The sequence below is a fragment of the Mytilus edulis genome, chromosome 2, assembly GCF_963676685.1.
Source record: "Mytilus edulis chromosome 2, xbMytEdul2.2, whole genome shotgun sequence".
Taxonomy (NCBI): domain Eukaryota; kingdom Metazoa; phylum Mollusca; class Bivalvia; order Mytilida; family Mytilidae; genus Mytilus; species Mytilus edulis.
The window spans coordinates 55,189,891-55,293,204 of NC_092345.1; the positions used below are offsets into that span (position 1 = coordinate 55,189,891).

General features: G+C 32.5%; 4 protein-coding genes and 1 long non-coding RNA gene across 5 annotated transcripts; 3 read left to right on the forward strand and 2 right to left on the reverse strand.

Annotated features, from left to right (window-relative positions):
* The first annotated feature begins 15,465 nt into the window (after positions 1 to 15,465).
* Positions 15,466 to 41,888, forward strand: LOC139510265 (zinc finger protein Xfin-like). Its single transcript, XM_071296754.1, has 7 exons — positions 15,466 to 15,652; positions 24,245 to 24,678; positions 25,736 to 26,167; positions 28,953 to 31,459; positions 31,909 to 32,057; positions 32,829 to 32,912; positions 35,624 to 41,888. Exons 1-7 carry the CDS (start codon positions 15,604 to 15,606, stop codon positions 35,842 to 35,844), a joined length of 3,876 nt encoding a protein of 1,291 aa, XP_071152855.1. The 5' UTR covers positions 15,466 to 15,603; the 3' UTR covers positions 35,845 to 41,888.
* Positions 41,889 to 47,445: 5,557 nt separating this feature from the next.
* Positions 47,446 to 74,653, forward strand: LOC139510271 (uncharacterized). The gene is made up of 8 exons (XM_071296764.1): positions 47,446 to 47,531; positions 58,751 to 60,257; positions 60,882 to 60,992; positions 65,900 to 66,028; positions 67,296 to 67,397; positions 69,059 to 69,268; positions 70,237 to 70,354; positions 72,599 to 74,653. The coding sequence occupies exons 2-8, from the start codon at positions 58,820 to 58,822 to the stop codon at positions 72,756 to 72,758; spliced, it is 2,268 nt and encodes a 755-aa protein (XP_071152865.1). The 5' UTR covers positions 47,446 to 47,531; positions 58,751 to 58,819; the 3' UTR covers positions 72,759 to 74,653.
* Positions 74,602 to 84,672, reverse strand: LOC139510272 (ATP synthase subunit C lysine N-methyltransferase-like). The gene is made up of 5 exons (XM_071296765.1): positions 84,585 to 84,672; positions 81,769 to 82,093; positions 81,062 to 81,199; positions 75,658 to 75,708; positions 74,602 to 74,978 (listed from the first exon to the last, which is right to left on the reverse strand). The coding sequence occupies exons 2-5, from the start codon at positions 82,069 to 82,071 to the stop codon at positions 74,835 to 74,837; spliced, it is 636 nt and encodes a 211-aa protein (XP_071152866.1). The 5' UTR covers positions 82,072 to 82,093; positions 84,585 to 84,672; the 3' UTR covers positions 74,602 to 74,834.
* Positions 84,673 to 90,293: 5,621 nt separating this feature from the next.
* LOC139510273 (uncharacterized) lies at positions 90,294 to 93,797 on the forward strand. The gene is made up of 2 exons (XR_011661867.1): positions 90,294 to 90,434; positions 91,756 to 93,797. It is a non-coding gene; the product is annotated as an uncharacterized lncRNA (long non-coding RNA).
* A 2,045-nt stretch (positions 93,798 to 95,842) lies between these two features.
* Positions 95,843 to 103,049, reverse strand: LOC139510274 (uncharacterized). The gene is made up of 4 exons (XM_071296766.1): positions 102,892 to 103,049; positions 100,544 to 100,716; positions 98,267 to 98,427; positions 95,843 to 95,952 (listed from the first exon to the last, which is right to left on the reverse strand). The coding sequence occupies exons 1-4, from the start codon at positions 102,962 to 102,964 to the stop codon at positions 95,877 to 95,879; spliced, it is 483 nt and encodes a 160-aa protein (XP_071152867.1). The 5' UTR covers positions 102,965 to 103,049; the 3' UTR covers positions 95,843 to 95,876.
* Positions 103,050 to 103,314: the final 265 nt, after the last annotated feature.

The following is a 103,314-nucleotide window of genomic DNA, read 5'->3' on the forward strand; positions in this document are numbered from 1 at the left end:
AAGCAGAAAACAGCACATGGCTACCAATGGTTGTTCAGCACATCGAGAAAATCCAGAAGCTGGAGCCAGTCTGGAGCTGGCCCCTAAACCTTATATATACTAGTTCAGTGAAAAGGGTGCCACACTAAACTCCAAATCATACAAATGTCCCAAATTAAAAATACATAAGACAAAGGCTAAAAGTACACTATTTATTGAGATGTGCAAGGAGCAAAATTATTGTAACCAGGATGCACAACAGTTTCAAAGTGAAATTAACTGATACATTGTATAGCTATATTTTAAGATATCCCACTGATGGTTCCCTTTTCATTTTGACTTAGCTGTTCTTGGCAAAATGTTAAACAGGAAATTCATTAGCACCTGATGTTGCCTTAGGTAGGCTCCTGGTACATGCAAATTTGGACCGGTATTTTCCATTACTTTCAAATTTCATCAATGGAAATGGTCAACAACTTGTTAGCGTCAGTTAATAGAATTTCCTTACGCAAAAGTCTGGGAAATATGATTTAAAAACCATGTTTGATGACCTTCTGCTGTTGTCTGTTCTATGGTCGGGTTGTTCTCTCTTTGACACATTCCCCATTTCCATTCTCAATTTAATAAAGCATGTTTATTTACATTATTTAAATTGGTGAAAGAAGAATCTGGTATTGTTATGTTCACTATGAAATCTTAAAGGAACCACTGACAACAAAATGTCCATCCCCTCTTTATAGATTATCGGTGATAATCTCAATGAGATTGTTTTTATACGACCGCAAAAATTTTAATTTTTTGGTCGTATATTGCTATCACGTTGGCGTCGTCGTCGTCGTCCGAATACTTTTAGTTTTCGCACTCTAACTTTAGTAAAAGTGAATAGAAATCAATGAAATTTTAACACAAGGTTTATGACCACAAAAGGAAGGTTGGGATTGATTTTGGGAGTTTTGGTCCCAACATTTTAGGAATAAGGGGCCAAAAAGGGCCCAAATAAGCATTTTTCTTGGTTTTCGCACTATAACTTTAGTAAAAGTGAATAGAAATCTATGAAATTTTGACACAAGGTTTATGACCACAAAAGGAAGGTTGGGATTGATTTTTGGAGTTTTGGTTCTAACAGTTTAGGGATTAAGGGCCAAAAAAGGGCCCAAATAAGCATTATTCTTGGTTTTCGCACAATAACTTTAGTATAAGTAAATAGAAATCAATGAAATTTTAACACAAGGTTTATGACCACAAAAGGAAGGTTGGGATTGATTTTTGGAGTTTAGGTCACAAGAGTTTATGAATTAGGGGCCAAAAAGGGGCCCAAATAAGCATTATTTTTGGTTTTTGCACCATAACTTTAGTATAAGTAAATAGAAATTTATGAAATTTAAACACAAGGTTTATGACCATAAAAGGAAGGTTGGGTTTGATTTTGGAAGTTTTGGTCCCAACAGTTTAGGAATAAGGGGTCCAAAGGGTCCAAAATTGAACTTTGTGTGATTTCATCAAAAATTGAATAATTGGGGTTCTTTGATATGCCGAATCTAACTATGTATGTAGATTCTTAATTTTTGGTCCCGTTTTCAAATTGGTCTACATTAAGGTCCAAAGGGTCCAAAATTAAACTTAGTTTGATTTTAACAAAAATTGAATCCTTGGAGTTCTTTGATATGCTGAATTTAAAAATGTACTTAGATTTCTTATTATTGGCCTAGTTTTCAAGTTGGTCCAAATGGGGGTCCAAAATTAAACTTTGTTTGATTTCATCAAAAATTGAATAAATGGGTTCTTTGATATGCCAAATCTAACTGTGTATGTAGATTCTTAATTTTTAGTCCAGTTTTCAAATTGGTCTACATTAAGGCCCAAAGGGTCCAAAATTAAACTAAGTTTGATTTTAACAAAAATTAAATTCTTGGGCTTATTTGATATGCTTTATCTAAATATGTACTTTGATTTTTGATTATGGGCCCAGTTTTCAAGTTGGTCCAAATCAGGATTCCATATCAAGTATTGTGCAATAGCAAGAAATTTTCAATTGCACAGTATTGCACAATAGCAAGAAATATCTAATTGCACAATATTGCAAATAGCAATTAATTTTCAATTGGAGTTATCTTTCTTTGTATGGAATAGTAGTTGATAATATATGTTGGAAATTTGCCAGACATGACTATGATGTCATTTTCTATTTTATTTGCCAATAACTTTATGTAAATAACTTCATTGCAAACTTGCCAATATAAAATGTTGCTGATGAAGCTTTTTTTCCATATCTTATCTAAAATGATTTTAGATAATGTATGTTGGACATTTGCCAGACATGACTATGATGTCATTTTCTATTTTTATTTGCCAATAACTTTATGTACATAACTTCATTGGAAATTTGCCAATATAAAATGTTGCTGATGAAGTTTTTTTTTATTGTTTTATACAATAAACAATGTATATTCACTTTTACTACCAACCAATCTTTACCATTCAGTGATAACAAGCACTTTATTTTACATTTTAATATTTTATGATGTATTTAAAAGAGTAGTTATTGTTGCAAACTCCATTAGAAATTTGAATTGATATCAGTTTTGGAAAAAGGGAAACGGGGATGTGAAAAAAGGGGGGGGGGTTAAATTTTTCTCATTTCAGATTTCATAAATAAAAAGAAAATTTCTTCAAACATGTTTTTGAGAGGATTAATATTCAACAGCATAGTGAATTGCTCAAAGGCAAAAAAAAACACTTTTAAGTTCATTAGACCACATTCATTCTGTGTCAGAAACCTATGCTGTGTCAACTATTTAATTTTAGATTTAAAAAGTTTGAAGAAGAAATCTTTAATTGATTTGTAAAATCTTGACATTTGTTTTGTGTAAAAAAAAAACATGTAATGTCAAAAATTTGATCACAATCCAAATTCAGAGCTGTATCACGCTTGAATGTTTTGTCCATACTTGCCCCAACTGTTCAGGGTTCGACCTCTGCGGTCGTATAAAGCTGCGCCCTGCGGAGCACCTGGTTCTCGCTTGAGCTGGAACGACGAAAGCGATTAAGGCAATTGAGTTGAGATGAACAATGATAATCTTTTAATCGCTTATCTATGAAGAAGTTGTCAATTTCGTGTCAATTTCATGTCAAATTCGTTAGCAACACCAAGTGCATGCTTAGTTTCTGGCGATATATTTTTCCATCTAAAGCGAGTAGAATGATATGAAAATTATCACAAAAAAAGATCAAAGGAAACATGCACAAAATAGCGATAATAACATTTATTGGTAGTACAAGTGAAGGTATAAATGCATAACAAAGTGGGAGCGGGAAAAAAATCATTTTTATTGTCTCCCCTGTGTTACAAGACATGGATTACTATATTGCAGAGTTTGTGGTGTAAACCTTTTGGTATAAAGCCTTATATTTCAAAGGGTAGAAGACCTGGATGTTTTATACCTTGTATGCAAATGCCATATGTTTTGATGTTTTCTTCTTTCATTTGTCCATTGTCTTTAATATATCTCATATTAATGGTTCAGAGACTGCCTAAAATTGTAGCTTTTTTTCACGTGGAACCTAGTTATAATTTCTGAATTTAAAGTACTTACTTATTATGAGTGATAGAATAGTTTCATTTGGTATACTTAGTATATAATATCCTTAACAGCCTAATGTTTCAGAAGGTAGAACACCTGGATGCTTCATAGTCCAGGACCGTAACTACATCGAGGCAAATGAGGCAAATGCCTCATGTTAAAAATTAAAAAAAAAAAAAAAAAAAAAACTGAAACAAGATCGTCTTCATATCAAACTGAATTGTTTTCACGGAAAGTGTCTTGCAAGTCTCTCTGATGTCGCCCCTGCATGTTATTCGTGGTCCATGTTTCTATTTTACTTTTACTTTTCAGAGTTGATGGTCTATTGTTTGTACTTCTGTGTCCAGGGTTTGTCTTTTGTTCATTTATTGTCCTTCTTTATAATAAGTCTGCAGAGTGTTGGTTTTCATTTGTAAACTGGTTTTGCCATGTTGCATGTCCACCGATGTCCAGACATTGTACGGGAAACTATTTTAAGAATATACGATGCTACTGGACATAAAAAAAAACTATCGTTTCTGCATGGAGAATTGAACTTAATATCAAAGAATACAAGACTAGCTCTTTTTATACGACTGCAAAAATCGAAAAAATTTTGGTCGTATATTGGTATGATAAAATTGAAAATGGAAATGGGGAATGTGTCAAAGAGACAACAACCCGCCCAAATAAAAAACAACAGCAGAGGGTCACCAACAGGTCTTCAATGTAGCGAGAAATTCCCGCACCCGGAGGCGTCCTTCAGCTGGCCCCTAAACAAATATATACTAGTCCAGTGATAATGAACGCCATACTAATTTCCAAATTGTACACAAGAAACTAAAATTAAAATAATACAAGACTAACAAAGGCCAGAGGCTCCTGACTTGGGACAGGCGCAAACATGCGGCGGGGTTAAACATGTTTGTGACATCTCAACCCTCCCCCTATACCTCTAACCAATGTAGTAAAGTAAACGCATAACAATACGCACATTAAAATTCAGTTCAAGAGAAATCCGAGTCTGATGTCAGAAGATGTAACCAAAGAAAATAAACAAAATGACAATAATACATAAATAACAACAGACTACTAGCAGTTAGTTGGCGTCGTCGTTGTCGTCGTCCGAATACTTTTAGTTTTCGCACTCTAACTTTAGTAAAAGTGAATAGAAATCTATGAAATTTTAACACAAGGTTTATGACCACAAAAGGAAGGTTGGGATTGATTTTGGGAGTTTTGGTCCCAACATTTTAGGAATTAGGGGCCAAAAAGGGCCCAAATAAGCATTTTCTTGGTTTTCGCACTATAACTTTAGTTTAAGTAAATAGAAATCTATGAAATCTTGACACAAGGTTTATGACCACAAAAGGAAGGTTGGGATTGATTTTGGGAGTTTTGGTTCCAACAGTTTAGGAATTAGGGGCCAAAAAGGGCCCAAATAAGCATTATTCTTGGTTTTCGCACCATAACTGTACTTAGCTAGGCCAAAATGATGTGTACGCAATGCCGGGGAAAGAAGTCATACGGCGAGGGGTCTGGGGGCCGCTCAAGGCCGACAGAAGCTCTAGAGTAAATGGTGCAATATCCTGCATTCTCGCGATTTCCTGGGACTGAAAATGACCTCATAGAAATCTTATTTTCATGAGTAACAAGACAACTTTTGAAAATAATTAAATTTGAAAAAACAAATAGAGAACAAAAAACTTATGTGTAGTGGGTAGAGCTTATTTATATATTACGTAACAATTAAAATATATATAGTGCCACCACCATATATTTCAATTGCTACCTATAATCAGTCTCAACCCACTATACATTCACTGAGAAAATCCAAATTTCTAAGCCTTAAAGGGTATTTTGTTTATTGAGAAAATACATAAATAAATCGAATCACATTTCTCTATGTTTTATTTTATAAGAGAACAAGCAGTCTTTCTTTTAGCTTTTAATTCTCAAAGTTAGTTCTGAAAGTCAATGACCATTTCCTTTCCAGTTATCCAAAACCGTGTCTGTTGAAATTTGTTTTTCGTGATTTTGTTCAATAGAACAAGCCCAGATAAACGGATGGATTTCATTGTATTTCTTTAGTCGTCTCATGGTACTGAAAGATTGTTCTATCGTTGCCGTCTAGATCGACATACATGCATATATATGTTAAGTATTTTAAAGATTCCCGGGTATAAATCCTTGGAAACTTTTAACTATACATTTGTATATAAATACTTTTGAAGTCCCAAAATCTGCAAGGAAAAGCTTCAAATTAAATCTGAGTTCTTTTTATCAACTTCCAAAAACGAGTCTTTTATTTTTACAAAGCAAGGAAAACAAGCACTTTAAATTTTGCACATGGAGATTAAACACTTTTAATCTCGAGACACGTATACTAGTTTCCGGAACGGAATAATTAAATAAACGAGGCACCCATCTTGCAAGACCGAAAGTAAAAAAACAAACGGCGAATAAGTTGCAAATAAGGAGGCATTATAAACGCACTTATTGTATTCTGAAACACCGAGGACTTAGCTATTTTAATTGTTTGCATCAGCTGCACAATCACGATGCTGGTCCCGAAAATGTAACGAGAAAACTAGGTACCGGAACGGAATATAGTTGCAAAGTGTCTATTAACATATTTTATAACACTTTATAATTAATTCTATTACGTAAGTTTTATTCTAACTAGATTTACCATATTTTTATTTTTGTCAACTAGTTTCCGGAACGGAATATAGTTACAAAGTGACTATTAACATATTTTTATAACACTTTATAATTAATTATATTACTTAAGTTTTATTCTAACTAGATTTACCATATTTTTATTTTTGTCAAATTTTCGATGTGTACGCAACTGCGTTTTTGCGTACGGGTAAGTAAATAGAAATCTATGAAATTTAAACACAAGGTTTATAACCATAAAAAGAAGGTTGGCTTTGATTTTTGGGAGTTTTGGTCCCAACAGTTTAGGAATAAGGGGTCCAAAATTGAACTTTGTTTGATTTCACCAAAAATTGAATAATTGGGGTTTTTTGATATGCCGAATCTAACTGTGTATGTAGATTCTTAATTTTTGGTCCAGTTTTCAAATTGGTCTACATTAAGGTCCAAAGGGTTCAAAATTAAACATAGTTTGATTTTAACAAAAATTGAATCCTTGGGGTTCTTTGATATGCTGAATCTAGAAATGTACTTAGATTTTTTATTATTGGCCCAGTTTTCAAGTTGGTCCAAATCGGGGTCCAAAATTAAACTTTGTTTGATTTCATCAAAAATTGAATAATTGGGGTTCTTTGATATGCCAAATCTAACTGTGTATGTAGATTCTTAATTTTTGGTCCCGTTTTCAAATTGGTCTACATTAAAGTCCAAAGGGTCCAATATTAAACTAAGTTTGATTTTAACAAAAATTGAATTCTTGGGTTTTTTTGATATGCTGAATCTAAACATGTACTTAGATTTTTGATTATGGGCCCAGTTTTCAAGTTGGTTCAAATCAGGATCCAAAATTATTATATCAAGTATTGTGCAATAGGAAGAAATTTTCAATTGCACAGTATTCAGCAATAGCAAGAAATGTTCAATTGCACAGTATTGTGCAATAGCAAGAAATGTTCAATTGCCACTATTGCGAAATAGCAAGAAATCTTCAAGTGCACAGTATTGTGCAATAGCAAATATTTTCAATTGCAAAGTATTGCGCAAAAGCATGAAATATCTAATTGCACAATATTGTGCAATAGCAAGAAATTTCAATAAGAGTTATCTTTCTTTGTCCAGAATAGTAGTTAAATCATTGTTTTATACAATATACAATGTATATTCACTTTTACTACCAACTGATAAATTAAAACAATCTTTACCATTCAGTGATAACAAGCACTTTATTTTACATTTTAATATTTTATGATGTATTTAAATGAGTAGTTATTGTTGCAATCTGAGCATCTGGTTTTGTAGATAAAACTAGATAGATGACATGGTTTAAATTAAAGTAAGACCACCAATTTCCCGGTATCAAATCATCTTTAAAAAAAAGTCAATGTATTGCCATGTGACCTTTTACATTGAAGGATTAAACTTGCATGAAGTGGTGTTCAGACTCTTAAACAGAAAATAAAAGAATATGGAGTAAACGTGCACAGGACCTTATCTCACACAAAGTCAATGCATAGAAAAAATACAAATAATCAAAGGTTAAAGTTCTTTTCCTATTCTTCATCTTGATAGTTGGTGGAGGGTCTTCAACAATAAACGAATCATTAATACCGTAAAACAAGGTCAAGATGTTAGTGTCGACTTCAGCAGTACTAGTACTTAAAATATAATACTGCACTGTCACTATATTTAAATCTAGTCATAAAAAGTCTGAATTAAGCACAATACAAGACAAGAACAGACAGACATAATGATTATGAGAATTTCGGGTTTTGCTTTATCCTACATATCGGTCTACTTTTAATGTTGTCCCCGTAAAACCTAAAAGTCTTAAATTACAATGAGTTTTTGCTTTGAGACAAGAATATTGTCGAAAGAAATAGCTTAAAATTAAATGCGTTTCAATGTAAGAAAGAGTCCGGGAAACGCCCAGAATGCACGATCTTGCGTTATTTTTCTCAGAGCTTCTGGGGGCCCCCAGACCCCTCGCCAAAATGTTTTCGCCTAGCTACGCTTGGCGGTTATATTTTGCCTCAATATTATAAGAGGCTAGTTACGGCCCTGCATACTTTGTATATAGATGCCTCATGTTACAAAGTTTCTGTCAAATTTCCATTGACCTTGACCTCATTTTCATGGTTTCAATTACTTCTTGAAAGAAAAGTTCAGATTTTTTGCGGTCGTATATTGGTATGACGTTGGCGTCGTCGTCGTCGTCCAGCATCCAGGTCTTCTACCTTCTTAAATATTTATAAGATAAGATAATATATATTTTAACCGGAGAACATCTTACATCAGTTAGTCATAGAACACCTTGTGTTACTAACACATGTTATATGGCATTTTTCACAAATCGGCCCTTCAATTCGGGACCTACAATCACGATTTGTATTGTAATTGATTTGCTCTGTGGTGTTGTTTTATTTTCTGATGACTTAGGTACCGGTGCAGGGACGGTGGTAAAAATGTTATTGCTAGTATCTACACATAGGGCCGTAACTAAGGTTCAAATTCAGGGGAGGCAGGGGTTTGGGGCCGACGATTTAGGCCCCATAGAGAGGGGGATGGGGGCGCAGCCCCCCGCTGATTTTTTTTCTCTCAGTAAAATGGCTAAAAATGACCCGTTTTCCTTTGATTTCCTTACTTTAAGAAACATCAGTATTGCTTGAATCTGGAAGCAATTTTTATGCAAAAACAAGCTGAGATATTGTTGTTGGGGGTGAGCCAAGGCTCCGTCTTGAAGGCTGTACTTTGACCTATAATTATTAACATTAAATACATTAAGACCGCGGATTTTTTTCTCAATAAAATCAGTGGCTAATATAAAAAATATATAACCCGTTTTCCTTCGATTACCTCACTTTAAGAAACATCAGTATTGCTGTATCCTGGAAGCAATTTTTATGAAAACATCTATTATTTGTATTTAAAGATATTTTTGTTAGAAATCAAACTGGTAAGTTAAAAAAGGCAAAAAACATATAAAGCAAGATCATAGAACGCAAGATATTTTTTTACCGAGGACCTTGACTCGATCCAATATTGTTGAAAGCTGAACAGACATGTATATAACTACAACCAGGGACTTTCTATACTAAGTTTTATATACAGTATAGAAAGTTCCTGCTAAAACGAATGGGAGTGTTTAACTACTAATGCGGGGTTCACACATTGCCGATTATTGCTCCCGTTTGAGATCAGACAGCGATACGACACGAAAAGTGAAAAAGTCGGATTAGTATCCTCAATTATCTGGAATGTCCTATTATTGTCTGAACGCAGTCGTTTTAGTTCGTAACAGATTCCTACTGGTCGGGAAGGGTCCGAATAGTTCGACAAAGCACCCCGACAGTTAGGTGCGTCCCGTAACATTCGAGGAAACTCAGCCGATTTTGTCTAGTCGGATTACAATCGTGCCTATGTCGTGACAGATTCTGCTGTATCGGATCGAATTCCTAACAATGTTCTGTGTATTCGGGACGGTGTCCTGTGGAACGGGAATGATCTGGAGAAGTCCCGACAATAACAGAATACAATACGACTGAGACCAGACAAAGCCGTTTGCAATGCGATAGAGCGGACCGTGGTAGGATTACGTTCCGACAGTACCCGATCATCCCGATTATGCCGACAGTTTTCGAACGGATAACTTCCGTCAGCGTCGGTTCACTGTCTTGTCACTATCTGATCTCTGTCGGATTACATTCGGTAGAATCGGGACGCAGTCGTGACAGACTCGATCGAATTTTACCTGGCGAAAGATACAAATCGAATTTCCATCCACGATTCACAGGATCTTGATCAGACTTTTGACAAATTTTAATCGGGAATGGTCCTGTCAAGGACGGCAGTACAAATCGTGAATGTGTGACCCCAGCTTAAGGCATTAACCATAATGTTCCCGTACGATCGGGAGACGTTAAAAAAATGATCCAACAGCTGATTTAGCCGGTAACGAATTTCCGATATCATAAAAGATTCACAATTGTCGAAAGCAAAGTTTCAAATATATGTGTTCTCGTATGAATACTGAATAACAGACCACACGAAAAAAATCAAATACTTAAACGGTTCACTATCGATCAAAAATCTGGAAAATGACATATATAGACCTGTATCATGTATCATGATAACACTGTTAAAACTGTAAACTTATGTTGTTTATAAAATAAATTCAAGTTCTTCGTGTACATATTGTAAATATTTAATTTTATTACTTCAAAAAAAAAAATTGGTGTAGAAAATTCAGGGGAGGCAGTTGCCTCCCCTGAACTGCCTCCCCTGCCTCATAGGTAGTTACGGCCCTGAACTGTCACAAATAGTGCTTTTGCGACAAAATTGCTGTTGACTGCATTTGTTACACATAATACCATGTTCAAAAAAGAATTCGAAAAAAATGTTAGTGTTGTTTTGAAACTTGTATACAATGGCCTCATTTTAAGTTATGTGTATATTTTACACACAGCATTTGGGCTTCATTGCTATATGATAAATTCTCATGTTATTGGTTATGTCCAGGCATCTACATCAGTTTGACAGCAGCTGTTCCTTGTATATATGTAATAAATGTACACATGGAATAGAAAGTAAGTCAAGAGTATGGACAGTCATGGGAATGCACACAATAAGCGATACATGATTTTTTTCTTTAATAAAATGATATACTAGTATACTATAAAGTCAAAATGAACCAGAATGACAACATCCAGAACAATATGATAGAAACATTAAAATTTAATATAACAACACAAAAAATGCAAAAAGTCTAAACGAGATTCGAACCTTATCTTCAAAACAGTCTTTGATAGTAGTTATATGCTCTACTGATGGAGCCACGGTGACGCTTGAGTATAATGTCTTATTTAGGAGCTATATCAGTACAATTTAGCGTATTAAAAAGTTTGTTTTTTTATGTAATAAGGACACACCAAACCAATTTCATGTTTGAGGGGAAAAGTTGTATAAATTACAGCAGTCACTTTTTTCTTTTGTTTGAAATGTCCTTTTGGGTGGATTCCCTGTTTTTCCCATCTAAACTCACCATAAATTCCGCATATTGGACTTACATCCTTTTTGAGGGTTAAATTAACTATTTATCACACATATCATAATATATGTAAATCGGGATATTGATCAAAACACATTTTTATTTTTTGTTTTTATAGAAAATTCTATACTGTCGGCACTTTTTGAAATTAGCCCTTCTGTGAAAAAAAAATCGGGACAAACTGGCCCTACCTCTTTAAAATTGAAAATGGAAATGGGAATGTGTCAAAGAGACAACAACACGACCAAAGAGCAGATAGCCGAAGGCCACAAATCGGTCGTCAATGCAATTTGTATGGTATTGTATACAAGTCCCTCTGTGTCTCTATTATCCCCGAAAAACATATCTCTTCGTAAATACCTCTTTTAATAAGAGGAGGTATAATAATTGTTTTGTTGTCAAATTATTAGTTAATGACAATTCTAGGATTTTAAATATAAAGCACAATTAAATTAATAAAAAAAAATGACCACTGATTTTCAATTATCATGAGCTGTTTTTGACAGTTCATTTTGCAAGTAGATTTTGAAAACTCCAGAATATGCAGTTCATTGGTATAACAATCTTGTCATTAGGTTTGCTGATGCCACACTTTTATATTTAATTTATCTTGAAATGTTATGCCAATCATATTTGTTCAGATTACTACGTAAAAGGAATATATTGGTGTGATTACCACTTTTATAAAATTCATGCAATTTGAATCATATCTCAGTTGTACATTTAATCTTAATTATTTAAAGTTATTTTGTCTAAATATTAAAAATATATATCCAGTGGTGTTCCGTTTGGGTCGTTGTGATGGGGTTTTTTTACGGATGAAATGACGGACAGGACAAAAATTTCACAGCACGGTGGTATAATGCATACTGTATTATATAGGTAAAAGTCTACATTATTGAAACTATTTACATCTTTTATTAACCAAAAATACTCAGCAGTATGGAAAGTCATATACCTGGGACATAATATATTGAAACTTGCCGTTTATACTTTTAAAGATTTAACATAGGACCCTATGGGAAATGCATACAAATGACTTCTTCTAGAGAACCACTGAATGGAATGAAACCAAACATGGCATGAATGTTCCTTATGAGGTGCTGACCAAGTGTTGTTACTTTATAGCCGATCCATCATCCAAGATGGCCGCCAGTGGGGGACTTAGTTTAACATAGGACCCTATGTGAAATGCATACAAATGACTTCTTCTAGAGAACCACTGAATGGAATGAAACCAAACATGGTATGAATGTTCCTTATGAGGTGCTGACCAAGAGTTGTTACTTTATAGCCGATCCATCATCCAAGATGGCCGCCAGCGGGGACTTAGTTTAACATAGGACCATATGGGAAATGTATACAAATGACTTCTTCTAGAGAACCACTGAATGGAATGAAACCAAACATAGCATGAATGTTCCTTATGAGGTGCTGACCAAGTGTTGTTACTTTGTAGTCGATCCATCATCCAAGATGGCCGCCAGTGGGGGACTTAGTTTAACATAGGACCCTATGGGAAATTCATACAAATGACTTCTTCTAGAGAACCACTGAATGAAATAAAACCAAACATGGCATAAATGTTTCTTATGAGGTGCTGACCAAGTGTTGTTACTTTGTAGCTGATCCATCATCCAAGATGGCCGCCAGCGGGTGACTTAGTTTAACATAGGACCATATGGAAATGCATACAAATGACATCTTTTAGAGAACCACTAAATGGAATGAAACCAAACATAGCATGAATGTTCCTTATGAGATGCTGACCAACTGTTGTTACTTTGTCTCCGATCCATCATCCAAGATGGCTGCCAGACGGGGGGGGGGGATTAGTTTAACATAGGAACCTATGGGAAATGCATACAAAGATCTTCTTTTAGAGAACCAAGGAATTGAATGAAATCAAACATAGCATGAATAGTCCTTTCCTTATGAGGTGCTGGCCAAGTGTTGTTACTTTGTAGTCAAATTTTATCTGTTTTTATAGGATTTCAAAAACCCAAGTAGAGTCAGGTGAGCGATACAGGCACTTGAGAGCCTCTAGTTTTATACCGGGTAACTAAATTTCACATGTTATTACTATCATTCCTATCAATTCTTATTTTGTAAACTGAGAATATGGCATTGAAAAGGACGATTCCTCGGACTTCAATATTTCAGTGGTGAAATATATTTATTCAAAATCTTCTTTCATAATTCAGTTATATATTATTCAATTTGATGTAAAAACTTGCTAAAGCTTCTATTACTATTTCTCTATTTTGTTGTTTTATTGACAGATCTCTTTTTTCTTCTTCTTCACGTTTTATGATTAGAGTTGTCTTTCTTTGACTAGTCACTTAGTACTTTTCTAGGCACATGAGTTAGGTCGATGTGCAAGTTTATTTTGAATATAAATTTTAATGGTTGAAGTTTCGAATTAAGAACAGTCATATCTTTGACTAGTGTACATTCGAAGTGCAGAGACGAATGTTTGAAAAAGACTCCAACCCAAATCCCCTGCAATTCACGTGTTTTTGCATTCACTTTTATCTGCGGACTTGATGAGATTTGATCAGCTTTCGTTAACTACTTTTTTATTTCCAAGAATGTTATCAAGCTAATTATAAGCCTGTAACAGACTAGGTTTTTGTCATATAGTAAAACAGCTGAGTAGTAACATAATAATTATTCTTTATTCCGTAAGCAAATATACATGCAGCTCATAGGATTAAATACATACACAAATTATACAGTAAATACATATACATATACAGCATTAATATATAGCGGAGTTAATTGAGATTAATTCATCAAAAGGAATTGAAAAATATGTCTGTTTTTACACCACAAAATCTACTGTGTACAAAATAGCACATAACTTTTACTGAAGAATATTTTTTTTACCTATTTTTGTGAACAATTCATTTACGTGCTGTTTATATCAAACATCCCATACTCTTGAAATCTTGAATCTTTCGAGAGTGAATCAACATATAGTTTATGTATAAAGACTGAATGGTCAATATTAAAGGAATCCTTGAAAACGATAAAAGGGCAGTGGCGGATCCAGCCATTTAAAAAAAAGGGGGGGTCCCAACACAGATTAAAGGGGGGGGGTTCCAACTATATGCTCCCATTCAAATGCATTGATCGGCAAAAAAAGGGGGGTTCCAGACACCCCCCCCCCTGGATCCGCCACTGAAGGACAAAAGTCCAATTTTCAGTTTAAAATCAAACTGAAGATGAGGAGCATTTTCTTATCAAGGGGTACAAATTTAGAAGCGACTTGGGTTGGTGGGAGTTGTTTTAAATACATTTTGCCATGTTTCATCAAAGTAATAAATATCAACATTGTTTGTGATAAGGATCGACAAATTGTTTTAGATACACCTCTGTAAATTAAGACTACGGGTTAAGTTTAATTAAAATATTCAAAGATTAATGACTAAATTAATTTACTTCATATCATTTCATGTACACAAATAGTATCACTGTTTTAATGTCACGTAATTATATTTATTTATCAGTCAGCCGCACGATCCTCTACATGCTCTAACTTTGATAAAAAAAAATCTTTGCGCTAAATACAGCAGATTAAAAATATGTCACAATATGCTTTGGTCTCTGGTGGAGAGCTGTCTTACTAGCTTGACAATCTCCCCATCGAGGAAACTTAATTTCTTTAATTTTTGAAAAAATAAAATTACCGAACTCCAAGGAAAATTCAAAACGGAAAGTGCGTTTGCAAAAAAAAAAAAAACAATTAATTAATAAAAGCAAACAAATGCATGCATGGTCAGGCATCACCGTCATGAATGTCCCTAAGTAAAATTTAAAAAGCGCATCTGCAGTAGCATACACGAGTTATTCAAAAAGATACATATATTATTATTTTTTATTCGTATGTCAATATAATACTTCCATGGTATAATTCAGTTCATTGTAAACTTGTCTAACTCCAACATAAAAAAAACAACAAAAAACAAAAAAACATTGAATCAGTGAACATTTTTCTCCAGTGTTTATAGATTTATATTAAATTCTTCAGTCACAGTGTATTTTTTCTATTCAGTACTGTTACGTGAATTAATTAGTTTCCAGTATATCTATTTTTAGATTTAATAGTATCCATAACACACATGCATTTTATCAATTAGTCAACAAGTTGTAAAATAGTATTGCCGAATAAATTATAATTCACCATGCGACAAGTGACGAGAATCTATTTCCGTCCTCGTGCACACGTGCTAAGGTCAATCCCGTCATGCATTTATCAACATGGAGATGAACGAGGTGGTCGCGATCGTTACTGCATACCTATGCTTATGAAAACTACAACACACATGACCGGGATATTGAAAAGGGATTGTAAAAATGCCCAAGATATCAAGAAGAAAACAGTCAAAACCTCAGCACATATGTGGTAAGTAGTAAAACGTAGGAATTTTGTCTATATTTGTATATTTTGCTGGGCGTGAACAGCCTGCATGCACATACATCACGCGTGCGCACGTGACGTTTCATCGACTTAAAGCCTTTACAATGCATAATGTTTTATTGATTTTTAGCAGCCTCGAGTATTGATTAACTGCTTCAGCATTCGCTAGCTAGAAACATCAAGTTTATCATTTATTATTATGAAGAAATTCGTGTTGCGTTTGTAAGGATCGTCCGCTATATTTACAAATCGGTAAATAGGTCAAATATGTCAGCTGACCAGGTTTACCTGTAGAATTGTTGACATACACACTCACCTGTATGATTTGAAACGTGCATGCACAAGCATAAGTTCTTGATATGAACTGGCAATTGTTCAAATTTATTGCATGAAGATTCATAATTTTATATGAATTATTTCAAAGAACAAACTGTCTACTTTCACTTTCTATAAATAATATTTGTTTAAAAATAGTAATATATAAAGCATTTTAAAGTTCAATTTATAACTACTCTGATCATGAGAATATTTTTAATATTGATAAAAAATCATCTCTAATTATGCAAACTATAAAATATCTACTATACATATATATACATGTAGCTGTATACTTTAGTATTGGCACAATCCAAATTAATGATTGGAATTACTTTTTAATTATGAAAGAACTAGAAAATGACAATGTATTTTTGGGCATATTAACAACAATACATACACTGACACTAAGTCAAGTAAATAATTTGAGAATAAATACATATATAATGTAATTTATTATTCTTTTATTCACAATATATATGTGGTTTTTAGCTTGATTCTGACCAATGCTTATATTCCAAATATATATGTATCAATTATTGTTGTTGTTACCAATTATGTAAATCAATTGTATCTGATTTTATGCCCTTTATGGGCCCTGTAATTTGGGAAATAAAAATAATCTATTCTATTCTATTCTATTCATGCACTTCAGTTAAGTATGACTGTTCATGACTGAAAATTTATTATATTTTTTTATATTAGTTTTTCCCCCAATTTCACAGTCCACTGAAACATAGAAAAATGATAGTGTGAGTGGGGCATCCTTGACTTTGGACACATTCTTGTTTATTGCTGATTTTATTTGTCCTAAATATATTTTGAATTTGACAGTTGTTTTGGAATGTTTTCTATCGTCTGTATGTCAGGGTTGTCTAATTCACCAGCATTCTGATCCATACAACAGGTCTGATTTTATGTAGCTGGTTTATAGTAAAAGCTTGGTGTAAATGTTGATATTTTTAGTTCACCTTTTCAAATGGCCAAGTGAGCTTTTTCCATCACTTGTCTTCTATCATCATCCTCTTCTGTTAATTAATATTTACAAAAAACTTCTCTCAAACTATTGGACCAAATTTAGACAAACTTGGCCACAATCATTATTGGGGCATGAAGTATAGAAAAAAAGTGTCAGATGAATGATCCCGACTATCAACATACATTTTTTGTAGGTGTCTATGTAAACTTTTAACACAGATAACTTTTTTTTAAAGAAAAAGAAAGACAAGATCTACAATTAAGTCAACATGGTTGATATCACCAGACAACTCCATATTGGAGTTATTACTCTGCAATAAAGATTTTACCAATACTTTGTGTTTTTGCCTTATATCTTACAGTAAAATCTAACTAAGAAAAGAGACTTTAAAAAGCTATAACATGATCAACAAGTCAAAGTCTATAATAAGTCAACATAATACAGGGATCTCCATGGATGAAAATTGAACGATGGAGGAACTTTCACTATCATAAACCGTATCTACGCCGTACAGCGTAGCGCGATCGAAAATATTTCATCCCTCCACATAAGGATAGGTGAACATGCTAATTCATTGCTTATTTAAATTATATTTATTTGAATTTTCATTATAAATACTATATAGAGGTATATATATTTTCAATAATTGCCGTTTGTAACCCTTCAAAGGCCAAGCCCTCATGCCCCCTCCCTTTCCCTTAGTCAAGAATGACCAATAGCTATCACAAAGGTCCCAATGTAGTTTCTTGTTATTTTTGGTAATTGTTATGGGGGTTAAAATTCATGTGGAGCTTATTCTTCACGGACATTATCAAATTCAGAATTTATGAACCCATTACCGGTATGTCTGGTTTGCAGCAACGACAAAACGAGTCGTACGGGTTATTTAAAAGGTTAAAAAGATTTGTAAAGCGAACGTTGTCAAATGAAAAGGTTTTTAATGACTTTATCTAGCAAATTGATGCTATGCAACATGCATCTTTCGAGTCTAAATAGAAACCGGAAATGCGGATGTATCAATTTGATTGCAAACTACGAAATGAATTTGGAATTATGATACGATATTTATTTACAGGAAATATTAAAAGTTTTTACTTTTTAACTTTTAAAGTAATTCTATATTGTCGTTAAAATACAGCAGTACTCGAGTTATTTGCGATGAAATAATAATAACTGTTTTACGTCTTATTTAAAAAGGGGGATGCTGATTGCGTAAGTCAAAATAAAAGCACATGCTCTACTTGTTCCTAAACTTTGTAAATGGACTATTAATTTATTTATTTAATCTGAATTATCATAAGCATTTGCGGAAACTTAATTAAATAATTCAACAAATGAATCGTCTTTCTTCAGATAATATTCTCTGCTTTGTTGATCTACCTGTACAAGCTCAGGTACAAGTGATTAGCGATCTTAATCCGGATATCCCTCAGGCGTTAGAACTGGATTATACTATAAAGAAAGCCTGAAGGTTATGCAATTACATGCATTTGATTATAATTGCTAAAAAAATGGCGTCAGGCTATAAAAAACGATCACAGTTTTGAACGATGGCGCAAGTCATTTAACGATGGCGCAAGACATTTGAACGATGGCGCAAGTCATTTGACGATGGTGCAAGACATTTGAACGATGGCGGGGCGCCATCGTTAAACAGGCCATGGAGATCCCTGAAAATAGAAGAAATCATAATTAAGTTGACTTGTTTAATAAATTAAAGTTTTTTATATTGAAAACTAAAATCATTACAAAAGATACAACATTAAATGGAAACTTTATTTAGCAAAATTGATCAGCAAGGCAAGATTTACAAATATATATGTACATGTATGTCAAAATGACTAAAATTGTCAGTTAATAATTTAAAGAGTTACTGCCCTTGCATGATGATTTCCCCCCAAATTGCTATTATTGAAGATGCATGTGAAAGACATAGGCTGTTTAGAGCCTCTAGAGAAACTTCAAGATGGGTCTTTAGTCTTGTAACCTGCTTTTGAAAGTGGTTTGGATGGTTTTCTTAGCTCCATTGTACTAAATACCCTGGCAAGGTAATTAAGGGTCTTGTAAAGAAGCCTTTTGTAGTTTACTGTACAGTTGGTGTTTTGCTTATTGTTGAAGCCTGTAAAATGACCTACAGTTGTTTACATTGTTGACTTTGTGTCTGACTGTCTACGGTAGTTCCTCATTGTCCCTCGTACCACATCTTCTCATCTTTCTATATTTTTAAGCTACCTGTATATATAGCTATGACATATTATTTTGTGGAATCAGCTACAAACATATAATGATTAGAATTTAGATTTATGTTGGTTATAAATTTGTACGGAATTGATATAGGAATTTAGTTGCGCCTATTTCCTTAAAAGTTGTATGTCTAAATAACAAAAATTAACAATTTACTGATTTTGTTTTACTTCATAAATGGAATGGATTTTTAGAAAAATTAAATAATGTATAATCAAAACATTGCTACTACATGCCAAATGTGGAGAAGATTACTAATTCTCAATAGCCATGTTTTTCACTTACATGTATGATCTCCTGCAGATGGACAAAAATCTCACAATCAAACAGACTCAAAGAGGAATTCCTTACTTAAGGTCTTTAATCAACAAAAAGGGCAGAAAGGTTGTAAGACCTTTTAAAACCAGCTACAATGTATCAATTCAACCCTTCTCATACAGATACTACATTCACATATATACAATGTATCCAATATACATGTTCAAGGGAAAAAAAGGGGGGTAGCCATTCCCTTGTAAATTTTAGTTGCTTTAAGTATAGCCCTTTTGTAATACATTTCTAAAATCTTTTTTTCATTACTTATAAGACAAGTGCTTGTTTTCATTTCCATAATATGTTAATAATATTTTTAAAATTTTTGGATTGTAATTTTTTGTGGGGGAAATCATTCACCACATATCATGCCTTTTAGTTCACACACATTGATGGCTATCATTTTATTTTGGTTTCACCTGTAGGTTAGATATCAGTAGTGATCTTTACAGGTATGCATATTATGTGAATTGACATGGTTAAATTTCCCATGAAGTAGTGTGTCATACTAATAGAATGAAGATTGTTTCTTCCTAACTTTTCAAGCAGAATAAGTTTTGTAAGCATGCAGATCATCAGTTTTGATGTCACAATTTGGCAGCATGAAATAATTACCACTCTGTCCTGGGATTAAAACATTTCTGTGACTTTCAGTGTAAAATTTATTTGTATAAAATTTATATTTTTTAATTTATTTATTTATTTAAAAAAAGTTGTCTCGTGTTAATATAACCGATCAGGATTTGCTTTCGCTTCCCTTTCCCTTCCGGAGCACCATACATCTCAGTTTTTGGTTGTTTTTGTGTTGCTCAGTATTCTCTTTTCCATATAGATTTTTGTAGACTTTTTGTGTTGTTTTTTTACATGGTGTTGTCAATTTTTCTTTTCTCAATTATTGAATTCATCCATTTGGTATCTTTTACCTCTCTTTTGTTTAGATTCATAGTACTACAGTCTGACTATTTGGAATCTTAATTAAGAAACCACTGCTTTATAGAAAATAACTAATATCATCTACATGTACGTATATACATGTATCAATAACTGACCAAATGAGGTTTACAAACAAATCGTTTATACCTGAATATCAAGATGTGGATAAATGCTAGAGAGAGACAGGAAAAACAACTTTACAATGCAGGTTTAATACATATAAAGAAACTGAAATGTGTGTTGGAATAGATTTGCAACATGTGTGTTCGTGATGTTTTACCAAAACAGAATAGAGCTTTTTAAGTTGGAGTAGAGTACATGTACATACAAAATATGAAAGCGCAAATATATTGATTAGAATTCTCAACACAAATATAGACTGTAGTGAACAGTGATTATGATGAATTAAACTCTTATTATAAAAAGAACCATAGTAGTGAACAACATTAAAAAGAAGTAGTGTGTAGGGGTAGTATAGACATGATAGAATGGCCATCATGAATTAGCATAAAATTCGACACTGGCTTATTTTATACTTATCTTTGAATAAAATTATGTTGAAAGAAAAGACATAAATGATAAGAATTTTCTAGTATTTTTTTTTAATACATGTCTCCAATGAAAATTTGTATATTCTTTCTGTGTGTGTGTAGGAGTTTAAACATAAATGGTCAAAACAAACTTGGGCTGTTTTTTTGGCAAACGAAGTAACAAAATTGTGAAGAATGAAATATTGGCATTGAATTTTAGTTGTTGAAAGAAGAAGTTCAAGAACTCTAAAAATGTATAATTGGGTTGAATCATTTCTAGCTGTAGGCATGAAATTCACAATGAATTGAACATTTTTATTTCCTGTTAAATGCAAAGTTTAAAGGCCTGAAAATATTCATATAATTTTCACGTGTCATGTTAAAAGCTGGGATACAAAATCAGATCATTTTATTGTTCATTGCCCACGAACATTGAAATAGTTTTAACATGTTTGTTCTCCATTCAATGACAAGAATGCATAGCGTGTACCAGCGCCCATGCATGACAAGAATTAGGTCAACATTTAAACAGGTAAAAACTTTACCTGTTTCACCCCTAATTCATACATGTAATGTACATTCTTATAGCTTGTGGGGAAATAGATAAAAATGTCCACTAAACTTAAGCCATTTAAAATGACCATTACATAATGAGACTAAATGTCTGTTCTAAGCTGTGATATTGTGTAACTTATTTGATCAATATGAGAGATATTGGAAATCATTAAATGTTAACAAACCAGTTTTCCTTGTAGCGTGCAACGTTATATAGATCTTGGTTTTCAATGATTGTGCAAGGTTATACCAAATAGAGGATAGGTTCATGTCATGCAGAAAAAAATGGTGTTAAGTTTACTACAGATCATTTTGGCATATGGAGTACTTGATTAAAATCAATACTAATAAAGAATTTGATATGTAGTCAGAAAATGTAGGGTTTATAAACAATGCATGTCCTTATAATTACCTAAAATGGAATGTACTACACTATGATTTTGTGTATAATTTGATTTTTATCCCATTTTGGATCAAATCATATCTTTAACAGTTTTAACTTGGAAAAAAATCATATCACGACAGATTCACTAATTATAAAAAGTTAATATATTAATTGATACTAGACACTGTATAGACATTGACTAACAGAAAATCAGATTATAAGTTATTCAGTTTTTTTTTCAACTTCAGTTAATATGATGAATAAATATTAACACCATTTTTTGTTTTTCTTTAGAAGAGGGAAAACAATACAATAATATTGAAAGAGAGTTGTCAGTGGCGGATCTAGAAATTTTCATAAGTGGGGGCCCACTGACTGCCTAAGAGGGGGCCCACCCTGTCACGCTTCAGTGATTCCCTATATAACCAAACAAAATTTTTCTGAAAAAGGGGGGGCCTGGGCCTCCAGGACCCCCTCCCTAAATCCGCCTCTGGTTGTAAAAGCAAATTGCTTGTTTCTGAATCCTCAATATTATCTCATTTGTATAATATCATTTAATGTTGATTTATCTGAATAAATATTGTTTAAACTAAAGAAAGAGAGTTTTCTGTCAGTCGATCAACTTTTTAAAAGAAAATATTTAACAAATTACAAAGACAAAAACAAATGAAATAAGGACCCCAAAACCCCACCCCACCCCCTTTTTCCTAAAAAAAAACCAAAAATGAATAAATAAACAAAAAATATTAAGTTTTGTCATTATTGATGTTTTCTTAATTTGGGTTCCCTATCACCCTTTCACAATTAGAGAAATATTCTGTAGTTGTTACAATTGTACATGTGTTAAGTGGCCTACATTATTCACCAAAAGTTCAACCACTAAGATAACTACAAATAGGTCATGACAATTTGATTCTATGTTTGGCCTGATGACATTCTGAATAGGAATAACATTTGACTTATGCCATGATGCATCAAGGCAAAAAAAAAGATGTGATAAAGAAAAGATGCATGGATTTCTGTTTCAAAAATGATATAATTCTTAAGTCAAATAGTAATGCAGAAATCACTTCATCTCTGTGATTTAAAGCATTTTTCACCTTAAAACAAAATCCCCTTTTGACACTTGGGCACCTACCATGAGTGTGTGCACATGTTTTGAATTGGTGCAGAGTCATTACTAATTTTTTGAAGTATTTAAATTTTACTTAAAAGAACAAATATTTTAAAATGAAAGATGAAAATCAGTTAAAAAATGAGGTCAATTGTTTTTCCTTACAAAACATTTCAAACAGTCTTAAGATTTGCACAAGCACATGTTAAATTACAGAAGTTTTGTTAAAAGTAACAGTTCATTTTAAATACATGTTTCCCTCTAACCATAAAATGACAGTAAATCTTTAGTTATGACGTAACTTTAAGGTAGATCATACTAAAAAAAAATCTTGAAATTTGGACACAGTCAAATTATAAAGACAAAAACAAATGAAATGATGAGACTCCCCCCCCCCTTTTTCCTAAAAAAATTTCATATCTCTAAATAGTGTATGCAAAGAAAAATATATGTATTCATATCTTACTTTTTGAAATATTATTGTTTTTAATTGGTATGGTTGAAATCAAAACTCAATTTTAAGTTTCATTTTTTTTTCAAAAGAAGAGAATAGATCAGCAAGATATGATCTACAAGTAGAGAGGCATATCTGAAATCATCAGTCAATGTATAAGTTACAGCCTTAAATGATGATTTTATATAATTATTTGTATTTTTGCCTTTGAAAACTGAAATAAAGAATAAATTATGTAGGATAACCTTAGTAATATAACAAAAGAAGTGGGGATAATTGTGCTTTTGCAGAAGGGGTAGTTGAATCATCTGGTAGTTTGAACGAGAAAGACTTTAATTTAATTAGATGATGTGGTATGAGTGCCAAAATGATACCTCTCAATCCAATTCACAATGTATAAACAATGACGAGAAGTTCAGAATTGAACAGCCTTTAACACAGAATCTTGTTTATGGTTACACTGAACAGCAAGTTTTAAAGGGCTCCAAAAATAACTAGTGTAAAACAATTCAAACAGTAAAACCAATGGTGTAATCTATATCAAAAAGGAGAAAATCATATGAACCACACCAACAAATGACAACCACTGAACAACAGGCTCATGACTTAGGACAGGTCCATAAAAATGCAGTACACTTGGTCATTTTGATTTATCTGCTTTATTTGTTCACAAATATTATACCACATATGAATACCTTGTACATTAAAGCCTCTTTTTACTTAGTCTCATACATTTTTTGTTTTTTTCTGTAACAGGTGAAGATGAACCAACAAATGGAGAAAGCAACAATGGACCAGTTGGAAAGGATGCTGTAGAAGACAACAATGCAAATATTGTAGTAACGGAAGAGGAGGAGAAGGATGAAACATCCAAAGTAGATAGTGGTGAGGAAAATAATGCAGAAAACTCTGATGACATCATCCCCTTACATCTAGAAGCTGAAGATGTTGATGATTACTCAAACTTGAAATGTGATGAAACTGACGATAGAAATACTTTCGACACCGATTCTAACCACTCCTATGATCATGGTGGAGACTCTGAAGTTGGACAGTCAGAGGAACATAATTTCCATACTCCATCCTCATCTGACCGCATGTGTGATTTCTGTGGAGCTGTAAAGAAAAGTCCTTCTGACCTTGCTCGCCATCTCCTAAAACATACTGGCGAACATCCTTTTAAATGTGATGTAAGTGTTAAGGTAGCTTTAAGTAATTGCTTGGCATCAAAAAAGGGGAATAATTATATTTTAGATCTTTTTATGACCAGTGACAAATGAATTTTGATTGTTACACGCTTTTTCAGCACAAGATGGTTTATCAATGTTTCTGAGTAGGGACATACAATTGTGACAAGGACTAACATTGAATTCTAATGCAATTATTTTGTATCAATGGTTCTGATTGGATGACAGTTAGTGTAAAATTCTCTATCTCCTTGTCTGTAACTAAAGAACCCGACATTTTGAATTGCTGAATGTATTGACATGTAATTTTTACAATGATAAGCAAAAAAACTCACATGTTGCACTTAACAATCTTCTTTTTATCAAGTTTTATTACATTCTGAAGCGGCACAGAAGCCAGAAAACGCCTGGTGTTGATGTTTGACGCCGGAAGCATACCTATGGCGTCACCTAGCGTAGGTACCAAAGAACATCTTTTCGTGGAATTTTCTTTAATGAAGATTTTACACTGAAATAATGATTGAAATTTAATTATGAACTTGTTTTGCATGAGATAACTGTATTGTATTTGAAGCTTTAAGGATGTCCACCGGTAGTTTTACTGTCTCAAATACCCGTTTACCTGTCTCTGCTACGCATTGCCAGGTCAACTAAATTTGCGACAATAAAACTACCAATGGACGTCCTTAAGCTTCAAATACAATACAGTTATCTCTTAAATGGAAAATTTAGAAAATTAATGAAAGGTTCAAACTAACCGGTAGATAAAACAGGAACCAAGTACCCAAAGACCAACATGAAATTCTGCTTGACTTAGTCTAACTCATTGCATTTAAAGCATTGCTTACACATACAAAGAATTCATGGCATTGACATTCTGAAAAATAGGAAGCAGTTTTAAAAAATTACCCTGTAAGGTACATTTACATGTCTAAGGTATCTTTGGTAAGGTAATTTGTCAATTCATTTGATTCCCTATAGGCTTTATGATTGCCTAGCTATTTGTTGATTTTAATGTAATTTATTTATTTTAAACCTTTTTTATTGTATTTATTTTCAGCTTTGTGATAAAGCTTTTAAGTCTAAACGATCCTTACAGCATCACCAACATACAATGCATGGGATCAGTCTAGCTGTTTCCATGGTAGCAATTGATGCCAGTATCACCGCCAACAGAAAACGTAAATCTGATGAATCGGTGGGATGCCATTCTTCCCCAGAGAGTGAAACTAAAAAGATCAAATCAGAAGTTCAGGATTTATACAGTTATCCATCTATGGTCTATTGTGGAGAACCTCAGGGATCTGTTTACATTTCGGACGCATCATGTAGCAGTACTGGTAGCTTTAAGATCAGCCCAACATCAACAAAACTGTGCTCAGAAGATGGCAACAACAGAACTTGCCAAGTATGTGGAAAGACATGCAGTAAACCAAGTGATCTTAAAAGACATATGATGAGTCATACTGGAGAAAGACCATTCAGATGTAATGTAAGTTCAAAGATTCAATCGTATGCATATTCATACCGTCAGTTGAGACAATCAATGGATAAATTATATAGCTGCACATTTTGTACATTGATATTAGAATGAAAAGAAATTATATAAAGGGTGGGTAATCTGTTCAGAATTAAGAATAATGTAGATTTATGCTAAATTTTGCTACTTTGCATTCTTCTATAAGCAAGTCAGATCACTAGATCTGCATGTGAATGTAACATTTTTGGTGGAAGAAGACTTCAAGTCTTCTGAAGGCCTATGGTGCCGACTTTAAAATCATTAAACCTCCGTATGCCGCATTCGTTTCTGTCCATTACAATTTCATAACAACTTCTGATTACTGACACAGATTTTTACACATGATTAAGCATCTGAATCATTTAATTTGTAAATTAGGATTGAAAAACAATCACTATCGTAAATATGTACCCTTTTATTTATGTAAATTATTAGATTTCATCTCATCTACATGAATGTTATTTGTTTACTTGTAACCGGATGTTTTTACTGTAGATATTTGTAGTACGCATGCGTGAATTTGGTATCGGGACAACTCGCCCTGTTTACATGTTCGCCCTTGGTCTGTTTGTCCTGAGTTCTTTTGCCTGTAAAGTACGTTCGCCCTGTGTTCATTGTCTTTACTCTTATTAAGGACGTATTATAATACGTCCTTGCGTTTTTTTTTAAATATTAATATTAAGGGTATCATTAAAAACTCTAAAACACAATTTAGTGAAAATCATCTGTTCCTTATTTTGTTCCCAAGGTAAGACAATCGTGTTCAGCCAATCAAATTCTGTGTTTTTCATAATCAATTAATAAGCCAATCAAAAACGTTATCCTGAAGATTATTCTAACATGCTAGATTTTGAACTTGTGTTGTTTTCATCTAGTTGTAAAATCGTGAACATGGCATGTGAATTTTCATTTGCAAGCAGGTTCTTACACAGCTTAAGGATAAAAGCATGGCTGATTGACAAAATTCAATGATGCAGTACTACCATTTAAAGATAATAAATAGGTTTTTTTTTCACTAATTTTTTGACATAATACTTGTAACATATTTTATTTTTGTATTCAATTAAATCATTTAAAGGACAATGTACTATTCTTTTTTCACAAAGACCAACAAACAGGTTAGGACCCCCTTATTCATTATATTTGGAACAACTTTTCTAAATGAGGGGTCAAATTAATAAAGAAGATATAAGTTTAGAAACATCACAAAATTCTTTTGACATGTTTTGTCCATTTAAAACTTGATAGATGCATAGTTCTTGGGGAAAAGTTTCATCAAATAATATGAATACATTAAAGGTGCTAATTTTTTACAGTGGGTTGTAATGTTCTTCCAATGAGGGTTACCCCTCATTTGTAGTGTTGTTCCCAACCTGTTAAAGGTCCATCTTTGTGCATAATTCAAAATTGAAAATTTCAACAAGCATCTAATATTCTTACACAAGAAAATAAATCCTGGTCTGCTAGCTACATGTTCATCTTTTCTACAGATTTAATAACTAGAATCATGCAAACAGACTTAAGAAAAAGGCATGTAAGTTCATCTTACAAATATGACACTTTTTCCAGACAATCTTGATCGTGCAAAATACTTCGCTAAAAATTGTAACCTTTAAAATTGTTGTTGCGCACTAAAAACCTCCATGGGAACTTTCAAATGTTGGCGGGTATGTAACAAGTCTTACTATTTTTATGCACCATTTATGGGCATTATGTTTTCTGGTCTGTCCGTCTGTCCTGCTTCAGGTTAAAGTTTATGGTCGAGGTAGTTTTTGATGAAGTTGAAATCCAATCAACTTAAAACTTAGTACACATGTGTTCTCTATGATATGATCTTTGTTATTTTACTGCCAAATTAAAGATTTTACCTAATTTCCACAGTCCACTGAACATAGAAAATGATTGTACGGATGGGAAATCCATGTACTTATGACACATTCTTGTTTGAAGAAAAAAAAATATGTCATGATGATAATGGAACAAAGCAGGCTGGGTTAGTGGGGCTGCCTTTATGGTACTTCAGGTTACCTTTTATTCACCTTCTTCCTCCTCAGAGCTATCAGCTCTTTGATTATACTGGTGATTCATTATTATTTGTTGGATACTAATTTTCGTGGGATTTCATTGGCACTGATGAACCACAAAAGTTAGTATTCAATGAATTACAAATTTTCTAAAAGTTAAATTGCAGATCATGGCAAACTCACAAAATTAAATATCCACGAACATGCAAGTTTTTCTCAATCCACGAAAATTGGTACCCATGAAAATAAATGAATCCACATGTAACAGTACCTGTCCAGAAAATGTCAGTTAGACAGAAAGCTTTTAATTTGAATTGGTTTCAAGTCAATTTCTTTTGGAAAAAGTTTGACAGATATTTAATGTGAAACTCATGAACTAATTTTATATAATTAAAAAATATATAATGTATGGTATGATTACCAGTGATTTGACTTTTTTATTTGGTATCATTGGCTTTACATACCAACAAGAGACTCAATATATACATGTCCTAAATCTATTAAACATTGTTTAAATTGGAATCCCAACCAAATAAAAAATATCAAACTGATAATAAGCATTTTGAGTAAGTGGTGGCATTCAGTATATGGTTATTTATAAATAAATGTTTTTATATTTAAGTTAACTAAGATAATTCACTATTCTGAAGATACATATTCTCTTATCTCTATATGAACATCATTGAAAACAGAAAGCAACTTGGATATCAATGTTTGTATATCATATTTTTCAGATTTGTGGGAAAGCTTTTCGTGCTAAAAACAGTATGTTTTACCACCAAAAATCATCACATGGCCTCAATATTGAACTAAGTCCCGGACTTCAGGAGCGTTTCATGAAATTAAAAAAGCAAAATCGTCTGAATACTTTGATGAGCCAGCCAAATGGATGTTCCATATCATATACGAATGAAGAATCTAAAGATATCCATATCCACAATGATCCACAGATGGCAAGTTCTCTACTGTTACAAAAACTAGGACAAAAAGTCAGATGTGCTAACAATCAAGTGCTGTATAGTTATGATATCAATACACACGAGGAAGGGGAGGTGGAATTGGATGAAAACACCGGACTCTTCAAACAGTCGGGAAGCATCTTTAACAAACCACTAGTAACAGCAGGACATATAAAACCAGAACCTTTAAAACTTACCAATAGTATGGTGGGCATGCAAATTGTACAGGAGTCACACAAAGTAAAGCGCCACATCTGTGTTAAAAATGAAACTGTTTTGGTGACCAGGTTAGATGGGGTGGATGTACTCACTGCAAAAGATGTCTCTTTGTATAAATGTTACCTTTGTGGCAAGCTTTTTGATGATCTGCTGAAAATTCAGTGCCATCTATCGATGCATTTTCAAAGGGATCTAACTCTTTATCGTTGTCAGCTATGTGATGATACATTTTGGTTTAAGTATCGGGTCATAAATCATATCCGTAAGAATCACCCTAAAGAATCAAACCTGGCTTTAAAAAAAGCTGAAAAAGATTTGAGGGAAACATTAGATGACAAACCATCAGTAGATATCATTGAAATTGAAGTCACAGTTAAAGAGGAAAATGACAAGAAAAAGAAAGAGGATACATTGTCATTGATGGAAGGTGATGAAAAGGTGAAAGTTGATGAAATGGAAACTGAAAAAGATTCAAAGCAGAATGAAGAGATTGGGAAAAACAAAGAGCCAATCAAAGATCCTGAAAAGGAGAAAAGAGAAGAGCAGCAAAATAACCAAATGGAAGAAACTACCTCAATCAAAATTGTAGAAAATCCAGTTGATGAAAAAGAAGGGGATGAAGACATTGCATCTACCTCAGATAAAGATATTACCAAAGATGTCCCTGTTCCTGACCTCTATGACTTGTCCAATAAAGCTATGAAGTATGATCCACTTGGAAAATTGTACAAAGGAATAAGATTTAAGAAGAAACCTAATGGATCTTTCATATGTTTGCTTTGTAGGAAATCATTTTACAGGGAGTCGGCTTTACTGCAGCATATCAAAATTCACAATCAACAACACATCTGCTACTGTGAGCAATGTGGCGATGGCTTTATGGAGTATGGGAAATTAAGGTTGCACATCATGGGAGATCATAAGAAAAACGACAATGATGATGATGATACAGCCCTGCCGTCAGCTACAGCAAAGAATACATTACTCTCTTCTTTGTTATCAAAAACCTCACAATGGCACAAACCTCCAACTCCGAGTATTCCAGTCCCCAATGATAAGATTTTTGAGAAAGCCAGAGAAATTCTGCAAAAAGAAGGAATACAGGAAGATGTAACAGTTGTGTTACCAAGTGAACCAGATGAAGAGAATTCTACTGAGACAAGGAAGGCTAACTTAGACAATATTCTATCAAACCAAGAATCTGAGATATTTGTACAGAAGAATTCTGATGAATCTGAAATCCAGATATCCCCAAAACGTCTTCTGATGTCCAAACTGCTCTCAAAATCAAAAAGAAAATCATCACAACCTATAAAATTGGAAAATACTGACCCCATGGATTGTGAAAATGTTGTGGTTACCAGATCTGACTCAGAGAGGGAGATCTTTACTGTAAAACAAGAGCCTGTTGTAGATGAAAAAGAGTTACTTCCCCCTCCAGTCTCCATTCCAGTTCCAATATCTACTTCTTCCTTTCCTGTCATCAACAGTGAACTGATGGCTGCCAAACTCAATAATCTAGCAATGTTGCATCCTGGGATACATCCTGTTGTTATGGCTAACACTCTTGCTACATTAGCGGCCCAAGGTGTACCAATCACTTCTCAGGGAATGCTGCTTGCTAGTGGAAATATTCTCTCTGGCATAACTCCTGGTCTCCCCATGGTAGCCCTTCCACCTCAATCCAGTAATGGGCTATTTGGCACATCGATTCCACAGATTCAACAACCAGTACAAAGTAATCCTACAATTAGTGTACCGATTTCCCTGACAATTCCAAAACAAGAAAGTGAGGATGCAGTAGTTATTAAAGAAGAACCTAAAAGTCCTATAGAAAATATTGATTCTAATTCTAATCATTCTTCTAATGTCTCAAATGATGAATTATCAGAATCAGATCGAGAAAAACTTGTTGGATGTCCAAGAGTTCAGTGGAATGATCCGGATAAAAGTGAGCCTTTGCTTGAAGGGAATCCCAGCAATTTACCATTAAGTTTACAACAAGGATGGGGATTGTCTTCAGATGGGAGAAAAGTCACATCATTATCAAGGACACATTCAAGGTCAGTTATTAATATATTCAAAGGTCATCAAAATTCATTATGTATAAATCTCGTGAGTCTTTTAATTTTATTTCATATTTGCAAAAATTTCATGCTCAATTGGAACTTTTTTTGTTAATATAGTTCCAACTAATGAGTAAATGGAGTTTGTTTTAAAAAAAATCTTTTGATGATACGGAGTGAAAACCTGCAATTGATTGGAAACTTACTTTATTTTGGTTTTGACAATATTCTCTTAGGCAGTTGAAGAGTTATGGTACTTTTAAAATTGACAGTGACACCAATATATGTTATAAAAACCTGATTTGCTGTAATTTAAACAGCCTTTAGTTAGTTGAGTTGAAATCTTCTCTAACTTCAGACTTTAAACATTTCATTTTAAGCTAATTAGTACGTAAATAGTCAGTAAATATGGTCACCAAATTTAACATTTCTACATTGTTTTACAGATTGCCAGTAGTCAGTACTCCAGTAGACAGAGAAAAAATTTGTAAACCAACATTGTTAGCAGATGGAAGGACTGTGTTCAGATGTCCTTTCTGTAATAAAGACTTCTTATCTTACTCAGACATCAATAGACATATGGACTTTCATGAGGGTAATTAATAATATTGCAGATATTAAGTAATGAAAAATTAAGTATTGCCATTTTCATGTATTCTTTTTGTACATTTGTCTGTATGCTATATTAATGATGGCATTTTTTTAAATATTGAATTATTTTTTTTTAATCTACATTGTAATGAATAAACACTAAACATTTACGTTTCAAAAGAAATCATAATTTTTTACATCTTTTTACATTTTTGTGTCATAACAACAGTTCTCTTTTCCAGACCATCACTAAAAACAAAACAAAGAGACTTAAAACTATGATTCAAACTCGTGCATTGTAGAGTTGTAAATAAATCCTTTAGGTGACATGTGATGCCATTTAACCACATCATTTCATAAAATAATACTATTAACACCTTTATTAATTAGTCCATTGTTGTCTACAGCTATAAAATGCCACCTAGCTGATTATTGATTTTTCTGTTAAAAAGTCGTAATGAGTTCAAGGTGAATTCTGATTATTGTCTGATCAGGTAAAGTCTGAGAAACCCCCATAAAAGTAAACAGGATGGATGAAATTGAATTGTTATAATTCTTTCGCCAAATTCTTTCGCCAAAAATGAATTTTAATCGCCACAATTTTGATCAAAAGCAGAAACCCTTGATTATACAGCTATGATAAGTATATCCACTTGCCAATTAATATTGCTACAGAGGTATTTAATATAAAAATTTTACTTGTAAATCTTATTGCTTATGATATATATTACATATATTTATTAACTTTTTATAAATTATTATTGTCTATTTACAGACATCAGACCATTCAAATGTAAATACTGTGAATATTATGCGAGGACCAACAGCCAACTTAAAGTACATATGATGAGGCATCAAGGTTGGTGTTAAAGTTCATCAAATAAAAAATCACAGAGCTTTTATCTTGCCATGTTTGTTTTCTGTTTATGGAAATGATAGTTGTCTTGTTTTAAGGGGTTAACAAATTCAGTAAGGTATCAATAAGGGACCACTGCATCAACTTTGTCACAAAAAAATTATTACTTAATTAGGGGTAGATATGAATGGTGACATTGCAGCCAAAGGGAGATAATCAAAATAACTTTAAAATTTATGTATTACAAAAAGGCATATTTTATTAATGTTTTTAGCTCACCTGGCCCGAAGGGCCAAGTGAGCTTTTCTCATCACTTGGCGTCCGGCGTCCGTCGTCCGTCGTCGTCGTCGTCCGTCGTTAACTTTTACAAAAATCTTCTCCTCTGAAACTACTGGGCTAATTTCAACCAAACTTGGTCACAATCATCATTGGGGTATCTAGTTTAAAAATTGTGTCCGGTGACCCGGCCAACCAACCAAGATGGCCGCCATGGCTAAAAATAGAACATAGGGGTAAAATGCAGTTTTTGGCTTATAACTCAAAAACCAAAGCATCTAGAGCAAATCTGACAAGGGGTAAAACTGTTTATCAGGTCAAGATCTACCTGCCCTGAAATTTTCAGACAAATCGGACAACCCGTTGTTGGGTTGCTGCCCCTGAATTAGTTATTTTATGGAAATTTTGCAGTTTTTGCTTATTATCTTGAATATTATTATAGATAGAGATAAACTGTAAACAGCAATAATGTTCATCAAAGTAAGATTTGCAAATAAGTCAACATGACCGAAATGGTCAATTGACCACTTTAGGAGTTATTGCCCTTTATAGTCAATTTTTAACCATTTTTCGTAAATCTTAGTAATCTTTTACAAAAATCTTCTCCTCTGAAACTACTGGGCCAAATTTATCCAAACTTGGCCACAATTATCTTTGGAGTATTTTGTTTAAAAAATGTGTCCGGTGACCCGGCCAACCAACCAAGATGGCCGCCACAGCTAAAAATAGAACATAGGGGTAAAATGCAGTTTTTGGCTTATAACTTAAAAACCAAAGCATTTAGAGCAAATCTGACATTGGTAAAATTGTTTATCAGGTCAAGATCTATCTACCCTGAAATTTTCAGATGAATCTGACAACCTGTTGTTGGGTTGCTGCCCCTGAATTGGTAATTTTAAGGAAATTTTGCTGTTTTTGGTTATTATCTTGTATATTATTATAGATAGAGATAAACTGTAAACAGCCATTATGTTCAACAAAGTAAGATTTACAAATAAGTCAACATGACCGAAATGGTCAGTTGACCCCTTTAGGAGTTATTGCTCTTTATAGTCAATTTTTAACCATTTTTCGTAAATCTTAGTAATCTTTTACAAAAATCTTCTCCTCTGAAACTACTGGGCTAAATTAATCCAAACTTATCCACAATCATCTTTGGGGTATCTAGTTTAAAAAATGTGTCCGATGACCTGGCCATTCAACCAAGATGGCCACCATGGCTAAAAATAGAACATAGGGGTAAAATGCAGTTTTTGGCTTATAACTCAAAAACCAAAGCATTAAGAGCAAATCTGACATGGGGTTAAACTATTTATCAGGTCAAGATCTATCTGCCCAGATGAATCGGACAACCCGTTGTTGGGTTGCTGCCCCTGAATTGGTAATTTTAAGGAAATTTTGCTGTTTTTGGTTATTGTCTTGAATATATATTATAGATAGAGATAAACTGTAAACAGCAATAATGTTCAGCAAAGTAAGATTTACAAATAAGTCAACATGAACGAAATGGTCAGTTGACCCCCTAAGGAGTTATTGTCCTTTATAGTCAATTTTCAACAATTTTTATAAAATTTGTAAATTTTTACTAACATTTTCCACTGAAACTACTGGGCCAAGTTCATTATAGATAGAGATAATTGTAAGCAGCAAGGATGTTCAGTAAAGTAAGATGTACAAACACATCACCATCACCAAAATACAATTTTGTCATGAATCCATCTGCTTCCTTTGTTTAATAGTCACATAGACCAAGGTGAGCGACACAGGCTCTTTAGAGCCTCTAGTTTCATTAACAATATTTGTTTGTGACAGCTGTAGATAAAAAAAAACACTGTCACTATTTTTCACATGGCAGGAAAGATCATTTAAATTCTAAAATCATCTGACTTCGTACAGATGCTTGTCTCTTGCACACTTAGAAAATATGAGTTTAAGAACCACTGCTATTGCTAACTTTTATGAATAAGAGCAAGAAAACATTAGATAAGAAATTTTATGTTCAAATGTTAAAGAAAATTAATTTAAAAGTTTTAAACATAAAAAAAGGGGCCTAAATCTTCTGTGTTAAAAACTAAAACACTTACTGTGGATTCATTAATTTATTAATCGTTGGATACCAATTTTCTTGGGTTTCCTGGACACAGGTGAAACCATGAATACAAAAAGTTCAAAGAATGACAGAATTACTATAGGTTTTGTTTGAAGAGACTGGCAAAACCTAGAAATCAAATACCCACAAAAATGCAAGTTTTCCTCAATCCACAAAAATTGATACCCACGAAAATAAATGAATCAACAGTTCCAAATGTGGAGAAAATAATGTCAGCTACATCCTACAACAGAATCACATTAATCTAGGGAAATCTCTAAAAAAAAATTACAGTTTTTCAATCTTTACATGCAAGTACATTAATGTTGTAAACTCTTTTTTTCTTCAGGAATACGTGAATTCTGCTGTAAGCTATGTAACTATAAAGGTGTTACTCAATCTGATCTGAATCGACACATGAAATCACAGATTCACTTACTCAAGGCCAAGCATGCATGTCCACATTGTGATGAAGGATTTGTTACCCCACGCAATCTGGATCGTCACCTTGATGGCAATTGTATTGTCAAAATGCAAAAGCTTGAAAATGGGGAACTTATTTTAAAGTGACCTACATTTAAGTTTTAAAAGTAGCATGTTAAAAAACAAGATAAAATCCTTAGAATGTCTTTTTCAAGGATGTTTTTTGCCTACTGTGTGAGGGAAATTTTAAGATTGATATTTTTAAAGAAAGGCCTCTTGAAAGGAACAAGGGGAGTGAATTAACAAAATTAATACAATTTAATGATGTTTAAATAGAATGAGTTTAGACATGAACTTTTAAAAAAAAGATATTGTTTTAATGTGTTTTTATGTACTTCAATCAAAGTATCATTGTTATTTTTAATGTTGGGTAAAGATGATGGTTATTTGTTAATATTTTTTCTTATTTTATATATGATGCTTTTGTGTTGCAGTTTTACCTCAGTTATTAAAATACATTCACTATTTCATTCCAAAATTGATCATTCCTTTTGTTTATGATTCCAGAATTATATATATATAGTTGGAAGTTTTATCTATCATTTAGTTTGTACATATTTATATTTTTATATTGGTTTATCTTTTCATATTTTATTACATATTTCTATCATTCCAAAAGATTTTCTGTACTAAGGAAGAAAACGATTGTTTTTTCTGTTATGTTTAATCTGTTACAATTTATTTTTTGTCAGATTTATTTTATATAATTCAGTTTTTAACTCCTGTATGCTTAATTGATGATTAGCTTAAACATATCTAAAGATGGTGTCTCATATGGGAGAGCTCAATTATTGACACCTGTAAGCTATATAAGAGAATGATTGATAAGTGTGTATATAATCCTCGAGGGGTCCACTTCCTATATACAAGGTGCTAGGACGTGCCGCTGGAATGGTTCGCCTCTTCAAGCTTGAAAATATGTGAATAGGTCAGGAAAACTATCAGAAATATATGATAAGGTCAATAAAGTTCCAATAACTTGGTCTGTCATCTTTCTTGGTGTTCACAGCTGTGTTTTATCAACCAATTTTCACTCATTTGTCACTTTGGTATTTCACTGTTACATTACACACCAAACCAAACCAAAACCATATGGGGAAATGGTAACATTTTTACCTACGTAATATATGAAAAGGTATACATTTTTGAAATCTAAATTATATGAAAGGGTGTGGGGTAACAGAAACCCAGTGGCACACCCTATCAATTAAATATTGAAATGGCTCCCCGGGATATAATCTGTATAATCAGAAAACAGTTTTTCAAAAACTGCATTACATTGCTTTCTTAACATGTATCTTTTAATTAGGATTCATCAATCAGTTTTCATGTTCTGATGAGTGTGATTAATGTATTGTGAAATGACATTCATTGATGTTTGGTATAGAAATTAAAGTGTATTATATATATATATTATGAATTAGAATTTATACCTATCCACTCATACTACCACACATTGTATATAGATATAGAATATAGATTGTTTAGGATTTTATTTTTATGAATACTTGTGTTAATAGAATCAAAACAAAGCATATTGTACTTCTTTTAAATTTTTTGAAAAGCTTCCCCTTTGCTTTTATACTTTTCTTTTGGTGAACCTTTTTTTGAGGAAGCAGAGTATTAAGAAAACTGGGTCGTACATTTAAATTTCTGATAGATCATATTTGTTTTAAAAAATAAGAGACATAACATTATGAAATTTTGTAATTTAGCTTAGCAAATTTAACATCTTTAAAAGTTCATGCTGTTATAGAAATGTCTGTGAAAATAATCCATATATATAAATAACTAATTGTTTTTCAGTTGTGTTAGTAAAGGGTTTTAACTCTGTGCAAGAGGTACAGTAATAGCAATAAAAGGAATATGCGATAAAAAGATAAATAACCTTTCAATTAAAGATAAATTACATGTATTTGAAATGAAGTAGACATCAGTTACCCATCTTACTATGAATGAAAATTGGTTCTGAAAGTAAAAAAATAGTTCACATGGATATCTGTAAGATTAATAATTAATTTGCCAAAGGTTTCCACTCAATTAAAAGACTAGATTTTTATGATCAGATAACTTTTAAGATTATTAAAAAAATATGTGAAGATAATGAATATTCCCTCAAAATTTTAATGACTAATCAAAAAACATATTTTGTAAAAGACCCCTAATACATTGAAATATGTAATGATTTGCCTTTCTTGTCAATCATAAATGAATTTCAGCTCTGGTTCATTTCACTTTAAACATACATAAACTTTTTCTTTAAATTACATCTACTATAAACGTCTTCTTTGTACGGTACATTCCAATTATGATTTTTTAATGGCAGTGTAGTATGGTGATAAAATTGTGATAGCACTGTTATGTTTGTAAAGTTTATGTTTTTGAGGGTGGATATTTTATGGACATGTATATATAAATTGTTTTTATCGATGTTTATTACCCAGTATATATGGTGTACAATTTTGTTAATATCGTTATATGAAACCATCACCATAATCTTCAACATCTTTCAATTGAGATTTTCCTCATTACAATTTTTAAAGGCGGTAATATTTAACTGTTTTTACATTTAAAAAAAAGTTTAATTCCAGTAATGATAACTGTTTAAATTAAAAACAATTGAAATTAGAAATTAATTCATTACAGAAGCTTCAGGAATTGACCTGATGCAATATATGAGTAGGGTAAATGTCTCGTTAAGTCCCATTAGTTATTATGACATTTTGGAAGTATATGGTATATATTTTGCATTTTTAAAAGTATATTTAGAAAATTGTTGAAAATTATTTTACTATATATAGATTGAAGGTGTAATTTCCAAATAAGCCCATTGCTGGATAATGGTTGTTGTCTGTTTGATTCATATTCCAATAAATGTAACGTAAAATATATGTAACTTTGTTGTACAAGTTCGTAGACAAATACATTATGCTGTCTTCAGAATTGTGTTTGTCTATTAATTTTCTATATTTTAATTTTGAAATGGAAGTTGGGCATTGAATTTTTTTAGAACTTACAGGGTTCAAATAGCGAGAAGTCAATGAAATCTGATGGCAAATTTTGAATAGACTTGTTGAAAAATCAATCATTCCAACAACAAATTTTGTAAGTTTATGAATGTGAAATAATTGTACATTTGTGATGAATAGGTAAAATATGTATATAATTGTTCTTCTAATACTGGGTATTTGTTGATTGACATTTTATTCTATTGTGAAGTTTTATTTTTATATAGATAACTAATAGGTCATATGATTCCGTTTCACAAATCAATATATTGTGGTATTTCATCTTTCACAAGTTTTCAAAGATTATAAGGTTAATTTTGTTATTGTTATATTGTATAAGAATTTTAATATTATTATAGTTTATTATTGACTCGGATGGTTTCCTTTTTCTGAGATTAATAGCAGTGAAAATTTTATTCCAATATGTAAAAATTTTATTTGTCTTTCCCAGGCCGGACTCGCACCTAAATGCATTCAGTCTGTGATAAATTTCCATGAGCAACAAAAAATGTAAAAATTAAATACTATGTCTGTATAAAAGTTTTGTATTTGAAGGAAAATGAATATCTAAATTACTATTTACACTTGAAAAAAACCTGGTTAAATTGAAGTTTTCCTAGTGCTTATATGCATAAAGCACTACTCTTACACCTAACATTTCATGTAATGGTTAAGATTATGGATAAATGAATTCTCTCATTAAATTTAAATGTGGAATAAATTGATTGAATTATTTGGTAAGCTTATGACTTTTAATTATTTATCCATTTTCTCAAATATTCAAATAAAGTATTCACCAAAACAAAATAGCACATGCATTGTACAATCATCAAAGCAAAAATTTCAAGCTACTAAATAAAATTTTTGTCAGAAATTAAGGTCTATTGAAAAGGTCTTGGAAACCAAGTTATAGCTCTTATATCTTCAATCACAACAAATAAAAATATTTTGGAACAGAAGTGAGCAGCATATATGGGTCCATTTGTGTACATTCCAATTTTACACTATTATTTTGTTGTTAAGAATATATTTAAAAGCATGTTATTATTAGAAATAATTCGTTTATATCATACATTTCCTTTCTTTTTTTAGAAAGATTGTTTGATTAAAAATTGAAAATATTTAATTCACAAATTCTTTGCCCTTGTCTAAGATTTTGCAATTATTTTAATACCTTGTTACAGAAGCTGTGATTGGCTGAAATTTTTAATGACCAATATTATTCTTATCATATTTGTTGATAGACTTCCTAAACATTTTATGCTTCTGTTTTATAATTGTTTCATTTAATAGGTAGATATAGAATGATGAAATTATTCTCAACTGTATTTTTCTGAACCCTTGAATAAGTGAATATTCACAGAATTTGTTTTACAATGACCAGAGTTTTTTTATTGATCTGAAAATTTGTATTTCATCATTGTTGTTTTTAAAATATATCAGAATTCACAAACCATTTTATCGATATCATCTTGGTAACTCATTATACGCAAATGTTTAGATATACATTCTGTGAACACTTGTAAATGCTGTGCACTTTACCTTTTCTTGTGCTTTCATTTGTAAAAATCAATCATTTAAGTAGTTTTAGTCAGGGAATATTGATACAAAGTCAGACCTCTTTAACAACTGGTGTAGAAACGTTACTTTTGGGAATTTCTAACAGCAGAATTTATCTTACATTATATTATGTACCATTTACCAAAATTTGTTCATGGGAGACTTAAATATCTTAAAAAAGACAGCGTTTTAGAGAAGGGTAGGGGTCTCAACATACAAATTTGGGTACTGACATCATATTTTGAATAAGAAAATAACAACCCATTTATATATACTTCCCAGGTATGATCTTATTCAGATGCCAAAGACATGATGTCATTCATATTATGAAGATAAATAGATAAGAACACATTTTTACAGACATTTAACTGAAGATGAACACATATGACCTATTGATATATCAATGGCGGATCCAGAGGGAGTTGGAACCCACCTTTTTTTTCAACGATCAATGCATTTGAATGGTGACATGTAGTTGGAACACACACACACCCTTTTATCCGGGGTTGAGACCCCCCCCCCCCCCCCCTTGGAAAATGACTGGATCTGCCCCTGTATATTACCTTGGTGAAATTGCACCCTAACTCTATATTTTACATTCCATAAAATCTTAGTTTACCTTTATAGAGCCCCCAAATCCCCCTGTGATTGGCATTTAGCTTTATGCATTCATAAAATGATAAGAAATTGTTGGGTTGCAGAAGTAAATTTTTATCAACATAATAATTAGATAAATTTGCTGTACATACTTTTCTATTCACTAAATTATCGGATTTACCTTCCCTTCCTCTGGATTAAATCTTGCTTATTATAGTAACAATTTGGAATGATCATTTACTCTTAAGTGAGTTCCAAGATGGGGAAGGACTCTCATGCTACCTCAAGTATATATCTTAATCAGTTTCTTTGTATTGTTTGAACTGTAAAAGATAGTTTATGGTGAAAAGTTTATTAATTGCAACCATAACAAAACAATTGTTAATGTATTTTCACTTATCTGGTTAGTTTCTAGCTGAATTGTAGACTTGTTTTTCTTCTCTTAATGAAAATATGAGTATTGACAATATCCCTTTATAATGTCCAGTTTTGATTGTTTTTGGATAAACATAACTAGAATGATACTGATTTTGTTAAAAGATTTTTTATGGTTAAACCACCGTACATGAAAATATAGAGATGTGTTATACAAGTGTTCACTATAAGACCAAAGTACACAGATATGATCAACTATTTTTACCAATGATGGATATTAAGAAGTTGAATAATGTAATCTATAAAAATCTTTTTAAGTATGTATGTTGTTATTTTTAAAAAATACTGTTAATATACAAAACCATTCAAACAGATCATGACAATTAAATACAGATTCAAAAAGAAATTATTTGCTTTTTTTTTTTTTTTTTCTTGCTGTTGTAATTTCATACTTTCTAGAGTAAAAACTTATCATTTAACGTCTTTCTACACCAGTTTAGTCCTTCTTTTGTTTATATCACTACCTCCTCACAGAACTTGTATTAAACCAAATTGTATATTGGTAATCCAACAATAAATGTTTTAACACCCGAGTATCTTATTTGTTATTTTGCTCCCTGTTCATTATTATATTTCTATAGGTCATTTTATGTCAATCTGAAGCTAATTGGCATTAAGAGTTACTGGTACTGTGGAATCATTTATTTTCGTGGGTACCAATTTTCGTGGATTGAGAACAAAATTTTTTCGTGGATATCTAATTTATTGGTTTTAGCAAAGTCTGTTTACATTCCTTTACAAAATTTGTTATTCGTGGAACATTTGAATTTCTGGTTCTCCTGTACCCATGAAATCCACGAAAATTGGTATCCAACAAATATTAATGAATCCACAGCAACCTACATTTGCATTATTTTGTTTGTATTTTCAGCTCAACTGGTCGACCATCAGCATATTTATTTTCTCCCAAAATCCCAGTCTGGAAACAATATCTTAATCAAACTTGGTTTTATAATCCCCCATTTGACAAAGAAGACTATTGATTTGAGGACAAAGGTCAATGTCACAGCAGCTATTGATAGATTGATATTTGTGCAAAATTTCTATCTCTTGGACCATAAGTAAAAATAATAAGATCTGGTATGGTTGCCAATGAGACGATTCTCCACAAGGGACTTAATGACATAGAAATTAACAAGTATAAGTCACTGTACACATTTTATTTATTAGTTTCCGTGCTTGAAGATCATTATTCACCATGTTTCATGAAATTTGCTAACAAGCTGTGGTCCTGGTGGTAACATACTTGGCATTGGACCCCTCAATGGACTGAACATCATAAGAGGAGGACCTTTCAATATGAACATGCAATCTTTGACTCTTAGGGGGTAGGGTACAGACTATGGGATATCTCACAATTTATAACTTATCACAAATACTTCAGAAAGGATTATTATACAATTTATAACAAACTTTAAAGAGCTTATGTAGTGCAACTAATTTTCCTGAAAATTGAATCTGGCATTTCAACTGCAAATTAACAACTGCACAAGGAACTAATGATGCAGAATTTTGCTGTAGAAATGAGGAGAAAAAACTTAGATCTGGTTCTTTTACTTATTGAAGACTGAGCAGCACTAACAAAGTCATACAATAATAGGCAACATTGTGTTTGTTTCCCTACAATGTTAATTTATGAAGTTCATCCAGGGGAGCCCCTGGTAGTAACCCAGGAGGCATCAGTCTTGGGAGCTCGTCTTGGTTGTGCTTGTTCCTCTTCTTCCCCAGGCGGCCCACCAGGGAGACTATCTCTACTTTTTTAGCTCACCTGGCCCAAAGGGCCAAGTGAGCTTTTCTGATCACTTGGCGTCTGTCGTCTGTCGTCCTTCATTTTTTACATTTTGAACTTCTTCTAGAGAACCACTGAATGGAATGAAACCAAACATGACATGAATGTTCCTTATGAGATGCTGACCAAGTGTTGTTACTTCATAGCCGATCCATCATCCAAGATGGCCGCCAGCGGGGGACTTAGTTTAACATAGGACCCTATGGGAAATGCATACAAATGACTTCTTCTAGAGAACCATTGAATGGAATGAAACCAAACATGACATGAATGTTCCTTATGAGGTGCTGACCAAGTGTTGTTACTTTGTAGCCGATCCATCATCCAAGATGGCCGCCGGCAGGGGACTTAGTTTAACATAGGACCCTATGGAAAATGAAAACAAATGACTTCTTCTAGAGAACCACTGAATGGAATGAAACCAAACATGACATGAATGTTCCTTTTGAGGTGCCGACCAAGTGTTGTTACTTTATAGCCGATCCATCATCCAAGATGGCCGCCGGCAGGGGACTTAGTTTAACATAGGACCCTATGGGAAATGCATACAAATGACTTCTTCTAGAGAACCATTGAATGGAATGAAACCAAACATGACATGAATGTTCCTTATGAGGTGCTGACCAAGTGTTGTTACTTTGTAGCCGATCCATCATCCAAGATGGCCGCCGGCAGGGGACTTAGTTTAACATAGGACCCTATGGAAAATGAAAACAAATGACTTCTTCTAGAGAACCACTGAATGGAATGAAACCAAACATGACATGAATGTTCCTTTTGAGGTGCCGACCAAGTGTTGTTACTTTATAGCCGATCCATCATCCAAGATGGCCGCCAGAGGGGGACTTAGTTTAACATAGGATCCTATGGGAAATGCATACAAATGACTTCTTCTAGAGAACCACTGAATGGAATGAAACCAAACATGACATGAATGTTCCTTAGGCAGCAACCATTTGATTTTCTGGGGGGGGGGGGCTATGGTTTTTTTTGGAAAAAAAAGTTTGTTTCCAGTTTTTGGTGAAAAAAATAATTTGTTTTGGACCCTGAGAAAAAAAAATTGTTTGTTTCACCCTCAGCTGCCAGTATATGTAATGCTAAAATTGAAAGAAAAAACTTGTTGTCGGTTTGTCGCTAAAAAAATAGATTGTTCTTCGCCGAAGGCGAAAAAAAAAGTTTGTACAGAAAAAAAAACCATAGCCCCCCCCAGAAAATCAAATGGTTGCTGCCTTATGAGGTGCTGACCAAGTGTTGTTACTTTGTAGCCGATCCATCATCCAAGATGGGGGACTTAGTTTAACATAGGACCCTATGGGAAATGCATACAAATGACTTCTTCTAGAGAACCACTGAATGGAATGAAACCAAACATGGCATAAATGTTCCTTATGAGGTGCTGACCAAGTGTTGTTACTTTGTAGCTGATCCATCATCCAAGATGGCCGCCATCGGGGGGACTTAGTTTAAAATAGGACCCTATGGGAAATGCATACAAATGACATCTTTTAGAGAACCACTGAATGGAATGAAACCAAACATAGCATGAATGTTCCTTATGAGATGCTGACCAAGTGTTGTTACTTTGTCTCTGATCCATCATCCAAGATGGTTGCCAGCGGGGGGCTTAGTTTAACATAGGACCCTATGGGAAATGCATACAAAAGTCTTCTTCTAGAGAACCACAGAATTGAATGAAATCAAACATAGCATGAATAGTTCTTTCTTTATGAGGTGCTTGCCAAGTGTTGTTACTTTGTAGTCAAATTTTATCTGTTTTTATATGATTTCAAAAACCCAAGTAGAGTCAGGTGAGCGATACAGGCTCTTGAGAGCCTCTAGTTTTTTACATCTTCATCTCCTTTTCTTTCCCTATGACGTTCATCATATCTCGATAGATGTCTCCACCTTCTGTCTTCTTCATCACTATCAGTATCAGAACTGTAAAATATACTATTTTTTTGTGTATCTGTTCATCCCACAACCAAAACAAATGCTCACTCAGAACATTCTTACTTCCATGCAAAAAAATGTATCTATAGATCTCTTGATTTCCTTATAATAAGATTTATTACATTTGAGCTCATAGATAGTATAACATAGTATAACAAAATCAGAATTGTATTTTAATTAGATTGTGTAACCTATAAAAATATTTAAAACGTTCCTTCTCATTGGAATTAAATATTTGTAAGTTCCTTTTAAGATGCAGTACAGAAGGGAGGTTTACTTACTGTCAGTTGTATTAAATCAAAGTACGTCTCATTTTGAACTGGTTCAGTGGCTAGAAAGAATTAATAAAATTTAGATTGACTGCTGGTTACTTATCGTGCAGTGGCAAATATCAGAAGAATTTATTTAGTTTGAGAGACTAATAAATTGAAACAAAAAAACTACACTTCTTAGAGCATTTGGTTAGATCCAAACAGCTAAATGAATATATGTTTTTTTTTCAGTGTAATGATTTGTTTCTTTTAATGTAAAAAATGAAAATAAATACTTTCATCAAATTTCAAAAGTTGTGGGTAAAATTAGAAGCACAGAAGATGGGGTTTGATTTTCAATGAGACAACTCTTCACGAGAGACCAAATGGCATAGAAGTTAACAATTATAAGTCACCGTACAGCCTTCAGCAATAAGCATATCATATAAAATAGTTAGCTTTAAAAGACCCCGAAATGATAAATGTAAAACAATTAAAATGAGAGTACTAACACGAACGAAATACAGATATGATATCCAGCATCAAACGACATCCACTGACTTGGGACAGGAATATACAGAATATGGAGGAATTAAACATGTTTGCTGGTGCGCCAAACCCCGGCCTGAACTTTGGAGAGTGGTATAATAGTATATACAGAATCTCAGTTTAATTGAGGTCTGGAGCAGGCATGTCAGTAACTGCTAGTAGTCTGTTGTTATTTAATGTATTATTGTCATTTTGTTTATTTTCTTTTGTTACCTATTCTGACATCGGACTCGGACTATTAAACTGAGTTTTACTCTGCGTATTGTTGTGCGTTTGTTTTTTCTTCATTGACTAGAGGCCAGTATAGGAGGGGGTGAGATTTAAAAAAAAACAACATGTAAAACCCCGTCGCATTTTGTACCTGTCCCAAGTCAGTAGCCTCTGACCTTTGTATGCTTTTTATACGACCGCAAAAATTGAAAATTAAAACTTCTTCAAACATTTTTTTTGAGAGGATTAAAATTCAACAGCATAGTGAATTGCTCAAAGGCAAAAAAAAATATTTTAAGTTCACTAGACCACATTCATTCTGTGTCAGAAACCTGTGCTGTGTCAACTATTTAATCACAATCCAAATTTAGAGGTGAATCCAGCTTGAATGTTGTGTCCATACTTGCCCCAACCTTTCAGGGTTCAACCTCTGCGGTCGTGTAAAGCTGCGCCCTGCGGAGCATCTGGTTCATTTAATTTTTTTGTGTATAATAAAATTCGGAGTATAGTATGAACAAACCGTCAATCTAAGACTATATTATATCAACTTTTACACATCCAACAACTTATGGATGAAAACGGTCTTTGATAGAAGATAAAATTAACTAATGTCTTTTCCTCATCTGAACCAATAACAAAATTGCTATAACCTGATTCTCATTAATAACTAATGTAATTGTGGTATCAAACACTGAGGTAATGTGTTTTCCTCTTGTTGGATTTCAATTCCGATTGTATTTTACAATTTGTGTCTGTATTTTCTGGACAATGATGCACTAATAATGCATTTTGCACGTTTATTATATATTGTAGAAAGAGAGTTTTAAAAACAAATTATTAGATAAATAGCAATTGTTCTAAAACACAAGTAAACTTAATATCATAATACACTAAATTTGTTTTCTTATGCATATCTTTTTAATAATTATTTGGAATAAGTAATTTTAATAAAAAAAAAAAGTTTCTTGTCGTTAAACAAGGACGTATAACTAACATATATAGTATACGTTCTTGTCGTTAAAAAGTCTTCTTGTCGCTAAACTATTCTTCTTGTCTCTAACTAGTGAGACCGTAACTGTATTTTGTTATTTTTATAGCTTCGAGTATAGATAGTAAGGCATTTTAATATTATTATGATGAAATAACATTGAACAGCAACTTTTTTTAACGATTTTTTCTTGTTCAAATTGTAAAAACTTCGATAGCTTCAGGGGGCTGCGCCCCCTGACCCCCAGCCTCGGTATAAACAGAAGGCAAGCTACGCCACTGCCGTTAATCATTGTTAATGAGCACTAATAAAATACGGAATCTTCCTACCCGTGTTTGACTTTTCGTTTATTATTACATTTATCTCCCTTTGCTGCTGCTGCTGAGGATTCCCATTGTCAATATTAATAACCAGATAACTCTAATAATATTTATCAGGTTTGTTTATATGCTCCACTTAGTTTACAAAGAATGGAAATGGGGAATTTGTCAAAGAGACAACAACACGACCATAGGCATAGAGCAGACAAGGAAACAAGCTGGACGATGGACTTATCCAAGGCTTTTGACAAAGAAAGCCATTCACTACTGATGGGAACCACTAATGACAGGACGATTGCCCGGATAGTGACAGGACGGTTGACCGGACGACATATAAATAGTCATAACTTTTTTGTTATCTGATAGATTTGTTTAATATTTGTAAACCTGAAAGATATTAAACTATATTTTATGAATATAAAAAAAAAAGAGGAAAAATAATTATTTTTGAGCAAAAAAAGTTGACCGGACGGTATTCACACTCGCCAATATACGCTAAATATATATTCAACTGGTTGACGACAAGTGTTAATATCTCTTTTGTTTTACAATATTTGTCCATGAAACTCAGGAATCTGTGAGATTTATAAATATATTATACGAAAATATAAACTTGATTGCAAAAAAAAGTTGACCGGACGGTATTCACCCTCGCCGATATACGCTATATATATATTGAAATGGTCGACGACAAGTGTTAATATCTCTTTTGTTTTACAATATTTGTCCATGAAAATCAGGAACCTGTGAGATTGAATAGTATATTACACGAAAATATAAACTTTAAAGTAAAAAAGAAAAAAAATCTGCAAAAAAAGTTGACCGGACGGTATTCACCCTCGCCGATGTACAATGTACGCGTTGAACTGAGCGACAAAAAATGTAAATATTTTTTTTTGTAAACACTATTTTTTCATAAAACTGAGATATGTGCGAGATAAATAAATATATGATATGAAAATATAAACTCTATGATAAAAATAATATTTTTCTTAAAAAAAAAGTTGACCGGACAGCTAACATTCGCCGATATATGCCTTAATAATAATAAATTGATTGACATAAGTGTTAATATTATTTTTTTTACCATATCTGTCCCTGAAATTTATAAACATTGGAGATGAATAAATATATTATACGAAAAATTAAACTATATATTTAAATAATAAAAAAAAAAAAAATTGACCGGACGGATTTTACATTCAATCGATATACGCCTTAAATATATTGAACTGATCGACACAAGACTAAAATATCTCTTCTTTGGTTATACTATTGTTAATAGCAATATTTTATGAAAAAATAACCTTTATAGCAAGGATTTGTATAGTTAGAAATCCTTGTTTATAGTTAATAGTTTATATTACTATCGAATAAATGAAATTGTTTCAATTTGTTCAAATGGTAAAAATTGGCGGCAACAAATTGTTAACCGACCCCTTCCGTCTGCCAGAATAATTCTGCCCCCTGCTCATTTTTGGCAAAGCAATGATTGAACTCAAATCAGGGAAAACTGTCACCTCATGGATGAATCCATCCATATGATATGCCAATAGCAAAAGGTTATATATATCATCTTTGCTCAGTCTTTCTTCCTCATTGACTTTCCTTACTAGGTTCTCAACTTGTTTCACATTTCTAGCATTTAGCACCCCTTGGTGTTCACCAGAAACTGAACCATTTGATATGCTTTCTCTGTAAACATCCATGGCAGTTTTTTCACCTGACCTTATGTCTTGCTCTATTTTTCTTAATACAGAAGGAGCAGTGCGTGTATACTCAGGGGGATCTGACTTTTTGCTGTTGCCATGGCCAACGGGTACATATACCGTCTCATCTCCCTCATAATGCACAAGTATTAAGCTTTTGTTACTTTTCAAACTATATGCAGTTTTCTTAAACTGTAAAGAACCAACTGGTCTTTTTCTACCGTTTGTTTTGTCTGTTGTTCCTGGTAATCGGATTTTGTAAAAATGTTTTTTAAGAACATCATTACCAATGGTGACTGATTTTGTACCATTATTTATCCACAGATATTGGTCACATTTCCAATCATTTGCACCAGTTTGAAACAAGTAAACTTCGTTTGCCTTTGGCTTATAAGGGGGAACATTCGATGTACAAGATGTTTCAGGTTTAGTTAAAATATCTACTATTTCTGTTTGATGTAATACATCTGTATGCATATAGACAATAGACCCACTGTCCATTTTGATATTTTGTCTACTGGTAAGTTGTACTAATATGATGGCTATACAACTGTCTTTAAAAAGACATGCCTTTAAATAAAGCAATATATAGTAGCACTAATATCAATCTGTTTACTTTTGTATTTATAAATATATGTTTGACAACTGTCTTTAAAAAGACATGCTTTTGAATAAAGCAATATATATAGTAACACAATTATCAATCTATCTATATCAATAGTTCAATAATGAATATATATTGAAAATTGTCTTTAAAAAGACATGCTAAAAGCAAAATATAGTAGAAATATAATTTGTGTGATCTGAACTGGTTGAAAGTCAGAGCATAAATGACTGAACAATTGAATAGTTATTATTAGGTGAGTTAAATGTTAATCTGAAATCCTGAACTTCATAAAATTTCTTCTTTAAAAATTGGATACTAATTACCAACTGATTATAAGGTAATTCAATTAAATGTATTTGATGTCTCAGGTGGGAAAACTTTAATGACATGTTATTTGGCTTGATTGGTGATTACAACAAGTGTCAAAATTAGATTAATTTGATTAAATATCATTACTTCTAATATGCATTGGTGAACTCGCTCACATAAACATTTTGGGCTCATTGTTTTTACTTTAAAGTCATATGAAACCAGTGAGTGGTGAAAAATAATGTTTATCCGATTCTTGAACCAATGCATGTTTATATCATAAACTTAGAGCTCTGTGCACGATTTTGTCATTTTTTACGCAAATATATCGTATAATCGTCAATTTTTTTTCTCTCTGTCTGTTATGATTTAACAAATATGGCTGCTCATTAAATGCCGTGTTTTAAAGCCGAAGTTTACCGATTGTCACCTTATAGTAAATAAATGACAAAAAGCATGGGTATTGAGCACGTGTTTAACATGTACAATCAGATAATTGTTTATTTTAATGACAGATCCATGCGTATTGCGATCGCCGGATTTTTACGAGGAGGGTTACGCTCAGGTCACTATGCATACGGAAAATACGTCGGCGAATTGCTTCCTGGAAGCAAGCAATTAAAAACAAATAAACTTCTTGTAAATGTGGACACATTAAAGAATTTTCCTCAGAAAAAAGTATATGTACACAAGTTGTATAATGAAAACTATCCATTTAGTTATAAAAAAACATATGCATGATTTTTTTCAATTTGAGGTTTCTTATGACTTTAAAGTTTATTTTTCTTGTAAAATATTTATTTAATCTCACAAATTATTTCATTTCATGGACAGATATATTATAAAAATGAAGAGATATTAAAACTTGTGTTGATCAGTTCAATATATTTAAATAATAATATCGGCGAATGTTAATTCCCTCAGATCAACTTTTTTTTTAAGAACAACATTTAACATATTTGATATAAAGTTTATATTTTCATATCAAGTACTTATTGATCTCTCAGATTTCATAAATTTGATAAAATAAAAGAGATATAAACACTTGGGTCTACCAACTTATATTAAGGCATATAACGGCGAATGTTTGTTCCGTCCGGTCATCTTTTTTTGAAGAAAAACATTTTTATTTACTATAAAGTTTATATTTTCATATCAAGTATTTATTGATCTCGTAGATTTCTTAGTTTCGTGTAAAAATATTGTAAAACAAATAAGATATTGACACTTATTTGTATCAGTTCAATATAATTAACGCGTACATCGGCGAATGTGAACACCGTCCGGTCAACTTTTTTTGGAGACAAACTTTTTTTTTCACTATAAAGTTTATATTGTCGTATCCAATATTTATTATTCTCACAGATTCCTGAATTTCATGATAAAATATTGTAAAACAAAAGAGATATCAACACTTGTCGTCGACCAGTTGAATATATATATAGCGTATATCGGCGAGGGTGAATACCGTCCGGTCAACTTTTTTTGCAGATTTGTTTTCTTTTTTACTTTAAAGTTTATATTTTCGTGTAATATATTATTCAATCTCACAGGTTCCTGAGTTTCATGGACAAATATTGTAAAACAAAAGAGATATTAACACTTGTCGTCGACCATTTCAATATATATATAGCGTATATCGGCGAGGGTGAATACCGTCCGGTCAACTTTTTTTTGAGAAAAACACGTTTTTTTGCAATCAAGTTTATATTTTCGTATAATATATTTATAAATCTCACAGATTCCTGAGTTTCATGGACAAATATTGTAAAACAAAACGGCCTAGCCAAGATCAGATGTGCATTTCATATTGGGTCTATGTTATAGGCTTGTAAAGACAAGAAGATAAACTTTACATAAGTAATACATCTTTGAACTGAAGAAGAGAATGTAGGGTTTCACAATGAATATCCAATATCATGTATAGGTGTTACCGTTTTGAAAAAAAACCACTAAAATACACGCTGAAAATGGGCAAAATTACACGTTATGTTGTTTCATTTAAAATTTACCTTTTTTTTATCAATTGATAGTTAATAAGTGAACTTAATTTGAACTACCTTATTGGTTCACTGTTATAGATAATTTATTCTTCTTTCTTTTACTGGTTGTTGCAACAAAAAATCTTCAGTGGTTACAAAGTTATGATAAAAAGTTGAATACTATGCGCTCGTTATGCAATTTTGTACTTTTGTTTTTAGCTTGCTCAGTGTAGTGATAAAAGAGAAAAATAAATTAAATTTATGCTATTATGTGTTTTGTTTTCTCTTCTAGTATATACATTATCAGAACCTACCTCATTTATCAAAATTGCAGTACCCTAGCTGGAGATATATGCCATCAAAGTTGGATATACAAATAAAGTGAAAAAATGTCTTGTCCGTAGACATGCATTCCCTAGTAAACTGGAAGCATAATTACATTTATGTTGCATTGCTAAGTTCCTGTTCTTTTGTAGATATGAAAACACTACTAACATTTTTTTCTACCATCTATTAATAGAGGAAAAAATTCAAAAATATGTCAGAATGTCTTGTCCGTAGACACATGTCTTGTCCGTAGACATGTCTTTTTATCAATATTGCTTAGCTTTATGGGTCTTAATTAGTCCTATGTGTTGTTTAAACTTAGAAATATCTTATTTTTAATAAATAAATGGTAATTTAAGTGTTCTCAATTTTTGTAAAATTACTTTACGGGAGTGGATTTTAAAAAGTGTCAGATTATCAGTCATAAAAAGCATACCTTATTTTACTTCAATATTGTTTATTCCAGTTGATGCATACCTTAAAAGATTAACTAAATCAAATGAAGAAAAAGTATTTCTCTATTTCTAACTTTATCTTTTGCATTTCAGTATTAACAGCAGATGAAGAGGTGTCTACGGACAAGACACTTGTACATAACAAGTATTAAATTCAATTATTTGTCTACTATGGAACTTAAATCTTATTTATAGGTGATGAAAGTTATCTATTCAAATTAAAACTCAGTATTTTCAACATGAATATAGTCACAATTAATTCAAACAGATTTTTTTTTAACTGAAATTGTCTTGTCCGTAGACATTACCACAATATATTTGTATCCAATTTCCTTGATTTCAGCCTAATTTGATAGGTAAAATGTATGTTATTCTTTTAAGAGAACACATTCAACTATGTCAAAATTGAGTTTTAATAATAGTTTGATTGTTTTAAACAATCAGATATATGGATTTCAGTTAAAAGAATGTGTCTTCAGTTTGGCTTAATCAATAAATTATTGAGATATGTAAAGAATTATGGGTACATTTTTATATTTTCAAAAATTTAAAAAACACAGCTTAAAATTTAAATAGTAACTTTTAATCTTAACTTTAACAATCATCTTTGAAAGCATTTAATTGAATATCAATAAAATGTCTTGTCCGTAGACATTATCAAAATGTATTTGTTTCCATTTTCCTGGAAGTTAAGCATCATTTGATAGATAAACCTGATAAAATGTATGGTTTTTTTTCAAGAGAACACTTTCAGCTATATCAAAATTAGGTTTTAATAATGCATTTCATTAAATATGAATACAATGTCTTGTCCGTAGACAAAACATATAAATTGTATTGCTAAGTTTGATTGTTTATTGTAAGAATATGCATCAAGTTATTTTAATGTTCTATACACCAAAAGAAAGGTTTTTTTTGGAAGTTTTGTTATTTATAGATAATTTTGGATACAGTTTTATCAGATAAGATTAATGATCAAAGAAAGCTACTGTTGTTTGAAATAACTGCGAGTTAAACATGTTCTTGTCATTTTTTTTTCAATTAAAATGTTAGATATTCAATAATTCTAAACATATTTTGTTGTCTTTGTCATTGACCAAAAATCTGACACTGGTGACCATGTCTTGAAGCCAACCATTAAAGAATATTATACAGTTTTTAAACACCATTTATTTAATAAAAATATTAAATATTTCTTCCAAAAACTGCATGTAATTATATAAATGCTTCCAGTGTTAGCCTAACGATAGCAATTTTTCATAATTTAAACCCTTTTTGAACCAAAATATCAAAAGAGTTTTTCCCTGAGGTGATACTCATTTTTGACTTCATGTGAAACACAAAATGCACATCTGATCTTGGCTAGGCCGAAAAGAGATATTAACACTTGTCGTCAACCAGTTGAATATATATTTAGCGTATATTGGCGAGTGTGAATACCGTCCGGTCAACTTTTTTTGCTCAAAAATAATTATTTTTCCTCTTTTTTTTTTTATATTCATAAAATATAGTTTAATATCTTTCAGGTTTACAAATATTAAACAAATCTATCGGATAACAAAAAAGTTATGACTATTTATATGTCGTCCGGTCAACTGTCCTGTCACTATCCGGGCAATCGTCCTGTCATTAGTGCAACCCACTACTGATCTATAAACTAAGGCAATACGGGATTGAAGGAAAAACCAACAGATGGACCCAGAGTTTCCTAAGTGGTAGACAACACTGAACAGTCAATAGTGGTTGAAGGTGTAAGCTCTGGCTTAATTGATGTAGAATCAGGTGTACCACAGGGTTCAGTCCTTGGATCGGCACTCTTCCTCTACTACATTAATGATATGCCAGAGGGGGTTCGATCAAGAATAAGATTGTTTGCAGACGACACAATCATTTATCTAACACTAACATCAGATGCAGATACCACAAGACACAACACTGCAAGAGGACTTGAACAAATTATCAGACTGGGAACAACGATGGCGCATGAAGTTCAACACAGACAAATGCAATGTCATGACCATCAGCAAGAAAAGAAATCAATCACAAAAGATTATATCCTTCATGGCCATGTACATGATGTACTGGAGAGAGTATCGGATGCAAAATATCTTGGAGTTACCATCAGCTCAGATTTAAATAGGACATGTAGGAGTACCCATGTACATGTACATAACATCAACAAAACAACAAGAAAAAAATTGAGATAGTACAATGCAGAGGGGCTAGGTATGTTACTAACAAATACTGTAACACATCATCAGTAGACACCATGATAAAGCAACTCGAGTGGCAACAAATAGAGGTTGGTCATTTAAAGACGTATCAACCTTATCATATACGTTGACGTATCCGCATCTGCAAGTATACCAAAAATCAGTATGTGATCCCAAGCTTTAATTTTATGTACTTTCAATCATGCAAATGGGCAACTAATTCTAATACAGAAATTTACAAAACAATTTAGGAAATATCGAGTTTTTGTTGAAAATGTAACCCGACTTTTAAAGATATTCCGGATAGTTGGAACAGTTTACAGGCATGATAGGAGTGAATACGGTAAAATCGTTTGTTTGTGTATGAACTTGTGCTCACGTAGAACCAAATTGTTATTTGACAAATAGAGTGATACTCATTACTGTTGTATTACCTTTTATGATAAAATCGCAAATGAACAATATTCAATGTTCCTTTACAATCAGTCAGGGGACTTACTGAAATAAGTGATTTTTAAATCACTTATGTGAGTAGCAAATTTGAAGTTTTGTCACAAATTGTGATTTTGTAGTTTTACCAAAATTTTAAACACATAGGTTTAAAAAATATCTTTTCATTAATAAAATTGAAAAAGAATAATTTTTTGCTTCTTTTAAGTATCAAGGTTTATGCCTTTGATGCTATTATTTAGCTGCAAATTCTATTTTAGTTGAAAAAATGCTATAATAATGGCTTTACATAATGAAGTGATACTTTCTTAACAGATTTTTCCCAGCAGTGGGAGTATTTTTCCTGTAAAGTTCAAGGTTCCATTTTTCAGATTATGTAATAAAATTCTACTGTTCGCGATAAAAAATTTCACTGTTCGGGGGGTGTTGAAATTAGTGGGGGTTATTAAAATAATGATACTTAAAGAAGTGATTTTTGGGAAGGAAATTGAGGTATGATACTTAAACAAGTGATTTTTATGTCATCCTAGATTCAGTACAAGGTCATCACCTGAAATGACCTGGTCATCCTAGACAACACAGATGTTAGTTCTGATAAGTTTAGAAACATAATTAGTCCCTGGATCATTAGTATTCTATATTTAAAGCTACAGTAAAATTTAATCACTTCTTCTAGTGATTATTTTGTACTACTTAAATAGGTGATTATTAAAGAAAGACAACTCTTACTTTCAACCTTTATGGAAATAGTGTTACTTGAATCAGTGATTTAGAAAATCACTCATTTAAGTAAGTCCCCTGACTGTTTACATGTATATAAGACGTAAATTTGATTTCATTTTTTGTTTGGTGCTTATTCATGTAATATTTTGAAATATCTTTTTAACTAGATTTTTAAAGGATTGTGTACGATACTCGTGCACCTGTCCTACATTGGCTCCTTTTTCAGGGCATGTAAAAGTAGTTGATAGAACCCCTTATTTTTTTTACAAAACACCACTATCACAAATATTGAAAGTGTATGTTTGATTGTTTCAAAGAGATTCCAATTAGTTTTTTTTAAATGAAGAATGGTCATGTATTAATAAGCTCTGGATCACATAATATTTTTTGATATATCTGCAGATGCGGATACGTCAACGTATACGATACGGTTGATACGTTTGTAAATGACTGACCTCTATTAGAAGAGAGGAGATCAACAACAAGGATGTGCATGATGTACAAAATTACTAATTGCTTAGTTAATGTAGATGCAACATCTAGGCTCATTCCAACAAGCCGAGCATCAAGAACAACTTGTACTGGATGTTTCCAGGTTCCTCTTTGTAGTACTGATATAAGGAAAATGTCATTCTATCCAAAATCAATACGGGAATGGAATGCCTTACCACTATCCACTACCACCACCCCGAGTCTTGAATGCTTCAAGGCTCGGCTGACAAAATAGACATAAACAATTGTTTTTAAAGAGCACCTGTATATATAGGATTTTAACTTTCACAAAATGTAAATATAATTAAATTTTTCTTTGGACTTTCATGCGCAACACACAGTGGCAGAATAATCAGACAGTTGATTGCCAAAGGCCACTAATGGGTCTTCAATGCAGAGAGAAACTCCAGCCACAGTCACTTGTTTCTATCCATTGGAAGGTTGACTATCCATATAAATAGAAGTATGGATAGTCGACCTTCCAATGGATAGAAACAAGTGCCTGTGACTCCAGCACCAGAGGCGTCCCTAAGCTGGCCCCTTAACAAATAGGTATACTAGTTTAGTGTTAATGGACGTCATACTAAACTCCTAATTATACAGAAGAAACTAAAATTAAAAATCATACAAGACTAACAAAGGCCAGAGTCTCCTGGCTTGGGACAGTCCCAAAAATGCGGCGGGTTAATCATGTTTTTTGAGATCTCAACCCTCCCCTATACCTCCAGCCCATGTAGAAAAAACAAACGCACAATAGTATGCACCGTAAAACTCAGTTTAAGAGAAGTCTTGAGTCCGATGTCAGAATAGGAAACAAAAGAAAATAACAAAATGACAATAATACATTAATAACAACAGACTACTAGCAGTGACTGATTTAGCTAAGTTGTTATCATGGTTACTAGGTCAGGATATTTATTTGTAAAGTCCTCCAATAAAATAAAAATGAACAACTGTTCCAAGAATTTGAATATATAAAAATATATTCAATTTGTGACAGAACAACACTGACAATGAACTCATTTACTACATGCATTCATAAATTTATAGTGGGTCGATCACATATTGAATATTTTTCTATTTAAATTTTGCATTAGTTGATTTATTCTCTAATTAATTGTCAGTTAAAAGAATTTTTATACTGTAAAATCAGAAATTTTCATGGGGGATTTAATTTCATATATTTCAAGGGAAAGAATATATCCACTAAATTAAAACCTCCACAAAAATTTAACCTACATATATAAGATCACTTCCATTTACTGGAAACCATGAAATTAAATCCCCATGAAATCTTGTATAGAGACAAAACCACAAAGTTTTAACCCCACAAAAATTAATGTTTCTACAGTCAGCACAAAATTGAAAAAACTTCACAAGGAACTAAAATGAAAAAAAGCTGACTTTGCTGAAATAAGCCTTTAATTAATTAATTACAAATAAATTAAAATAATTGTTTTTTGGAAGAGAAACATACACTGCCTCCCTCAAAAGATAAATGGTCAGTTCTTTAATACACATTTATATGTTCAAGCTCTCAAAACAGTTCACAGGGAATGACTTGTTGACCCAGTCAACCTATTGACCATGCATGGCAATCTGTTGACTTGTGGATCATGTCAACCTGTCGACCATGTCATTGTCTGTCTGTCGACCATGTCAACTGTTCATGATTCTTTTTTTCACTGAAGATACCAGTGACATACATATAGAACACATCAATCTAATTAAAATTAAATCTCTGCGCTTGCTCCTTGTTGTTTATATATAATTTTATTCAGTATAAAATCCAGTACAAAAGGATCATCGCTGAAACACATGAACACATATAAAAACATGTACAAAACAAAACGTTGTTTATATGTCACACGACATATTAACAACGGGGACCAAGTGCAGAGATTTAATTTTAATTAGATTGAGAACACATTTGTTAGCATAGACTGTTAGGTCAATAAATATAAACCAAAGATACATATTAAACAACTTCATTCAACAATGATTCCTGTTTATTAAAGTCAATAAATAGATATCAAATGAATAATTGATCAATTCAAATCTATTTTCAGAATGTATTGAATGCTTAGTATATATATTGGAAAAGAGCATATGATAAGACAATTTTTATTTCTTGTAAGATGGAAAAGGAAACATTACATGATGATATAAAGTCATGTAAGTTAATTAGTGTGTTGCCTGATAAATTACCCAAGGAGAGTGAAAAGTGCATTCGAAAAACTCATGACGAGTCCGTTACAAATCCTAAAGAGAATATAAAGGAAAATATTGCTTTTGATAAAAAAGACGAAAGTAAAGAATGTCAGGCTGAACAGAAAGACATTTGTGGGAATGAACCTGTTACCATGGTTACTTCATTGACAGATACCGGATTAATAACATCTTATCAACATAGAGGTGAGAAACCAGATGTCAGCCATCTTATGATGTTAAAGATTCTTCCAGACTCTATACTTGAAAGTGACCCTAGCGTCAATGATTTTCTACCTGATAAAAATAATAATGCAAATCTTCCACAAAGAGATAGTTGTGAAACACCACCAATACCAAAAGACGAGGAAATAAATTGTAAAACATCTAATCACATTCCAAGTACAGAAGCAGCAAGAAGTTTGTCTCTATTTAAAGGAGGATTGTTACAGAATGTTGAAGATGAAAGGTTGTCTCTATCTGGATTGGTTAGAGTTTTAGGAGAAAGAGATGATATACTAGACATAAAACATAATAAAGATTTAGAACATATATGGAATTGTTTAAAACCAGACAAAAAAGAGGGTAAAAAATGTGGAGCAGCTGTAGAGAGGGTTGTCAAAGCAGACTATAATATCATCTTTAAAAACTGTCTGAAACATTTAAAAGACGTTGATTTTCAACAAACAGATTCTTTTATAGGATGTCATCAAGTAAAGTCAATATTAAATGTTGCTTGGATGTTGTCAGATTCAAGTCCATTGTTTTGTAAGCAAACAATTGAAGATACTGAAGCACTTCAGAACTTATATAATATAATGAGACTAATAATAGAATGTGATTTATTTGAAGAAAACAAAAATCTAAAATACATTATCAAAGCTTTTCTTGGAATTCTGCACAATATATGCAGACATTGTTCAAATTTTAAGGAAAGTTTGAGAAGCTGTCCGTTTCTGTCTGTGATGTTAAGATTATCAAAGACCAAGATTGCAATGATCCGAGCTAAATGTTTGATTGTGATGTCATACATAGTTAATGATTCTGAAATTCATGTTGTCAGTACCGACTGTAAAGTGCTGGTATTCATCATTGATATTCTGAAAAATGCTAAATGTTCTGACAATCACATGTCATACAAATATGGGATGAACGTATCAGAAATACTACATGGCTTGAATAATCTGTTGGCAAATGATGAAAACAAGGAGAAACTTATGTCATTAGATGTTTTAAATCTATATTTAGAAATCTTATCCAAGAATTTTTCAGATGAAGAAGTATGTTTAACAGTAACGGGTATTTGGAAATTGTCCTTCCACGACTCAAACAAAGAGAAAATGAAGATAAATTCTCAACTTTTAGAAGGTGAATATTTTTATTGTACAGATATTTGCATCTTATAGAATTGAATGCAAGCTAAAAAAAAATACTAAAAGAAAAAGTAATCTTATTTCAGTTATTTACATTCAATTTTCTCACACCGATCAAGAAATGTGAAAAAAGCACAAATTTTGAGAAACATTACACTTCTATCAGTCACTTATAGTTTTTTTGGTAAGAATAATACAATGTATAATTGTTTACTCCTCAGTATTTTTTGGTAATTTTCTGCATTTGAAATCTGTATATGATGATTGCTTTGTTTATAATTTAATCAAACAATATATACACAATATGTGTATATCTCTGATTTCTCTGAAAAGAAACCAAAAGTGAAGGACTTTACATTTTTAATAAGAAACTATGAACAAATTGAAATCATTGTACATGAATGCTTATATGTACTCAGAGGCGAATTTAGGGCCCCCCCCCCCCTTTTGAGAAAATAATTTGGTTGATTATATAGAGAATCGCTTAATTGTGACGGAAATGGGCCCCTCTTAGGCAGCCAGTGTATTTAACCTATATCAATTATTTCTAGATCCTCCACTGGTACTCTCTATTTCTAAATATTGAATAAATAAGTCATATTTTCATTTTTATTTTTAGAACTGGACAGACTACAACTTTCAGACAAAGAGGATGTCAGACATGCTGCAAGAGGTGCATTGTGGGAAATAAACCAACATGTTGAAGGTCCTAATCTAAACACCAACTCTGGTAAATTGTGAAAAACAAATCAATTTCTATATGTTGTAAATATTTTTTGTTGTTGTTGATTTACAAGTGAGTAAATGATCAGTGGTATGTTAATTATTAGGGCCCTGCATCCAGATGTGGGAGCCAGGTAGTTTTCATTTTGTCTGCCAGTCAACATTTTTTGTTAATGTAAAAACTCCAAAAGAAAAGGTAGGGGCTAATGAAATTTTGCACACTTGTTGTGCATAACATGTAGATATGTATATTTTGGTGGTATTTGTCTCATTAACTCTGAAATACTTCATTTATGTAAAAACAAAACAGTTAAAAAATCCATTTTTTTGTAATATTTTTATAAAATCAAAAACTATAAAAGTATTGGTAAGAGGCCAATGAAAATTTGCACAGTTGTTATTATAAGTAGATGTGCCTTATATATTTTATTGAAATTCTGCTCATTAGTTTTACATATAACACATTTAATAATGATTGACAAATTAAAATAAATGGTAAAAACTTGATTTTTTTAAAAAATCACAAATTTTGTAATTTTAATTTTAAATTTAAATATTTGTATTGGTTCCAGAATTTTGTTCATGTTTTTTGTTTACTTTTAATCTGTTCATGTTAAATAGTAACTTTAATGTTGTTTAATGTTTTTTCAGTTTGGTTTGCTTTATTTTCTTATTTAGTGGTAAGTAATATTCTGCTTTAAGAATTACTTCTGTATCAATATTAGAATACTATTTGTTATTTAGGATCTTCACCGGAGATACAGATCTATTTTACCTGTCAGTGTTTTATACTTCCTGAGCCTTCATGCAATGTGGATATAGGACACATACAAAAATATAAGCATATTTAATATTAGCCCATATATACCCTGTGGAGCCTGAATAATTATTTTATTATACTGACCCAATTTCAATAACATTTACCATTCTGATCTTCTTTTTTTGTTCAAAAAGGAAATGGGCTAATGGTAACCAATCACATTGCATGATTAGCCAGATTATTTCACTCTAGTATTATAAATGAAAATATGATTTGTTTAGGATTTAACACATACACTGTTTGCTTGTATTTAACCTATATCATCAAGAGTTATACACCCCTTTTATCTCTTTTATCATTAAAACCTATTTTTTCATATCATTAGCTGAAATACATCTTAGATGATCTAGAAGTTTTATTTTTATGTTCAGTGATCTGCAGTTTGAAGCCATTAGCATTATAATGAAATACTGTTGGTCTCTCCACTATTCATGCTATTGCTAAGCATATTAGAGTCAATTAGAGTATGTTTCATTTCTCTATTTGCTGAATTAACCTTTCTTTTAAAGGCTATATAAACCATGAAAACAAAGACCTTTAGCCAAAACTGCAATGTTTTATTCAAAAAAATATATTCAACAATTATTTCGCAAACTATGGATATGGGAAGGTAGAATACACACAATTTTTGTCAAAATTCATACCTTCTTTTTACTTATGTTTTAAGTCATATCTGTGGTTTTACAAAGCTCATTATTAGCTCACCTGACCTGAAAGGTCAAGTGAGCTTTTCTCATCATTTGGCATCCGTCGTCCCGTGTCCGTCATCCGTAAACTTTTACAAAAATCTTCTCCTCTGAAACTACTGGGCCAAATTTAACCAAACTTGGCCACAATCATCATTTGTGTATGTAGTTTAAAAAATGTGTCAGATGACCTGGCCATCAAACCAAGATGGCCACCATGGCTAAAAATAGAACACAGGGGCAAAATGTATATTTTGGCTTATATCTTTAAAACCAAAGCATTTAGAGCAAATCTGACATGGGGGTAAAATTGTTGAGCAGGTCAAGATCTATCTGCCCTGAAATTTTCAGATGAATTGGACAACCTGTTGTTGGGTTGCTGCCCCTGAATTGGTAATTTTCAAGGAAATTTTGCAGTTTTTGGTTATTATCTTGAATACTATTATAGATAGAGATAAACTGTAAACAGCAATAATGGTCAGCAAAATAAGACCTACAAATAAGTCAACATGACCAAAATTGTCAGTCAACCCCTTAAGGAGTTATTGCCCTTTATAGTCAATTTTAACAACTTTTTTTGTCATTTTTTGTACAAAAATCTTCTTCTCTGAAACTACTTGGCCAAATTTTAACTAACTTGGCCACAATCATAATTGTGGTATATAGTTTAAAAATTGTGTCTGATGACCCCACCTACCAAACAAAATGGCCAACATGGCTAAAATTAGAACATAGTGGTAAAATGGAGTTTTTGCTTTATATCTTTGAAACTAAGACATTTAGGGCACATCTTTCAAGATTTAAATGTCCATCAGAATAAGATCTATCCCCTCACAAATTTTCAGATGAATCCTACAACCCGTTGTATGGTTGCTGCCCTAAAATTGGTAATTTTAAGGAAATTTTACAGTTTTTATACGACCGCAAAATTTGAAAAAATTTTCGTCGTATATTGCTATCACGTTGGCGTCGTCGTCTGCGTCGTCGTCGTCGTCCGAATACTTTTAGTTTTCGCACTCTAACTTTAGTAAAAGTGAATGGAAATCTATGAAATTTTAACACAAGGTTTATGACCACAAAAGGAAGGTTGGTATTGATTTTGGGAGTTTTGGTCCCAACATTTTAGGAATTAGGGGCCAAAAAGGGCCCAAATAAGCATTTTCTTGGTTTTCGCACTATAACTTTAGTTTAAGTTAATAGAAATCTATGAAATTTTGACACAAGGTTTATGACCACAAAAGAACGTTTGGGATTGATTTTGGGAGTTTTGGTTTCAACAGTTTAGGAATTAGGGGCCAAAAAAGGGCCCAAATAAGCATTATTCTTGGTTTTCGCACAATTACTTTAGTTTAAGTAAATAGAAATCAATGAAATTTAAACACAATGTTAATGACTACAAAAGGAAGGTTGGTATTGATTTTGGGAGTTTAGGTCCCAACAGTTTAGGAATTAGGGGCCAAAAAGGGACCCAAATAAGCATTTTTCTTGGTTTTCGCACCATAACGTTAGTATAAGTAAATAGAAATCTATGAAATTTAAACACAAGGTTTATGACCATAAAAGGAAGGTTGGTATTGATTTTGGGAGTTTTGGTCCCAACAGAATAAGGGGCCCAAAGGGTCCAAAATTAAACTTTGTTTGATTTCATCCAAATTGAATAATTGGGGTTCTTTGAAATGCCGAATCTAACTGTCATGACTGTGTATGTAGATTCTTAACTTTTGGTCCCGTTTTCAAATTGGTCTACATTAAGGTCCAAAGGGTCCAAAATTAAACTTAGTTTGATTTTGACAAAAAATGAATCAGTTAGGTTCTTTGATATGCTGAATCTAAAAATGTACTTAGATTCTTGATTATTGGCCCAGTTTTCAAGTTGGTCCAAATCGGGGTCCAAAATTAAACGTTGTTTGATTTCATCAAAAATTGAATAAATGGGGTTCTTTGATATACCAAATCTAACTGTGTATGTAGATTCTTCATTTTTGGTCCTGTTTTCAAATTGGTCTACACTAAAGTCCAAAGGGTCCAAAATTAAACGTAGTCTGATTTTAACAAAAATTGAAATCTTGGGGTTCTTTAATATGCTGAATCCAAAAATATACTTAGATTTTTTATTATGGGCCCAGTTTTCAAGTTGGTCCAAATCAGGATCTAAAATTATTATATTAAGTATTGTGCAATAGCAAGTCTTTTCAATTGCACAGTATTGCGCAATGGCAAGAAATATCTAATTGCACAATATTGTGAAATAGCAATTTTTTTTTTAATTAGAGTTATCTTTCTTTGTCCAGAATAGTAAGCAAGAAATATCTAATTGCAAAATATTGTGCAATAGCAAGATTTTTTTTTAATTGGAGTTATCTTTCTTTGTCCAGAATCAACTTAAATCTTTGTTATATACAATATACAATGTATATTCACTTTTTACTACCAACTGATAAATTAAAATAATCTTTACCATTCAGTGATAACAAGCAGTTTTTTTACATCTTAATATTTTATGATGTATTTAAATGAGTAGATATTGTTGCAAACTCCATTAGAAATTTTAATTGAGATTAGTTTTGGAATAAGGGAAAGGGGGATGTGATTAAAAAAATTGGGTTCAATTTTTCTCATTTGAAATTTCATAAATAAAAAAGAAAATTTCTTCAAACATTTTTTTGAGAGGATTAATATTCAACAGCATAGTGAATTGCTCTAAGAGAAAACAAAAATTTTAAGTTCATTAGAACACATTCATTCTGTGTCAGAAACCTATGCTGTGTCAACTATTTAATCACAATCCAAATTTAGAGCTGAATCCAGCTTGAATGTTGTGTCCATACTTGCCCCAACCATTCAGGGTTCAACCTCTGCGGTCGTATAAAGCTACGCCCTGCGGAGCATCTGGTTGGTTATTATCTTGAATACTATTATAGATAGAGATAAACTGTAAACAGCAATAATGTTTAGCAAAGTAAGATCTACAAATAAGTCAACATGACTAAAATTGTCAGAGAACCCCTTAAGGAGTTATTGTCCTTTATAGTCAATATTGAACAACTTTTCGTCATTTTTTGTAATTTGTACAAAAATCTTCTTTTCTAAAACTATGGGCCAAATTTAACCAAACTTAGCCACAATCATTACTAGGAGTGTCTAATGACCCCGCCTACCAACCAAGATGGCCGACATCAGTAACTACAGTAACAGGTGAGCGACACAGGCTCTTGAGAGCCTCTAGTTCTCTTTGCCCATACTACTTTAAATTTTGAAATGTGTAATTAATTGGCCAACTCAAATGGCTATGAACTTGAAAAATATATTAAATTATGAAGTAAATGTAGAAAATAGTGTAAATTCATAAATTATTGCATGAATTTATTAGGTATTGTGATTTTGTCATTACTTAATGTATCATTTTAGGTAAGCTAGAAGTAGATTGTCCCCATATTATGATAAGTTATCAGTGGGACAGCCAATCTGTGATGTTAAAGGTCAAGGACAGACTGAAAGAAGCTGGATACAAAGTTTGGATGGATGTAGAGCATATGAGTAAGGGTATTTCTATTATTGAAAATAAAAGTCATTTCTCAGTTATGTTTCCGTAACATTTTGTCTATATATGTAAAAATTGGTAAGCAGGACTAAGTATTGAAAGTTGCCTCCAGAACTGGTCAGTACTAATATAAGATATTCAAACTAGATATTAGGGGAAAAAACAATCTTTTTCATACTTGTTGTTCAACTGTTTTTAACCACAGTGAAAAAAATTGTCATGAAGAATGCATAAAATATTCAGAAAACATTAAGCCAGACGGCCAAATATTTACCTTTGTTAATCATATAAATTATTTAAGTGTTACTGTGAATTCAGAAATTATTGCAATGTTTGTATTATTGCGAAAAATGGGACAGGGTTATAATCGCAATAATTAAAACTCTCATTTTGAAACTTTTTACATGAATTAAACAGGATTTTTCTCTATATTGCAAAAATTAAAATCGCATTTTAGTCTAAAATTAATAAATGCATGCAATAATTTCTAAATTCACAGTAATAAGGTGCATATATACTTTACAACATGTCTATCTTATTTTATCATATACTTAACATTGATATGATAGCTTTTGCATATGTGTAATGAGCGGAAGTACACAAGCCATAATTTCCCAACCGGTCTGATAACCCATATCAGGGGCGTCTCGTGCAAAAAACCATAACAGTGCTTTTTGTGCAAGTTACTTCCGGTGTTTATGGTATCGATTGTTTACTTTACCATTGTGACGTCAGATATTTTTTATGACGACGTCAAAATTTACGGAAACTTTTGTTCCCAGTTTAGTACTTGCTAACAAATGCCATTGACAATTAAGAATCATTTTATAGTACAACAAACATGGAGTAATAATGATCATAAAACTCATCCAAATTTTCAATGTTTCAAAATGTCTCTATAGGAAATGTTACCATTTATATATATGGATGTAGTGATGCTGTTGTTGGACAATTATAGTATATTTGATTCATAATTTAACTTCTTTATAAAGTTTTTGACTGTTTTAGTTATTGCATTTGTTTATTTGTCTTATTTAGTCCTTGTATCTATGATGAGTTTATTTACATAAAACTATTGTCGGAAGTATATGATAAAGCCATTAATACATGGCCTTTTCCATATCAGCCTGGGTATCATCCCTCAACCCATATCAGCCCGAGACGGATGGGTCGAGGGATGATACCCAGACTGATATGGAAAAGGCCATGTATTAATCTCTATGTAATGTTGTTGCTTATGTTAAATACATTTGTCTGTTATAGCGGGCTCCACACTGGAAGCTATGGCACTGGCAGTAGAAAAAGCAGCAGTGGTGTTAATTGCAATGTCTCAAAAATATAAAGACAGTCCTTCGTGTAGATCTGGTTAGTATGTTTACATGTCTGACTAAAATTAATGAACCTTGACAGAAAATTTGATGAATTTGACATTCGTTTTGTTGATCTTTTTTAAGTTGTATGTTCAAAGTGTTTTTAATGATAGGAATTTACCAACAGTAACTGTGCAAGAAATTCTCTTTTATAATGTAAGATTTCTAAACTCTACCGGGTAATCAATTGAAGAATAAGAAACATTTATATTTGAAATGCATAATATACAGCATTCCTTAATAAAAAAAGAGAATATCTTTGTCTCATAGACACTGGTCTGCACAGGTTATTTAGTCATCTGTCAGTCCTTCATTGATTTTGAATTTTGGCTGATAATTCAAATACCGGTACTTTATAAAAGATTGTAACCATATTTATATATATGGTCTTACTTGATGAGAGGGAAATCTCTGAAGATTTTGAGGTCAGTCAAAACAAATAAGCTCGAGGTCATACTTCCTAAAAATAGGCAGAATAATTGAGTGTAGGAATGGAGTTTCTGGATAATAGCTCTAAAAGCTGGCATGGGATTGGAAACAAAGTTTCATATTAAAGATTGATAGAGAATGAAATTAGTTCCGGAAAGGGCTTTTTAGAAAGAAAAAACATAATTGTTTTACTTTGTCATTTGAGGGCCTTTTATAGCTGACTATGCTTATGGGCTTAACTCATTATTCAAGACCGTATTGTGACCTATAGTCGTTAATATCTGTGTCATTTGGTCTCTCGTGGAGAATTGTCTCATTAGCAATCATTCCATGCTAATTTTCTTATTTTGATATTCTAGATAATTACTCAGTCTAGAACCTTACATATGATAGAATAAGAACCAATCTTGCGTTTATGTTGACATATAATGAGAGAAAGATCCTAATTAATTCTTAGGACAGTGATTGACAATACATCAATGTCATAGTAACTAAAGACTAAAAAAATAAGTACATATCAGGGCTTTCCAAATGATAATGGGGTGTACAGCTGTGAAAAGGGTTTGTTATTTACTGTTTTTCGTGATATCAGTATAAAGATTAACCTGCAAGAAACTTATAATTGTTTGTTCATCGTGAAATGGCAACTTTATTTTGCGTTTTTTCCGTGCAGATACCCTTCCTCTACGCCCGTCGATAATTTTTATGCCCCACCTACGATAGTAGAGGGGCATTATGTTTTCTGGTCTGTGCCTCCGTTCGTTCGTCCGTCTGTGCGTCCGTCTGTGCGTCCGTTCGCTTCTTTTGGTCAAGGTAGTTTTTGAAGAAGTTGAAGTTCAATCAACTTGAAACTTAGTACACATGTTCCCCATGATATGATCTTTCTAATTTTAATGCCAAATTATAGTTTTGACCCCAATTTCATGGTCCACTGAACATAGAAAATGATAGTGCGAAGTTCAGGTTAAAGTTTTTGGTCAAGGTAGTTTTTGATGAAGTTAAAGCTACATCAACTTGAAACTTAGTACACATGTTCCCTATAATATGATCTTTCTAATTATAATTCCAAATTATAATTTTGACCCCAATTTCACGGTCCACTGAACATAGAAAATTATAGTGTGAGTGGGGCATCCGTGTACTATGGACACATTCTTGTTTGATTAACAAAGGATTATATATGGTAAACAATCAAATAAATATTTAAAATTGCATTTTTTGTTGCAGAGGCTGAATATACATATAAACTAAGGAAAAGTTTTATCCCTCTACGACTTCAGCATCGTTATGTACCAGATGGCTGGCTGGGCATGCTCATTGGAACTAGATTGTACTTTGATATAAGCAGTGAGGATAAAATATATCCTCAGATGGACAATGTTATTAAAGAATTAGGGAATCGTGGAAAGATTGGTACTCATACAGATACTGTTGATGGTAAATAGTTTATTAATTTTTTTTTATCATTGAATTTGGTATAATGTTGTTTTACACAGAACACAGAAGTTAACATCCATAATCGATATATCTAATATGCTCGCAGTTTTTAAGGATACACACTGCCTTTATTATTCTCTAGGGATCAAGGAACTTACATATTGAATTTCTAAGACTAAGTAGTTGTTTTCATACAGAATTATACACGATACATGTATACATATACTATTAGTACAGGGTGTGTTGTTTCAGTAACATCCAAGCTCTTCAGTTTATTGTCTCCCCTTATTCTTACTTCACAGAATGCTTGCTATTGGTTATATGATTATGTTGAAAACAAAAGGGCCTGGAACGGTGTAATTTTTAATCATCACAATTGCCTTATATAAGTTACTGGTATATAAAAAGTTAAATTCTTTGATTCTTTGTTGTTACGTCTTAACTGTTAATTAAGTATGTTTGTTTCCAGTAGTGAAGTAAGAAAATCAGGACGGGTTCAAACCAAATTTGCGAAAGATTTTCCAAATTGGTCTGGTATTATGTAACCATTAGTCAAAATTAGTATATGTAAAGTTGATTTCTATGATTCTTTGTTCTTTACTTCATTCAAGCTACCAAATTAGAATTCATTATTTGAGAAGTATCTAGATAAATATTTCTCATTTCAAAGAATTATGTGACCTTATGTTTTAGTAATTCTCTATATCATTCGATGAAGTAAATATTAAGAATATCACATCTAAAGGAGGGTGAGACAAGGAAATCTCAGAACTTTAGTGTGCCTAAGCTTTCCCAGTAATGCATTCTTGTCAGTACAATAAAATACATATTATTTTTAGTAGAAATGAACACTAAATCTATGAACTGAAGTATTTTAAAACCATTTTTCATTTATCATACTGAAATCATTGAAAGAAAATGTCATACTTGCAAGAATATGAAGAATTGTTTTATTTTAATTTTAATAGGGTATACAAATACAAAACAAGTGAACACAGCAATAAATAGACTGAGATATGAAGATTGGTCCACTACAGATGTATCAGCCTGGTTATCAGACAACTCAGTTAAATTGCCTGAGAACATGTGAGTAAAACAGCAGTAAATAGACTGAGATATGAAGATTGGTCCACTACAGATGTATCATCCTGGTTATCAGACAACTCAGTTAAATTGCCTGAGAACATGTGAGTAAAACAGCAGTAAATAGACTGAGATATGAAGATTGGTCCACTACAGATGTATCATCCTGGTTATCAGACAACTCGGTTAAATTGCCTGAGAACATGTGAGTAAAACAGCAGTAAATAGACTGAGATATGAAGATTGGTCACTACAGATGTATCATCCTGGTTATCAGACAACTCAGTTAAATTGCCTGAGAACATGTGAGTAACTCAGTTAAATTGCCTGAGAACATTTGAGTAACACAGCAGTAAATAGACTGAGATATAAAGATTGGTCCATTACAGATGTATGAGCCTGGTTATCAGGCAACTCAGTTAAACTGCCTGAGAACATGTGAGAAACTCAGTTACACTGCCAGAGAACATGTGAGTAACACAGTTAAACTTCTTGAGAACATGTGAGTAACAGAGGTAAACTGCCTGAGAACAAGTGAGTAACACAGTTAAACTGCCTGAGAACAAATGAGTAACACGGTTAAACTGCCTAAGAATATGTGAGTAACATGGTTAAATTGCCTGAGAACATATGAGTAACACGGTTAAACTGCCTAAGAATATGTGAGTAACAAGGTTAAATTGCCTGAGAACATGTGAGTAACACAGTTAAACTTCCTGAGAACATGTGAATAACACAGGTAAACTGCCTGAGAACATGTGAGTAACATAGTTAAACTGTCTGAGAACTAGTGAGTAACACGGTTAAACTGCCTGAGAACATGTGAGTAACACGGTTAAACTGCCTGAGAACATGTGAGTAACACAGTTTAACTTCCTGAAAATATATAAGTAACTCAGTTAAACTGCCTGAAAACATGTGAGTGACACAGTTAAACTGCTTGAGAACATGTTAGTAACACGGTTAAACTGTCTGAGAACATGTGAGTAACACAGTTAAACTGCCAAAGAATATGTGAGAAACTCCGTTAAACTGCCTGAGAACATGTGATTAACACAGTTAAACTGCTTGAGAACATGAGTGTAACACAGTTAAACTGCATGAGAACATGTGAGTAACACGGTTAAACTTCCTGAAAATATATAAGTAACACAGTTAAACTGCCTGAGAACATACAGGTGACACACTTCCATTATGTGACTCAAGAAAAAATTCAAAAAAATGGGAAACAATTGTATCGAAAAGAGAAAATAGAGTGCACCTTTTTATGTTAGGGTGTGTTTGAGTAAACATTATGTCTTGAAAACGTACAAAGCAAGAATATTTGATACATCATCTCGCTTCAGATTCTATTATTTATATATATCAAAGCTGCAGGTTGACTTTATAACATAAAAAAATCACAGTACTAAAAGATGAAATATATGGGTCAAATGAAATACCTTTCTTATGAATCATAAAAACAGGGTAGGTGTGTTCTAATAGCTAAGTACTTGATGACAGTCTTTCAAGTTGGATGATGAAAATGCATATCTTCGAAAAAACATAATTTTTTGTGTGTGATAACTAAGGTTCATAGTCTTCAACCACTAAAAAAATCTAGTCTGCCCTTCCACGAAATATTAAATTAGAATTTTTTTTAAATGTTTATGAATTTTCAAAAAATCCACCTGACAACCGATTAGACAATAGTTTTAAGTTGAATCAATGCAGACAAGATCATTAACAGATGCTCATTAGCTAGTAGATACATTTGTCTTTTAAAATACAACTGATATATAAAGATCATAATGGTGCTATGCGGATAAATTTTTCGGTTTTCAAGATCAAAATTGGCAGCGCGTCATCCCTACAATGGCTTCTATTTCTACGATTGTGAAAAATAACTGACGTAATTGGGAGATAATTTTGACGAAGTAGAATCCTGACTGTTGATGTTCAGGAGTAGTCATTTGTTGATGTGGTTCATAAGTGTTTCTTGTTTTTTATATAGATTAGATTCTTGGTTTTCATGTTTGAATAGTTTTATACTAGTAATTTTGGGGGCCCTTTATAGCTTGCTGTTTAATGAGAGCTAAGGCTTTGTGTTGAAGACTGTTCTATGTATGGCCTATAATGGTTTACTTTTATAAATTGTGACCTTGATGGAGAGTTGTCTCATTGGCACTCATACCACATCTGATTATATCTATGAACTTTGCAAGCATTTATATAATAGTAACTTATACCTATACCATCATTTTACAGACTTAAGGAGCTGAATGGACCATTACTGAAAGAACTTATGACTATACAAGACAGGGCACCAGAACATTTCTACAGACTTTTACAAAATGATTTTGGCTTTGAAGTGATCAATTTGCTGAGATTCTCAAAGTTATTGAGACAATTAAATACTTTGTACTAAATTGTTAAAGCATTGAGCCATGTAGTCCTTTGTATTGTATGTTCTAGATATGTGAAGGGAATCAGTATAGTGTAAACCAACTTATTTTCACTACTTTCGCGAGTAGGAAAATAATGCAAATTTCAATTGTCGTGAATATGTATAACTTGGTGCTTCCCTTATTAAACTATCTTAAGAAAAAATTCTTAAGGGTTACAGGGAACCTAGTGTCTCGCCTACTGTTTCTGTTAATCGCAGGCTCAACAAAAATGAGGAAATAAATCAATAAATTATTCCCGTTGATACTATCGTTTGATTGTAAGAAGCTTTTGTCCATGTTTGGTAAGAGTCCAGGATAGTTTATGAATCTAATAAATGTTTAAAATCTTTAACTGCAGACTGAATGTAATGTTAACTGGAAGAAAACAAAATTACCTTCTAAATACTAGCTTTTGCTCATAAACAAGCTTCTGTCCAAGTTTGAATCAAATCCAAAATAGTATAAGAAAGTTATCAAAATTTTAAAAACTTTAACCACAGAGTGAATGTAATATTTTCCGGCAGAAAAAGTAAGTCCATTAAAGTAAAATACAAAAAATGGATTTTTATCAGTATTAGTTTTTTACTGTGGATTCATTTTTATTTGTTGGGTGACAATTTTAATAGATTTTGAGGGTAAAAGTAAACCAAATTTAAATGTTTTATGAAGTATTCATATTCTGCAGGCTTTTATACAGACTGACAAAATGACAAAGTTTTATTAACATCAGTGTAATGCAGTTGTTCCTCAATCCACAAAAATTGATACCCAAGAATATAAATGATCCATTTGATATGAAAAATGTGAAGACTTACTACAACAAAATATAAATCAATTCATTTGTAATTTTTAACATGTGTGTTACATGGTAAGTACTGACTGTCATTCATTGGTTGAGTTCTTATTTAATGATATTTATGGAAAGCATTTTAGTAATGTAAGATTTAAACTTTTTCCCCACATTTTCTTTTATTTGTGTATTGATCTGCCTTGACTTTTATTCAGGGAATTTCAAAATTGATATTAACATATAAAAGTCCAAGTTAAAATTCCCTCTCTTCCTTGACTTTTATTCAGGGAATTTTAACTTTGTCTTCTTTCTGTTAATATCATTTTTTAAGCATTCCACTTTAAAATTACATGTATTTCTGCAATATGAATTGTTTTTGAATGTATATGTATGTTTATATAATGATGCAATAGCCTTTCAACTGTGATAATTATTGTCTAGTTTTGTCATGTGACATTTATCAGAGTATGTATTTAATGAAATGGTGGATGCATTATTACATATATTCTTTGGATACTAATTTTTGTGGATTTTGTGGTTACAGGTGAAACAAGAAATTTTATTTTCAACAAATGACAAATTTTTAATCGGCTTGTTTGCAGACCTCACCAAAACAACAAAATGAAATATCCACGAATATACAAGTTTTCTTTTATCCACGAAAATTGGAATCCACGAAATAAATGAATCCACAGTATGTGTCAGATATTGTAACTGTTTAAACTAATACTATAATAGTAGGAAAAAAAATAGTAGAAAAAGCATTTAAGTGCTGCAAATTATGAAATTAATTTGATGCTATAATTGCAAAGCAATGTAATGGCATGCCTATTTAAATTTCATTTTATTGAAAAAGAAAAAGACATGTGCATTACTTTATTACAAATTTGCATAGAAATAAAACAGCTTTAACAAGACTGTTGAGATGACTATATTTACAGTATTAGTTTAAAGTCACTGTTCAGGTTTGCGAGAAGAATATTAATTCTTGGTCACTTATCTCATAACATCATGTTTTAAAATGCTAAAACATATGAGTAAATGTAGTTTTAAATGATTTCTTACATTAAATTTGTATTGTATCACATTTATATTTTATTAAAATCAATTTTCTCTGAAAATAACACTGGCAACATCACTTTCTGATAACACAATTGATTGGAAGCATGTCCACTATTTTTTTTCCTTTTTTGTTCCTCTTCTGAGCTGTCTGCCTCTGTCTCTGTTCCACTGACATGTTCTATCACTCCTTCTTTTTATTGATAGATCACTGTTTTTTGTATAACCATACTGTATCTATACCTTCTCCTATTGTCTCAATTGGTTCCCAGTTTGGAAGTGGAAACCTACATGCCACTATTCTCACGTCATTGTTTGTTTCATTCTCAAACTTTGTTTCTAGTCTGTCCATCTGTTATAAAGAAAACATTATTGAATAATTAAAATTTACTTTATATAACAACTTTCAAGACTTATGAAATTATATTAAAGCAGTATGTAAAGCATGAAATCTATATCTGTGATTTAGGTTGTGGATTTCAAAACATCAGTTAGTATACTAAAGGTATGCAGATTTATCTCCCTTTGGTCCACATGGAAATATAAGTTGTCCAGAGTTTATTTTTATTTTTATATCTGGTGGTCCCTGAAGAAAAACAACTGGTCCTCGCTACTATTTCTAATACAAAATACCAAAATTGTGTCGGTCCTTTGCAAATTTTGGTATCAAATCCCTAGGACCACCAATTTTCGAGAACTCTGCTATTAACTTATGAGATTTTACGATTTTATAAAAGAATGTCTTGAAGATGTGCTATTAATTTTATGGAAACAGTGCATATTCAAATCTTTTCGGCTATCTTAAAATACTGGTCCGATCACTGCTTTACTAGTCTTACACATTTTTTTAGGGGATAGCTCAAGCCCACCTCCACTAGCGGAATTTTCTTACTGTGTTGACCCATTGGTGGCCTTCAGCTGTTTTCTTCTCTTTGGTCGTGTTGTTGTCTCTTTGACACATTCCCTGTTCCCCATCTCAAATTACTTTAAATTTCCATGCATTCAATCTACAAATCCATATGATTACTCACCATAGATTCTACGCCAAATATAGAAATATTATTATAGCTTCCAACGTTTGTCTAAAATATAAATTAAAATGACAATAAAGAATTATAATATGCAATTTAAATGGAAACCAAATAAACCTTATGAATTTTAAAAAGGCAGCAATATTATTTAACTAGAGGCTCTCAAGAGCCTGTGTTGCTCACCTGACTCTACTTGGGTTTTTGAAATCATATAAAAAAGATACAATTTTGCTACAAAATAAACAGCAGTTGACCAGTACCTCATTAGGAAAGGAACATTCATGCTATGTTAGGTTTCATTCAATTCAGTGGTTCTCTAGAAAAAGACTTTTGTATGCATTTCCCATAGGGTCCTATGTTAAACTAAGCCCCGCTGGCAGCCATCTTGGATGATGGATCGGCAACAAAATAACAACACTTGGCCAGCACCTCAGAAGAAACATTCATGCTATGTTTGGTTTCATTCCATTCGGTGCATCTATATAAAGAAGTAATTTGTATGTATTTCCCATAGGGTCCTACATGTATGTTAAACTAAGTCCCCCCACTGGTGGCCATCTTGGATGTTGGATTGGCAACAAAGTAACAATACTTTGGCAGCACCTCATAAGGAGCATTCATGCTATGTTTGGTTTCATTCCATTCAGTGGTTCTATATAAAGAAGTAATTTGTATGTATTTCCCGTAGGTTCCTATGTTAAACCAAGTCCCCCCCACTGGTGGCCATCTTGGATGTTAGATTGGCGACAAAGTAACAACACTTGGTCAGCATCTCATAAGGAACATTCATGCTATTTTTGGTTTCTCAATTCAGTGGTTCTCTAAAAGAAGACATTTGTATGTATTTCCCATTGCGTCCTATGGAAAACTAAGTCCCCCCCTGGCAGCCATCTTGGATGATGGATCGGCTACAAAGTAACAACACTTGGTCAGCACCTCATAAGGAACATTCATGCTAGGTTTGGTTTCATTTCATTCAGTGGTTCTCTAAAAGAAGTTATTTGTATGCATTTCCCATTGGGTCCTATGTTAAACTAAGTTCCCCGCGGGCAGCCATCTCAGATGATGGATTGACTACAAAGTAACAACACTTGGTCAGAACCTCATAAGGAACATTCATGCCATGTTTGGTTTCATTCCATTCAGTGGTTCTCTAAAAGAAGAAATTTGTATGCATTTCCCATAGGGTCCTATGTTAAACTAAGTTTCCCGCTGGCAGCCATCTTGGATGATGGATCAGCTACAAAGTAACAACACTTGGTTAGTACCTCATAAGGAACATTCATGCCATGTTTGGTTTCATTCCATTCAGTGGTTCTCTATAAGAAGTTCAAAATGTAACTAGAGGCTCTAAAGAGCCTGTGTCGCTCACCTTGGTCTATGTGCATATTAAACTATATATATTGACTTGATTAACAATTTAACTCCTTGTCAGATTTCCTCTAAATGATTTGGGTTTCAGAGTTATAAGCAAAAAACTACATTTTACCCCTGTTCTATTTTTAGCTGTGGTGGCCATCTTGGTTGGATGGCCAGGTCATCGGACACATTTTTCAAACAAGGTACCTCAAAGATGATTGTGGCCAGGTTTGAATTAATTTGGCCCAGTAGTTTCAGAGGAGAAGATTTTTGTAAAAGATAACTAAGATTTACGAAAAATGGTTAAAAATTGACAATAAAGGGCAATAACTCCTAAAGGGGTCAACTGACCATTTCGGTCATGTTGACTTATTTGTAAATCTTACTTTGATGAACATTATTGCTGTTTACAGTTTATCTCTATCTATAATAATATTCAAGATAATAACCAAAAACAGCAAAATTTCCTCAAAATTACCAATTCAGGGGCAGCAACCCAACAACAGGTTGACCGATTCATCTGAAAATTTCAGGGCAGATAGATCTTGACCTGATAAACATTTTTACTCCATGTCAGATTTCCTCTAAATGTTTTGGTTTTTGAGTTATAAGCCAAAAACTGCATTTTACCCCTATGTTCTATTTTTAGCCGTGGCGGCCATCTTGGTTGGTTGACCAGGTCACGCCACACATTTTTTAAACTAGATACCCCAAAGATGATTGTGGCCAACTTTGGATTAATTTGGCCCATTAGTTTCAGAGGAGAAGATTTTGTAAAAGATTACTTAGATTTATGAAAAATGGTTAAAAATTGACTATAAAGGGCAATAACTTCTTAAGGGGTCAACTGACCATTTCGGTCATGTTGACTTATTTGTAAATCTAACTTTGCTGAACATTATTCCTGTTTACAGTTTATCTCTATCTATAATAATATTCAAGATAATAACCAAAAACTGCAAAAATTTCCTCAAAATTACCAATTCAGGGGCAGCAACCCAACAACAGGTTGACCGATTCATCTGAAAATTTCAGGGCAGATAGATCTTGACCTGATAAACATTTTTACCCCACATCAGATTTCCTCTAAATGCTTTGGTTTTTGAGTTATAAGCCAAAAACTGCATTTTACCCCTATGTTCTATTTTTAGCCGTGGCGGCCATCTTGGTTGGTTGACCGGGTCACGCCACACATTTTTTAAACTAGATACCCCAAAGATAATTGTGGCCAAGTTTGGATTAATTTGGCCCAGTAGTTTCAGAGGAGAAGATTTTTGTAAAAGATTACTTATATTTATGAAAAATGGTTAAAAATTGACTATAAAGGGCAATAACTCCTAAAGGGGTCAACTGACCATTTCGGTCATGTTGACTTATTTGTAAATCTTACTTTGATGAACATTAATGCTGTTTACAGTTTATCTCTATCTATAATAATATTCAAGATAATAACCAAAAACAGCAAAATTTCCTCAAAATGACCAATTCAGGGGCAGCAACCCAACAACGGGTTGACCGATTCATCTGAAAATTTCAGGGCAGATAGATCTTGACCTGATAAACATATTTACCCCATGTCAGATTTCCTCTAAATGCTTTGGTTTTTGAGTTATAAGCCAAAAACTGCATTTTACCCCTATGTTCTATTTTTAGCCGTGGTGGCCATCTTGGTTGGTTGACCGGGTCACGCCACACATTTTTTAAACTAGATACCCCAATGATGATTGTGGCCAAGTTTGGTTCAATTTGGCCCAGTAGTTTCAGAGGAGAAGATTTTTGTAAAAGTTAACGACGACGGACGACAGGACGCAAAGTGATGGGAAAAGCTCACTTGGCCCTTCGGGCTAGGTGAGCTAAAAAGTGACTATTTTTAAAGGTTTCAAAACCATGAGCCATGATTTCATAAAAGAAATTTACCAATATTATTAGTCAGAGGCGGATTAAGATGATGGGGCACCCTTTTCTGGGAAAAATTTGGTTGACTATATATTGAATCACTGAATCATGACCAGAGCAGGCGTCCTCTTGGGCAATCAGTGGTCCCCATCTAATGAAAAATTCTAGATTTACACTGTCAGTTCATACTGTAAAATGGGACTTTTTGTAAGTGGTTTATTTTTGACAATTTCTAAATTAAACATCAAAATTTAAACCCAGCAAATACATAGTACAAATTTTTGGACACAGGCACAATGTTTTTAATACTTGGTTGGCTTCCACGTTTCAATGAATCTATCATAGAGAGTATTGGAAAATTTTTGTTGAATAACCTGAATGTGATTTTTTCCTTTTTATAACGGTTATTTCAAGTTTTGTCATAATCAATTCAATAGTTTGAGTAAAATTAGAATAATGTAAGATGACATCTTCATATGCAACCGGATTTGACATACTATGATTTGGTGGTATATTACACCTAAATAACATTTTTTTTCAAAGTAAAGACAACTTGTGTGAAATTTACATACAAAAAAGAATCAACATAGAGTTGATATTTAAATTATAGAGAAATTTATTTTCTGTTTAGATTAAAGGATATCTCCTTAACCTCATTTCAAGAAAATGCTTTTAAAAAAAAGAGAAGACTTCAATTTTCACATTGTTATCTTTCCATATACTAATATAGCGACAATTCAACAGCACCTGTGTGAGATTTTATGCCTTTCAGTTGATGCTATGTTCTTGAACTTAAGTTTCCTGACAGGATTTCCTTACTTTTTACTAAAGGGTTACTGCTCACAAGCTTAAGGAAGACACTGCGGATACAGATTCTTTTTAAAGAGTTAAACCAACACCATCATGATTTAGTTGACCTTCACATATGACCATAAATATATTCATTTTTCATAGCAACAATCCAATCATCATGTTTGGTTTTTGACTATTTACTGAATGCATCTTATCAAAAATTTAAAAAAACCAATTAGGTGCCACTGGTGAAGCAAGAACTGCAAACACTTTGGAAATACCCAGGTTCACCTCCTATTTTGGTACTAATATTTCTCAATCTTTATTTTTCTGTGTAGTTTTGTGAACTGATATTTTGCCTCTTTCGACCTCTTGTTTTGTTTTCTGTACAAGGTTCAAAAGTTTTTTTTCAAAATTCAACACTGACAACAGTTACAATAACCTACTGGATAATTTCTACAATTTCTGGAGCTGTCGAGAATAAGGAGAAAATAAATACATGTATTGTTGCCAGTGGCAGATTCAGAATTTTTTTAAAGGGGTGACCACTGACTGTCTCGGAGGGGGCCATATCCAGCCATGCTTAAGTGATTCCCAAAATAATCAACAATTTTTAAAAGTTTTCTACAATATTAAGAAAAGATTACCATAGCTGTATTTTGACAAAACGTTTTGGAACCTAGATGACCTAAATGCTCTTCAACTTTGTACTTGATTTGGCCCCTTACCCTTTTTTAAATTGATCATCACTAACGAGTCTTTTATAGACAAAACCTGTGTCTATTATACAAAATTATGAGCCCATACAGGTCCATATATTCATGCTATTCATTCTCAGAAAATTAGCTAGATCATCGGGCAATTTGCTTCATTCATATTTAATTTTGGCTTTAAATGAAAACATGGATTGAAATTCTGGCTAAAATCAGGATTACAAATTAACACTTCTAGAGCTTCTCCATACATAAATAAAGTAACTTGACATCATCTGATAGATATAAGAAGATGTGGTATGAGTGCCAATGAGACAACTCTCCATCCAAATAACAATTTATAAAAGTAAACCATTATAGGGCAAAGTTTAACTATAACATTTTTCCCCTCTAAAAATGGCTTCTTCAACTAGTCCCAGGTTTGAAAAGATGCAGAAAACCTTTGGTATACATATGGACAAATTCTCTTTTAGAGAAAGCAAACACAAAATTACTTGAAATAAACATATATTTTACCAAAGAGAAATGATACCTTTTACCAATAATTATTTTCCCAAGTAGTCCTACAGCTAGCTTTCACAATCTTATTGACTAGTATTGTTTGATTTTAAGTTATCTTTATAAGTTTTGTAAAGAATACATACTTTCCACAAATCTTTGGTTTGAAAAGTTGTCAACTTATGCACTTTATTTCTCCTTGCATTCCATCTTGAAAATAAAACAAGCCATGGATTCAGTTCCACACCAGTGCCTCTAAAGCCAACTTTAGCTGCCTCTATCACCTTAAATATTCCATTTCACATTTGTAAAAGTATATACCTAAAGTGTTTACCAATTAATTATGAATAAAAACAGATGTGGGATACATTGTATATTCCTAGGGCCATCCTAAAGATAAATGTAGTTACACTTTAAGATGGTTTTGTCTTCATAAGTTGAGGAAGTTGCACAGGTACTGTTCCCAGTGATGGCATTGACGGCATTCACAGTTGTAAAAGTTTGCCATTTGGGACCACTTATATAAGCTTAATTAAGATCAATGAAAATTAGAAGACAGTTGTATAGATTGAAGTGTGGGATTGGCATAACTAATTTCCATACTTTATTTGTTTATTCAAATTAATTTCAATATTTGCTGTATACTTTTCAAAATCACACATAGGCCAGACATATCTCTGTGCCAACTTTAGCATGTTAAGTTGTTGGGTCAGTGCCTTTTTGTGCCAACAAATCTTTCATATATTGGGCTTTCAAAACTTAGTCTTGAGTGTACCCTAGAAAGGTTCTTCCAGACGTATTGACATTCATTAAACTTATATATACATATATATGTTTGGCTATTAGAACTTACAATTCGACCATCACCACTTCCAATATCCAACAATGTCCCTTTCCTTCCTTTGAGTGCAGATAAAACATTTCGTACTTGTGATTCACTGGCAGGAACAAAAGGTAAACAAACTTTCCGAAACGCTGGAACAACAAATGGTAACGCTGCAACATAAACTCCAGCTACAAGGCCTCCTATTACACCAACAATCACTTTCCCTGTCGAAGATAACTTTGCTGGGGGTTTACCTAGGGCTAAATCTGCTTCTGTAAGCCCCATTTCTTTGCAGTAGATACATTTTTCGTCTAGTTTGTCTGTAGCCATTTTGAATATTTTAGGTTATCATCTGCAAAAAAAGAACATCAGAGTAATTTACTTGTTGAGTTAATCTACAGACAAATTTAAAAGTTGAAAAATTAAACATGAGTGCATAAGCAGTGGTGGAGCATGAACTTTTCATAAAGAGAGGTGGGGTGGAACGGTGATTGACCTAAAGGGGGGAATCCCTTTATAATCAATCAAAATTTTCCACAAAAGGGGCGGGAAGGGGAGGGGCTTAGGTCTCCCTACAGATCCACCTATGATAAGTTGAAAATTGTGAAATGTGTCAATGTTTTACCTGTCATTGAATTTACATTGAAAGTCTGTAAAATCAAGGTAATATGAAGGTTTTACTAAAGTATTATACATATGTAATAGACTTAATATTTTCAATATTCTATGAATATTTAAATTAGTCACAGTCAGATGCACCATACCAGACACACAACGTATTCCTTTCAATAATTCCATACACCAAATATATTAGTCTTAAAGCTCACATTACTTGAGTATCAGATCTAACAACAGATCTTAACAATGACATCATGAAAATAATTTTTTTTTGCTAAGCGCAATTGGATACGACTTCAAAGGTTCAACCCTGAACAGTTTGGGCAAAAATGGACACAATATTGGTGCTTGATACAGGTCTGAATTTGAATTGTAATTAAATATTTGACACATAATAGGTTTCTGAAAGAATAACTATAGTCAAATAACTTAGAATTGGTTATATGATTTGAATTTATCTTCAATTTTTTGCTATTGCGAAATACACCATGCTGTTGCGAATTCCCCCCCCCCCTTACCCCTCATAACCTTTAAATTTTAACCCCCATCTTTTTTTTTTTGGCGGGGGGGGGACTTTGTGCAATACACTAACTTAAAGCTGCCTTGAATTGCAACAAACCCCCAAATATAAACATCCCCCTCCATTTTTAACCCCCCCCCCCTCCCCTTTTTTCAAAATAAATTTTTGAAATTTTCTATTTATATTTTTTTTTTAAATGTTAAGGAAAATTGTGCCCCCCCTTATTGCTTTTGTACCCCTCCCCACATTATTTTTTTTAACCCCTTTAAAAAAAAACAATTCTTTCCCTCAAGATATGGTCAACATCTCAATTCAAATAAAAAAAAAAAACAAAGGGGGTTAGGACAAATAATCTCACAGTATTTGCCAAAACTGTCTTATGGGTTTGACAGAAAAAGAAATTTTACCTATTCTACTTACAACTAAGATATCTAAAAATTTCTATCTGAACTAATGAATTTTGGAGTGACATATTATCGGTCAGACAGAGTTTGGGATACACTGATTTCATTGGATATGAAATGTGCTAGTATTCTTATTCAACTGCATACCAAATATCAATAACCTTCCACAAAGGCAATAGATTGACAATAGATTGATGATATAAATCTATAATATGAATTTCATAAAAACCTGGAAAAAAAAGTACATTTAAAAGCACTCACATGGCAATTTTTCATGTTTTTATAGTTTCAAAGGGGTATAACTCTTTTATAAATTATTGTTCCATAGATTTTCTAACTGGTAAAAAACATTGCCATTTTATATATATATTATATCTTGATGTCAATAAAAAAAAAATATAATAAAAAAATCCTGTGCTTTTTTCACTTCAAAACATTTTTTTTATCAAAAAAACTTCACAAAAATCTTGAATTTTTTTTTCATTACTGACACACATTTGTAAATTTTAAATTTGAATCTAATGCTTTTGGAAAAAAACATTGTTATGTGATTAATGCTGTTGCCAATGCACTTTAGACATTTGCAACACAATTTTGCAGTTCCTTTTCCAAATGTAACCAGATGCTGATCATGGTTAGATTCAGGATATTGAAGGACCCCATATATATTCAATATTAATTTTGTTGAAATCAAACAAAGTTTAATTTTGGACCCCAATTTTGACCAACTTGAAAACTGGGCCCATAGTCATAAATCTAAGTACATGTTTAGATTCAGCATAAAAAAGAACCCAAGAATTAAATTTTTGTTAAAATCAAGCTGAGTTTAATTGTGGACCTTTTGGACCTTAATGTAGACCAATTTGAAAACTGTTAGGACCAAAACTCACAAAATCAATCCCAACCTTCCTGTTATGGTCATAAACCTTGTGTTTAAATTTCATAGATTTCTATATACTTCTACTTAATTCACAGGGGCTTGTTACAATTGCCGGGTTTACTATCCATACGAACCCCTAAAAAAACACAAGGTGTTTTTTTAGGGGTTCGTATGGATAGTAAACCCGGTGTTTTTTAGGGGTTCGTATGGATAGTAAACCCGGCAATTGTAACAAGCCCCTGTGGTATAAATGTACACGGTTTCACAAAAACATTTTCAATGGGGACGTAACTCATTTTCATATTTGTATTATATATGGTTAAATATCTTTCGTACAATTAAACTTTTGATGCACATTCAGTAGTGATAAGATAAGTTCTAAACGCTGAAAAGGAGACTTGAAATATACGAAAACTCTTACCATTGCCGGAAAATTATAAACAAGGTCAAACATGTGTTCCGATACAAGAAGGACAACTCTGGGTATTTATTTAAAAACAAATATGTCGCACATGGTACGTAAGAAATATATGTTGTATATAAAACTATTAAGTTATCGTTTTGTACAAAACCGAACCTGATACAAATAATAATGTGTACGTGACACAGAACGTGCCTGTACACATTATAGTTTGTACAAAATTTGACCGAAATTGGCTTATAGATTTTATAACTTGTACAATAATTTATCATATATGTTTTTTTGGGGGGATGGATACACACTAAAGAATTGCAATTAAATGACAACATAGTACTCCTTTGTTAAAAATACAAAAGTCGTTCTTTGTCATTCATTTGATCATTTTATAAAAGATATATATATATAATTAGTTTATTGACATACTGCGGAAAATTCATGGAAAAAATATTTCAATCCTAATTCGAGAATTCAAAGCCGTGACATGCAGGCACTCGTCTCAGAAAAAAATCCTAAATACCTTTATATAAAGGTTTGTAGGACTTTTTTCTGAGACGAGTGCCCGTGGTTTATCACTAGTATATAATTACATTAGGTGTATGTATCGTTATAATACGTTATTCTGATGGGTTAACTTCACATCTCGCGTTAATACTTAAGCAAATTTTGCATTATACAATAAAATTTATCATTTATGATGACACGAGGTCCCACAATAAAGTGCACAGGTGAATTACATAAAGACTTGATAAAAATCGTGTTTTCTCATGATCCTAGCTAAAAAAATATTATTATTATTAAAGTATTGAATGCTCGAGTCTTTTTGTAACTTCATATGGCTGTAAAGCGTTGACCGTTCGCTTTTGTAACTTCAGTGAGTAGGGTCATTGACCGTGCGCAAATTTCCGCGCTTAATACAAAATGTACTTTGGTCAACGCTTTTACATCCCAATTAAGTTACAAAAAGAAGCATTCAATTCTTAAATGAAATAACAAGATATGATAAGATCGCCAATTTATGTTAAAAACAATATTATAATTGAAAAACAAATTACAGGTTTAAAAAATCAGGTTGCAAACTACATGTAGATTCCTTGATGGTCGAAAACAACCAAACTGACCGCCTGTTCAACATTCATACTCTAAAATATCGTAAAAAAAATGTAGAAAATCCGTTGGTATATACGAATGTTCAGTTGAACCCCGATGTGTTGAAATTTTTTTAGTACTGCGACTCAAGGATTTGTATAGTGACATTATACAAATTCTTGTGCGACTGTTCAATAATATTTACCAGTATCATTTGGACGTTTTCATTTGGTCGGATAGGGATAACATATTGTAAGGGGCAGAAATGTATAATTATATAAATAGCTGTATAACGTAGTTGTAGATCTCTGTTTTCCTCTGCTGTATTTTATTGATTGGTACTTGCTCGATTAATTTTCGTATTGTAAATTTGATCATTATTGACTATCATAACAGTAGATGCAATAGAATTAATATCTGCTGTACACGATCGCAAATTCTTTATATTACAAAATCAACTGGAACAACACACAAAATCTACTGTACAGATATGAAAACAACTGTTTTGAATGACTATCAGAAATATCTACCGTAGTGAGAATTTATGCGACTGTCATACAAGTGAGAGGTTTAGCTAGCTATAAAACCAGGTTATTTTTGTTCATCTGATGAGTTAAGCCTTTTTCAACCGATTTTTATAGTTCGTTCTTATGTTGATCTGTTATACCACTGTCCCGGGTTAGGGGGAGGGTTGGGATCCTGCTAACATAGTTTTCTCGTTTGAATTGTTTTACATTGTCTTATCGGGGCCTTTTATAGCTGACTATGCGGTATGGGCTTTGCTCATTGTTGAAGGCCGTACGGTGACCTATAGTTGTTAATGTCTGTGTCATTTTGGTTTTTTGTGGATAGTTGTCTCATTGGCAATCATACCACATCTTCTTTTTTATATCTATCCACCATTTTCCACATAAGAAAACGCCTGAGTGTACCAAGTCAGGAATATGACAGTTGCAATCCTTTCATTTGATGTGTTTGAGCTTTTGATTTTGCCATTTGATTAGGGACTTTCCGTTTTGAATTTTCATCGGAGTTCAGTATTTTTGTGATTTTACTTTTTTTATTATATAGTGGGAGTCCATTTGATATTTTGGTACATGTAAATTTTCTATCCGTATTACATATAACTCTTCTACTTTTGAAGCCGTTGATATATGAAAGGTAAATATAACATATGATTTGAAGTGAATTTATTTTATTCATCCATTTAAATACTAGTTTAAGTTCAGTTGGAAAGGTCCACTATTTGAACCACAGTTTTGTAGGAAAGATACAAAGATTTCTGCAAACCTGCAAAATGCAATATAAATACACAGTCATGAAGTCAAACAAACTCTTATTGTGTTGGATATTGACAATATAACAAAAACAAATGAACTTGATACCATCCGGGAGACTTTCACTAAATCATATTGTAACAAATAAGGAACATGCTGGATTATATTATGTAAGCATAATTTTGAATTTTCTTTTCTTTTATATATTTCGGGTTTATTATGACGTCCATTATCACCCAGCTAGTATATATTTTTAATAGTGGCCAGCTATAGCACGCTTCTGTGTGTGATTTGTCTGGCTGTATTGAAGATCTATTGATGGCCTTCGGCTGTTTACTATATATATATCCTTTATCGGGTTGTTGTCTCTTAAAAATAGTTATTGCCATTGATCCTTGGATAGATAAAATATGTGCAATGTGGGGGACATCTCAACTCCGTGATTCCTTGCAGCACAAAACATTAAACTACATTAATTTTTAGTTCACTTGACCTGAAGTGAGCTTTTCTCATCACTCGTGGCGTCCGTCGTCGTTAACTTTTACAAAATTCTTCTCCTCTGAAACTACTGGACCAAATTTAACCAAACTTGTCTACACTCATCACTAGGGAATCTAGTTAAGAATAATGTGTCCGAAAACTCCGCCTGCCAAACAACATGGCCGACATGGCTAAAAATAGAACACAGGAGCAAAATGCAGTTTTTGGCTTATATCTCTGAAACTAAAGCATTTAGAGCAAATCTGACACGGGGTTCACATATTCATCAGGTTCGCGTCTATTCGCCCATAAATTTTTCAACGAATCTGACAACCCGTTAATGGGTTGCTAATTTTAAGGAAATTCTTGCAGTTTTTGGTTAATATTTTGAATATTATTAGAGATAGAGATAAACTGTAAACAGCAATAATGTTCAACAAAGTTAGACCTACAAATAAGTCAACATGACCAAAATTTCAGTCGACCCCTTAAGGAGTTATTGCCATTTATAATCAATTTTTAACAATTTTTCGGTTTTTTTTTTTTTTGTAATCTTGTACAAAAATCTTTTCTGAAACTACTTAGACAAATTTACCAAACTTGACCATAATCATCATTAGGGTGTCTAGTTTGCAAAATGTGTCCGATGACCCAGCCTTCCAACCAACATGGCCGACATGGCTAAAATAAAGAATAGGGGTAACATGCAGTTTTTGCTTTATATATCTGAAACTCAAGCATTTCGGGCAAATCTGACAGCTGACAAAAATGTTCATCATATTTAGATTTATCTGGCTTGAAATTTTCAGACAAATCTAACAACCCGTTGTTGGGTTGCTGTCCCTAAGTAATTTTACGGAAATTTTGCCGTTTTTTGTTATTATCTTAGATGTCATTATAGTATCTAATAATATCCAATATTTAATACTATCAATTATAATTTCAACCTTATTTTACTTGATCTCCAAAGCATCAATAAGAACAGGTGAGCGAAACAGGCTTTTAACTGAGAGCCTCTAGTTTAAATATATCAATAGAATTTTCAACAAGTCGGTAGAATCTCAAACGGTGGTTGATTTATCTTTCAATAAGATTTCTATAAAAATACTCTTTTATCATATTCAGCAGCGGATCCATAAATTTCACAAGAGGGTCCAACTGACTACCTAAGATCGGCCCCAGTGATCATTGATATGTTCATAATAATAAATTAACTGTTAACCAAATTTTTTTATTTTTGAAATACTAAGGCTTTTCTACCTCAGGAATAGATAACCTTAGCTGTATTTGACAAAACTTTTAGGAATTTTTGGTCCTCAATGCTCTTCAACTTCGTACTGTATTTGGCCTTTTTTTTTATTCGAGCGTCACCAATACCCGGTTGGTGTTTTCCACAGATGTAAAGAGGTAGTTTCTCAATAAATGACATAAATATATATTTATATATTTAGGGACAACATCAAAAGACCAATATGTAGTATAAAGCAAAATTTCGTAAGGGTTCCGCGGAACCCAGTGTCTCGCCTACTTTTGCTGTTAATCGCAGCTCAACAAAAATGAGAAAAAAATTAACAAAAATATTCTTATCGATACTATCCTTGGTAGTAAGAAGCTTCTGTCCAAGTTTGGTAAAAATCCAGATAGTTTATGATTCTAATAAATATTCTAAAACCTTTTAACTGCAGACTGTATGTAATATTAACTGGAAGAAAAACTAAATTTTCAATTTTTGCGGTCGTATAAAAACTGATTCAGTTGTTTGATTTGTTACCGTTTTAAATGTGCATGACATATTTGTTACTTCTGAAATTTGTTAGGTTTGGTGGTTTAAGGAGGGTCGCGAAGAAATGAAATGAAAATGGAATAGTGAACGAAAAGATTTTCGTTTTTCGCGTCCGCAAATCAGGATTTGTTCGTTCATTTTACTACCTTTTGCATTACAGTCTATTTAGCACCAGAAGTGTGACGCTGGAAATAGTATAGTTTAGTCATTGAATGTATTATGTCAAATATAATACAAATTTTAAAAACTTGACATGAAATGGAAAAAAATGTCGTCTTTGCAAAAGTTAGAAAGTTTTCCTTGTTTCTTACTCACAAAAAGGCTTTTATTTGTATACATTTGCTTGAAATTGTGTAGCTGTGGGCTGGATGAGCCTATTTTTTAATCATTCCAAAATTGATGTTTTCTTAATTTTCAAGATTAATACATGTAATTTTCATCATTGTAAAAGATAAAAAAAAAATCATTATTTCAGTTTTAGTTGTAATAATGATTAGTTATCCTAAATAATGGCACACTTTGTTTTCAGTAGAAGTTCTTTGTTTATTTTTAAGCTAAAACAGTAAAAGAATATATGAATGAGGGGGAGGACAGGGGGGTACCCTTCTCCCACCCCTCTTCTCCTTTCTCCTACCCCTCTTCTCCTTATTTTTTTTTTAATTTACCGGAAAAAAGCGAGATATTTTATTTTTTCATATTTTATTTTTTCTCCAAATTTTTCTCCTTTCTCCCAGCCTTCCTCTCCTTTCTCCTACCCCCTTTCTCCTTTCTCCCACCCCATTTCTCCTTTCTCCTACCCCCTTTCTCCCTGTCTCCCTTACCCCTGTCCTCCCCCTCATGAATGTAGCTACAGTATTTGATTTAAATGATTAAATTCACCAGTATGCGAATTGCACACTTTTAACCTATTCAGAGAAAGTTTATATGAATTGATTAAACAATAAATATGTAATGAATTTATCATTAGTAGCCTAGATTATTTTTTATCATTCTCTTATCATATGTTCAAATAAAGCGAAAATTTCGAAATGATAACATATGAAAGACGAGATGAAAATTTCAAAATACTAACTGATAAAATACGAACAAGATTTAAATCTCCATATAAAAACAACACGAAGCTAGCCATCCATAACATAGACATATTTTGATACTAAAGGTACTCAAAGTTATGTCCCAATAGTTACAGAAGAGGACCAGAAACATTTACAAAATTATTCATTGGTAAGCTTATATCATCATATAACATTTCTTCAATCAATTATCTTTAGAGGCCTGCTGAAATATATGTTTACAATACTGGTGCGTATCTTCACAAATACCTCTGTAACTCGGGATTATTCATTTTATCGTAGTAAGGAAATCAAAGCAGTCCGATGAATATTTTAAAAGTTGTTTGAACATTTGAATTCGGTTCTACGTAATGAACATTCAAATGACATATAGTTTACAAGTGTGAACAAATCTAATGTACAGGTAGCTAAACAAGGTATATAGATGTGAACAAATGTAATGTGAAACTAGTGTACATTACATTAAACCAAATGTAAACATGTTTACTGTACATGGCGTTTGGTGTGAACACGGCCATAGATTGCCCATTTCAACAGGTAATGTACATTTCATTGTTTTGTACATTTCTCGGACTCCGCCTGCATCTAAGACTCATCCTTATATCGTTGATGCACTATTATTGACTTATCTGTCATAGTTGCATCTACTCCACCCCTTTCGTCACATAATCAACAAGGTTATTTATGTTAGTTGTAGTTACTAGACCGAAAAATTTTGCCAACTTTTAAAAATAATAAATAGCTTTTGATAGATTTATGTTTTTACTGGCGTTACAAATACAACCAAAGTTATTGTCCAAGCAAAATAATTTTTCCGATTTTATACAATTGCATTTCACTTTCATTTTTTTTTTTTATATTATTTTAACTGAAAGCTCAATAACAGATTCACATTCTGTAAATAATGAAACAAAATTATGAAAAATTTGTACTTGACATGTTTGTATCATGTTTACGCGATTACGCGATATTATTACTTTTAAAGTCTAATATATAAAATGTATTTGATCGATAAACATAAATAAATTAAGCATAAAAAGATGTAAAAAAATAAGGATAAAGGGTAAAAAAATAAGCACCAAATTGTTAAAAAAATAAGCATAAAAGGTAAAAAAAAATAGCCAAAAAATGTTTAAATAAAAAAAGCATAAAAAAGTTAAAATATTAGCACAAAATGTTTAAATAAAATAAGCATAAAAAGGTTAACCAATTAGCATATAATAAAAGGTTAGAAATATAGGAATAAAAATGTAAAACCACCAACGACTGAAGAAAATTACACATGCAGAAGAGAAAATAATTCAAACATACTAAGATATAAAAACACCAACACACGATTACAATTTTAACTGCAAAAGAGTATGCGACTATCCCCGAAGATAACCATGTTCAAAAGAACATATGTACTTAAATCTCTCCTATGTGAAATACAAACTTAAGGTAACGGTTTTGTTTTATTTCTATTTTTGTAGTCTGCTGTAAATATGGATACAACAGAACAGGAGACTGGTGTGGCCATTAGGGGAAACAATCATATCCCAGCAATGACTATAATGCTATGGAACCATTTCCAAGAACTGCCTGGGATGTTACATGAAGTGTACAAAAATGGGTATTATCCCGGCGGAGAAAGCAGCAAACAAATTCTAGATATAACTGGTGGTTTGGGGAATGATGCATTAGCAATCTTTGATGTACATAGTTTGGATGATTTCAATCATACTTCATATGATATTCAAAACAAACTATTGCTATTTCGAACCAAAATCAAGCATGAAAGAGTAATTAGGGTTAGTGATAAACATTCCAACAGGGAATGGTGGAAAGATGAATTTGCCGTTCTAGTAAATACATCAAGTGAAGAAATTCGTGACCAGTTTAATAGTGTCAAGACTACAACAAGCAAGAGAAGATTTTGAAAAAGGCAAAAAATTTTGTCTGCAGCTTGACTTTAGCCAAAGTTTAGAGTCTTGGTATGGTGGTGTATGTGAAGAAGCCACTCCTTTTATCAGACAATGGTGGCATACTCGAAATGACGACTTTAATTACGGAGAAGATTCTATCAAAAATTTAAGCGTTTTCATTTTGAACTGCTCCAAACCGGTAAAGTGTTTCCTGTCAAAATGGATGATTTTCTGCTGCTTCCCTTGTTGGTTGTTATCAGGAGGTTGCTGTTACTATATTCACAGAAAAGGTCAGGTAGACGACATGAAAGACAAATTTAAGTTATCAGTGGCATTTAGATTCGTCAGTCACTTGCCACAACAAGAAGATACGCCATGTTGCCATTGTGGGAAGATTTACCATCTCCCTCTTGACAGCATACAATATAAAAGCTATCTGTAATATTTAGTAATTGGTAGCTGCGTGTCCATAGGAGGAAACTACCGTGATATTTAATCAGTCTGGGCTTCTTTTTTATCCAGCTCTGAACACCATGAGTCGGTTTCACAAAAAAATTACGACTAAGATTTATCTTCAAAGAATATTAGATTCTGTTCAAAGGGGAATAATCCTTACAGATTGATTTATTGTCAGCCATATCAACTTTCTCTTCTGTTTGCATGCAATAACTATTCAGTGTTTAATTATTATTTCATTGTCATTACGAAAATCACTGTAATCATTGTATGAAATTTAAAACCCACAAAGGTCCATAATTGGATTATTTAAGTATTTTATTCTATTCTGTCTTTCGGTAGAATCTTTGTGAAATATAATCAAATATGTACAAATAAATGGTTGTGGAGGAGTTGATTTTTTTTTCTCAAGCAATGGTTTGAAATGTGTGACTTTTCAGGTTTTTTTTTATCAATATAATTATGCTTAATCGGATGGAAGTATAGGAACAATGGGCCTTTTTTGCAAAGTTCATTTTTACTCTGAAATAAAATATATTTTTGATTTTTATTCATCGGTGAAGTTTTTACATCAGTTTGATAACCTCGATGCCAAGTGGGCAGAAAGGCATATATCTTACTTTTGTGTATGCTCACTATTAATTTCAAAATATAAACACATCGAACCCATTTCTATTATACTTTAACTATAACATATGATATATATTTGAACATATAATGGTCATATTATATATTATTATTACAAATTACTTATTTTTTATTAACTTTGTTATTAGATGTTAATCAATCAAATAGAAACTTGTCTAACATTATATTTTGTTTCATCTATTTTGTATTATGTTTGAAATTTTTTATAGTTTTTTATAGTATACTAATTTTAAGGCGCCGTGATTGGCAATTAAGTATCTGTATCTGTATATGTGTTTTTGGTAGTTTATTTGAATACCATTGCCTTTCCTATTAAAAAAACTGAAGGTAATTATGCCGTCGAAACGGAGGAGAAAAACCTAATTGGAAGAAAACTATCCCAGCAGCAGATTTTGAGTTTGATAAAAAGGAGACATTTTAATCAGAATTATATTCAATAGGAAAATTCATCAGTGACTCAAAGGATATGGTTCCCTTTACTAATAAACTCATCATAGATACCAGGACTAAATTTAGTATATACGCCAGACGCGCGTTTCGTCTACAAAAGATTCATCAGTGACGCTCGAATCCCAAAAAGTTAAAAATGCCAAATAAAGTATGAAGTTGAAGAGCATTGAGGACCAAAATTCCTAAAAGTTTTGCCAAATACAGGTAAGGTAATCTATGCCTGAGGTAGAAAAGCCTTAGTATTTCAAAAAATTCAAAAATGTGTAAACAGTAAATTTAAAGATATAACCATATCAATGACAATTCATGTCAGCACAAAAAGTGCTGACTACTGGGCTTGTGATACCCTCGGGGAAATAAATCTCCACCAGTAAACCGAGTGCACAGCCACACGGTGAAATGTCTCGACTGCGTTTCTGATCATTGATTTTTATGTTGAAAGTTTTGAAAGATAAAGGTTTTACTATAAGTATCACAAACACTAAACACTTTTAAAGATTCGTGACAATGAGGTCATTATTTCATACACTAAATATGTGTGACCTATTATATGAGGTAACTGAAAAACACACCAATACACAACAAATTACCATTAACCAATGAACCATTACAATAAGGTCAAGGTCTGACAATATTTGCTACACCTACATATAAAAAAGAAGATGTGGTATAATTGTCAATAGAATAAAAAAGACCAAATGACACAGAAATAAACAACTCTAGGTACTGCCTTCAACAATGAGCAAAGCTCATACCGCATAGTCAGCTATAACAGGCCCCGGAATGACAAATTTAAAACAATTCAAACGAGAAAACTAACAGGCTTATTTATGTACACAAAAAAAATGATGTACACTCTACAATCATTCCATACACCAAATAAAGTTGACCTATTAATTACAGTAGTTGAAAAAAAGATAAAAACACAAAACTTAACATTGACCAATGAGCTATGAAAATGAGGTCAAGGTCAGATGAAACCTACAAGACTGACATGTACGTCTTTACAATCATTCCATACATCACATGCATATAGCAGTTATCAAAGGTACCAGGATAATAATTCAGTACACCAGATGCGCGTTTCGTCTGCATAAGATTCATCAGTGACGCTCATTTCAAAATATCTATAAAATTTCCAAATAATATATATATATATATAATTGTCCTACGTTTTAAAGTATCTTAGAAACTGACCTAATCGTGCAACATTAACCTTGATCGATGGTCCATAAAATGAGGTCGAGGTCGGGTGAACCATGTCTGATGGACATGTAGATTTTGCAAGGATCTCATATACCAAATATAGTTGTTTTTCTATTACTCATAATAAGTGAGAAATTGCCATGACAAATAAAAATATAATTATGTTTTCAAGCAGTAACTGAACCATGAAAATTGATCATGGACAATTGACATATGACAGACGGAAACCTTGTAACATAAGGTATATGCATACAAGTTATGAAGCGTCTTCAAATTTATGACATATAAAGCTTAATACAATTAGTTTAGGCCGCTGCCGGATAACAATGTATCTCATACTGCGACTTTCGACGCGAGACAAAAACACGTTCCAGTCACCACACCTTATTATCACTACAGCAGCAGCAATAGGTAAAACAGAACAACATTTACTGTACACGATTGCAAAATCTATTATATTGCAATATCAACTGAAACAACACACAAAAATCTTCTGTTCAGATATCAAAAACAACTGTTTTGAATGACAATCAGGAATATCTACCGTAGTGAAAATTGATACGACTGTCATGCAAGTGAGAGGTTTAGCTAGCTATAAAACCAGGTTCTATGCACCATTTTCCACATAAAAAAATGCCTGTACCAAGTGAGGAATATGACAGTTGTTATCCATTCGTTTGATTTGTTCGAGCTTTTGATTTTGCTATTTGATTAGGGACTTTCCGTTTCGAATTTTCATCGGAGTTCAGTATTTTTGTGATTTTACTTTTTGATTATATAGTGCGAGTCCATTTGATATTTTGGTACATGTAAATTTTCCATCCGTATAACATATAGCTCTTCTACTTTTGAAGTTAAGATCCGTTGGTATATGAAAGGTAAATATTACATGTGATTTGAAGTGAAATTATTTTATTCATCCATTTATACTATGTTAAGTTCAGTTGGAAAGGTCCACTATTTGTACCACAGTTTCTTAGGAAAGCTACCAAGATTTCTGCAAACCTGCAAAATACAATAGAAATACACAGTAGTTCAAACAAACACTTATTGAGTTGGATTTTGACAATTATAAAAACTAGAGGCTCTAAAGAGCCTGTGTCGCTCACCTTGGTCTATGTGAAATTAAACAATGGACACAGATGGATTCATGACAAAATTGTGTTTTGGTGATGGTGATGTGTTTGTAGATCTTACTTTACTAAACATTCTTGCTGGTTACAATTATCTCTATCTATAACAGTACTTTCTGTGGAAAATGTTATTGAAAATCTTCAAATTTTAAGAAAATTGTTAAAAATTGACTATGAAGGGCAATAACTTCTTAGGGGGTCAATTGACTATTTTGGTCATTCTGACTTATTTTTAGTTCTTAATTTGCTGTACATATTTGCTGTTTACAGTTTATCTCTATCTATAATAATATTCAAGATAATAACAAAAAAAACAGAAAAATTTCCTCACAATTACCAATTCAGGGGCAGCAACCTAACAACCAATTATCCGATTCATCTGAAAATTCCAGGGCAGATAGATCGTGACCTGATCAACAATTTTACTTCCTGTCAGGTTTGCTCTAAATGCTTTGGTTTTTGAGTTATAAGCCAAAAACTTCATTTTACCCCTATGTTCTATTTTTAGCCATGCAGCCATCTTGGTTGGTTGGCCGGTCACCGGACACATTTTTTAAACTAGATACCCCTATGATGATTATGGCCAAGTTTGGTTAAATTTGGCCCAGAGTTTAAGAGGAGAAGATTTTTCTAAAAGATTACTAAGATTTACGAAAAATGGTTAAAAATTGACTATAAAGGGCAATAACTCCTAAAGTGGTCAACTGACCATTTTGGTCATGTTGACTTATTTGTAGATCTTACTTTGCTGAACATTATTGCTGTTTACAGTTTATCTCTATCTATAATAATATTCAAGATAACCAAAAACTGCAAAATTTCCTTAAAAATACCATTTCAGAGGCAGCAACCAAACAACTAAATGTCTGATTCGTCTGAAAATTTCAGGGCAGATAGATCTTGACCTGATGGACAATTTTACCCCATGTCAGATTTGCTCTAAATGCTTTGGTTTTTGAGTTATAAGCAAAAAACTGCATTTTACCCCTATGTTCTATTTTTAGCCATGGCGGCCATCTTGGTTGGTTGGCGGGGTCACCGGACACATTTTTTAAACTAGATACCCCAATGATGATTTTGGCCAGGTTTGGTTAAATTTGGCCCAGTAGTTTCAGAGGAGAAGATTTTTGTAAAAGTTAACGCCGGACGACGGACGCAGGACGACGCCGGACGCCGGACGCCGGACGCCGGACGCCGGACGCCGGACGCCGGACGCCAAGTGATGGGAAAAGCTCACTTGGCCCTTCGGGCCAGGTGAGCTAAAAAACCAAATGAACTTGATACCATCCGAAAAACTTTCACTAAATCATATTGTAACAAATAAGGAACATGTGGGATTTTATTATGTAAGGATAATTTTTAGTTTAATTTTATTTTATATATTTTGGAGTTTAGAATGACGTCCATTATCACTAAGCTCGTATATATTTTTGTTTAGGGGTCAGCTGTAGCACGCCTCCGTGTGCGGGATGTTCTTGCTGTATTGAAGACCCATTGGTGGCATTCGGCTGTTTCCGGTCCTTTATCGGGTTGTTGTCTCTTTGACACATTCCTCATTTCCATTCTCAATTTTATAATTACTCTTTCAGACATTTAATGGACGTTAGTGTTGCCGTCTCCTTGATGTATACTGTTACCACACAGCTTCTGTAAGTCATGTTTGCATCTTCATCGAAATAGTTATCAAAGGTACCAGGATTATAATTTAGTACGCCAGACGCGCGTTTCGTCTAAACAAGACTCATCAGTGACGCTTATATCAAAATATTTATAAACCCAAACAAGTACAAAGTTGAAGAGCATTGAAGATCCAAAATTCTAAAAGGTTGTGCCAAATACGGCTAAGGTAATCTACGCCTGGGATAAGAAAATCCTTAGTTTTTCGAAAAATTCAAAGTTTTGTAAACAGGAAATTTGTAAAAATGACCACTTTATTGATATTCATGTCAACTCCGAAGTGTTGCCTACTGGGCTGGTGATACTATCGGGGACGAAACGTCCACTAGCAGTGGCATCGACCCAGTGGTGTAAATAGTTATCAAAGGTACCAGGATTATAAATTAACTAGTACGCCAGACGAAAATGTACTACATAACATTATCCCTGGTATTTTCACTTTAAATTCTAAAGTCAACACATCATTTGGCAAGCTTTTTTGTGTGTTTTGCATTATGATAAATATATACCTTCTACTGTCAAATCCCCAAAGTAAGTATTTAAATCCAATAATCCTCCATGTTCGTATGAAAATTGGTATTTCATCAGCACATGTTGTTCTTCCTTTGTCGCTTAGACTCCCAGATTCACGACAGCAGTGGAAACTTGGATGATTACACTTATAAGTATTCTGTAAAGAAAAGTAACTTGGTGATCACACTTATAAGTATTCTGTAAACAAAGGTAACTTTGATAATTACACTTATAAGTATTCTGTAAAGAAAGGTGACTTGGTGATCACACTTATAAGTATTCTGAAAGAAAGGTAACTTGGATGATTACACTTATAAGTATTCTGTAAAGAAAGGTAACTCGGATGATGGCACTTATAAGTATTCTGTAAAGAAAGGTAACTCGGATGATCACACTTATAAGTATTCTTTAAAGAAAGGTGACTTGGATGATCAAACTTAAAGGTATTCTGTAAAGAAAGGTAGCTTGAATGATCGCACTTATAAGTATTCTGTAAAGAAAGGTAATTTGCATGATCACACTTATAAGTATTCTGTGACGAAAGGTAACTTGGATGTTTACACTTATTAATTCTGTAAAGAAAGGTAACTTGGTGATCACACTTATAAGTATTCTGTAAAGAAAGGTAACTTGGTGACCACACTTATAAGTATTATGTAAAGAAAAGTAACTTGGATGATTACACTTATAATTATTCTGTAAAGAAAGGTAACTTGGATGATCACACTTATAAGTATTCTGTAAAGAAAGGTTACTTGGTGATCACACTTGTAAGTATTATGTAAAGAAAAGTAACTTGGATGATTACACTTATAATTATTCTGTAAAGAAAGGTAACTTAGATGATTACACTTATTAATTCTGTAAAGAAAGGTTACTCGCATAATCACACTTATAAGTATCGTATAAAAAAAGGTAACTTGGATGATTACACTTATAAGTATTCTGTAAAGAAAGGTAACTCGGATGATCAAGCTAATAAGTATTCTGTAATGAAAGGTAACTTGGATGATCAAGCTAATAAGTATTCTGTTATGAAAGGTAACTTGGATGATCACACTTATATTTATTCTATAAAGAAAGGTAACTCGCATGATCACACTTATACGTATTGTGTAAACAAAGGTAAATAGGATGATTACACTTATAAGTATTCTGTAAAGAAAAGTAACTTGGAGGATTACACTTATAAGTATTCTGTAAAGAAAGGTAACTTGGTGATCACACTTATAAGTATTCTGTAAAGAAAGGTAACTTGGATGATTACACTTATAAGTATTCTGTAAAGAAAAGTAACTTGAATGCTCACACTTATAAGTATTCTGTAAAGAAAGGTAACTCGGATGATCAATCTAATAACTATTCAGAAAGGAAAGGTAACTTGGATGATTTCACTTATAAGTATTCTGTAAAGAAAGGTAACTCGGATGATCAAGCTAATAACTATTTAGAAAGGAAAGGTAACTTGGATGATCACACTTATAAGTATTCTGTAAAGAATGGTAACTCGGATGATCAATCTAATAACTATTCAGAAAGGAAAGGTAACTTGGAGGATTACACTTATAAGTATTCTGTAAAGAAAGGTAACTTGGATGGTTACACTTATAAGTATTCTGTAAAGAAAAGTAACTTGGATGATTACATTTATAAGTATCATGTAAAGAAAGGTAACTCGGATGATCAAGCTAATAACTATTCAGAAAGGAAAGGTAACTTGGATGATTTCACTTATAAGTATTCTATAAAGAAAGGTAACTCGGATGATCAAGCTAATAACTATTCAGAAGGGAAAGGTAACTTGGATGATCACACTTATAAGTATTCTGTAAAGAAAGGTAATTTGGATGGCTACACTGATAAGTATTATGTAAAGAAAGGTAACTTGGATGGTTACACTTATAAGTATTATGTAAAGAAAGGTAACTTGGATGATTACACTTATAAGTATTCTGTAAAGAAAGGCAACTCGGATGATCACACTTATAAGTATTCTGTAAAGAAAGGTAACTTGGATGATCAAGCTAATAAATATTCAGAAAGGAAAGGTAACTTGGATGATTTCACTTATAAGTATTCTGTAAAGAAAGGTAACTCGGATGATCAAGCTAATAACTATTCAGAAAGGAAAGGTAACTTGGAGGATTACACTTATAAGTATTCTGTAAAGAAATGTTCCAAAGAAAATGATTTGGAGAGGTGACCAAACTATGATATTTGCTACGGTATGGTGTATTGACAGAATAATCCATTAACCCTTCTAGTATACTCACCACAAGATCATCCTGTGTCCAGTCATAACATTCATCTCCTACTTTGACAAACGCATGTATGGGCGGTGTGAGAAGATCTGTTTCATCTTCAGGTAGCTTGTTTTTGTTGTAAGTACATTTTCCATCCATAAGTTCTTCCGGCTTCGCAAATGGACATAAATATAACTGGAATTCTTGGCGAAAAAAAGTAAAAAAAAGTAAAACATGCAAGTATGTCCATATCCAACATGTAAATATGTGCTTAGTATATATAGGGTCTACATTCCATTTTTGTTTTTCTTTGTTGACAAAGTTGTGTGTTTTATAATGATTAAGATTATAACACAATGTTGACTGCATGCTGTATCCAAATTTTTGACATGTTAACCTATTATGATCGTTTGTATGACTTACACATTGTATTCAATAATGAATATAATTGAATTATTTTGTATGACTGTCATACAAGTGAGTAGCTAGCTTTTAAACCAGAATTAGCCTACAATTTTCCTACATAAGGAAATGACTGTGCCAAGTCAGGATAAGACAGTTGATTTCCGTTCGTTGGATGTGTTTGGACTCTTGATTTTGCCTTTGTTATTAATTAAGCCTGTTGAAGGACTTTCCGTTTTGAATTTTTCTTGGAGTTCCATATTTTTGTTATCTTAATTTAATAGACGTAACTTTCAACAGACATTTTGCATTCTGTTCTAGAGTCATCAACAGACATATGTTTCTTGATTCATATGAGTAAGGTTATATTGCTCGACCAGTTATATTATACCTACCATCTCGGAAACTTAAAATACAAGGTTGTCGTAAACTTAATTATCACCGAATCTGTTCAAACGCAATATATGGGTGTAGGCTAAGATTGTGTCAATAAAGTTTGTTTTGATCAATCATTGTTGATTTGATTACCGAGAATACAATTTTAATCAATGATTCAAACGTATTAAACGATGATTCTTTGAAATAATAGTTACTGTAGTATCTAATGTGCATTAGATAACAGTAGGACATTCTAGACTATTTTTTCTCGATAAACGGCCTCAAATCTGGGTTTAATGTTTTACAAGTTTGTGACCCGACCCCAAAGAGAGAGAGAGAAAAACATCACTTCAAATTTAAATTTTGAAATCATGATTCTGTAATCACAAATGATCATAAATGCAACAAGATGAAAATGTATGTAAAGGCGAGAAAAATACTATTTGTCAAATAAGATTAAATAATGTAATTTTTCATGTTTATGAAAATCTAGTACGTATTTACAGGTAACACTTTGTGAATACAGCAGTTAGACAAACCATGCCTATCTTTTTGGGACTCGGAGATATATATTTTTACGAAATGGTTCCCAGACATGATCCATGTTTCATATCATAGAGACATAACTTCTAAATGTTACCTGTATAAATAAACATGAAATGCGAGCTAATTGAACTATGAGGAAGACCCAAAGTGAAGGGAGGGGTATTACAGATTAAACTGTTAGAAGTCAAAGCATATGAATGTTAATTTTGACCTTTGAAAAAAACAGTAGCATTGTCCATATTAACAGAAGTGCGACCTTAATGATTTTAGGATTGGGATATAGAAAACCTTAACCCATGTACGACAGAAAAGTCCTTGTTGACTGTTACTTTTGAATGGGTGAGCATTATGCCAGACACTATCAACAGTATAGAAAGTGCAATGCTCACTGTGTGTACTTGTTACAAAATCTTCGAAACAAATATGTCAGAGGTGAATGGGTCCTTTGGTAGACAACATCTATGTACTTGTCTAACCTTCTATCAGTCACCTTCCAGTTGCAGTCGAAATTTGGCTCATAAACTAATCGACACACTGTACAGAAGATGGTTACTTTTCTCTTGTTTTGAATATTTCTACTCTTTGACTTCCAAGTTAAAATCGGGTCAAACTACGCAACTGATTTTGACTTTAATAGGGATTCAGAGAGAATTAATAATTTCAAATTTAAACTTTTCTACGACAATATGATACTTGGAGGAAACAGAGGGATTCATTTTTGAATTGCAAGAAAACGATTTATCGCTATTTTGTGCATTTTTCCTTTGATCTTTTTTTGTGATAATTTTTCATATCATGCTACTCGCTTGACATGGAAAATTATCGCAAGAAACTAAGGAGGTACGTGGCGTTGCTAACGAAATTGACATGAAATTGACAACGTCGTCATAGGTAAAATAGCAATGAACAGATTATCATTGGTCATCTCAACTCGATTGCATTTCTCGGTTTCGCCGTCCCGGCTCAAGCGAGAAAATCAATCTCGTTGAGATGATCAACGATCATTTATAATTATCGGTAAATAAAATAACACTATATGGAGTGAATCTTACCTTTTACACCTTTAGATGAAACGATGGCTGAAACTCCGCTAACTAAGATGAAAACTACGAAGACTTTTTCCATACTTTTTCAATTCTTAAATCATTTAGTGTTAATATTGTCATAAGCCCTGTTATTGCATTTAAATGTTCTGCGTTTAATATGAAATTTATCCGGTGATAAAATACATAATGCCTATATAGAGTCTTAAATTGAGGATTTTAGTATCGATTAAAGTATAAAATGGTCATATGACTGCAATGTGTTCCCTGCAGGTCTATATATGCACTTGTATATTGACTTTTTTTTTTTTATAGAATCATTCTATCTAGATTTATTTTTCACAAGCGCACATACTCATATAATCAGCATGTTCCGCTCCAGTGGCTACAAGAATAATGGTAATTGTATAACATACATTCTCGTGACGAAAC

What these genes read in the sequence shown, in the direction of transcription:
- LOC139510265 (XM_071296754.1), top strand. Translation starts at nt 15,604, where the DNA reads ATGCCCAAGATATCAAGAAGAAAACAGTCAAAACCTCAGCACATATGT. An exon ending in AAAACCTCAGCACATATGTG is followed by an intron (nt 15,653 to 24,244) that starts GTAAGTAGTAAA and finishes TTTCTGTAACAG; the next exon opens with GTGAAGATGAACCAACAAAT. An exon ending in TTATCAAGGACACATTCAAG is followed by an intron (nt 31,460 to 31,908) that starts GTCAGTTATTAA and finishes ATTGTTTTACAG; the next exon opens with ATTGCCAGTAGTCAGTACTC.
- LOC139510271 (XM_071296764.1), top strand. Translation starts at nt 58,820, where the DNA reads ATGGAAAAGGAAACATTACATGATGATATAAAGTCATGTAAGTTAATT. An exon ending in AAATTCTCAACTTTTAGAAG is followed by an intron (nt 60,258 to 60,881) that starts GTGAATATTTTT and finishes TTTTATTTTTAG; the next exon opens with AACTGGACAGACTACAACTT. An exon ending in TAATCTAAACACCAACTCTG is followed by an intron (nt 60,993 to 65,899) that starts GTAAATTGTGAA and finishes GTATCATTTTAG; the next exon opens with GTAAGCTAGAAGTAGATTGT.
- LOC139510272 (XM_071296765.1), bottom strand. Translation starts at nt 82,071, where the DNA reads ATGGCTACAGACAAACTAGACGAAAAATGTATCTACTGCAAAGAAATG. An exon ending in GAAGTGGTGATGGTCGAATT is followed by an intron (nt 81,200 to 81,768) that starts GTAAGTTCTAAT and finishes GGAATATTTAAG; the next exon opens with GTGATAGAGGCAGCTAAAGT. An exon ending in AAACCAAAGATTTGTGGAAA is followed by an intron (nt 75,709 to 81,061) that starts GTATGTATTCTT and finishes TTTATATTTTAG; the next exon opens with ACAAACGTTGGAAGCTATAA.
- LOC139510274 (XM_071296766.1), bottom strand. Translation starts at nt 102,964, where the DNA reads ATGGAAAAAGTCTTCGTAGTTTTCATCTTAGTTAGCGGAGTTTCAGCC. An exon ending in GGACACAGGATGATCTTGTG is followed by an intron (nt 98,428 to 100,543) that starts GTGAGTATACTA and finishes TTTTCTTTACAG; the next exon opens with AATACTTATAAGTGTAATCA. An exon ending in TGGGGATTTGACAGTAGAAG is followed by an intron (nt 95,953 to 98,266) that starts GTATATATTTAT and finishes TGTATTTTGCAG; the next exon opens with GTTTGCAGAAATCTTGGTAG.